The sequence below is a fragment of the Saccopteryx bilineata genome, chromosome 4 (assembly GCF_036850765.1).
Source record: "Saccopteryx bilineata isolate mSacBil1 chromosome 4, mSacBil1_pri_phased_curated, whole genome shotgun sequence".
Lineage (NCBI taxonomy): Eukaryota > Metazoa > Chordata > Mammalia > Chiroptera > Emballonuridae > Saccopteryx > Saccopteryx bilineata.
In genome coordinates, this window is record NC_089493.1 from 132,928,341 (window position 1) to 133,072,519 (window position 144,179).

Below are 144,179 nucleotides of genomic sequence, written 5' to 3' on the forward strand. Positions count from 1 at the left end.
TTTTAATTCAATTAGAACATATCTTTGTATAATTTGATACAGAGTTCACATTGTTATTGATTTTTATGTAGCTTTCTTGATATATACTAGCATTCTAATCCTTTAAGAAAATTTTCATTAGGGTAAAAACCAAAATTAAGTAATTGTATATGTTATGCCAGTATTCTTTACATTAATATTCATAAACAAAATCAATCTTGTTTTTCGTTGAGCTGTATTTACTGGTAGCACAATTATTTTTAATATTTTACAAGACATATTTACTAGTTGTCACATATATGCTTAGTTTCTTGGTAATACAAAGGGAAGCATAAATAAACTTATAATTCTAATTCCAATGCAAACTTCCACTTCCCTACACCACAAAAAATATCTTTTTAAAAACCCACAATGTTACATAACAAAACATTCCTCTTCTGGTCTTCTGTATATAAACTCTTTCTGGTCTTAACTTTTTTCTCAGTTCCATGGCAATGCCTCCCAAGTGACTGCTGGAGCAATTTAAATTGCCTCAGCATGTCTAGAAGAAGCAGACACTATCTCAGGTGCATTTTCAGGTAAGGTAAAGCTTATCCTAAATGTGCACCATAATAAAAATATACAAGTGCCATTTGGGTCAGAGAGGCAGCTCAGGTACCCTATGCCTGCTTAAGGGGCAGATTAGCCTATACCTCACTCAGTTTAGTGGCTGACTGCTTCTAGCAGTTCCTGCTTAAATCCATTAAATTGGTGAAACATCAAGCTGAACTGAAGCAATATATACCATGATTTCTAAAAAAGTCAAAACACAATTGGAAACTATATACCTTAGAAAATGAAGTGATAGAGGATTCAAATAACTCCTCAATAAAAATGGGCATATAAAAATACTCCATGTCAGAAATCAGTAGAGAAATGAAAATTAAAACTGCTATGAGACCTTTCTTCACACCTGTCAGAAGGGCTTTCACTAACAAATCAACGAACAACCAGAGATGATGAGGATGTGGAGGAAGGAAACACTTCTCCAGCATTGCCTGCCTGCATGCAGTTTTTCATTTTTTGCTCCCCTTTCTGAACTTTCACAATTCCACTTTAGCATATATGGCTGCAACACAGAAAGACTATAAACACATTGATGCACTGCTAAAATCTGGACGACTTCCTTGCTCCTACCACAGTTCTGCAACATAAGTTTTCCTACCTTGTCTTTCTTCTATTTTTGCATAAGCCAGACAAACAAGAGAGGTAATTTAGTAAGTTTTTCAGGGTAAATCTAGTTGAACTCTCAGCCAAATCAATTCTTCATCAGCAAATGACCATTTTCTAATGCCACTACCACCTTATTAAAGTTGGAAGCTCTAGTATTTAAAATTGTTAGCAGCTGATGCTGCTTAACTTTGCTCACAACTCCTTCCACCAAGGGAAAATAAACACACAAATTATTTCTACTATGCAGCACACTGTCCTGTTGCCCATCCAACATCACTCCCTCCAATTCTTCACTGCCTGTGAATAATTCTCCATTCTGTCCTGAAATCTGACAAATTCTCTGTTCTCTATATAACTTTTCTATTTTATGTAAAGTCTGCCTTACATATTCCCCATTTATTTCTAGATGAACATGCCACAACCATTTCCCTTTTTACCCTGGTCTCTCCATTACCAACCTGTCATGAACAAAGCCCCACTCCCACTTCTGCTTTTATAACACCCTTTACCTGGGACAGTCTCAGCACTTGTTTACAATTTTTTCCATGCCCTACTCTGCACACTCTCACAGTTGCTACCACACCTGACACTCCTCAAACATACTGCTCCTTTACCTGGCTGAGTTTCAATCACTTCCCAGTCTTGAGAATCTCAGGGTGGAATTTGTCACCCCAATCCTTTTACTTTCCTTTCCAAAGCTCTTGTGGAACTCAGGCCATTTCATAGAAACCCCCTTCTCACTTCTGCTATCTCACTGCTGCCATGTTGAAAGAGTTCCTCAGCATCAGCTGCAGTCAATCCTTTTATCCGTGCCTTCAGCACTTAATAGGGTTGGAAAAAAATAAAATAAAGGGCAGATATAATTGAAAAGAAGATGCATTATAGAATAAATACCTTGAAAAAAATACAATAAATTATTAGAATCCTATATCATCCCCTTGACCAAACTGTTCCTCTGTATTTGAATAACTACTCATGACTAATATAAAACATGGAGTTCCCTAAAACATATGCATGCAACCTGATGCAAAGTGAAAAATGGGAGAAGACACATCGGTGATGCATAAGCAGTTTGACAGTTTCTGGTTATATGTACTAGCTTTTAATTTCAAAATGTACATTAGATAGCAGCAGAGAAAGACATGTTTCTGGTGACATATAGCCAGCTGTTATTTTCAAGACATCCATGAGATGGCAGCAGAAAAGTTTGTTCATTTTTTTTCTAGAAACGCCCATGGCCATGTAAATCCAAATGTGTGAAAAATGCAGCAACAATTGTCCTGGCTGGTTGGCTCATTTCGCTGGAGCATTGTCTTGCAATGCAGAGGTGGTTGGTTTAGTCTTTGGCTGGGGCACATACAGAAACAGATCGATGCTCTGTCTCCCCCTTACCTTTTTTCTTTCTCTGGATGCAATAAAAATTAAAAAATAGAAAAAAATAAAGACAAAAAAAGGAAACAAAGAACGTTTTTCCTGCCCACAGCATTCACTGAGAATCCAGACGTGCTATTTATTTTTATTTTAAGACCCTCACATGCCTCACCTCACTTAATGTTCCCATTTGCAAAATGAGACTGGGATGATTGTTATAGGTATTTCACAGGTATTTGAACTTAAAACATATTCTAACCTAATTCAAAACCCAGAAATGATTGTCCAAGATAGGCCAGAAGAGTGTACACACACAGTATTCTGGACACATACAGCCATCAAAGTAGTCCTTGAAATTTTTGCATACTGGTTTTTTTTTTAAGAACACCTGCACATAAGCTAATGGTCCAGCTTGTCAAGCACTCAACCAAGGTGAAGTTGTTGTCATAATGGAGCAGGAAATGGGATAGAATGGGGTAGGATCGAAGGGGAGTGAGGAGGTGGCCTGGACCTTCCCAGGTGCTGAACCAACAACAGATCCCTTTAAGAGTGCCCTCCCCATTTTTAACCCCTCCCTGTCTGATGGCATTCTAAAATCTGTTCTTCAACACATGCAGCCCCATGTTCATTGCAGCATTGTTCACAGTGACCAGGACATGGAAACAACCAAAAAGCCCATCAATAGATGACTGGATAAAGAAGATGTGGCGCCCTGGCCGGTTGGCTCAGCGGCAGAGCGTCGGCCTAGCGTGCGGAGGACCCGGGTTCGATTCCCGGCCAGGGCACATAGGAGAAGCGCCCATTTGCTTCTCCACCCCTCCGCCGCGCCTTCCTCTCTGTCTCTCTCTTCCCCTCCCGCAGCCAAGGCTCCATTGGAGCAAAGATGGCCCGGGTGCTGGGGATGGCTCTGTGGCCTCTGCCCAGGCGCTAGAGTGGCTCTGATCGCAACATGGCGACACCCAGGAGGGTCGCAGCATGGCGACGCCCGGGATGGGCAGAGCATAGCCCCCTGGTGGGCAGAGCGTCGCCCCCTGGTGGGCGTGCCGGGTGGATCCAGGTCAGGCGCATGCGGGAGTCTGTCTGACTGTCTCTCCCTGTTTCCAGCTTCAGAAAAATGCAAAAAAAAAAAAAAAAAAAAAAAAGAAGATCTGGCACATATACACTATGGAATACTACTCAGCCATAAGAAATGATGACATCGGATCATTTACAGCAAAATGGTGGGATCTTGATAACATTATACAAAGTGAAATAAGTAGATCAGAAAACACCAGGAACTGCATTATTCCATACGTAGGTGGGACATAAAAGTGAGACTAAGAGACATTGATAAGAGTGTGGTGGTTACGGGGGGAGGGGGGAAAGGGAGTGGGGGAGGGGCACAAAGAAAACTAGATAGAAGGTGACAGAGGACAATCTGACTTTGGGTGATGGGTATGCAACATAAATGAATGACAAGATAACCTGGACTTGTTATCTTTGAATATATGTATCCTGATTTATTGATGTCGCCCCATTAAAAAAATAAAATTATTTTTTAAAAAAAGGGAGACTAAGAGACATTGATAAGAGTGTGGTGGTTACAAGGGGAGGGGGGAGAGAGAGAGGGAAAGGGGGAGGAGGAGGGGCACAAAGAAAACTAGATAGAAGGTGACAGAGGACAATCTGATTTTGGATGATGGGTATGCAACATAATTGAACGACAAGATAACCTGGATATGTTATCTTTTAATATATGTATCCCGATTTATTGATGTCGCCCCATTAAAAAAATAAAATTATTATAAAAAAAAATCTGTTCTTCAGTCCAGAGCACTGGTCTGCTTCTACCCATGTGTCCTTCCTTTGAGGCTTCACCTGACAGAAGCTTCCTACAGGCTCAGAATTAACTCGAGAGCTGACTTCTGGCTCCAACACCTACAAGCAAAGAAATAAAAACTCAGTCTCCTCCTCTGTCAAATGGGGAGAACAACTCCCGCTCAGGTGGCTGTGAGGATTCAGGAAAGCAGTGCTCATTAGCTCCTGCCAACTGTGTGAACAGCACTTTCCCTCTGTGCTATTTTGACCCATGTCTCATACAACATTCCTATCAGTTCCCTCCTCTCTGCAGCCACAACCACATAGCATGTGAGACCTTGGAGCTCAGGATGGCCCCCCTGCACTCTGTCCTTGCCATTTTCAGATGATGTCCAGGCCAATATTAAACTTATCTGGCCAAGCACCTGGAAGCCCAGGCTTAGCTTGGGACACCCTCCCAGTCCTTGCACTCTGACAAGCTCTTCATTACTTGGAAACCACAGTCTGAGAAGGGACACTGAGGGGCCACCTGAAAAGGGAAGGCATCTGGAGGAAAAGAGCAGAAGGACTCAGTGCCCATAACCTCCACCATTATTATGACTCGCTCTTGAACTTCTCTAGAAGCAAAGTAGTTATGGCACAGAGGGGTTCGACCCACAGGCCACTGGGCTGTTTTCCCTAAACTCCTTCCTGGCATCTAATTTGAGATTCCCAAGACGTAGCAGTAATTCATATGGCCTTACTCGAGTCCCTGTAAAGATTAATTTTTAAAACATACATTTTTAAAAGTTAATTAATTTTAAAAGTTTTTTTTTTAATTTTTTTTTATTTATTCATTTTAGAGAGGAGAGAGAAAGGGAGAGAGAGAGACAGAGAGAAGGTGGGGAGGAGCTGGAAGCATCAACTCCCATATGTGCCTTGACCAGGCAAGCCCAGGGTTTCAAACCGGCGACCTCAGCATTTCCAGGTCGACGCTTTATCCACTGCGCCACTACAGGCCAGGCCAAAAGTTTTTATTTATTAAATTTAGAAAGAGAAGACAGAGAAGGGTGGAAAGAGCAGGAAGCATCAATGGGTAGTTGCCTCTCCTATGTTTCTTGGCCAGCACACTGTGAATAGGCATAGGCTTTGTAATCACTTGATAGAAAATTATTCATTGCTCCACTGTCACAGAGTTGGGACTTAACTGTCCCCATAAATCCCTATGGTTCCCTTTAGCTGAAAACCAAAGGCAGTCTTGAAGGCTTATTTCCTCCTCATGTCCCTGTTCAGGTGCCATTTGTTGTTGTTTTTGGGGTTTCATGTAAAGGAGCCACAAAGGAATGAGGCAGCAACAATACTGCACGGAGGACCCCAATCTCTCCAGGACTGAGGTGCCTCGGAGAAATCAGCTATCCAATTTATTAAGCAGAAACATAACATCCTGCATGAGAAACTAACAAGCAAAATCCAGTGTTCAATTTTATTATTTAGTTTTGAAAAACTAATTAGATTTCTCTTGCTCTTTCTGAGACATAACACCAAATCAACTGCTGTCTGTATGCTGACCTGCAGAAAGCTCCAGCAGGGCCAAGCATCATGTACTTGAGGCCTTCCATGAACACGCAACTGCCTTTAGTCATGTATGCTTGGTCTCACCATTTACTTCCTCAGGATGGGAATGGAATATCACTTGGTGCTTTGGCTTTCCTGCAACAAATAACTGCCTGCTCATAGCAGGCTACATGGGGAAATGGAGCTTCCTCAGAGCCCATCCACCTTTTCCTTGCTCCCTATCTTACCTGGCCATTAGGGAAGTTGATGGGGAGGTTTAACATTCAACCTAACAGAAAAGATGGTCATTCCAGAGCTGACTCATTCAATATGTCCTGCTTTCAACTCTAGAATGTGAGCAAATATTTTCCCCATAACAGTACACTGAGACCTGAAGAAGAACACAGAAAACATTGTGACCCAATGTATTCATTGATGTATAACTCTATATTACTCCTCAATCCTCAGAGGTTAACTCACTGCATTAATGGGGTGTGGTTTCTACATTCCCAGGCCAATCATTCTGGTTCCAGAATAAACTTTGAACATGTGTTTCTCACCCAGGTTGGGACAATTGCAGTGTATGCAGACACTTTGGATTGTCATGAGCCTGGGCTGAGGGAGGGTCTTAACGGCAGGCAGTGAGTGAACAGAATGGAGAACAATAAGCACCTGCAATGCAAGGACAATTCTGAAAAGCAAAATAAAACACAGAAGCATGCACAACTAGAAAAGAGATGCATTGAATTATGAAGATACAATAATTAAAACAGTAAGGTAATGACACATGAATAGACCAAATGACAAAACAGAAAAAAATGCCCAGTAATACCTGCACATCCATATGAAAATTTTGTCTGAGATATCCTTTTAGTTGCATGGAAACAATATGCATTATATAATAAATACTATGAGAAAAGTAAATAAAAAGTATTGGAGCTTTATATCTTAGCCCTGACCAAACTCCATTCCATTTAGATTTTAATGACTATTCATTACTAATATAGGACATACAGTCACCTAAATCTTAAAACATAGAGGACAGAGATGGACTAAGGTTGGTTGAAGCCTCGGGTGCAGAAGAAAATATCGGGCCTCTTGTCATTAGAAAAAACTGTCAAGTTGGGCTTTTGCAAGGCCCTTCAGAAGTCGGAGCCCAGGGTACATGCCCAGTGTTTCCACCATTAACTCCACCTCTGATAAAGGTACAAAGAGATTGAAAATGAAAGAATGGGTAAAGGCACACAGGTGGTACAAAAGTAAGTTTACATTTTTTAGTATGTCAAACAGTTATTTGTGGGATTACTATTTATGAACAATTGTGTTGTTTCCATATGAACAAATGTAAATCTCCTTTCACACTTATCTGTATTACATGCAAAATTATATAATAGCATACAGTACACTTGAGGGCAAAATGCACTAATAGAAATGAACAGCACTTCATATCAGTGACTTCAATTAACTAGGAAGTTTCAAATTGGTCTGTTCTCAATAACATAAATTCTTCTATACAGCACAGAGCTACAGAAAAAATAAGCAAATGCATAATCATAACAGATTTAATACAATTCCTCTCCCCTTCTAGACTGAGCATGCCTCTTTTGGAACCAATTCGTTCTACCTACGCAGACGGTGGCGCAGTGGATATAGATTCGCACCGGGAAACAGAGGACCCAGGTTTAAATCCCTAGGTTGCTGGCATGAGCACGGGCTCACCAGCTCGAGTGCGCAGAGTCGTTGTATTGAGCATGGGATCATACACATGACCCCATGGTTGCTGGCTTGAGCAAGGGGTCACTCTCTCTGCTGAAAACCCTCCCACCCCCTATCAAGGCACATATGAGAAAACAATAATGAACAACTAAGGAGACTAAGGAGCCATAATGAAAAATTGAAGCTTCTCATCTCTGTCCCTATCTTTCCCTCTCGCTATCTCTCTCTTTATAACACACACACACACACACACACACACACACACACACACCCGATAGACTCCCAGAAAACAAATCACTAAGGATACACAAAAACTTTACAGAAATGGCAAATTGGAATCAATGTTTGTAGACAATCCTCTCTACCAAACTTTTCATTTGGACCTGTACTGAGGCGTGATTCCCAAGATGCACACGAGGTGGCAGCAGAGAAGCACATGTAACAGAGACTATTATTGTATGTGCTATAGAGCAAGTTCCAGCAAACTTCAGATTGAAATGATATCAAGTGTGTCTCTTGTTTTCACTACAGTTAACATTGAAACAAGTAGCAAACAGTAACTAGAAATTTATTATATTTACAAGTTATAAAAGTATCTTCTAGATAGCATTGGATTCAACATTGATAGATAACGCGCAACACCCAACTGCTGTATTTTTCCAGGTGAACTGCTCTGAGCTGTTATTCCCAAGGTGCACACAAGGTGACAGCAGAGAAGCACACTTGAATAACATTACAGACATTCCTGTATGTTCTTTCAAGCAAGTTTCAGCTACTTCAAACCTTTGAAATGATATAAAGCATGTTTCTTGTTGTTATTACACTTAATCTAGTAATCAGTAATAGAAACTAACTAAAAATCTCTTCTTTTTTTAAGTTAAGAAATTCACTCCTAAATAACCCCCCCTCAAAATCACAATTCAAGTTACAAAATATTTTAAAATTAATGAAAATAAAAACTACATAAGAAAACCTATGGAAAAATGTAGTGATGAATAAATTTTAGGGGATAAAAACCTTAAAATACACAGCCTTTTCACCCATACTAAGAACCAGGATACTAAATAAAATCCAGAGAAAGTAAAAGAAAAAATGTTCACAGCCTGAGCAGGCAGTGGCGCAGTGGATAGAGCATTTGACTGGAATGCAGAGGACCCAGGTTTGAGATCCCAAGGTCGGGAGCTTGAGCGTGGGCTCATCTGGTTTGAGCAAAGCTCACCAGCTTGAGCCCAAGGTCGCTGGCTTGAGCAACGGGTCACTTGGTCAGCTGTAGCCCCCTGGTCAAGGCACATATGAAAGAGCAATCGATGAACAACTAAGGTGTCACAATGAAAAACTGATGATTGATCTGTGACCTGGCACATAATAAAAAAACTCTCTTCATTCCTGTCTGTCTTTCCCTATCTATCCCTTTCTCTAACTCTCTCCCTGTCTCTGTAAAAAAAAAAAGAAAGAAAGAAAGAAAAAAGAAAAAAAGGAGTGTTCGCAGAGACATTTGAAGGGTGTATACCATATTTCCCAATGTATAAGACTCATCTTTTTTGAAAAATGTGGGGTTTGAAAACTGGATGCGTCTTATACAGTGGTTGTAGTATTTTTTTTACTTGCATTTTCTTTTTATTCACATTTGTTATAATTTTCTCAAATTTTGTGCCCCAAAACTAAGGTGCGTCTTATACAGGGAGGCATCTTATACATGGGGAAATATGGTACTTTATAACCTTACCACTTATTTTCTCTTGGGGTGAGATTTTGAAAAACATAATTCATTCCTCTATACAATTTAAGCTGCAAAAACAACAACAAAAAAGCCATTGTCATTTTTTTCTTTTATTTAATTATTAATGTTAGAGAGAGGAAGAGGGGGGAAACAGACAGACAGATAGTCAGAAACATCAATCTGTTTCTGTATGTGCCTTGACCCAGGACAAAACCTATGACATTAGTGTATGGGTGTGATGCTCTAACTACTGAATTCTCTGGTGAGAGCAAGCCATTGTATTTTGGGGGAAAAATTACTAGAGAAAACCTGAGGTAATTAAAAAATTAAATAATAATCTAGTCTGCTGTGGTGACAACACCAGAAGACTTTTCTTTGCTCTTGACAGTCAGGGGCATAAACACTGTTTCTAATTGTTTAGCACAAAGTGACCCCTTTCCTAACATGCACTTTTTCTTGTGCCATGGCAGCAGTCCAGACTGAGAGACCTCCTAAGCTTTGGACATCAGAATTTATGTGAGCCTGGGTCACCACTTACAAGGTAGGTTCTTTTGGTCACAGAACACCTTCCAGGGTCTTTGTTTCATCACTTGTAAATTTTCTCAGTTTTATAGCTGAGAACACACATTGCTGAAGAACCAAGACTTATGTCTCAGCTCTCTGCCTTTCAAGAAACTGATATACTGAACCTCACCACAACCAATCAAAACTGGGACCAAAGACATTGCACTACTAAATCCAGTGCTTGTCACAACTTATAATTATTTTATTTATGTATATATTTTTTTCCTCTGTCTACACCATGACAGTGTAGTATTCATAAAGACAGAAAGTGAGTCTGTCTCATTCACTATAGGCAACCAATGTTGAGCACAGTGCCTGGCACTTAACAGAAATACAATAAGTGTTTATTGAATGAATAAATAAATAGTCATTTGCATACATACACAGATATACACAAATGACAGACACTGTGGACACAGAGAGATATGCTCATGTGCAATGCACATCTATACACAGAGATGTAAACACACTCAATGTACCTGAGTATATATAGATAGAGAAATATAATAGGTACACAAAGAATATGGAAAGAAAATGTCATAATATTAACAGTAGATATCTTTGTATGAAAATTTGTTGTTTTGTTTTTCTTATCATTTTTTCTTGCACTTCTGCAATAAAAATACAGTTTTTATAATAAAAAGCTGTTAAATTCAATATACATGTCAAATCAAAGCACATCATATTTTACAATACATTAAGAAGATTTAAATAAAAGAAGTTCAAAAGACAGAAGTAAAAATAGTAGAATGGGAAGTCATTGAGTGCAGGGACATGAGTTCCTAGCACAGTACCTGGTATATGATCAGCACTTTCAAAGGCTTTATGAAAGCATGGCTGGAAGGAAAGAAGAAAAACAAGATAAAAAGAAGGGTGATAGAGAAATCCAGGGAGGAAAAGAGGAAGAAATAAAGAGAAAAACAAATCATAGCTAGAGAGAAAAAATGGGGGAGTAAACAGAGAGATTCATCACAATTATACACATTTATATTTTTTGAGATCCCAAGTTTACAATAAAAGTTCTCAGCATTTACCAAACATTCAGAAGGTATTTTTAGAGCATTAAAGAATACATGGAACTTACTGTCTCTAAATGTTAAATTTCTTTGACTATTGAACATTCTGGATTTGATAAATATAATCAAGGGAGGACTCAAAAAAATGTGCCTCTGTTTGTCCACCTGTAGGTCTACCTGTAGAATGTCACAAATTGGCACTGTCATTCACGCAAGTCAGTGCTTATGGAATGAACAGAATGCTGGAACTAGAGGAGAGTTTAGGCACCATGGTGTGATCTGATCCCTTTATTTTAAAATAGGGAACATGAAGACAAAAGATTAAGAGCTATAAACTCAAGAGTTCCAGTTTCTGGTCCTACACGTAAGAAGCTTGAAAATTATCATGCCCATCCTCACAGAAGAAAAAAATCTAAACAAGGTGAAAAGAAACTAGTCCTCCTGGATCCAACAACTAATTGAAGTCAGAGAGACAACCAATGTCTCAAAAATTGTATAGATATTTAAATGTGAGGAATAAGAGCATATCAGAGAAAAGTTTGTTGCTGCAGCCAATATCAGACTTTATTTAAGAACTCTACAGTGGGTCCAAGATGGTGGCACATGTGGACGCTGAGCTTGCACACTCCCAAAACCCATCCAATGTACCCCTTTACAAGATTTAAATCTTCTTAATGTATTGTAAAATATGATGAATTCCTCCTGAAAGACAACTGAGAAACAATTAAATAGCTTCTGCACAACAAGCTAAAGAGAGAGAGAGAAAGAGAGATAGAGAGAGAGAGAGAGAAAGCATAGAGAAGGCTGAGGAACCATGAGAGCTCTGCAGGAGGTGAAGGATCAGCTCAGGACTGAAGAGACCAGTGAGCACCACTGTTTACACCTCCCAGGCACGTGGTTAGAAGACAGGAGCTACATCCAGGCTCTATGGCCAACCGCTGAACACTGCAGCATATCCCCAGCCACCCCTCCTGGAGCTAAATACAACAGAATCATGAGGGCAGCATAGCTTGTATAAAAAAGCTCTTCTTCTCAGATATCGACCCAGCAAGTAGGTATGGTGGGTGACACTTCACCCACTGAGCTGCACATGCATGAGAGGCTCCCCACCTAGAGAGAGTGCAGAGATAGCAAAACACTCTGATATCAGAAAGAAAACTTTTCTCAGTTAATACAAAAATGTACCAGTTAGAGATTAACATTTTGATTAAAGAACACTCTGATGAAGTCTCTTGTAAATTGACATAGGTGACCTGTGATCCATGTAACGTGTTATGGATGATGTGTTTGCTTCCACACTCATTTACTTTCTCAGCTCATTTTTAGCATTTTTCCTTTGTACACCCAACTATGTCACCCACAGACAACAATTTATTGTAATGCACATTCCTTGTATCAGGCTTTACCTGATTCTCATAACTAGCAAAAGCCTAGAGAGAACAGGAATGACTCAAGTTGTGCTTTCAGAACAAATGGGGTGGGGGAATCAAACAATTTCCATCAGTCTTTAACACTGGATTAGTCACATATCCAGAAGTAATAATACTCAGAAGCTGCTCAAAACAAAAAGTCTCAGTGGAAAAGATATCTACCATACTCTTCCATTTATGAAGCACCAGATCGTGGCTTTCTCACCCTTGATTCCACCATCAAAAAAAAAAAAGAATCACTGAGCACATAAATGAATTTAGTGGCTCAAAATTCTATTGGTTAAAAATGCTTTTGATCCTCACTGTAGTTTCCTAGTAAAACAAAGTAATCCCTCACCCCACCCAGGAGTGGCATGTGGAAAAGAAAAAGAAAAAGCAGTTAACTTGTGCATAGGGAGCTGCCATCCAGAACACGTTCAGAAGTAGCCTGTACTTGGCCAACTGTCCACAGTCTGAGGCTGACAGGAGGCTACCAGGCCATCCAGAGCAGAAAATGCTCAGAGTGACACAAACTAGGCTTGGCATTCGCTCACACAAACCTCTTGTAGAGATGAAGGAAAATAAAGTAACGCTGACTTATGCAAAAATTTAACATATTCATAAAAATAACACATACTCTCATTCTCATCTTCTCTTTAAATTAAACTTTTAAAAAATAAATTTTACAAAAATATTAAGAGAATGTAATGGGCCATCTGTGCATTCACAAACTTGAGAAATAAAATATTATAAATACATATTAATCCTTTCTCAAATGCATTCTCTTTCTTCCCTACCCCGGAGCGAAGTACTATTTTGAACTTGTCAGTTCCTCATTCTCATGCATGACACTCTTTACCATGTAGCTATAATCCATAAACAATACATACTATTAATGTTTTTAATTACATAAATATAATAGCACTGTACTGTGAATGTCACTTCTGTAGCATGCATTCTTTCCTTCAACATGATGTATTCCAGATTTAGTAGGCAATGAGTATTAAGATTTCTCAGCAGAGGACTGACAAGAATTTTTTCCTGTTTTGCCTTAGACCATTGTCATCTTGGGAACACTCAGGTCAATGAATAATAACTGAAATCACTTTAAGCCCCACTAAGTCACTTTAAGTCACTTTAAGCCTCACTAAGGTTGTTACTGGGTCCAACTAAATAAACACGTCCCAATATTCTTCAAACAATTAGAAAGCAGATTGTCTCCCTCTTTATATATTTTGTACACCATTTCTTTTTCATAAATATTTGCACACCATCCCAAATCTCTTTATCCATTCTCACTCTAGGACAGAGAAACATATAGACACCAAAATATCTTACAATAGGAAGGAATTAGACAAGATGAATTCATTATGTTTGATCCTAGAAAAATGGGAGTCATCTTTGAAGACTTATGATAGAATGGATATAAAAGACTGAATGCCTGAATCATTCCAAAGCAGTCCCACTACATTACATCATAGGGTCTGTCCCCCTGAAGTGTCAGCACCAAGAAGGCAGGGGTGGGTAAAAATAGGTTAAATTACCAGTCATCATTACCTAAAAATTTCAAGTAGTTTTTATCTTGACAATTTTATACCTGAGGCTAAATGTATTATCAGCAAGCTTTAATCTTATCAGTTAGTGCCCTGTACCACTCTGATGACAGAGAGCCAGCCTGTTCCTGGAGCTATTCTCTCATGGCTACACATCAAGAATCTTCACTGAATCACAAATCTTGTTTTGTTCAGGCCATGAAAGGGAAAAGAAAACTCATGTGTCAAAAGACAGTATATTACTTTACAATAAGAAATATAACTGCTTAGGAGAACAGATTATGCCAGTTGCCAAGCTTGGCATCTTTTATGACACAGAGTTCTAAAGTCTCAGTGATGACATTTGATTTTCAAACCACAGAGCCTGTGTCTCTTTGCAGCCTTGCAAGAGTTCTTGTCATTGTCAGTCAGAAGAAATGTCCTGCTTGACCTTGACCAAGCTTACCTTTCTCAGAGGGCCATTTTACACTTAACAGGCTTCTAAATAGAATTATGAATCTCCACTTTCAGTCCCCATTGAGTCCTTGCTGGTCTTTCCATTAGTTCTCATTCTTAAAAACTGATCTGGAGAAGCCTTGATCCCTAAAGCAAATCTCATGAGGGTACTGAACAGTATGTGTACAATCAATGGGTTGAGCTTAGTGCCATAAAACCTAAGGGGGCTCTTTCTATATGAAAATTTGTACTTATAGGCATCTGAATATTAATAAAATATTAGTATCCTATGAAAGAGGCACAACTCTTCAAGAAAGATATTATACAGTAGTTCATCATCAAATGTTTTAATTCTAAAAAGTATATATCAACTCAAATTGGTGAAGATATAGACAAGGAAACAGATAAATTACACACATACTTTTAAAAAAAATTCAAGTGTCATAAATATTCTGTGACATTTTTACTAATATTCATCCATAAAAGAATGTATGAGTTGGAAAAAAGTAATGGATTTTTAGGCAAATCTTACAATGGTGTTCAAATTGACTTTGTAACACCAAAATAACCAAACTATTACTGTACAGTTCATCAGGACATTAGAACATATGATCAAACAAGTAAGATTTTTTTTCTTTTTTGTGACAGAGAGAGAGAGAGAGATGGAGAGAGGGACAGATAGGGACAGACAGGCAGGGAAAGAGAGAGATGAGAAACATCATTTCTTTACTGTGGCACCTTAGTTGTTCACTGATTGCATTCTCATGTGTGTTAATCGGGAGACTACAGTGGAGTGAGTGACCTCTTGCTCAAATCAGTGACCTTGGGCTCAAGCCAGCAACCATGGGGTCAGGTCTATGATCCCACACTCAAGCGAGAGACACCACAGGGGTACAAACTTTCTGCTATAACATAAATAAGATCTGAGGAATATAAAGTATAACATGGCAGCCTGACCAGTGGTGGTACAGTAGACAGAACATCAACCAGAAACACTGAGGTGCCTGGTTGGAAACCTTGTGGTTACTAGCTCAAGCATGGGATCAACAATATAATCCCAAGGTTGCTGGCCCAACATAAGCACCCCAGTCAAGGCACATATGAGAAGCAATCAATGAACAACTAAAGTAACTGGACACCTTTCTCTTTTAGGCATGACCCTTTCCACCATTACACATAAAAGAGTGGGGCATGCAATCACTAAAGCTTTTAATTCTGAGTGTTGGGAAAAGGATCCTGTCACATCAGGACTGGATAGATGTATGATTATCACATCTTTGGTTCTTAGGATTGAGAAGATTGTCCCTATAGTAATCGAAGAACTCTATGAAAAAGTAGAAATCAGTAACATAATTTATAAAAACATAATATCTTTGCTTTATAGGCAGATAAAAATTTATAATATCTTATCTGGTGCTGCAAAGTACAGAAAAAGTTTGTTTTTTTAACAAAATAAATAGAACCAAATTTGCATCAATAACAACAAACTTTACTTTAAGACAAAACTAATTCTCTTTCTCTCAAAAACTTATCCCAGTATATCATACATTTTAATTCAATTAAAACATATCTTTGTTTCATTTTATACAGAGTTCATTTTGTTATTTATTTTTCTGTAGCTTTATTGATATATACTAGTATTCTAATCCTTTAAGAAAATTTTAATTCTGGTAAAAACCAAAATTAAGTAATTGTATATGATATGCCAGTATTCTTTGCATTTATATTCATAAACAAAATCAATCTTGTCGTTGGTTGACCTGTATTTACTGGTAGCATGATTATTTTTAATATTTTACAAGACATATTTACTAGTTGTTACATATATGCTTAGTTTCTTGGTAATATAAAGGAAGCATAAATAAACTTATAATTCTAATTCTCAGGCAAACTCTCACTGCCCTACACCACAAAAAATATCTTTTAAAAAACCCACAATGTTACATAACAAAACATTCTTCTGCTGGTCCTTTGTATATAAACTCTTTCCAGTTGAATCTAATGCTATCTAGAAGATACTTTTAAAATTGTAAATATAAGAAATTTCTAGTTACTGTTTGCTACTTGTTTCAACGGTAACTGTAGTGAAAGCAAGATACATACTTGATATCATTTTAATCCTGTGAAGTTTGCTGAAACTTACTCAGTAACACATACAATAATGGTCTCTGTTACATGTGCTTCTCTGCTGCCACCTCGTGTGCATCTTGGGAATCACACCTCACTGCAGGTCCAAAGGAAATGTTTGGTAGAGACGATTGTCTACAACAGTTGATTCCAATTTGCCATTTCTGTAAAGTTTTTGTGTGTTCTTAGTGATTTGTTTTCTGGAAATCTATTGGTTGTGTGTGTGTGTGTGTGTGTGTGTGTGTGTGTGTGTGTGTGTGTGTGTGTGTTACAGAGACAGAGAGAGATAGCGAGAAGGAAAGATAGGGACAGAGATGAGAAGCTTCAATTTTTCATTATGGCTCCTTAGTCTCCTTAGTTGTTCATTATTGTTTTCTCATATGTGCCTTGATAGGGGGTGGGAGGGTTTTCAGCAGAGAGAGTGACCCCTTGCTCAAGCCAGCAACCATGGGGTCATGTGTATGATCCCATGCTCAATACAACGACTCTGCGCACTCGAGCTGGTGAGCCCGTGCTCATGCCAGCAACCTAGGGATTTAAACCTGGGTCCTCTGTTTCCCAGTGTGAATCTATATCCACTGCGCCACCTTCTGCTTAGGTGGAACGTATTGGTTCTGAAAGAGGCATGCTCAGTCTAGAAGAGGAGAGGCAATGTGTTAAATCTGTTATGACTATGCATTTGTTTATTTTTTCTTGTAGCTCTGTGCTGTATAGAAGAATTTATGTTATTGAGCACAGACCAATTTGAAACTTCCTAGTTAATTGAAGTCACTGATATGAAGTGCTGTTCAATTCTGTTAGTGCATTTTGCCCTCAAGTGTACTGTATGCTATTATATAATTTTGCATGTAATACAGATAAGTGTGAAAGGAGGTTTACATTTGTTCATATGGAGACAACACAATTGTTCATAAATAGTAATCCCACAAATAATTGTTTGACATACTAAAAAATGTAAACTTACTTTTGTACCACCTGTGTGCCTTTACCCATTCTTTCATTTTCAATCTCTTTGTACCTTTATCAGAGGTGGAGTTAATGGTGGGAACACTGGGCATGTACCCTGGGCCCCGACTTTTGAAGGATCTTGCAAAAGGCCATCTTGACAGTTTTTTCTAATGACAAGGGGCCCAATATTTTCTTCTGCACCCGAGGCCTCAACCAACCTTAGTCCATCTCTATCCTCTATGTTTTAGAATTTAGGTGACTGTATGTCCTATATTAGTAATGAATAGTCATTAAAATCTAAATGAAATGGAGTTTGGTCAAGGTTAAGATATAAAGCTCCAATACTTTTTATTTACTTTTCTCATAGTATTTATTATATAATGCATATTGTTTCCATGCAACTAAAAGGATATCTCAGACAAAATTTTCATATGGATGTGCAGGTATTACTGGGCATTTTTTTCTGTTTTGTCATTTGGTCTATTCATATGTCATTACCCTACTGTTTTAATTATTATATCTTCATAATGGAATGCATCTCTTCTCTAGTTGTGCAAGCTTCTGTGTTTTATTTTGCTTTTCAGAATTGTTCTTGCATTGCAGGTGCTTATTGTTCTCCATTCTGTTCACTCACTGCCTGCCGTTAAGACCTTCCCTCAGCCCAGGCTCATGACAATCCAAAGTGTCTGCATACACTGCAATTGTCCCAACCTGGGTGAGAAACACATGTTCAAAGTTTATTCTGGAACCAGAATGATTGGCCTGGGAATGTAGAAACCACACCCCATTAATGCAGTGAGTTAACCTCTGAGGATTGAGGAGTAATATAAAGTTATACACCAATGAATATGTAGGGTCACAATGTTTTCTGTGTTCTTCAGGTCTCAGTGTACTGCTTTGGGGAAAATATTTGCTCACATTCTAGAGTTGAAAGCAGGACATATTGAGTGAGTCAGCTCTGGAATGACCATCTTTTCTGTTAGGTTGAATGCTAAACCTCCCCATCAACTTCCCTAATGGCCAGGTAAGATAGGGAGCAAGGAAAAGGTGGAGCGGCTCTGAGGAAGCTCGGTTTCTCCATGTAGCCTGCTATGAGCAGGCAGTTATTTGTTGCAGGAAAGTCAAAGCACCAAGTGATATTCCATTCTTATCCTGAGGAAGTAAAGTGTGAGACCAAGCATACAAGTCTAAAGGCAGTTGCGTGTTCATGGAAGGCCTCAAGTACATGATTCTTGGCCCTGCTGGAGCTTTCTGCAGGTCAGGATACAGACAGCAGATGATTTGGTGTTATGTCTCAGAAAGGGCAAGAGAAATCTAATTAGTTTTTCAAAATTAAATAATAAAATTGGACACTGGATTTTGCTTGTTAGTTTCTTATGCACGATGTTAGGTTTTTGCTTAATAAATTAGATAGCTGATTTCTTTGAGGCACCTCAGTTCTGAAAAGATTGGGGTCCTCCACTTGCAGTATTGTTGCTGCCTCATTTCTTTGTGGCTCCTGTATATGAAAAGCAAAAAGCGAGACTGAAAAGATGGCAGCGGAGTATGCAGATGCACAGACGCCCAACTCTCACCACCAAACTGGAGTACAAGTAAATTTAGGAAAAATCAGCATGAAAAACCAACTCTGAACTACAAAAACAGCTCTCAAAAATGAAGGAGCAAAGAAGAAGCCACAACAAACCTGGTAGGGAGCACCTGAATCTCTCCTGCTTACAGGAACAGAGGGTGGGGGTGAAGCTGAGAGCCCAGAGGGGATCTCACACAAGGGAAAAGAGCAGAAACTACACCTCACAGCCACTTGCCTGGCAACCAGGAAGTGAGGTGTGTTGAAAACACTAGCTTATCTCCCAAGTGGAAAGGAAAGAGAGAGGGACAGACTGTGAGGGGCTAAGGAATGAGGGAGATGACCTATAAAAGCTGACTCATCCATACTGGAGGTGGCCATAGCTGGGAGAGGGACTGAACCTTTCACAAAACAGAGCTGAATTGCTTCTGGATCAGAGATCTCCGGACATCTATCCAGCTCCAATAAGTGCAAGAAGACACAGCTGAAAACAAGAAGTGGGGAGGAGGGGCAGTAACTCAGGTCTCCATGGAGATCGAGATACAATTCCCCCTACTGAAGCTGAGAAAACTCCCTGCCCCCAGAGAGATTAGTTGGCTAAAGAGGCCCTCAGAGTCTCAGATTACACTCATCACATTCCTGGATACAGTTTCAAGGAAGGCCCCAGCTGAGATCAGTAAACAAGACTATCACCTGTTAAGAAAACAAACAAATCAAGACTTCAAAGCTGCCCAAATATGAAAGTGGATTACAGATAACAGTTGATATCAACCCAAGAAGACCTAGAAATAACACAACTGAAAACTGGAGGCAGACAACACCAAGCCTAGACTCAACCAACTCTACAAATAAAACAAAAAAAAAGAGGATGAGAAGACAAAGGAGTGCAATCCAAATGAAACCACAAGAGAAACCTTCAGGAGATGAACTGAGTGATATGGAAATAATCAAACTTCCAGATGCGGAGTTCAAAATAATGATTGTAAGGATGCTTAGGGATCTTAGAACAACAATAGATGGTCATTATGAACACCTAAATAAAGAAATAGCAAGTATAAAAAAGAATCAGTCATTGATGACAAATACAATATCAGGAATAAAAACAAAAATGGAAGGAATTAAAAACAGGATAGATAGAGCTGAAGATTGAATCAGCGAGTTGGAGGATAACTGGAATGAAGGCATGAAAGCAGAGAAGAAAAGAGAAAAGGGACTCAAAAAGTCAGAGGAAACTCTTAGAGAGCTTTGTGACAACATGAAGAAAAATAACATCTGCATCATGGGGGTTCTTGAAGAAGAAGAAAAAGAACAAGCGATAGAGACTTTGTTCACTCATATTATAGCTGAAAATTTCCCTAAATTAATGCAAGAGAAACTCTCACAAGTCCAATAAACACAGAGGACTCCATTAAAGAGAAACCCAAAGAAACCTACACCAGGACACATCATAATTAAAATACCAAAGCTAAGCGATAAAGAGAAAATATTAAAAGCTGCAAGAGAAATAAAAGCTATCACCTACAAAGGAGCCCCCATAAGGATGACGTCTGACTTCTCAACATAAACACTTAAGGCCAGAAGGGAATGGCAAGAAATATTCAAAGTAATGCAGAACAAGAACCTACAACCAAGACTACTTTATCCAGTGAGGCTATCATTTAAAATTGAAGGAGAAATAAAAAGCTTCCCAGACAAAAAAAAACTCAAGGAATTTATTACAAACAAACCAATGCTGCAGGAAATGTTAAGGGGCCTGTTGTAAACAGATCAAAGTGGAAAAAGAATATAGCAAAAAGGAATGCACCTTTAAAGAAGAAAATGGCAATAAACAAACTACATATCAATAATAACTTTAAATGTAAACGGATTAAATGATCCAATCAAAAGACATAGGGTAGCTGCGTGGATAAGAAAAAAGGATCCATACATATGCTGTCTACAACAGCCACACCTTAGAACAAAAGATACACATAGATTGAAGGTAAAAGAATGGAAAAAAAACATTTCATGCAAATGGAAATGAAAAAAAACTGGGGTAGCAAAACTTATATCAGACAAATTGGACTTTAAAACAAAGGATATAGTAAGAGATAAAGAAGGCCACTACATAATGATAAAGGGAGTAATCCAACAGGAAGATATAACTATTATAAATATCTATGCACCTAATATAGGAGCACCCAAATATATAAAGCTGATTTTGATGGATTTAAAGAGCGAGATCAACAGCAATACTGCAATAGTAGGGTATTTCAATACCCCACTTACATCACTAGATAGATCCTCAAGAAAGAAAATTAACAAAGAAACAGCAGACTTATTGGAAACACTAGATCAACTCGATTTAATAGATATCTTCAGAACCTTTCACCCTAAAGCAGCAGAATATACATTCTTTTCAAGTGCTCATGGTACATACTCTAGGATAAACCACATGTTAGGGCACAAAAGAGCTCTCAACAAATTTAAGAAGACTGAAATCATATCAAGAGCTTTCTCCAATCACAACAGCATGAAACTAGAAATGAACCACAATAGAAAAGCTCAAAAATCCTCAAACACATGGAAACTAAATAGCAGGTTGTTAAATAATGAATGGATTAAGAATGAGATCAAAGAAAAAATAAAAAAATTCCTAGAAATGAATGACAATGAGCATACAACAACTCAAAATTTATGGGACACAGCAAAAGCAGTACTGAGAAGGAAGTTCATAGCACTACAGGCACACTTTCAGAAGCTAGAAAAAGCTCAAATAAACAACTTAAACCTGCATCTAAAAGAATTAGAAAAAGAACACCAAGTAAAGCCCAAATGTAGAAGAAGGAAGGAAATAATAAAGATCAGAGCAGAAATAAATGACAGAGGCTAAAGAAACAATACAAAGGATCAATGAAACTAGGAGCTGGTTCTTTGAAAAGGTAAACAAGATTGATGAACCTTTAACTAGACTCACCAAGAAAAAGTGAGAGAGGACTCAAATAAATAAAATTAGAAATGAGAGAGGAGAAATAATAACTGACACAACAGAAATACAAAATATTGTAAGAAAATACTATGAAGAGCTGTATGCCAGAAAACTAGACAACCTAGATGAAATGGACAAATTCCTTGAAACATACAATCTTCCAAAAATCAGTCTGGAAGAATCAGAAAACCTAAACAGACCAATTACACCAAATGAGATTGAAACAGTTATCAAAAAACTCCCAAAAAAGAAAAGTCCGGGGCCTGATCGCTTCACAATGGAATTCTACCAAATATTCAAAGAAGAACTAACTCCTATCCTTCTCAAGCTATTTCAAAGAATTCAAGAGGAAGAAGACTTCCAAGCTCCTTTTATGAGGCGAGTATAATTCTGATTCCAAAACCAGGCAAAGACAACACAAAGAAAGAAAATTATAGGCCAATATCTCTGATGAATATAGATGATAAAATCCTCAACAAAATATTAGCAAACTGGATCCAACAATATATGGAAAAAATCATACACCATGATCAAGTGGGATTTATTCTGGGGAGGCAAGGCTGGTACAATATTTGTAAATCAATCAATTTGATTCATCACATAAACAAAAAGAAGAAGAAAAATCATATGATAATTTCAATAGATGCAGAAAAAGCATTTGATAAAATCCAGCATCAATTCATGATCAAAACTCTCAGCAAAGTGAGAATACAGGGAACATACCTCAACATGATAAAAGCCATCTATGACAAACCCACAGCCAAATTCATACTCAACGGGCAAAAATTAAAAGGAATCCCCTTAAGATCAGGAACAAGGCAGGGGTGCCCCCTTTCACCACTCTTATTTAACATAGTTCTGGAAGTTTTAGCCACAGCAATCAGACAAGAAGAAGAAATAAAAGGCATTCAAGTTGGAAAAGAAGAAGTAAAACTATCATTATTTGCAGATGATATGATATTGTATATAGAAACCCTAAAGTCTCAGTCAAAAAGCTACTGGACCTGATCAATGAATTCAGCAAAGTGGCAGGATATAAAATCAATACTCAGAAATCAGAGTCATTTTTATACACCAACAATGAACAGTCAGAAAGAGAAATTAAGGAAACAATCCCCTTCACAATTACAACGAAAAAAATAAAGTACCTAGGAGTAAACTTAACCAAGGAGACTGAAGATTTGTACTCGGAAAATTACAAAGCATTGATAAAAGAAATCAAGGAAGATACAAGCAAGTGGAAGCATATACCGTGCTCATGGTTAGGAAGAATAAACATCATTAAAATGTCTATTCTGGCCCTGGTCGGTTGGCTCAGTGGTAGAGCGTCGGCCTGGTGTGTGGAAGTGCCGGGTTCGATTCCCGGCCAGGGCACACAGGAGAAGCGCCCATCTGCCTCTCCACCCCTCCCCCTCTCCTTCCTCTCTGTCTCTCTCTTCCCCTCCCACAGCGAGTTTCCACTGGAGCAAAGATGGCCCGGGCACTGGGGATGGCTCCTTGGCCTCTGCCCCAGGCACTGGAGTGGCTCTGGTCACAACAGAGCGGCGCCCTGGGAGGGCAGAGCATCGCCCCGTGGTGGGCAGGGCGTTACCCCCTGGTGGGTGTGCCGGGTGGATCCCGGTCGGGCGCATGCGGGAGTCTGTCTGACTGTCTCTCCCCGTTTCCGGCTTCAGAAAAATACAAAAAAAAAAGTCTATGTTACCCAAAGCAATCTATAAATTCAATGCAATACCAATTAAAATACCAATGACATACTTCAAAGATATAGACCTTATATTCCAAAAATTTATATGGAACCAAAAAAGAACACGAATAGCCTCAGCAATCTTAAAAAAGAAGAATAAAGTGGGAGGTATCACACTTTCTGATATCAAGTTATACTACAAGGCCATTGTATTCAAAACAGCCTGGTACTGACATAAGAACAGGCATATAGATCAATGGAACAGAACAGAGAACCCAGAAATAAACCCACAGTTCTATGGACAACTGATATTTGACAAAGGAGGTAAGGAAATACAATGGAGTAAAGACAGCCTCTTTAACAAATGGTGTTGGGAAAATTGGACAGCTACCTGCAAAAAAATGAAACTAGATCACCAACTTACACCAGTCACAAAAATAAACTCAAAATGGATAAAAGACTTATATGTAGGCCGTGAAACTATAAACATCTTAGAAGAAAACATAGGCAGCAAGCTCTCCGACATCTCTCGGAGCAATATATTTGCTGATTTATCTCCATGGGGAAGTGAAATAAAAGACAGGATAAACAAATGGGACTATATCAAACTAAAAAGGTTTTGCACAGCTAAAGACAACAAGAACAGCATAAAAAGACAAACTACACAATGGGAGAACATATTTGACAATACGTCTGATAAGGGGTTAATAACCAAAATTTATAAAGAACTTGTAAATCTCAACATCAGGAAGACAAACAATCCAATCCAAGAATGGGCAAAAGAGATGAATAGATACTTCTCCAAAGAGGACATACAGATGGCCAACAGGCATATGAAAAAATGCTCAACTTCACTAATCATTAGAGAAATGCAAATTAAAACCACAATGAGATATCACCTCACACTGGTTAGAATGGCGCTCATCAACAAAACAACACAGAATAAGTGCTGGCAAGGATGTGGAGAAAAGGGAACCCTCCTGCACTGCTGGTGGGGATGCAGACTGGTGCAGCCACTGTGGAAAACAGTATGGAGATTCCTCAAAAAACTGAAAATCGAACTGCCTTTTGACCCAGCTATCCCACTTTTAGGAATATACCCCAAGGACACCATAGAACGGCTCCAAAAGGAGAAATGCACCCCCATGTTTGTGGCAGCATTATTCACAATAGTGAAGATCTGGAAACAGCCCAAGTGTCTGTCAGAAGACTAGTGGATTAAAAAGCTTTGGTACATATATACTATGGAACACTACTCAGCCATAAGAAATGACATTGGATCATTTACAATACCATGGATGGACCTTGATAACATTATATGGAGTGAAATAAGTAAATCAGAAAAAAAAACTAAGAACTATATGAATCCATACATAGAAGGGACATAAAAATGATACTCAGAGACATGAACAAGAATGTGATGGCAACAGGGGTGGGGGGGGTGGAAGGAGGGGGGGATGGGGGAGGGGAAGGGCACAAAAAAAACAAGATTGAAGGTGACAGAAGACAATTTAACTTTGGGGGAGGGGTATACAGCACAATCAAATATCAAAATAATCTAGAGATGTTTTCTCTCAACATATGTACCCTGATTTATCAATGTCACTGCATTAAATTTAATAAATAAATTAAAAAAAAAAAAGAAACGCAAAAAGCAACAACAAATGGCACCTGAACAGGGGACATGATGAGGAAATAAGCTTTCAAGACTGCTCTTGGTTTTCAGCCCAAGGGAACCAGAGGGATTCATGAGGACAGGTAAGTCCCTACTCTGGAACAGTGGAGCAATAAAAAATTTCCATCAAGTGACTACGAAACCTATGCCTATTCACAGTGTGCTGGCCAAGAAACATAAGTGAAGCAACTACAAATCGATGCTTCATGCTCCTCTCCAACATTCTCCATCTTCTCTTTCTAAATTTAATAAATAAAAACTCTTAAAATTAATTAATTTTCAAAAATGTATGTTTTAAAAATTAATCATTACAGGGACCCCAGTAAGGCCATATGAATTACTGCTACATGTTTAGAATCTCAAATTAGATGCCAGGAAGGAGTTTAGGGAAAACAGCCCAGTGGACTGTGGGTCGGACCCCTCTGTGCCATAACTATTTTGCTTCCAGAGAAGGTCAGGAGCAAGTCATAATAATAGTGGTGGTTATGGGAACTGAGTCCTTCTGCCGTTTTCCTCCATATGCCTCTCCTTTTCAGGTGGCCCCTCAGTGTTCTTCTCAGAGTATGGTTTCCAAGGAATGAAGAGGTTGTGAGAGTGCAAGGACTGGGAGGGTTTCCCCAGCTAAGCCTGGGCTTCCATGTGCTTGGCCACATAAGTATCTTGTTGGCCTGGACGTCAGCTGGAAATGGCAAGGACAAAGTGCATGGGGGCCATCCTAAGCTCCAAGGTCTCACATGCTCTGTGGTGGTGGCTACAGAGAGGAGGGAACTAATAGGAATGTTGTATGAGACATGGGTCAATATAGCACAAAGGGAAAGTGCTGGTCACATGGTTGGCAGGAGATAACGAGCACCACTTTCCTGAATCCTCACAGACACCTGAACAGGAGTGGTTCTCCCCATTTGACAGAGGAGGAGACTGAGTTTTCATTTCTTTGCTTGTAGAAGTGGTGCCAAAGTCATATCTAGAGTTAATTCTGAGCCTGTAGGAAGCTTTTGTCAGGTGAAGCCTCAAAGGAAGGACACATGGGTTGAAGCAGACCAGTGCTCTGGACTGAAGAACAGATTTTAAAATGCCATCAGACAGAGAGGGGGTAGAAGTGGGGAGGGCACTCTTAAAGGGATATGTTGTTGTTTCAGCACATGGGAAGGGCCAAGCCACATCCTTGCTCTCCTCCTATCTTATCCTATCCTATCTCATTTAATGTCCAATTTCCAACCCAACTCCACCTTGGTTGAGTGCTTGACAAGCTGGACCATTAGCTTATGTGCAGGTGTTCTTTAAAAAAACTAGTATGCAAAAATTGCAAGGACTACTTTGATGGCTGTATGTGTCCAGGATACCATGTGTGTACACTCTTCTGGCCCATCTTGTATTATTATTTGTGGGTTTTGAATTAGGTTAGAATCGGTCTTTAGTTCAAATACCTGTGAAATACCTATAACAATCATCCTAGTCTCATTTGGCAAATGGGAACATTAAGTGAGGTGAGGTATGTGAGGGTCTTAAAATAGGAATGAATAGCATGTCTGGATTCTCAGTGAATGCTGTGGGCAGGAAAATTATTTTCTGTTGCCTGTTTTTGTCTTTATTTTTTTCTATTTTTTTTAATTTTTTATTTTTATTGAATCCAGAGTGAGGAAGGGGGTAAGGGGGAGACAGAAGCATCAATTTCTTTCTGTATGTGCCCCAGCCAAGGACTGAACCAGCCACCTTTACATTGCAAGACAATGCTCCAGCGAAATGAGCCATCCAGCCAGGACGATTGCTGCTGTGTTTTGCACACATTTGGATTAACACGGCCATGAGTGTTTCTGAAAAAACAAACAAACTTTTCTGCTGCCATCTCATGGATGTCTTGAAAATAACAGCTAGGTAAATGTCACCAGAATAATATCTTCCTCTGCTGCTATCTAATGTACATTTTGAAATTAAAACCTAGTACATATAACCAGAAACTGTCAAAATGCTTTTGCATCACCGATGTGTCTTTTTCCATTTTTCACTTTGCATCTCATTGCATGCTTATGTTTTAGGGAACTCCATGTTTTATATTAGTCATGAGTAGTTATTCAAATACAGAGGAACAGTTTGGTCAAGGGGATGATATAGGATTCTAATAATTTATTGTATTTTTTTCAAGGTATTTATTCTATAATGCATCTTCTTTTCAATTATATCTGCCCTTTATTTTATTTTTTTCCAACCCTATTAAGTGCTGAAGGCACGGATAAAAGGATTGACTGCAGCTGATGCTGAGGAACTCTTTCAACATGGCAGCAGTTGAGACAGCAGAAGTGAGAAGGGGGTTTCTATGAAATGGCTTGAGTGCCAAAAGAGCTTTGGAAAGTAAAGTAAAAGGATTGTGGTGGCAAATTCCACCCTGAGATTCTCAAGACTGGGAAGTGATTGAAACTTAGTCGGGTAAAGGAGCAGTATGTTTGAGGAGTGTCAGAGTTGGTAGCAACTGTGAGAGTGTGCAGAGTAGGGCATGGAAAAAATTATAAACAAGTGCTGAGACTGAGCCAGGTAAAGGGTGTTATAAAAGCAGAAGTGGGAGTGGGGCTTTGTTCATGACAGGTTGGTAATGGAGAGACCAGGGTAAAAAAAAAATGGTTGTTGCATGTTCATCTAGAAATAAATACAGAATTTGTAAGTCAGACTTTACATAAAATAGAAAAGTTATTTAGGGTACAAAGAATTTGTCAGATTTGAGGACAGAATGGAGAATGATTCACAGGCAGTGAAGAATTGGAGGGAGTGAGGTTGGATGGGCAACAGGACAGTGTGCTGCATAGTAGAAATAATTTGTGTGTTTATTTTTCCTTGGTGGAAAGAATTGTGAGCAAAGTTAAGCAGCATCAGCTTCCAACTTTAATAAGGTGGTAGTGGCATCAGAAAATGGTCATTTGCTGATCACAAATTGATTTGGCTGAGAGTTCAACTAGATTTACCCTGAAAAACTTACTAAATTACCTCTCTTGTTTGTCTGGCTTATGCAAAAATAAAAGAAAGACAAGGTAGGAAAACTTATGTTACAGAACTGTGGTAGGAGCAAGGAAGTTGTCCAGATTTTAGCAGTGCATCAATGTGTTTATAGTCTTTCTGTGTTGCAGCCATATATGCTAAAGTGGAATTGTGAAAGTTCAGAAAGGGGAGCAGAAACTAAAAAACTGCATGCAGGCAGGCAATGCTGGAGAAGTGTTTCCTTCCTCCACATCCTCATCATCTCTGGTTGTTCATTGATTTGTTAGTGAAAGCCCTTCTGACAGGTGTGAAGTAATGTCTCATAGCAGTTTTAATTTGCATTTCTCTACTGATTTCTGATATGTAGTTTTTTTATATGCCCATTTCATTGGGGATTTCTTTGAATAATCTATCACTTCATTTTCTAAGGTATATAGTTTCCAGTTCTGTTTTGACTTTTTTAGAAATCATGGTATATATTGCTTCAGTTCAGCTTGATGTTTCACCAATTTAATGGATTTAAGCAGGAACTGCTAGAAGGAGTCAGCCACTAAACTAAGTGAGGTATAGGCTAATCTGCCCCTTAAGCAGGTTTAGGGTACCTGAGCTGTCTCTCTGACCCAAATGGCACTTGTATATTTTTATTATAGTGCACATCTAGGATAAGCTTTACCTTATCTGAAAATGCACCTGAGATAGTGTCTGCTTCTTCTAGTCATGCTGAGGCAATTTAAATTGCTCCAGCAGCCACTTGGGAGGTATTGCCATGGAACCCAGAAAAAAAGATAAACTGGAAAGAGTCTATATACAGAGGACCAGCAGAGGAATGTTTTGTTATGTAACATTGTGGGTTTTTTAAAAGATATTTTTTGTGGTGTAGGGCAGTGGGAGTTTGCCTGAGAATTAGAATTATAAGTTTATTTATGCTTCCCTTTATATTACCAAGAAACTAAGCATATATGTGACAACTAGTAAATATGTCTTGTAAAATATTAAAAATAATCGTGCTACCAGTAAATACAGCTCAACCATAAAACAACATTGAATTTGTTTATGAATATTAACGTAAAGAATACTGGCATAACATATACAATTACTTAATTTTGGTTTTTACCAGAATTAAAATTTTCTTAAAGGATTAGAATACTAGTATATATCAATAAAGCTACAGAAAAATAAATAACAAAATGAACTCTGTATAAAATGAAACAAAGATATGTTCTAATTGAATTAAAATATATGATATACTGGGATAAGTTTTTGAGAGAAAGAGAATTAGTTTTGTCTTAAATAAAAGATTGTTGTTATTGATACAAATTTGGTTCTATTTTACTTTGTTAAAAAAACAAACTTTTTCTTTTTTTTTTAATAATTTTATTTTTTTTAATGGGGTGACATCAATAAATCAGGATACATATATTCAAAGATAACAAGTCCAAGTTATCTTGTCGTTCAATTATGTTGCATACCCACCACCCAAAGTCAGATTGTCCTCTGTCACCTTCTATCTTGTTTTCTTTGTGCCCCTCCCCACCCCCTATCCCTCTCCCATTCCCCCATCCCCCCCGTAACCACCACACTCTTATCAATGTCTCTTAGTTTCACTATTATGTCCCACCTACGTATGGAATAATACAGTTCCTGGTTTTTTCTGATTTACTTATTTCGCTTCGTATCATGTTATCAAGATCCCATCATTTTGCTGTAAATGTTCCGATGTCATCATTTCTTATGGCTGAGTAGTATTCCATAGTGTATATGTGCCACATCTTCTTTATCCAGTCATCTATTGATGGGCTTTTTGGTTGTTTCCTGGCCACTGTGAACAATGCTGCAATAAACATGGGGCTGCATGTGTCTTTACGTATCAATGTTTCTGAGTTTTGGGGATATATACCCAGTAGAGGGATTGCTGGGTCATAAGGTAGTTCTATTTGCAGTTTTTTGAGGAACCACCATACTTACTTCCATAATGGGTGTACTACTTTACATTCCCACCAACAGTGTATGAGGGTTCCTTTTTCTCCACAGCCTCTCCAACATTTGCTATTACCTGACTTGCTAATAACAGTTAATCGAACAGGTGTGATGTGGTATCTCATTGCCGTTTTGATTTGCATTTCTCTAATAGCTAAAGAAGATGAGCATCTTTTCATATATCTGTTGGCCATTTGTATTTCTTCCTGGGAGAAGTGTCTATTCATATCCTCTTCTCATTTTTTTATTGGATTGTTTGTTTGTTTGTTGTTGAGTTTTATGAGTTCTTTGTATATTTTGGATATTAGGCCCTTATCTGAGCTGTTGTTTGAAAAAATCATTTCCCATTTAGTTGGCTTTGTTTATTTTGTTATCAGTTTCTCTTGCTGAGCAAAACTTCTTAGTCTGATGTAGTCCCATTCATTAATTTTTGCCTTCACTTCTCTTGCCATTGGAGTCAAATTCATAAAATGCTCTTTAAAACCCAGGTCCATGAGTTGAGTACCTATGTCTTCTTCTATGTACTTAATTGTTTCAGGTCTTATGTTTAGATCTTTGATCCATTTTGAGTTAATTTTTGTACAGGGGGAGAGACTGTAGTCCAGTTTCATTCTTTTGCATGTGGCTTTCCAGTTTTCCCAGCACCATTTATTGAAGAGGCTTTCTTTTCTCCATTGTGTGTTGTTGGCCCCTTTATCAAAAATTATTTGACTATATATATGTGGTTTTATTTCTGGACTTTCTATTCTGTTCCATTGGTCTGAGTGTCTATTTTTCTGCCTATACCATGCTGTTTTGATTGTCGTGGCCCTATAATAGAGTTTGAAGTCAGGTATTGTAATGCCCCCAGCTTCATTCTTTTTCTTTAGGATTGCTTTGGCTATTCAGGGTTTTTTATAGTTCCATATAAATCTGATGACTTTTGCTCTATTTCTTTAAAAAATGTCATTGGAAGTTTGATGGGAATTGCATTAAATTTGTATATTGCTTTGGGTCATATAGCCATCTTGATTATATTTATTCTTCGTAGGCAAGAACAAGGTATATTCTTCCATCTCATTATATCTTTTTCGATTTCCCTTAACAATGGTTTATAGTTTTCATTATATAAGTCCTTTACATTTTTTGTTATGTTTATTCCTAAGTATTTTATTTTTTTTTTGTTGCAATCGTGAAGGGGATTATTCTTTTGAGTTCCTTCTCAGTTGTTTCATTGTTGGCATATAGAAAGGCTATTGACTTCTGTATGTTAATTTTGTATCCTGCGACCTTACTGTATTGGCTTATTGTTTCTAGTAGTCTTTTTGTGGATTCTTTGGGGTTTTCGATGTATAGGATCATATCATCTGCAAAAAGTGATACCTTTACTTCTTCTTTTCCGATATGGATGCCTTTTATTTCTTTGTCTTGTCTGATTGCTCTGGCTAGAACCTCTAGTACCACATTAAATAAGAGTGGAGAGAGTGGACACCCCTGTCTTGTTCCTGATTTAAGGGGGAAAGCCTTCAGTTTAGTGCCATTTAATATGATGTTAGCTGATGGTTTATCATATATGGCCTTTATCATGTTGAGATATTTTCCTTCTATACCCATTTTGTTGAGAGTCTTAAACATAAAATTGTGTTGTATTTTATCGAAAGCCTTTTCTGCGTCTATTGATAAGATCATGTGATTTTTGTTCTTTGTTTTGTTGATATGGTGTATTACATTAACCGTTTTACATATGTTGAACCATCCTTGAGATTCTGGGATGAATCCCACTTGATCATGATGTATTATTTTTTTAATATGTTGTTGTATTCGATTTGCTAGTATTTTGTTTAGTATTTTAGCATCTGTATTCATTAGAGATATTGGTCTGTAGTTTTCTTTTTTTGTGCCATCCTTGCCTGGTTTTGGTATGAGGGTTATGTTGGCCTCATAAAATGTGTTTGGAAGTATTGCTTCTTCTTCAATTTTTTGGAAGACTTTGAGTAGAATAGGAACCAAGTCTTCTTTGAATGTTTGATAAAATTCTCTGGTATAGCCGTCAGGGCCTGGACTTTTATTTTTGGGGAGGTTTTTAATGGTTTTTTCTATTTCTTCTCTACTGATAGGTCTGTTTAGGCTTTCTGCTTCTTCTTGACTCAGTCTAGGAAGGTTTTATTTTTCTAGGAATTTATCCATTTCTTCTAGGTTGTTGAATTTAGTGGCATAAAGTTTTTCATAGTATTCTACAATAATTCTTTGTATATCTACGGTGTCCGTGGTGATTTCTCCTCTTTCATTTTGGATTTTGTTTATGTGAGTTCTTTCTCTTTTTTCCTTGGTAAGTCTTGCCAAGGGTTTGTCAATTTTGTTGATCTTTTCAAAGAACCAGCTCCTTGTTCTATTAATTTTTTCTATAGTTTTTCTGTTCTCTAATTCATTTATTTCTGCTCTGATTTTTATTATCTCCTTTCTTCGGCTGCTTTTGGGTTGTCTTTGTTCTTCTTTTTCTAGTTCCTTAAGGTGTGAAGTTAAGTGGTTCACTTGGGCTCTCTCTTCTTTATTCATATATGCCTGAAGTGATATGAACTTCCCTCTTATCACTGCTTTTGCTGCATCCCATAGATTCTGATATGTCATATTGTCATTTTCATTAGTCTGTATATATCTTTTGATCTCTGCGCTTATTTCTTCTTTGACCCATTCATTTTTTAAAAGTATGTTGTTTAGTTTCCACATTTTTGTGGGATTTTTTGCCTCTTTTTTGCAGTTGAATTCTAGTTTCAAGGCTTTATGATCAGAAAATATGCTTGGTACAACTTCAATTTTTCTGAATTTGCTGATGTTGTTTTTGTGGCCCAACATATGGTCAATTCTTGAGAATGATCCATGTACACTGGAGAAAAATGTATACTCAGTCACTTTGGGATGAAATGTCCTGTGGATGTCTATCATATCCAGGTACTCTAGTGTTTTGTTTAAGGCCACTATGTCTTTGTTGATTCTCTGTTTGGATGACCAATCTAGGGCCGTCAGCGGTGTATTGAGGTCTCCAAGTATGATTGTATTTTTGTCAGTTTTTGTTTTAAGATCAATAAGTAGCTGTCTTATGTATTTTGGTGCTCCTTGGTTTGGTGCATATATATTAAGAATTGTTATGTCTTCTTGATTCAGTGTCCCCTTAGCCATTATGAAATGGCCATTTTTGTCTCTGAGTACTTTTCCTGTCTTGTAGTCAGCATTATCCGATATGAGTATTGCTACACCTGCTTTTTTTTGGATGTTATTTGCTTGGAGTATTGTTTTCCAGCCTTTCACTTTGAATTTGTTTTTATCCTTGTTACTTAGATGAGTTTCCTGTAGGCAGCATACAGTTGGATTTTCTTTTTTAATCCATTCTGCTACTCTGTGCCTTTTTATTGGTGAGTTTAATCCATTTACATTTAGTGTAATTATTGATACTTGTGAGTTCCCTATTGCCATTTTATATCTTGCTTTCTGTTAGTTTTGTGTCTTGTTTGATCCTTCTCTTTCATTTTTCTATCTTTTGTTTTTATTTGGTTGTATTCCATACATCTTTCCTCTGTTGCTATCTTTTTTATCTCATGTGCTTCTGTGGTGGTTTTTTCAATGGTGGTTACTTTTGAGTAATGAAAAGGATCCCTACCCTGTTCATTGTAGCGAACTATTTTGTAAGTACTTTTGCACTCCATCGTCCTTTGCTACTTTTAATCTCCATCTTCTCCCCCTCTTTCTTTTTGTTGTTGTCATAGTTTAAATTTGGTTTTATTGTGTTCTTCTTGGAGCTTTTACTGTGGCTCTGGTTTTTTTTATTCTTTGTATCTGATTGGAGAACCCCCTTTAGTAATTCCTGGAGTGGGGGTTTTCTGATGATAAATTCCCTCATCTTTTCTGTATCTGTGAATGTTTTTATTTCTCCTTCATATTTGAAGGATAGCTTTGATGGGTATAGTATTCATGGCTGAAAGTTCCTCTCTTTCAGACTTTAAATATTGGGGTCCATTCTCTTCTAGCTTGTAGAGTTTCTGCTGAGAAATCTGATGATAATCTAATGGGCCTTCCTTTATATGTTGTATTCCTCTTTTCCCTGGCTGCCTTGAGAATTTTTTCTTTGCTGTTGGTTTGTGTCAATTTCATTATGATATGCCTTGGAGTAGGTTTGTTGGGGTTAAGAAAACTTGGAGTTCTGTTTGCTTCTTGAACTTGAGGCTTTAGTTCTTTCCACAGGCTTGGGAAGTTCTCATCTATTATTTGTTTGAGTATGTTCTCCATTTCATTTTCTCTCTCTTCTCCCTCTGATATACCTATTATTCTTATGTTATTCTTTTTGATGGAGTCAGATAATTCTTGTAGGGCTATCTCATTTTTTTTAATTTTTGAGTCTCTTTCTTCTTCTCTCTGTTGTGCCTCAAGTTGCTTGTCTTCTATTTCACTAATCCTCTCTTCTATCTGACCTGTTCTATTAGCTAAGCTTGTTACTTCGTTTTTCAGCTCATGAATTGAGTTTTTCATCTCTGTTTGATTTGTTTTTATAGTTTCAATTTCCTTGGACATATATTCTTTGTGTTCATTGAGTTGTTTTCTGAGCTCCCTAAATTGCCTTTCTGTGTTTTCTTGTATATCTCGGAGGATTTTTAGGATTTCTATCTTGAATTCTCTGTCATTTAGCTCCAAGGTTTCCAATATATTAAATTTTTTCTCCATAGATTTTTCCTCATCTAGCTGTGTTACCTCTCTTTCTTTTGTATCCATGATATTTGATTTTCTCTTCCTTAATGGCATCTGAAGGTGGTTTTGTTGATAGTATTAATGAGATTTAATAAAGAATAAAAAGTTAAAAAAATAATAAAAAAATTAAAAATTGAAAAGAGTTGTTTTTTTAAAAAAAATTAATAATGAAATAAAGAAAAATAAAATAAAATAAAAATTAAAAAAAAAGGAAATTATTCCCCCCCTCCTTTTTTCCTCTCCTCTCCTCTCCCCTCTTTCTTGAGAAAATCTTGTGGTGGACTGTGAATTATAACAAACAATGCCTGTGATGGAGGGCCTGAATTGGGGAAAAGTAATAAAGGGGCAAGAAAAAAAAAAGAAAAAAGAAAAAAAAAGAGCGTATGGACCCACAAAAAGCAAATAAGGAAAAAATTTGGGTCAAGAATAAAATGATATGCTTTTAGGTGTTGGTTGTCTAAGAGTTATGATGAGAGGAATAAGAGGAAAACGGAAAAATGGGGGGACAAATTAAAAAATTACTATTGTATTTAGTGGAACAAGAACTAGATAATATGGAGAGCCAGGGATGGGAGCACTGCTAGTGAGTTAAAAAGGTGAAGTAAAAACCCCCCAACATGCCACAAACATAAGTTTGAGTCCCAGATAAGATAATTTGTTTGTTATTGAGGTTTGAATGAGAGGAGACATAAAGGAGAAAAGAAGAAACTAATGTCGAGGGAGAAAAGAAAGAGAGAGAGAGAAAAAAAGAGGGAACCACTAAAAGAAGAAAAAAGAAAGGAGAGAGAGAGAGTTAAGGGTTTTAGAGTGCAACCCTCATAGAGAGAAAGGAAGAGAAGAGAAAAGATAATGGGAGATGTAACTTATGGGTAGTGTAGTTCAAGGAGAGGAGAGAGTAAGACTGGTAGAGAGTTAATCAGCCAAATTGGAGGAGGAAAAAAAAGTATCAAGAATGAACATTAGAGAAACAAATGAACAAATATAATAAAATGGGATAGGTTATAAAGTCTGCAGATTATTCTTGATTTTGAGAGGTTATCTTCTTGCTTTTTCTTTTCTCTCCCTCTTCCTGGTTGGTGACGCTGTACCCCGGGTTCTGCCCCTTTGGCACGCTCAGGTAGAGGTTTGCAGTTGATAAGTCTCTATGGCAATGTCATGTATTGTGCTTTAGTCTCGTTGGCAGTCGAAGCTCATTAGCATTTATAGGCTCCGACAGTGAGAGAGTCCATGTTCCTGGAGCCTTTCTCCTAGTCTTTCCTTCCTCAATTAGTAGTCTGATAATCCAGCTATGGGGTTGCTGCTGCCTCTGCCTGGATAGTAAGAGGCTCAAAGAGCTGGCAACTCCCCACTCTATTTCCACTCAGCACAGGGCTCTGGGTAAGGCTCAGTCAGTCAGAGCTGCTAGCATAATCAGGCGGGCTTTCTGCCCACTCAAAGACCTCTGGCTCTGCCACTCTGTCCGGTAACACAAGCAGGCGCCCACTTCCGGGGCGCTTGGAGGAAACTCTCACTCACTGTCTGCGACCAGGATATCCGGCCAGCAGTCTCACGCTCTGAGTGAAACCCCCAACCACAGGGAAAAGTTGCAGCATTGGAATTGAGTCTCGCTCCTTCCCCGTGCGCGGCTTTTGCAAGGCGCTGGGGCGGCCTGAGATTCCGCTTTGGCCCACACAAAGGCCCCTGACTCTGCCCCTCTGTGCGATAACATGGGCGCACACTGCCGAGGCACTCAGAGGAATCGCTCACTCCTTATCTGCACACGCAAACCAGGATATGAGGCCGGCCGCGTTTCCCTCTGAGTGAAACACCCTCCAGCACGGAAAATCTCCACCGTTGGAATTAGTTCTCACTCCCTCCCGTGCGTGGCTTTCCCAGGGCGCTGGGGCTGCCCAGAGACTCTGCCCTCGGCCCACAGAAAGGCCTCTGACCCTGCCTCTCCGTGGAGCAACACGGGCACCCACTCTCGGGGCCTAGGAAGAAATTTTCGCCCACTAACTGCGCACCGACCAGGAGACCGGGTAAAATGGCCGCTCCGCTTGTCTTTCTTTGTTTGGGTTTGGTGCGAGTGTTAGCTTGTATTTCCCGGGTTGCCACAGGATCAGATTTTCCTCGGCTTGGATCTCCGTGCCACAGCCTGGTTTGGCTGTTTGTGTCATGGCCTGGATGTATTCACCCCCTTTGCCCGCCTCAGTTTCTATATTCACAGTTACCAGAGAAAGCCGCCCTGTTTAGGTTAGTGAGGAAGGCGGAGCATTTCTTACTCCCTATTTCCTTCGGGGTTTGGTTATATATTTAGCCAATTTTTCACTCAATCATACCTTTGGGTGTATTGCGAAGCATCTGGAAGCTCCAAGTATAGGTTTTTCTGTTTCTGGTTGAAGATCTTGTTGAGTTTTGGGGGAGATTTATCGGTATCGCTTCCTACCCCGCCATTACTCTGATGTCATCTCCAAAAAACAAACTTTTTCTATACTGAGTAGTACCAGATAAGATATTATAAATTTTTATCTGCCTATAAAGCAAAGGTACCATATTTTTATAAATTATGTTACTGATTTATATTTTTTCATAGAGGTCTTCGATTACTATAGGGACAATCTTCTCAATCCTAAGAACCAAAGATGTGATAATCATACATCTATTTAGTCCTGATGTGAAAGGACCCTTTTCCCAACACTCAGAATTAAAAGCTTTAGTGATTGCATGTCCCACTCTTTTATGTGTAATGGTGGAAAGGGTCATGCCTAAAAGAAAAAGGTGTCCAGTCACTTTAGTTGTTCATTGATTGCTTCTCATATGTGCCTTAACTGGGTTGCTTATGTTGGGCCAGCAACCTTGGCATCATATTGTTGATCCCATGCTTGAGCTAGTAACCACAAGGTTTCCAACCAGGCACCTCAGTGTTTCTGGTTGATGCTCTATCTACTGTACCACCACTGGTCAGGCTGCCATGTTATACTTTAGATCCTCAGATCTTATTTGTGTTAGAGCAGAAAGTTTGTACCCTTGTGGGGTCTCTGGCTTGAGTGTGGAATAATAGACCTGACCCCATGGTTGCTGGCTTGAGCCCAAGGTCACTGGCTTGAGCAAGAGGTCACTCACTACACTGTAGCCTCCCTATCAACATATATGAGAAAGCAATCAATAAACAACTAAGGTGCCACAGTAAAGAACTGATGTTCCTCATCTCTCTTTTCCTGCCTGTCTGTCCCTATCTGTCCCACTCTCTCACTCTCTCTCTCTCTCTTTGACACAAAAAAGAAAAAAAAACTTACTTGTTTGATCATATGTTCTAATGTCCTGATGAACTGTGCAGTAATAGTTTGGTTATTTTGGCCTAACAAAGTCAATTTGAACACCATTGTATGATTTGCCTAAAAATCCATTTTTTTTTCCAACTCATATATTCTGATATGGATGAATATTAGTAAAAATGTCACAGAAGTTTTATGTCACTTAAATTTACCTTTTGAAAGTATCTGTGTAATTTATCTATTCCCTTGTCTATACCATCACCAATTTGAGTTGATATATACTTTTTAGAATTAAAACATTTGATGATGAACTACTGTATAATAACTTTCTTGAAGAGATGTGCCTCTTTAATGGGATACTAATTTTTTATTAATCTTCAGATGCCTATAAGTACAAATTTTCATATAGAAAGAGCCCCCTTAGGTTTTATGGCACTAAGCTCAACCCATTGATTGTACACATACTGTTCAGTACCCTCATGAGATTTGCTTTAGGGATCAAGGCTTCACCAGATCAGTTTTTAAGAATGAGAACTAATGGAAAGACCAGCAGGGACTCAAAGGGGACTGAAAGTGGAGATTCATAATTCTACTTAGAAGCCTGTTAAGTGTAAAATGGCCCTCTGAGAAAGGTAAGCTTGGTCAAGGTCAAGCAGGACATTTCTTCTGACTGACAATGACAAGAACTCTTGCAAGGCTGCAAAGAGACACAGGCTCGGTGGTTTGAAAATCAAATGTCATCACTGAGACTTTAGAACTCTGTGTCATAAAAGGCGCCAAGCTTGGCAACTGGCATAATCTGTTCTCCTAAGCAGTTATATTTCTTATTGTAAAGTAATATACTGTCTTTTGACACATGAGTTTTTTTTTCCCTTTCATGGCCTGAACAAAGCAAGATTTGTGATTCAGTGAAGATTCTTGATGTGTAGCCATGAGAGAATGGCCCCAGGAACTGCCTGGCCCTCTGTCAGCACAGTGGTACAGTGCCCTAACTGATAAGTTTAAAGCTTGCTGATGATACATTTAGCCTCAGGTATAAAAATGTCAAGATAAAAACTATTTGATGTTTTTAGGTAATGATGACTGGTAATTTAACCTATTTTACCCACCCCTGCCTTTTTGGGGCTGACACTTCAGGGGGACAGACCCTATGATGTAATGTAGTGGGACTGCTTTGGAATGATTCAGGCACTCAGTCTCTTATATCCATTCTATCATAAGTCTTCAAAGATGACTCCCATTTTTCTAGGATCAAACATAATGAATTCATCTTGTCTAATTCCTTTCTATTGTAAGATATTTTGGTGTTTATATATTTCTCTGTCCTCGAGTGAGAAAGGATAAAGATATATGGGATGGTGTGCAAATATTTATGAAAAAGAAACGGTGTACAAAATATATAAAAAGGGAGACAATCTGCTTTCTAATTGTTTGAAGAATATTGGCACATGTTTATTTAGTTGGACCCAGTAACAACCTTAGTGGGGCTTAAAGTGACTTAAAATGACTCAGTGGGGCTTACAGTGATTTCAGTTATTATTCATTGACCTGAGTGTTCCCAAGATGACAATGGTCTAAGGCAAAACAGGAAAAATTCTTGTCAGTCCTCTGCTGAGAAATCTTAATACTCATTGCCTACTAAATCTGGAATACATCATGTTGAAGGAAAAGAATGCATGCTACAGAAGTGACATTCACAGTACAGTACTATTATATTTATGTAATTAAAAACATTAATAGTATGTATTGTTTATGGATTATAGCTACGTGGTAAAGAGTGTCATGCTTGAGAATGAGGAACTGACAAGTTTAGAATAGGACTTCACTCTGAGGTAGGGAAGGATGAGAATACATTTGAGAAAGGCTTCATATGTATTTATAATATTTTATTTCTCAAGTTTGTGAATGCACAGATGGCCCATTTTATTTTCCTAATTTTTTTTGTAAATTTTTTTTTGCATTTTTCTGAAGCTGGAAACGGGGAGAGACAGTCAGACAGACTCCCGCGTGTGCCCGACTGGGATTCACCCGGCATGCCCACCAGGGGCGAAGCTCTGCCCACCAGGGGGTGATGCTCTGCCCCTCCGGGGTGTTGCTGTGCCGCGACCAGAGCCACTCTAGCGCCTGGGGCAGAGGCCAAGGAGCCATCCCCAGCGCCCGGGCCATCTTTGCTCCAATGGAGCCTTGGCTGGAGGAGGGGAAGAGAGAGACAGAGAGGAAGGAAGGTGGGAGTGGAGAAGCAAATGGGCGCTTCTCCTATGTGCCCTGGCCGGGAATCGAACCCAGGTCCCCCGCACGCCAGGCCGACTTTCTACCGCTGAGCCAACTGGCCAGGGCTTGTAAAATTTATTTTTTAAAAGTTTAATTTAAAGAGAAGATGAGAATAAGAGGATGTGTTATTTTAATGAATATGTTAAATTTTTGCATAAGTCAATGTTACTTTATTTTTCCTCATCTCTACAAGAGGTTTGTGTGAGCGAATGCCAAGCCTAGTTTGTGTGACTCTGAGCGTTCTCTGCTCTGGATGGTCTGGTAGCCTCCTGTCCGCCTCAGACTGTGGACAGTTGGCCATGTACAGGCTGTTTCTGAATGTGTTCTGGACAGCAGCTCCCTATGCACAAGTTAACTGCTTTTTCTTTTTCTTTTCCACATGCCACTCCTGGGTGGGGTGGGGAGTTACTTTGTTTGACCAGAAAGCAACAGTGAGGCTCAAAAGCATTTTTAACCAATAGAATTTTGAGCCACTAAATTCATTTATGGGCTCAGTGATTGTTTCCTTTGATGGTGGAATCAAAGGTTAGAATGCCACGACCTGGTGCTTTGTAAATGGAAGAGTATGGTGGACATCTTTTCCACTGAGATTTTTTGTTTTGAGCAGTTTCGGAGTATTATTACTTCTGGATATGTGACTGATCCAGTGTTAAAGAATGATGGAAATTGTTTGATTCTCCCACCCCATTTGTTCTGAAAGCACTACTTGAGTCATTTCTGTTCTCTCTAGGCTTTTGCTAGTTATGAGAAGCAGGTACAGCCTTGAATACAAGGAATGTGCAATACAATAAATTGTTGTCTGTGGGTGGCATAGTTGGGTGTACAAAGGGAAAATGCTAAAAATGAGCTGAGAAAGAAAAAGAGTGTGGAAGCAAACACATAAGCCATAACACGTTACATGGATCACAGGTCACCTATGTCAATTTACAAGAGATTCTATCAGTGTTCTTTAATCAAAATGTTAATCTTCAACAGGTACATTTTTGTATTAACTGAGGAAAGTTTTCTTTCTGTAGTACACAATAATATACATATACATATGTGTATATATGTATGTGTGTAGTTATATCTCTTTATCATGATTTTACAAATATTAAAGTCTAAACCAGATGATAAACAAGTACTATCTGTCATTCATAGTTTCTTCCACCGTTATAGTAAAAGAGATGTCTCCTTTCCCCAAGTTTTCAGAGATAGGAAATACAACTACTCTATTGTCCCATGGAAAAGAATGGGAAGAACACGTGGCCTCTATTACATTCTCATGGGACTTCTCAGAGGAAATGAGGGGCATATGATTGGTGAGTGGAAAATGACAGTTTGAGCATAGAGGGCTCAGACTTTCCCAGGTGTCTTTTGGAATGACTAGTTCTCAGCAGCTCTTTGCTCATAACTGTGATGAGATCATGACTGTGATGAGCTTTCTAGATAGATCCTGTTCCTACAAAAGGAAGGGGAAAGTTTAAATTAGTGGGTAACATATAACTTGGAGAGTTTAGGGAGCTCTTTGCTGGCTATTGGTCAAGCCAAACTCTTTAGCCTTACCAGAAATGATACTGTCCTTTTATTTGTTTTGTTTTCTTTACTTTCTCTTTTCTTCTTTTCTTTGTTTTTTGTTTTTTTTGTGACAGAGAGAGGGACAGATAGGGACAGACAGGGAGAGAGATGAGAAGCACCAATTCTTCATCCTGTTCCTTCATTTAGGGTATATTTTTCTGTCTCCTCATTTTGCTTGACTGTTTCTGTTCCTTTGAGTTGAATAAAATAGTTATCTTACACAGTCTTGAAAAAGTTGACTTTGTTACATTGTGTGTTAAAAGAGATTCAGCCTGCTGGTTTTCATGGGGGAGGTGCACATAGTGCCTGTCATGTCACCTGGCCTGAGTGGGTTCTGAATGGGCCGCCTGTGGTGTGTGAGCCTCCTTCCCCTTTTAATCTGAGCAGGGCTGCCTGATGTAAAAGGAGCTGCGTGATGTGTGCTTTGCATGTCATGTTTTAATTAACTATAGTCAGAGCACGGTCTGCGCTGGGTTACCTGGTTGCTTTCTTGTATCTCACTCCCCATTAGATTCACCCTTTTTCCTGGTGGGGTAGCTTGGGTACACACACAGCCTTAATTTGTTCATTCTTCACCTTCTCGGGGCTTGGCAGCCGTGTGCACATACAGAGCACAGCTCAACTCACTCCACAATGGGCCGCAAGGTTTTGCTAGCTTTGTGCTTTCTTTGGGTAGAGAAGCTCAACGAGTATGAGCAGCAGCGCCCCCCAATCTCTACACTTTCTCTGATCAGGCAGTTTTGTGTGCAAAAAAAAAAAAAGAAAGAAACAGCAGAGAGCCTTTTCCAGTTAGCTCAGGTGGTTAGGAACATCCACCGGAAACACCAAGGTTGTGCATTTGATCCCCTGTAAGGTCATAACCAATGAGTCCACGGCTGAGTGGAACAACAAATGAATTTATCTCTTCCTACTCCCTTCTCTCTCCTTTCTTCTCTCTATCTCTCTATAAATCAATAAAAATTAAACCCTGGTGAGATAGCTTCGTTGGTTAGAGCTTCGTCTTGGACCACGGAGGGTGGCAGTTTGATTCCTTGGTTAGGGCACATACAGGAACATCTTGATGTTTCTGTCTCTCTCTGCCTCTCTCTCAAAAACAACCACAAAGACAGCGGGGAGAACTAATTGTAAACCAAAGACCATAGCCAGTTTCCTACTGTAAAACTCAGGGATTAAAAATAGTTAGGTATTGCCCTGTCTTCTCAGAAAGAAATCAGTCCACGAGGTAGTTCCATGCAGAAATCTCAGCTGATGGGGCAGGGGAGCTGGACCCGCCCTCTCTGCCCTGCATCCCGCTGCCCAATGGTCTGGGAGCTGGTCTGGTGGCAAGAGCTGGCTTGAGGGTGAAGAACTCCCTCCAGGCACTGCCCTTTCCCCAAAGGAGTCACCGGCCTGTGCAAAAAACACTGGGTATTCCCGCAAGTGCTGGGAGAGGAAGGAAGGGAGAGAGAGAGGGTGGACCTCCACTGTTCCAGACAGGCCGATAATGGGAGGTGGCCTGTGGCATCCTGATTTAAAACATTCTCAAATGTGGAGGGCGATTGGAGCCACTTGAAGCATCCAGAAGGCCACTCAGGCCACAGGCCAGGTGAGTCCTCTTAGGCAGTGAGGGGAAAGGCAAGGGCGGGGCTGCGAAGAAGGAGCCCGACAGGTAGGGTAGGCTAAGTGCCATCGCTGAAGACTGAGCCTCTGTAGAAGGTGGGGCCTGGCATTGAGGGGCGGGGGTCATGGCAGCCAGTTTGATAGGGCAGGGAGAAGAAAATCACTGGGCACTGAGTGCAGAGCCATGAGAGGTGGGGCTTGGCGGTGGATAGGGTTGAGGTTAGGGTTAGGGTGAGGGTAATAGTAAGGGTGAGTGTAAAGGTGAGTGTTAGGAGAGTTACGGTGAGGGTGAGGGTTAGGGTTAGGGTTATGGTTAAGTTTAGGATTATGAAGAATTGATGCTTCTCATCTCTTCCAGATTGTTTGTCCCTCTCTCTCTCTCAAAAAAACAAAAAGGGGGAAAATGTTCACCCTGAAGTAATGTCAAACCATTATATTTTGATTTTTTTCTATCACTTTTTTCATTATCTCCTCAAATTTACTTTCTGCTCCTTGGTGTTTGCTGCAGTCTGAGATACTACAGCATTGTTTTTAGTGCCTGCATATTTGGTTAGGCAAACAGAGACCTCTAGTCTCAGTTTTACAAAAATCCTTTTCTTTTTCCTGCTAAAAGAACTGGTCAACAAACCCCCACCTCATAATCCCAGTCCCCAGAGACTCCTCTCTGGTTCCTTGGCAGTTGCCACAGAAAAAAGGCCCACCTCTCACACCTCCACTCCTGGCTGCATCTAGTCCCAGGCTACTCCAAGTACGGTTCCTTAATCTCTAGCAAAGGGAGTGTTGTAGTATCCCAAACTTATAAAATGGGAATTTGCATTTTAGCAAAATCCCAGGTTATTTATATGCACTAAATGTTGACAAGTCCCTATTTTTTAATTATTTATATCTGAGAATATGGATATGTAAAAATTCTACCAGTTACTAAATTTAACTCCTCATATTGGAAAGCCAAAATCCACTAAATGCTTTTTGTCAACTGTTTTAACTCATCCGTGACTTTTTAAGTTATTAGTGACAATCAGGCCACATAGTTTTGATCTCCCATAATCCCAAACTTCCCCTGCCACTAGTAAAATGTTTAAATGATGTGGAAATTGTGATTCCAGAGGTCACAGTATTCAGGGTGCTGTTACATGGGAGTAACAGGAAATATGATGCACAGTATACTATATATTTTATACACTAGGCTAGGCCACAGTATATCAGAGATAACCAAAAAGTTTGTAAAAGGAGGGAGTCTGGGGAGAACCATGACAACACAGTGGGTCTTGATGAGCACACACCCCAGAAACCTCAATCCAGATTGGAGGTCCAGCAGAAAATTAAGGTCTCAACCGATGGGATGAACACCTCAGCACTCTTTGCAGGCTCTATGACTAAGTGAACTGCTTCATACTTATGCTTTTATTTCCTCATTTGAAAAGCAGGGTTATTATATGAGAGTTAAATGAGATGCTACATATTAAGCACTTAGCATAGAGCCTGGTACAAAATAAAGGCTTGACATAAGTCAAAAACCATGACGGAAACATGTGTTCTCTGTAGGCCTCAGTTTCCTCATTCATTCTAAAATATTACTAAGCACCTACTATCTGCTAAGCTCCATGCTAGGCACTGGGGATCCAGTGATAGTTAAAACTCAGACCCTTTCACTTAAAAGCAACAAGTCAGGTGGAGAAGCCAAATAATGACTCGGTGCTACAACAGAGAAAAACGACTAGTGCAGCACAGTGAGATGAAGAACTCTGGAGTCCCAGTGCTAAAGGGCTAACACCACCTGTTCGTAATTTATTTATTATTATTTCTCCCCCAAAGTTAGAAGTGGGAAGGCAATCAGATTCCACACATGCACCCGACTGGGATCCACCCAACATGCCCACTAGGGGACAATGCTCTGCCCATCTGGAGCGTTGCTCTGTTGCAGCAGGAGCCATTCTAGCACCTGAGACAGAGGCCATGGAGCCCTCCTCAGCACCCCGGGCCAACTTTGCTTCAATGGAGATTTGGCTGCAGGAGGGCAAGAGAGAGATAGAGATGAAGGAGAGGGAGAAGGTTGAAGAAGCAGATGGTTGCCTCTTCTGTGTGTCCTAGCCAGGAATTAAACCCAGGACTTCCACACAATGGGCTGACACTCTACCACTGAGCCAACCAGCCAAGGCCACCACCTGTTTGTAATTTAAAAAGAAAACAGCCATGGTAAAAATAGTAGGAGACAGAGATGAAAATAGCATCTTCCTAAATTTTCTGATGACAACATTTTAGATAATTGAGGCTGTTTCTCCTGTTTTTGTGTTTAAGCCTTAATGATTCCATAAAAGCTGGTTCACACAAAAAAGTCAAAGAAAACTTGGGTCTAGAAGAGCTCATCGGCATCCACTCTTGCTTCAGTGTGTCCAAGATTTGGAAGAAATACACAGAAATAAAAAGAATACAGGGAAGACAGCTGTGAAGCAGAAAACCAGAAGGTGGAATAGGCAGACCTCATTCTATTGTGTGTAGCTTCATTGTGCTTTATAGATGTTGCCCTATCTTTTTTTCTTTTAAAACTGAAAACAAAACCCCTCTACTAGTAAGGTTTTTTTTTTGTTTTTTTGTGGGGTTTTTTTTTTTTTTTTTGTATTTTTCTGAAGCTGGAAACGGGGAGAGACAGTCAGACAGACTCCCGCATGCGTCCAACCGGGATCGACCCAGCACGCCCACCAGGGGCGATGCTCTGCCCACCAGGGGGCGATGCTCTGCCCCTCTGGGGCGTCGCTCTGTTGTGACCAGAGCCACTCTAGCACCTGGGGCAGAGGCCAAGGAGCCATCCCCAGCACCCGGGCCATCTTTGCTCCAATGGAGCCTCGCTGATGGAGGGGAAGAGAGAGACAGAGAGGAAGGAGAGGGGGAGGGCTGGAGAAGCAGATGGGTGCTTCTCCTGTGTGCCCTGGCCGGGAATCAAACCCGGGACTTCTACACGCCAGGCCAACGATCTACCACTGAGCCAACCGGCCAGGGCCACTAGTAAGTTTTGATGACAGCTCACTCTATTGCATGGTTGGTCTGGAACCAAACCAGCAAACTATCTAAGATTTGCCTCTGATTATTTCTAAGTTTTGGGGCTATATATCCTTACACTTGTTCATTCACTCATTCAATGTAACCACATCACATCATTTGGAAAGATCAGAAAGTTCTCTTCCTTTCTGAGGCATAAGAGAGATCTTAACCCCCAAATACTTCCACTATCACCATCACAACTTGCTTTTCTGTGCACTCAGCACCCACTAGGTTCTGAAATTCCAATCACTACAGCCACAAAAGCTTGACAATATCGCGTGAGCCCTTTCCTCCTACTTGATGAACTCCTATACATAACTCAAAGCCCACTTTTAGGCTCTGCCTCTTTGAAGTCTTCCCTGTGCCCGTAGGAGGGGCTGTATCCCAACCAAATGCCTTCTTTAGATATTCTTCTATTCTGTGAATGTTCCCAATTTAAACTGTCAGTTCCCTTAAGAGTCTGCGGGTTTTGCATCCCCACACTCAGTGCGGGGTCTGGCACAGGGCAGGCCGAACAGCAGCGTTTTCACAGATGACAAAAAGCAAGCCTCCTCCAGATGGACTGAGGAGCTCAGGAACATAAAGATCTCCTCGGTTGTGCGAACCAGGAGCTGTGTCCATCGTTCTTTGCATCCAGGGCCCCTGGAACCTGCACCAACTCGGCTGGAAAAGCAGAGAGCATAGGCTGAGTTTTCTCCAAATTGCGGGAATGATGGCGAGAACCCAGATTGTGCCGGCGTGGCCTCAGGGGCGCCTCTGGGCCAAGACAGCCTGAAGGTGGGCAGAAAGACCAGCAGCACCCAACAGAGGAGCAGTGTACGTGCACAAACACGCAAACACAAACACACACACACACACACACACACGCAGAAACGCATATGGAAGAGGCAACAAGACAGGCAGTGGCAAACCCTTCCCAAGCCCAAGAGCGGCATGCGGCTCAACAGGGAAAACTGGCCATCTTCACAGTCACATGACCACTGAGGCGCTGTGTCCTTTCTGCCCTTTAGACCCCGCCCTGGGCGCCCGCACTTGTTCCGAGGAGCGCCCGCAGAGCCAGGCAGCGGCTCCCTCAGCTGCCATGACGACGACCAGGGCAGAGACGATTTGGGGCGAGCACAGGGCGGGGGCAAAAAGAGGCGTGGGGCGGGAGGAGTGAATGAATGACGCAGGGTGTGGAAAAAGGGTGGAGCAGAAAAAGCGGGCGGGACAGATGGAAGAGGATACCTTGTGGGGCCGACCGGGAGGGGTGATTATGGCGCGAAGAAGGATAGTGAGGCGCGGGGAGGAGCGGGGATGGCGTGGGGCAGGGCAGGACAGGACGAGGCGCGCAGATACAAGATGAAAAAGAGGGAATAGGGATTGGAGAGGGAGTCGAGGGTTTCTTATAGCAGACTTTTTGTGATTTGCAGAGCGGCATGGGGAGGTGCAAGGACAGCGACGGGCGGGGGCGGCGAGGGACGGGGGCAGTGCAGGGCGGAGCAGATCCGCAACACATGTTAGAAGTGTTCAGAAAAGAGCCTGCTCGTGCCTTTTCTGTGAATGGAAATTTTGTTTATGTCTCATGCTCCTTGTGATGGAAGAAACAGCATTTGTCACCTCAGTGAAATTTGAGTTTAGAAAGAGGGAATCCTTGATTGGGAAAGAGATATTATTAAAAACACACACACACACACACACACACAAAAAAAAAGGCCTGACTTGTGGTGGCGCAGTGGATAAAGCATCAACCTGGGAACACTGAGGTTGCCAGTTAAGAGCCCTGCACTTGACTGGTCAAGGCATATATGGAAGTTGATGCTTCCTGCTCCTCATTACTCTCTCTCTCTCTCTCTCACCCTCCCAACCGCCTGGCAGGAGTCTTCACCTCAAGCCAGCTCTTGCCCCCAGACCAACACGCAGCCAGCTGCAGGGCAGGTTGGGTGGTACCAGCTCCCCTGCTCCATCAGCTGAGATTTCTGCACAGAGCTACCCAGTGGCCTGTTTTCCTTCTGAGAAGACAGGGCAATACCTAACTCTTGTAATCCCCAAATTTTACAGTAGGAAACTGACTATGGTCTTTGGTTTAAAATTAGTTTTCCCCACTCTCTTTGTAGTTGTTTTTGAGAGAGAGGCAGAGAGAGACAGAAACATCAAAATGTTCCTCTATGTGCCCTAACCAAGAAATCAAACCGACAACCTCCATGGTCCAGGACGATGCTCTAACCAACAAAGCTATCTGGCCAGGGTTTAATTTTTATTGATTTATAGAGAGACAAAGAGAAGAAAGGAGAGAAAAGGGAGTGAGAAGGGAAACATTCATTTGTTGTTCCACTCATCTGTGGACTCATTGCTTATGCCCTGACTGGGGACCCAGCTATCCACTTTTAGGAATATACCTCAAGGACACCATAGAACGTCTCCAAAAGGAGAAATGCACCCCCATGTTTGTGGCAGCATTGTTCACAATAACGAAGATCTGGAAACAGCCCAAGTGTCTATCAGAGGATGAGTGGATTAAAAAGCTTTGGTACATATACACTATGGAATACTACTCAGCCATAAGAAATGATGACATCGGATCATTTACAATAACATGGATGGACCTTGGTAACATTATATGGAGTGAAATAAGTAAGTCAGAAAAAAAACTGAGAACTATATGAATCCATACATAGAAGGGACATAAAATGAGACTCAGAGACATGAACAAGAATGTGATGACAACAGGGGTGAGGGTGGAGGGGGGATGGGGAAAAGAAGGAGAGAGGGGTTGGGGGGAGGGGAGGGGCATAAAGAAAACCAGATAGAAGGTGACAGAAGACAATTTAACTTTGGGGGAGGGGTATACAGCACAATCAAATGTCAAAATAATCTAGAGATGTTTTCTCTCAACATATGTACCCTAATTTATCAATGTCACTGCATTAAATTTAATAAATAAATTTAGAATTAAAAAAAAGAACTGACAAAAAGCGTTTAGTGGATATTGGCTTTCCAATATGAAGAGTTAAATTTAGTAAATGGTAGAATTTCTACATATCCATATTCTTACATATAAATACTTAAAAATGGGGACTTGTGAACATTTAGTGCATATAAATAACCTGGGATTTTGCTAAAATGCAGATTCTCATTCTGTAACTCTGGGATACTACAACTCTCTCTTTGCTAGAGATTAAGGAACCGTACTTGCAGTAGCCTGGGACTAGACGCAGCCAGGAGTGGAGGTGTGAGATGTTGTCCATTTTTCTGTGGCAACTGCCAAGGAACCAGAGAGGAGTCTCTGGGGACTGGGATTATGGGGTGGGGGTTTGTTGACCAGTTCTTTTAGCAGAAAAAAAAAAGGATTTTTGTGAAACTGAGAATAGAGGTCCCTGTTCGCCTCACCAAATATGCAGGCACTGAAAAAAATGCTGTAGTATCTCAGACTGCAGCAAACACCAAGGAGCAGAAAGTAAATTTGGAGAGATAATGAAAAAAGTGATAGAAAAAAATCAAAATATAATGGTTTGACATGAATTCAGGGTGAACATTTTCCCCCTTTATTTTTTTGAGAAAGAGAGAGGGACAAACAGGCTGGGAGAGATGAGAAGCATCAATTCTTCATAACCCTAACTCTAACCCTAACCCTAACCGTACCCTACCCCTAACACTAACCTAACCCTCACCCTCACCCTCCTAACCCTCACCCTCACCCTAACCCTGACCCTAAATCTAACCCTAACCCTAACCGTAAACCTAACCTAAACTGTACCCTCAACCTCACCCTCACCCTCCTAAACCTTAGCCTAACCCTAAGCCTCACCCTAACCCTAACCCTAACTCTAACCCTACCCTATCCTAAACACTACACTCACCCTCATCCTCATGCTCCTAACCCACACACTCACCCTCACCCAACCCACACACTAACCCTCACCCTATCCCTATCCCTAACCCTAACCCCTGCCAAACCCCACCTCCCAAGGCTCTGCACCCAGTGGTCTACTTCAACCTGCCTTATCAGGCTAGCTGAAACGACCCCGCTCCTCATCTGCCAGGCCCCACCTCCTCCAGAGGCTCTGTCTTCAGCGATGGCACTTAGCCTGCCCTACCTGTCAGGCTCCTGCTCTGCGGCCCTTCCCTTGCTTTTCCCCTCACTGCCTAAAAGGGCTCACCAGATCTCTGGCCTGAGAGGCCTTCAGGAGGCTTCAAGTGGCTCCAATTGCCCTCCGAAGTTGAGAATGTTTTAAATCAGGACACCACAGGCTGGCTCCCCTTAGCAGCTGGTCTGGAACAGCGGAGGTCCACCATCTCTCTCCCTCCCCTTCTCTCCCGGGACTTGTGGGGATGCCCTGTGTCTCCTGCACAGGCCTGTGGCTTCTCTGGGGAGAGGGCAGTGCCTGGTGCGAGTCCTTCACCCTCAAGCCAGCTCTTGATCATACCAGCCCCCAGACCAGCGCGAGTGGGCTGCAGGGCAGGATGGGCGAGAACAGCTCCTGTGTCCCATCAGCTGAGATTTCTGCACAGAGCTACCTCGTGGACTGATTTCCTTCTGAGAAAACTGGGCAAAACCTAACTCCTTTTATCCCTGAGTTTTACAGTAGGAAACTGGCTACAATCTTTGATTTACAATTAGTTCTCCCCGCTGTCTTTGTTGTTCTTTTTGAGAGAGAGGCAGAGAGAGATAGAAACATCGAGATGTTCCTGTATGTTCCCTAAACAAGCACTCAAACTAACAACCTTCGTGGTCCAGGACGATGCTCTAACCAACGAAGCTATCTGGCCAGGGTTTAATTTTTATTGATTTATAGAGTGACAGAGAGAAGAAAGGAGAGAGAAGGGAGTGGGAAGGAAAACATTCATTTGTTGTTCCACTCAGCCATGGACTCACTGGTTATGCCTTGACTGAAAATCAAATCCACAACCTTGGTGTTTCCGGTGGATGTTTCTAACCACCTGAGCTAACTGGCAAAGGTTCTCTCCTTTTTCTTTCTTTTTTTTCTTTTATTTAGTGAGAGGACAGGAGGCAGAAAGACCAACTCCCGTGTGCGGGATCCACCGGGCAAGCCCACTAGGGGGCGAGTTCCAACCATCTGGGGCGTTGCTTCCTTGCTTAGTAACCAAGCTGTTCTTAATGCCTGAGGTGGACACCATGGAGTCACCCTCAGCACCCAGGGCCAATTCGCTTTAATTGAGCCATGGCTACAGGAGAAGCATGGAGTTAGCACTGCACTACAAATACATTAACAGCAAACCTTCAAAGAGTCACTATGCGGTTATGGCCACGGGCAGCAAACTGAGGATACTGTCTTGACACACACACTGGAGAAACCAGCTGAGGACAGCTTTCCCCTGGGCCACCTCATTTCAATATTCTATGAGACTCCACCCTAGGAGCCACCCCAAGACCCAGACCCTTCATAACCCTCCTCACTGAGACACACCACTCCTCCCATCCAGGAAACATTCTCGGACTTTGTGGATGCCTCTGCTTTTCTCCCTCCCCACCTTCCCCTCCACACCCTCTCCATTCCCACAGGACAGGCAACCAGGGCAGTAGCAGGCACCATGCTCCAGACTCTCTCCCGCACCGGTCTCCCAGCTCCCTTCCCTGCGACTCCCCCATTCAGCCTGGTGGCCCCCACGGACTCCAACGAAACCTTCCCCAACCAAAACCCTTCCTCGCTTCTCTCCCCCCACAGGAACGCCCTGGACACCACCCAGACTCACCATGAAGTTTTCGCGACGGATCTATGATGCCGATGGAAACTATGGGCCCCACTCAGACCAGTGGGAACGCATCCCCCATAGGCCTACGACTGAAGACTCCCTGAAAGGTTGCCATTTCCCCCAAACAAAAGTGAACGACCTACCTGAAGACACCATGGCTCCATAACGGAAGGTTATGAGTTCCCATTTACAAGGTTTTTTCAGAGCCTAGTACACTCTCATCCTCGTTCACACAGAGCTATGTCACACAATTCAGATTAAGAACTGGTTCTAAAAACACCAACGGGCACCTCCTGCGACATGACAAATTTAAGTCTTTATGTGCACACTGTGCGCCCTCACACACAGGTTGCCGGCAGACACTTTGCATCCAAATTCATGACGCTTACTTTTTTGTGGTTTTTTTATTTTATTTTTTGGGGGGTTTTTTTCATTTTAGAGAGGAGGGAGGGAAAGTGAGAGAGAGAGAGAAAGAGAGTGAGAGAGAAAAGAGGAGCAGGAAGCATCAACTCCCATATGTGCCTTGACCAGACAAGTGAAGGGCTCTGAACTGGAGACCTCAGTGTTCCCAAGTCGAAGCTTTATCCACTGTGCAACTACAGGTCAGGCATTTTTTATGTTTTTTTAAATAATATCTTTCCCAATCAAGAATTCCCTCTTTCTAAACTCAAATTTCACTGAGGTGACTAATGCTGTTTCTTCCATCCCAACGACCATAAGACATGAACAAAATTTCCTTTCACAGAAACCGCATGAGCAGGCTCTTTTCTGAACACTTCTTTCTAACAAGCAAAGCGGTTTGCTCCGCCCTGCGCTGCCTCCGCCCCTCGCTGTCTTGCCACTGCCCGCGCCCCGCTGCACATCGCAGAAAGTCTGCCTTAAGAAACCCTCGGCTACCTCTCCAATCCTTATTACCTCTCCTTCCCCGTGCCTCATCGCCTGTCCGGCCTTGTGGCCCCCGCCCCACCCCATCCCCGCTCCTCCCCGCGACTCACTATCCATCCCAGCTCCATAAATACCCCTCGCCATCTGCCCCACCCCATGTCGTCCTCGAGCCATACTGCCCAGCACCTTAGCTCCACCCTTTCCGCCACGCCCCCGTCATTCTCTACCCCCGCCCGCGCCTCTTTGTGCCCCAGCCCTGTGCCCACCCGGCACGACTCCACCTGGTAGCCGACATGGTGGCTGCGGAAGCCGCCACCTGTGCTCTGCGGGCGCTTCTCAGCCCGCCCATTGCGGGCGGCCTGGGCAGGGTCTAAAGGGCGGAAAGGACCCAGCACCTCAGAGGTCATGTGACTGCGAAGATGGCCAGTTTTCCCTGTTGAGCTGTGCGCCGCTCTTGGGCTTGGAGAGGGTTTGTCGCTGCCTGTCTTGTCGCAGCTTCCGTGTGAGTTTCTGCGAGTGTGTGTGTGTGTGTGTGTTTGCACGAGTGCACTCCTCCTTTGTTGGGTGCTACTGGTCTTCCTGCCCACCTCCAAGCTGTCTTGGACCAGAGGCGTACCTGAGGCCCCGGCGGCGGAATCTGGGTTCTCGTCATCTTTTCCCTAACCTTGGAGAAAACTCAGCCTCTGCTCTCCCTTTTCAAAGCCGAGTTGGTGCAGTTTCCCGGGCGCTGGATGCAAAGAACGATGGACGCAGCTACGGGTCCGCACAACCGGTTAGACGTGTTTGTTCCTGAGATCCTCAGTCCATCTGGAGGAGGCTTGCTCTTTGTCATCTGAGAAAACGCTGCTGTTTTGCGTACCCTGTGCAGTACCCCCCCGCTGAATGCTGGGGATGCAGAACTCCCAGACTCTTAAGGGAACTAACAGTTCAAATGGGGAACCTTCACAGAATAGAAGAATATCAAAAGAAGGCATTTCCATGGGGTACAGCCCCTCCTACGAGCACAGGGAAGACTTCAGAGAGGTAGAGCTAAAAGTGGGCTTTCAGTGATGTATAGGAGTTCATCAAGTAGGAGGGAAGGGCACCTGCGAAGGTTGCCAAGCTGTTCTGGCTGTAGTGATTGGAACTTCAGGCCCTAGTGGGTGATGAGTGCACAGAAAAGCGAGTTGTGATGGAGATAGTGGAATATTTGGAGGTTGAGATATCCCTTATGCCTCAAAAAGGAAGATAACTGCCCTGACTGGTTGGCTCAGTGGTAGAGCGTCGGCCTGGCGAGCAGAAGTTCCGGGTTCGATTCCCGGCCAGGGCACACAGGAGAAGCGCCCATCTGCTTCTCCACCCCTCCCCCTCTCCTTCCTCTCTGTCTCTCTCTTCCCCTCCCGCAGCCAAGGCTCCATTGGAGCAAAGATGACCCGGGCACTGGGGATGGCTCCTTGGCCTCTGCCCCAGGCGCTAGAGTGGCTCTGGTCGCAACAGAGCAACCCCCCCAGAGGGGCAGAGCATCGCCCCCTGGTGGGCAGAGCGTCTCCCCTGGTGGGCGTGCCGGGTGGATCCCGGTCGGGCGCATGCGGGAGTCTGTCTGACTGTCTCTCCCCGTTTCCAGCTTCAGAAAAATACAAAAAAAAAAAAAAAAAAAAGGAAGACAACTTTCTGATCTTTCCAAATGATGTGATGTGGTTACATTGAATGAGTGAATGAACAAGTGTAAGGAAGGATATATAGCCCAGACCTTAGAAATAATCAGAGGCAAACCTTGGATACTTTGCTGGTTTGGTTCCAGACCAACAATGCAATAGAGTGAGCTATAATCAAAATTTACTAGTGGAGGGTTTTTGCCTCCAGTTTTAAAAGAAAGGAAAAAATAGTGCAACATCTATGAAGCACAATGAAACTACACACAATAGAATGAGGTCTGCCTAAACAACCTTCTTGTTTAATGCTTCACAGCTGTCTTCCCTGTATTCCCTTTATTTCTGTGTTTTCCTTCCAAAGCTTGGACACACTGAAGCAAGAGTGGCTGCCGATTAGCTTTTCTAGAAATGAGTTTTCTTGGACTTGGTAGTGAGAACAAGCTTTTATGGAATCATTAAAGCTTAAACACAAATACCGGAGAAATAGTCTCAATTATCTAGAAAGTTGTCATCAGAAAATTCAGGAAGATGCTATTTTCATCTGTGTCCTCTACTTTTTTTACCATTGCTGTTTTCACTTTAAGTTACAAAGAGGTAGTTTTCTTGGCTTGTTTGCTCAGCGGTAGAGCATCGGCCCTGTGTGTGGGTTCAATTCGTGGCTAGTACACTCAGAAAAGGAAGCCATTTGCTTCTTCAACCTTACCCCTCTCCTTCCTCTGTATCTCTCCCTTCCCCTCCTACAGCCAAAGCTTCATTGGAGCAAAGTTGGCACAGGTGCTTAAGAGGGCTCCATGGCCTCAACCTCAGGCTCTAGAATGGCTCCAGCTGCAACAGAACAATGCCATAGTAAAGCAGAGCATTGCCCCCTGGTGCGCATGTTGGGTGGGTCTCGGTTGGGTCCATGTGTGAATTCTGACTCCCTTCTTGCTTCTAACTTTGGGAAAAAATAATAATAAATAAGTTACAAACAGGTGGTATTAGCCTTTTAGCATCTGGGGTCTCCAGGGTTTCTGATCTCACTGTGCTGCTCTAGACGTTTTTCTCAGGTCTAGCACCTAGTCATCATTTGGCTTCTCCACCTGACTTGTTGCTTTTAAGCAAAAGGGACCGAGTTTTAAGTATCACTGGATTCCCACTGCCAAGCATGGAGTTTAGCAGATAATAGGTGCTTAGTAAAATTTATAGAGTGAATGAGGAAACTGAGGCCTACATAGAACACGTGTTTCCATCATAGTTTTTGACTTATGTCAAGTATTTTTATTGTGCCAGGCACTATGCTAAGTGCTTATTATGCAGCATCTCATTTAACTCTCATATAATAACCCTGCTTTTCAAATGAGGAAATAAAAGAATAAGTATCAAGCAGTTCACTTAGTCATAGAACCTACAAAGAGTTCTGAGGTGTTCAGCCCATCGATTTGGACCTTACTCAATTGTCTGCTGGACCTCCAATCCTTGATTGAGGTTTCTGGGGTGTGTGCTCATCAAGACCCACTTTGTTGTCATTGGTCTCTCCAGACTCCCTAAGTTCACAAAAGTTTTGTTTATCTCTGATATACAGTAGCCTAGCATAGTGTATAAAATATATAGTACATTGTGCATTATATTTCTTGTTATTCTCATGTAACAGCACCCCAAAACTGCCACAGTTTGGAATCAGAATTTCTACATCCTTTAAATATTTTACTGGTGGCAGGGGAAGTTTGACAGTATGGAAGGTCAAAACTATGTGGCCTGATTGTCACTAATAACTTAAAAAGTCACGGATGAGTTGAAACTTTTGACAAAAGCATTTAGTAGATTTTGGCTTTCCAATATGAGGAGTTAAATTTAGTAACTGGTAGAATTTCTATATATCCTTATTCTCAGATATAAATAATTAAAAATAGGGACCTGTCAACATTTAGTGCATATAAATAACCTGGGATTTTGCTAAAATGCAGATTCTCATTCTGTATGTCTGGGATACTACAACACTCCCTTTGTTAGAGATTAAGGAACTGTTCTTGGAGTAGCCTGGGACTTGACACAGTCAGGAGTGGAGGTTTGTGATGTGGGCCTTTTTTTCTGTGGCAACTGCCAAGGAACCAGAGAGGAGTTTCTGAATACTGAGATTAACGTGTGGGGGTTTGTTGACCAGTTCTTTTAGCAGGATAAAGAAAAGGATTTTTATGAAACTGAGACTAGAGGTCTCTGTTTGCCTCACCAAATATGCAGGCCATTGAGAAGGTTAAATGAGGCAGTACTGGTGAATTCTCATTGGATGCTGTTTCCCCATGGGTCTTTTGTGTTTCTGCACATCTGGTAAGGAGAAGCAATGAATGCCTTCCTTCTAACCAATCTTTTTCAAGAATGCTTGTATAGCAAACAGCCTTGGAAGACATAGATAGCTTTTCCTTCTAATGCAAAGATAAGGTAGGTTTTCTTGCTGTCTATTATGAAAGATTTGGTTTCCCTAAGCTTGGAGTTCCTCTTCTGTAACTCAACCCATTGCAAGTAAAAACATCACCTGGCCTTTTCTTTGGGAATCAGGGCTCAGAGAACTAGTTACTGGTTATGGCTTTTGCTATGAGTAATAAACTCTTCTTAGTCTCTGACCCAGGAGTCTCATGTCTTCTGACAGCAATCATGAAAGCAAGGCAGGGGAACTTGAACTTGCTAGCTTCTAATTAGAGTAAAATCTTAGACACTTCACAGGGCTTGACCGTACTTAGAGGTGCCCAGCACCTATAGGTGTTTGGTATTATTACTGTTGCGCCCACTTACTTGCATTTGGTTGAGCTGAATCACTGCTATCTTATGCCTTTTGTGTCTGCCTCTATTTAAGGAGTTTTTCTTCACTCTTTCTTTGGACCTCTGATATCGCCCTGGGCTCTCCTTTCTCACTTTTTTTATGGTTACTTCAGATTGCATGCAGTAAAATTGTAAGATAGCCAAATGGATTTTATTTTCTCTTTTAAATATTACTTGTCATTGTTCCAAATTCTTTTCTTGAAGGAGAACTTTATAGAACAAAATGTAAAGGCACACAGGGGCACCCTCATGTCCCTGGTGCCTGTCTCTACTTTCTCCAGTTTGGCATCTGATAGGTGTCAGCCAGCGGCTTGTCTATCCACCAGGTTTTTGTGTGTGGTGGTGGTGCTACTTCCCTTGGTGACACTGAGACATGTGTACACACAGTCATGGTGCTGCTCCCACACATGCATAATAGATATTTACTGTACTATAAAGCTATACCTAGAGTTAGGAATTCTACTAGCTTTGGTGAAAGGCCCATGTAAAACAGTTCAGAGCTAGGAATATGTATAGTGTATCATTTTAGCTGTGCTATAGGATTGAAACGAAGTCAAAGGGAACAGGAAGCATTTCAGTGCAAATTACAGATCAGGGGCTATCAAACACACGTGACCAAAATGTTTGAACTGAACTGTCTGAATTGCCTTTGACACTAATTTTTGAAGTAACCAGTATAAAAAGACATTATTTTTATATAGGCAACTTAAAATTAAGTAAAATCAATTCAGTTCCTCCCTCACACCAATCCTGTTTTAAATGCTCGTGAGCCATAGGTGGCCAGCGGCTACTGTGCAGGACAGATTAGACATAGGACAGCTCCATCATCACAGAAAGTCCCATTGGGAAGCTCTACTCTGGAAAAGTACATAAACATTTGAATCAGATACTAAATATTATTTATAGTGACTAGCACTAAAAGTTGCTTGTAAGGCATTTGATATAGTCCTAGATGTGTTTACAACTTTAAGTCATGTGGTTATATCTTGGTGTTAAGATAGAAGTATACAATCTTATTTCTGAAAATTCAGTATAACACAGAAGTTCACTTTCTTTTTTTCAAGGTATCCATAGTGATATTTTTTTCTTTAAAAAATTTTTTTCTGTCAATAAGAGTTGTTCATAGCTTTTTTCAAATCACTACATATTATCTCAGCAGAATTTACACATCTTAAAACAAACATTTTATTTTATGGTACATATTGCTCTAGCAACCCAGTTTATTCTGAACAGATAGATGAATTCCAACAGAAACAAAAATGCTCCAATGACCATTTTAAGTATAAAGAAATGATATATGGAAAGGTAGTTTATTATTTCATGCATTTAATACTTATATAAGTAAAAACTAGAAAAGAGGTACACAAAACTAGATTATGTTATTAGAGTTTCAAAATATAATGAAAAACTATTAAATGATACCTGAGAAAAAAACAATAAAACTTATTTAAGATATTTCCATATTGCTTTTTGATTGGAATCCTCAACAGTAATTTTTTTCACCTATGGACGGAATGAACATTACTACGGGTGGTTAGAATATGCTGTTATACAGATGAACATTAAAAAAGAGTAAGGAATGTAAATTTGTGATTTCCACATTGTGTGACTGCCCAGGTGCCTGCCTTAGAAAGAACCCTGATTACAAGAGCCATTTTAACAACCGGTTCACTGAACTCAACAAAAAATTCAGTATCGGTCCTGCCAAACTGGTGCAAACCAGCTGAATCCCAGCACTGATGCTATTGCTGAAAATGAAATCAGAAGCTGTGGTAGCATCAGCTAGGAGCCCAGCATAGAGAAGGTGGTGGAATGCCTTGCATATGTACTTACTCTGTGTTGTTGTGTACAATCCACTCAGCTAAACACAAACCTTCAGTTAAGATACAGGACATATCATTTTTTGTTTTTTAGAGGCAGGAAGCCATGTTTTTATTAATCCCTTTCCAGTATTCATGTTCTGTTCTTGAGGTTAAAACAGCCTGTGAACCATGCTTTAGATCTTTGCTTGTCCCAGTGCGACCTGCGCACCAGCAGCACTCACATCACACAAGGGTTTACCAGAGATGGGGAGTCTCAGCCCATCCCAGACCTACTGGATCAAAATCTGGACTTCTGCAAAGTCCCCTGGTGACTGGAGCCATGATGAAGTGGAAGAAGCACTGCTTTGGACAATGAGTATGAGACCTCAGTTTAAGTCTGATATGGTCTCTGGATCATGGTGTCATGGGTTGAATTGTATCCCCTCTGCCCATTTGTATTTTGGAGTTCTAAACCCCAGTATCTCAGAATGTGTCTTTCTTTTGAGATAGGGTCTTAACAAGGTAATCAAATTTAACTGAGGTCGTTACAGCAAGCCCAAATCTGGTATGACTGGTGTCCTTATGTAAAGAGGAAATTTGGACAGTGAAACATAGAGTAAGAAGACTATGTAAAGACACGGAGAGGCCTGACCAGGCGGTGGCACAGTGGATAGAGCATCAGACCGGGTTGCGGAAGACGCAGGTTCGAGACCTTGAGATCGCCAGCTTGAGCATGGGCTCATCTGGTTTGAGCAAAAGCTCACTGGCTTGAGCCCAAGGTTGCTGGCTCAAGCAAGGGGTTACTCGGTCTGCTGAAGGCCCATGGTCAAGGCACATATGAGAAAGAAATCAATGAACAACTAAGGTGTTGCAATATGCAACAAAAAACTAATGATTGATGCTTCTCATCTCTTCATTCCTGTCTGTCTGTCCCTGTCTATCCCTCTCTCTGACTCTCTCTCTCTGTCTCTGTAAAAAAAAAAAAAGAGAGAGAGAGAGAAGACAGACATCTACAAGCCAAGAAGAGAGACCTGAAACCAGTCCTTCCCTTACAGCTTACAGACCACAAAAAGAACCAACTCTGCTGACACCTCAATTTCAGACTCCTAGCCTCAGCGCTGGGCCAGCCCATTGGGGGTGCTGTCTGGGCAGCTCTAGCAGGCACATGCTTACTCTTTCTTTTGTATCATGAATTGTCTGCCTTTTAGATCATGTCTTTTTTATGCTCTGTATCTTCTCAGAATATGGTAACTATCTGTTAAGTAGTGTGCCTACAACAGTCCTCTTGGGAGCATAGTTAATGGAAGAGATGGTTATGTTTCTGACAGTTGCAAAACTAGACATTAAGGACCCTGGAGTGAGTAGCAGCCTCCCTGTAACACTGTGCTTCTTCAGAACAAAGAAAAATGATGATAGATCAGAGAGTGTTTTCTAAATTTAGACTCAGAGCTGTAGGATTCAAGAACTACCTTATGACCCAGAGATTCCACTTCTGGGTATATAACCATAGAAACCCAAAACACTAATTCAAAAGGATGTACACACCCCTATATTTATTGCAGCTTTCTTTACGATCACCAAGCTATGGAAGCAACCCAAGGGCCCATCAGTAAGCCAGTGGATAAAAAAGCAGTAGTTCATATATACAATGGAATATTACTCAGCCTTAAAAAAGAATGAAATCTTACTATCTGCAACAGCATGGATAGGCCTAGAGGGTATTATGCATTAGTGAAGTAAGTCAGTCAGAGAAAGACAAATACCATATGATTTCACTTACATGTGGAATATAAAAAAAATAAGTAAATGGACAAACAAAATAGAAACAGACTTACAGGTACAGAGAGCAGACTGATGTTGCCAGAGGGAAGTGGTAGGCATTGGGGACAGGGTGAGAAAGATGAAGACATTGAGAAGTTCAGATTGGCAGTTACAAAATAGCATATTTTCCCATGTATAAGACGCTCCTATGTATAAGACTCACCTTAACTTGGGTCTCTGAAATTTGAAAAAAATGTAAATGTGTTACATAAAGTTATGGAACTCAAGTTTTATTCATCATAAAATTCATACAACTCCTCATCCATGCAATAAAAGTGGGAAATGCAAATAAAAAAACCTACAACCACTCTATAAAATGCACTCAGTTTTTAGACTCCAAATTTTTCAGAAAATGGTGCGTCTTATACATGGGGGAATATGGTAGTCATGGGAACATCAATTACAGCATAGAAAATATAGTCAATAATATTGTAACAACTATGTATGGTGCCAGGTGAGCACCTGAAATATCGGGGATCACTTTGTGAAGCATATGATTGTCTAACCACTATGCTGTAAACCTGAAACTAATGCAAAATAATACTGAATGTCAGCTATAATTGAAAAATAAAAGTAAAAGAAAAAAAAGAAGAAACTATATATAGATGGAAAGACCAGAAAAAGACTCAGAGAACACATCAGAGAAAGCAACAAAGAACCACAAAGGGAAGGAGGAGAGGAGGCTGGGAGACTAGAGTGTCTTTTCTAATCATTTAACCACCACAAATTAATGAAATGGAGTAGTTAACGGACTCCTGTCTGAGATTCACAATATCAAATTTGCAGTGTATATGTATTCTGGGATGAATAATACCTAATAACAAGACCCGTTCGAGCTGGAAGAAACCTTGATCTCATTTTATACTTAAGGAAACTGAGTCCCGGTGCAGCAAAGGACTTACCCATCATCCCCCAGTTAATGATGTGGAGACACCAGGCCAGGATTGGCATTGCACAGACCTGGCCCAGGACTCCTGCAAGCACACCTGGCAGGCAGGGCTTCTGGTGGCTATAGGTCCTAGAACAGGGTATCTGTCCTCATCCACATGGCTCTACATGAAGCACATGGATTTTGCATCAAGTCGTTTTCATTATAAGGCTATACATATGTGAAAGGGGTCTGACAACATCTTATTAAACTGCAAGAGTGAGCTCAGGCAGTTTCGGATGTGGGCATCATCCCAAGAAGATTGAGTTTTATAGTCAGGAGCAACCTGGGCTTCTCCCTTCCTTTTCCAGTCCCCTCCTCTCCCCCTTGTTTGTTTGTTTGTTTGTTTGTTTGTTTTAATCATAGAAAATGTTGTATGGAGATCAAACATAAATCAAGTTATGACAATGCAGAAGAAATATTTCATTCAAGTTGTTTTTCTTCCTTTTATCCTTTCATTTATTTGAATAATGGTAGGATTTAATCTCCAGAAAAAACTCTTTGGAGCTCCAAATAGAAAAAAAAACAACTCAAAAAAACTGTATATATTTTTTCTGATCGGATACTAAGTGTAGCTGCTATTTTAAGTTGTACTTCTACTGGAAATAGTACATTATTCTAAAAAATTCTTTTAAAAAGTGAGTATAAAGACTAACAGCTACAAGACTCCTGGACAAGCAGGAGGCTGATAATTTTAATAGTACAAATGTGAGTTATGAAAATTCTTAGGGACAACTGTGGAAATAATGGCTTTTATTACTGGTAGCCACCTAAATAATTTAAGGGTGACATATCAGATTTGGAGGTAGGATCCTTCTGACTACATCTTGCTGTGACCACATTGGAATTCATGGCAATGTGTTTTTTTTTATCCTGTTCTTCTGCATACGATCTCATTATGTCTCTCTATAGTTCCACCATGTTATCTCTCTCTTCATCTGTGTCTTAATCATAGATATAACTCAATCAATCTCAAAAAAGAAAACAGAAACCACTTCAAGTGTTTACAACAAAGGAGATTTAGTGCAGGGAATTGATATCCCTGGCGATGTCAGAGCTGAGGAGTCAACCAAGGAACTGTGAACAAACCCAGCTAGGTAACAGCAGACACCACTTTCATCTCTAGGCTGTTATATACATATTATTGATATTTTCTTTATGGCAAGTAAGCAGGGGCTGCTCAAGTCTGTCAGGGAGTCTAAAAGTAGAAACTGTGCTCTTTTGGAGATTTATATCTGTTTGGAGAGACCAGAGAGCACAAGGGACAAAGAAGGTGATGAATGACTAATCACTGAGGCAGGTTCTAAGGTCTGGGAGGGCAGAGTCTAGGGGGAGATCTCTGATGCTAATGGGACCACTGTGGAGTAAGTTAAAGAACACTCATGGTGTCACACTGCCTAACTTAAAAATTCTTGTGAGCCACCTGAGCTAAGGACTCTGTCTGTAAATAATCTTGTAACACATTTTATTCTCTTAGAAACAGTCATCTCTTAGAAACAATTTTTTTTTAATGAGTCAAGCAGCTATGTTTTATTCAGGAAGAAAGAAGACCTAGATGGCAGATTGGTAGATTGGATGTTCATGTTCACAACAGCATATCTGACCTATGTAAATACTCTTTTTTTTTTTTTTTTGGTGACAGAGACAGAGAGACAAAGAGAGGGACAAATAGGGATAGACAGACAGGAAGGAAGAGAGATGAGAAGCATCTATTCTTTATTGTGGTACCTTAGTTGTTCATTGATTGCTTTCTCATGTGTGCTTTGAGCAGGTAGCAGACAGAGTGACCCCTTGCTCAAGAGCCAGCGACCTTGAGTTCAAGCTGGTGAGCTGTGCTCAAACCAGATAAGCCCACACTCCAGTTAACAACCTCAGAGTTTTGAACCTCTGTGCCCCATTCTGACACTCTATCTACTGTGCCACAGCCTAGTCAGGCCTGATCCCTCCCCCACCCACCATGTAAATACTCTTGATAGGGATAACAGGAAGCTAAATGGCAAGGTCAACAAAGTTTAGGATATCTGCAACCCCCTTTTCTTATGCCCCTCTATTCCTACATGTTTTTCCCTTCCAGTTGAGCATTGAGTGCTCTCAAGTGCCCTTTTACACTTGTCACTCACTAATGCTCACTTGAAGGGATGAGATTGAAATTGTTTGCAACTTCGATAAATTGAAATCAATATAGCATCTTATGGCTGCCTGATATATCCACACAATGAAACTGATCCTTAACATTGGCATATATTTTGGGAAGTAAAATATTAAAGTTAGAACATAAAAAATGTGGCCCTGGCCGGTTGGCTCAGCGGTAGAGCGTCGGCCTAGCGTGCGGAGGACCCGGGTTCGATTCCCGGCCAGGGCACATAGGAGAAGAGCCCATTTGCTTCTCCACCCCTCCGCCGCGCTTTCCTCTCTGTCTCTCTCTTCCCCTCCCGCAGCCAAGGCTCCATTGGAGCAAAGATGGCCCGGGCGCTGGGGATGGCTCTGTGGCCTCTGCCTCAGGCGCTACAGTGGCTCTGGTCGCAACATGGCGACGCCCAGGATGGGCAGAGCATCGCCCCCTGGTGGGCAGAGCGTCGCCCCCTGGTGGGCGTGCCGGGTGGATCCCGGTCGGGCACATGCAGGAGTCTGTCTGACTGTCTCTCCCTGTTTCCAGCTTCAGAAAAAAAAAAAAAAGAACATAAAAAATGACAAAAGGCCAGAGTATTCTGAAGAAGCAGTTTGGGTAGAACATCTAAAAATTAGTGCTCATCTAATCAGTATGAATATTTAGAAAAACCTTTTTTTTTTTTTACAGTGATAGAGAGTCAGAGAGAGGAATAGACAAGGACAGACAGACAGAAACAGAGAGGGATGAGAAGAATCAAGCATCAGTTTTTTGTTGTGGCACTTCAGTTGTTCATTGATTGCTTTCTCATATGTGCCTTGACCGGGAGACTACAGCAGACCGAGTAACCCCTTGCTCGAGCCAGTGACCTTGGGTCCAAGCTGGTGAGCTTTGCTCAAACCAGATGAGACTGCTCAAGCTGGTGACCTTGGGGTCTAAAACCTGGGTCCTCTGCATCCCAGTCTGATGCTCTATCCACTGCACCACTGCCTTGTCAGGCAGGAAAATCTTTAACTACTAAAATAGAAGAATTTTAAAATAGCACATGAATATCAGGTCTTAAGATAAAGTTTAATACATTTGATCATGTTAAAGGACACAAAACACAGTCAGTCTAACCAAATTTCAAGCATGCATTTACATAAATTATTAAATTAAGAAAAGAAATTATACACTTAAACATTCTTTTCACCTAAAAAATTATTAAATTCACAGATCAACAATAAAAACCAATTTTCTGCATTTACCACTTCAAGATACAATTGTTCTATTTTAAACATAACACAAATACACTTGTTAGAATTTATATGCATTATACATATATTATATATTACATAGATAGTTGTATACATATGTAGTGTTTGTACAGATTGATAAATATATATACACAGTTGTATGCATACGTACAGAGACACACAGATGGATGTTAGGCCATCTGGACCATTATTGCTGGATTTAATGTTGAGCTGAACTGGAGCTGGTTGGGTGTGATTAGTGTCTTTTGCTTCAAACATGTTCATCATACCCACTGGGCTCCCAACCCTCCACTACAAATGTCCTCGCCTTTGCTGTGTACCAAATCATGCCAGGCACTTAAATAAATATTTGTTGAATTAATGAATGGGGTGGATGGCTGAATAATAGAAGATTGATTAAAGAGAAAGACATATTATAATAACTTGGTTAAATTAACTAGATTAATTCAAATTTTGAGAGATTATCTGAGCCAATGACTTGGCGTGTTACTTTTCTGAAGAACATTTATAGAAATCTCAACTAATACATTGTTAACTTTGCTTCCTCAAATGTGTACCACTTTTATACTTGTTCACACAGCGTTCTGCGTCTTATTAACAGGAATTCAAGCAAGGGTTGGTTCTGGTATATTCTGTGTGTAAGATTATGGATAGATTTCCCTAACTGTCAACAACCTGAAGGAAAATGAACTAGGAAAACCAAAATGTATTAGAAGAATGATAAGGTTAACTAGTCTTTAAAACTGCACAGAATGAATCACAGATAAAGCTCAGAAAGACAAGGGGTTTTCTTTTCAGATTTTTCTTATGCTTATTTATGGATAATAATTTGGTAATTTTTTCATTTTATTTAGATAAGTTTCTTTTAAATAAATAGTGTTTTCACATTTCCTAGGGAACAAAACTCCAAAAATTCCATAAGACCTTAGTGTCATTGATCCTGTTACCACCTAAGTCTTGGTGAAATGCATGTCTAAAAGTGTCTATCAGTATATATAATGAGATAGGGGGATGATCTGGTATCCAGTAAAGTTGTCAACTTGATTTCTCAATAATAGTATTCTGAATAGAATGTGTTAATGCATTAAATAGTATTAGGTTCTACTATACATGAAATCTTGTTTTGTTCTAGGAAAGTCATTTCTCAGATTTAAAGAATATGGGATAAAGAAATCCAAATTATATTTTGGGCATAGACTGTATCAAACCTGATTTTAAATTGTTCACATGAATGGAAACTGTTGGATAGCTACTTTTGAGTTCTAAAGGAAATGTGCAAGAATTAGTTTCTAACTGTAAAGACAGTTTATTTTCCATTTAGCCATTAGGAGCTGCTCCTTACTCTTAACATTCTGTTCTTGCTATCCTGTGTGCTTGCATGTTTTTTTTTAACTTTAAAAGATTATAGTCAACTGAGATAACTCACCCAACTTTTAAGTTAATTTGTTTATATATGTGTTTATGTATTTTGATTTTAAGTAATACATCATCTACAAATGCAAAAGCAACCTGACTGAAGCATGATGTCTGACTTTGTGTTGCACAAGATGTAACCTTAGAATTCATTTTAATACTTTATTTTTGTAAGCCACTATGTGCAAAAATTAAAAAAATAAATAAAAGGCACTAACAGGTTTTAAGCATAGTTTTGTTGATACAAAGGGATAGTACTTATTTTTCATTTTTCCAACCAAGTTATATATGACCTATATAAAAGAAAGCAAAGTAAATTATGGCTCTATCTTGGGTCTGTTGTTAAGGAAGGATTTTTAAAAAGTGCTAACCTGAGAAATGAGCAGATCTCTCGCAGCAGCTGGGAACCACACCGTGAAGGGCAGGAGCCCTGCTAGCCTCTCCTTCCCATGCTCGTGCAGGCAGCCCACTCCCCTAAACACCTATTCTAAGGCCAATTCCAAAACTTAGGAGGAGACACTTAAGAGAAAGAAGTGTTGAAATTAGCTAGGACCAGTGTTTGACAGGCTCTATAGTCATATTTTTAGTATTTTTAATATGGAAATGCTTCTATTCTTAGGTTTCCCGACACGGTGTGAAGTGTTGGAGGTATGGTTCATCTGTGTTGGTGTGGTGAAGAGAAAAAAAGTAAGAAAGCAAACATGCACTTCTTCCGGAAATTCTAAAAATGAGCTCTTTTCAGGTACTGCCAGCATTCACAATAAGAGGCCCACTAACTTCTGGGGGGAAGTAGAGAAATATCTACATTTTCTGGGCATGGAAATTTTTGTCTGAGTTCTCTACAAATTCAAGTCTCCTCTGGGCTGGGGAAAGAAGATTCTGAAGTCTCCACTGAAGAACTATTTCTTATCCTTTTCTCATAGATTTGGAATAACCTTCTTCAAGAAGGTAGACTGCATAGATGCACATGGTCATTAATTGAATGGGAAATGGCTACTAACATTCCCTGCTGCTAGCTGAAGCTCTCTCCTAGGGATCTTTTCATGTCTTTCTTGTATCAATGATGGAACCGCAGTTGAACTGGAGCATCTGGACTGGTAGTTACTTCTGCTTTGGGTCACTTCTTTCAATAACTATAATAGATCAGTCTGGTTTGTTCCTACTTATCTATTGTTCTTGGTGACATGGATAGAGTCTGAGCAAATGTGACACCAGGGGAAGGCATTTTTCAGTCCAATAAATAAAAGATTGCCACCAGCAAAATTAATAGCAACCTATCCAAGGACATATTCCTTTTGGATGTATTGAGGACATGTCTGTTTTGTTAAAAAGAATAACACAATAGAAATTGATAAGAGAGAGGTTAAAAGGAAGAAGGCTCTAAGAGGGTGCCAGAGGAAAAAGAGAGAAATGGATATTATAAGTAACATTCTGCAGAGATGCTCAGAAACTTTATTGATCAGTGCTCGTCAACTGCCTGTGGTATACCTTAGTTTTTCTCTTAAAAACTTGGGCTTGGTTTCTCTTTTATATTTGAAAGCTAAGAAAGTTAGACTAATGAGTTTATATTAATGTGTACTTTAAAACACCTTAGATGTAGCATCTAACCTCATCTCTTATACCTAGTTTATGATTCAGAGAGAAAAACAATATCAAAAAGAAGGACATTAAAATTGTTAGTACATTAATATGTAAGTACTGAAGTAGGTAATGAAAAAGAGCTTTCTATTTAGGTTGTATGTATATAATGTATGTGTGGGTTTCTTTGCTCTTTCTTTACAAGATAGTCCATTAATGGAGACAACAACTGAGTATTTTTTGTGATAAAATAAAATATATAGTTTATAATAGCCACACAAACAAAATGCCAAGAAGAAAAGGCATGGATGAAAGCACTTTTTATCATCACTCAAGTTTCTGAAATCGTCCCTTCTTTTCACTTTAATGACATGCTAGCTCAGTTTTTCTTATAGAACCATCAAGAAAACAAGGTTTTATTAACGAGGATGAGAGTTTGGTGGCAGAAGTAGTAGAAAGTTTGTTTCCCACTCTTTATAACCTACCATAGCAGCATTTCATATCACACTGACACCCAAATCTTAAACTCTAGATTGGACAAAGGCTTAACAATATACATTTTCCTATGTCACTGTTCTAGCTTTATCTCACACATCTGCATTTACACCGAGGACATTTTCCTCCTATTTTGACTATGCGCTTGATGAACTGAATCAGTGTTGACACTGCCATTTGTGTGATGAAACAAGAACTATTCCTTTGCTCTGACTTTGTAACCACTTTCTATCTGTCTGTCCTTGTAAACCACATAAGACAATTTTCTAGTCAATTATTTTAAAAATCTGCTTGAAAGGAAAAGGGCCAGAGATTTTTGAAATGACCACTGAGTTTAAAATACACAGCCATCAATTAACATCGCTATTTATTTATGTCCCTGCTAAGAACAGAGAGAGATGACTGCTACGATTTGCCTTTCTTTGCCTGGGCATTGTATCCACGGATCTCGCTATCTTCTTTTTAGAAGATTGTGCTCTTTTATTCTAATGACTCACAATGGAAAAGGCAGGGAACATAGGTTTTTCTAAGTCATTTGAAACTCTTTCACTTGGGAAAAGACTGTGTCAAAAATCTGGGTCTGGTCAATTTAACATAGATATTTTTAAATAGGAGAATGAGTGGCCATAGGACACCTTCTTTTGGAAGGATGATTTTGGAAGAGATGTAAAGATTAAGGATGTAAGAAGAAATGTGGCTTTTTCAGATTTTGCCGTGTGGATAATGGAATCCTTATTGTTGTCACTGAAACTATGACCAGGAGAATGTGTAATAAAACTGCACAAGCCGACAGATTCAGACAGCTGGCTCCCTCACAAGAAGCTCACATTTTGTTAATGTCACCACGTTGAATAAAGGACAATTAGATGTTAAAGGTCCATTTACAAAAATGGTTGTCAGGACATTTTTTTTTAATTGTAAAACTTTCTGTGATGTAATTCAGTAAAAGGGCTAGGAGGAGAAAGCAGTGGAGACAAAGACTGCTATTAACCTACAGACACAGGCTACCACAGGTTCACTGCAAGATTTGTCACACTGTTGGGCCAATGAAGTATTAGTGTGACTGGAAGGGACCACCCCTTCTCTGGGGTAAGAGGGAAATTTGGTCTCCATGCTCATTTAATCTTTGAGGCTTCTTTGAATGGACTGTCAATTGAATCTAAATTGTATAAAATTATGCATGCACTTTTTAATGCAGGCTATTGTTCCCTAAGCGCTGAACCAGGATTTCTCAACCCATTTTTATTTGGCATGAGGTCACTTGAAACTTAAGTAATCATATATGGAAGACAAGGGTAATGTACTTAACCGGTCTCTCCTCATTGTGGTTTCTGCATAAATGTATGCTGTGCTTTAACTGCAGCTCTCCTGCTTTAAAACAAAGGAGAAATACTAGTTACAAGATTTTATTATTTTTCATTGAGGCTCATATGCTGAAGAGTAAGGTTTGGAAAGTTAGCCCATGCTGCATAATCTCTGCTACTCTCCAGTTAGGTTCTGGAGGAACAGCTGTTTATTGCAGGGCAACCCGTCATGGGTGTGCACGTCTCAAGGGGTGGCTGTTTTCTCAGTAGTGCAAAGAAGCCTTATAATTTTGTTATAATCTAAACTTGGAGAGCTGGCCTTGAAAAAACAGGAAAAATAAGGTCGGTCAGAATGTTTTGCAATTATAAGTCAGAACATAGCATTTCTTTCAAAACTTGAACAGAACACTTATAGATATGTACTCAGACATTAACCAAAGAGGATTTTCATTGAGTTCTGAAGGAACATATACATGAAAAGTCGTATTTGGCAAGGATTCTTGTAAGGTCGGTGGATAATGGGGGATGGTCACATGGGGAACCCAGACCTGCGAACTTTGGCTAGGACCACCCACAACCAAGCATGCCAAAAGAGGCTTCACAGGAACCCTTTAGAAAAAAGTGACCGTCTGCCAGCCAGTGAGATTTCACCATGTCATATTAGCCCAGCTTCCCTAGAGGGACCCTTTAAATATCTCCCATGCGGTTCAATCCTTGTGACTTCCCTGGCCTCCATCTGGCTTTCATCTTTCCTTGGGGCCAGGAAACCTTGCCGGGTGGGATGCACTGTACTCAATAAAGCCTTTTGTTATTCCACACTTGGTGGCTCTGGCCCCTTCCTTCTTTCTCAGTGGGGAAAAATACCTTACAATTTTTATATTAAAAATATGCACAAGTGACAGCTTACATAGCCAAGGTTTGTTAAGAATGAGAGAGCTCTTCTCCAGTGAGGTTCAATTGAGTGAGCAATCTGTAATATTCTAATCACATATTCTTGACTGTCTTGCTATGGTGAAAAGCACTTTACAAATGTTTAATGCCGAAATTTTATAAGGATTAGCTGTTTTCTTGCTTTTTCATCTGTTGTTAATGATTACATGTTGGCACAAGGATACATTGCTATATTAGATCCACAGTACATTTAAGACTGTTTGCTTTCTCACTCCCCCTATTTCCAATTAAATTGGTGAAAAATGTAACTTTAGTATTTTACAGGGCAGGGTAAAGGTGTTTCTATATTATAAAAATAAAGTAAAAGCTATAAATATGTATCACAAACCCAATGCCTAATGTTAAATAAAATATACAATAAAAGCAGACCTTTTAGGAAGATTGGTTTTTAGAATATGCTCTTATGATTTAATTACAAAACACTTGAAAACAATCTTGATATTAAGCTAGAGTAACCAAATTTCTCTTCCAATTAAAAGGTAAGTGCATAACATTCTGTAATTGGATACATTGATCAAAATGAAGATTACAATTTTTTTTTTGTATTTTTCTGAAGCTGGAAATGGGGAGAGACAGTCAGACTCCCGCATACGCCCAACCGGGATCCACTCGGCACGCCCACCAGGGGCCATGCTCTGCCCACCAGGGGGCGATGCTCTGCCCCTCCGGGGCGTGGCTCTGCCGCGACCAGAGCCACTCTAGCGCCTGGGGCAGAGGCCAAGGAGCCATCCCCAGTGCCCGGGCCATCTTTGCTCCAACGGAGTCTTGGCTGCGGGAGGGGAAGAGAGAGACAGAGAGGAAGGAGGGTGGGGGGTGGAGAAGCAAATGGGCGCTTCTCCTATGTGCCCTGGCTAGGAATCGAACCCCGGTCCCCCGCACGCCAGGCTGATGCTCTACCGCTGAGCCAACCGTCCAGGGCATGAAGATTACAATTTTAAATCAAGTTGCCCATTCAGAAATTCATCAAGGAGTTCTAAAACATTCTCACATTCTAGTTCTATAATATAAAAATATTGCCTTTTTTAAAAATTAGGTTCATCAGATTGCGTAGTAATATTTCAAAACTCCATTAAAGTTGGCTTTAGTTATAAAAGACAGAAAATTCCTGGGAAGTCACATAATCTCTTCTGGTGATATAAAAATTTTGTTATCAATTTACAATGGAATTTCTGTGTAAATTACTTCACATAAGGAAATATATACTTTTAAAACCCATCTGCTATGCTACCACACAGATAGGGGTTGTGAGTGTGTGTGTGTGTGTGTGTGTACATGCATACATGAACAAATGTGCCAACGTACACACACAGAATCTGCACATTTTGGAAACTTTTTAAATTACACTTGATCTTAGCCAAAAGGCTGAGAAGTGATGGAAACTTTTTTTTTTTTTTTTTTGTATTTTTCTGAAGCTGGAAACGGGGAGAGACAGTCAGACAGACTCCCGCATGCGCCCGACTGGGATTTACCCGGCACGCCCACCAGGGGCGACGCTCTGCCCACCAGGGGGCGATGCTCTGCCCATCCTGGGCATCGCCATATTGCGACCAGAGCCACTGTAGCGCCTGAGGGAGAGGCCACAGAGCCATCCCCAGCGCCCGGGCCATCTTTGCTCCAATGGAGCCTTGGCTGCGGGAGGGGAAGAGAGAGACAGAGAGGAAAGCGCAGCGGAGGGGTGGAGAAGCAAATGGGCGCTTCTCCTGTGTGCCCTGGCCGGGAATCGAACCCGGGTCCTCCGCACGCTAGGCCGACGCTCTACCGCTGAGCCAACCGGCCAGGGCGAAACTTTTTAAATTAATGAAAGAAAATGAAATCACAGGAGTATGTAGCAGAACAACAGTCTTTCTTTTTAATGACAGGGTAAAAAATAAATGCCCATTGGAAAGGAATATTTGAACAGTCCCAGAAACTATACAATGTAATTTGTTGGTCCAGCAAGTAAGATGTTATGTCAATGATCTGATCAAGAATACCTGCTCGGGTCACTCTGCGAATGTTTCTGTTCACTTGTTCACATTGAGGACCAAGATATCCTTTTTTACAGAGAGGCACTTGTTGGGTCTAACAAAGACACCTCACATTTTGCTGGGGGGGGAAACAAAAGCAATAAAATCACACTCACATTGTGTATGTGAGAAACCGCATAGATATTTGAAGAGTAAGGGAAGGGAGAGAAAGAAAGTGGAAGCCAGTCACAAAATGATCCAAAAGAGAAAAAAGGCAAGAAGGGAAGACCACTTTCAGACCTATAGTTATCTGGTGGCCAGACCTCAGCAGAAACTGGGACACACCTCCAGAGAAGTGCAGATCATGGGAAACAATTTTAATCCCTTGCCAAACTGACTCTTTGAAATGAGGATGTCAGTTCTTTCAAGTCTCGGGTCAACTAGGGCATTTCCTTCCAAGGGGCACTCTGTTCCTGTTCCTCCAGGGTAGAACCTCAGTGTGGGAAGGGCCTGGCCCCCGAGAGATGCCCAGTGGCTTGAGCATCTCCAACACAACCTAAAGGGATGGTCAGTTCTCAATTTGATTAGATGAAGTGTTTCCCACTTAGACTTTCTAGGGTCTCTCCTCCTTGCTCCTAGGGGGACCCAGATAATGCTGTGTCCCTATGCACCTGAAGGTCCTTTCTGCGTCAGGCAGTTGGCCAGTGAAAGATGTTCTTAGCAATATCTATAGCACAAAATTTCTTCACAAAAGGATTTTTACCACTAAAATATTGGTGGGAAGATAAAGATTTACTGCTAAAATCAGATGGAGAGAGAAAATTGGGTATATAACTTAATGGTCTTTTACTGATAGGTTTAATCTGGGGTGTGCAGCCCTGTAGACAGAATCAAATTCCTTGAATACATTTCTTTATGCTTTGAGGGGACAGGGCTATTTTAACCTTTGCAAATGCATTAAACCAGGGGTCCCCAAACTTTTTACACACAGGGCCAGTTCACTGTCCCTCAGACCGTTGGAGGGCCAGACTAACAAATCCCTATGCACACTGCACATATCTTATTTTCAAGTAAAAAAACAAAATGAGAACAAATACAATATTTAAAATAAAGAACAAGTAAATTTAAATCAACAAACTGACCAGTATTTCAATGGGAACTATGCTCCTCTCACCGACCACCAATGAAAGAGGTGCCCCTTCCGGAAGTGCGGTGGGGGCCGGATAAATGGCCTCAGGGGACCACATGCAGCTCGCGGGGCCGTAGTTTGCGGACCCCTGCATTAAACAATATGTAAGGGTCTGTGGTTGATACATGGAAAAGGAAACAGACTATTTTCTCTTTCAAGTTTGTGGGAGAGGGGTAAGATTTGTGAGTATAAAAATAAAATTCTTGCCCTGGCCGGTTGGCTCAGCGGTAGAGCGTCGGCCTAGCGTGCGGAGGACCCGGGTTCAATTCCCGGCCAGGGCACACAGGAGAAGCGCCCATTTGCTTCTCCACCCCTCCGCCGCGCTTTCCTCTCTGTCTCTCTCTTCCCCTCCCGCAGCCAAGGCTCCATTGGAGCAAAGATGGCCCGGGCGCTGGGGATGGCTCTGTGGCCTCTGCCTCAGGCGCTACAGTGGCTCTGGTCACAACATGGCGACGCCCAGGATGGGCAGAGCATCACCCCCTAGTGGGCAGAGCGTCGCCCCATGGTGGGCGTGCCAGGTGGATCCCGGTCGGGCGCATGCAGGAGTCTGTCTGACTGTCTCTCCCTGTTTCCAGCTTCAGAAAAATGAAAAATAAATAAATTAAAAAAATAAAAAAAATAATAAAATTCTTGTTTGGGTCACACATATTATGAATGGTTTACTTTTTATATATGCAAATTATTTAAATTAATTTAGTGGAAAGATGAAAATACTTTATTGAAATAAAACCTCATCTTAACTCAAAGAATGTCTATTTGCATTTATATCAACATAGTATTATTATTAATATATATTATGGTGTTTATATAATGGCACCCATATTAAAAATAATTTGTTTAAACACACTGTTGCTAGTAGGCACTCAATAAATATTTGTTATCTAGTGGTTAGAGAAGTTAGATGGAATGCAAAGTAAGGGATAAAACAGAATGAGCACACTATATAAAGAAGCAGATAGACTACATATTGTCAGCCATCAGAAAGAGCAAAGGGAAGATATATTATCAGGAATTAGAATATTAGTTACATTTGAACACCAATTCTCTCTATTTTTTGTTAATTAAGCAAAAGGGAGACAGACTTAGACTGGGTCAATAAAATGTAAGCATTTGTTTTCATTTCTGTTGAGTTTAATTATGATAGCTCTTTCCTAGACATATAACCACAGTATTAATCAATCACATAATGTTATTATCAATAGTATTGAAACAATTTAAGCTTAAAATGCAGACTGCATATGTGACTTTAAATGTTGACTACTTTTTGTCAGGCAGTATATAAAGTAGACAAGTTATGGTTGTAATTTTTGTGAAACAAATACATGTTTAGGATAAAGAAAAGAGATATCATTTAGGAATTAAAAATGGGAATTTAAATTTTTATTGGTAAGAGATACTTTAATATTTGAAATAGCAGAGATCAAAATATTTTATAAGTAATATATATATATGCTGGTTGTTAAAAGTGCATTTTTTATCTTTATGGCAACTTTATTTCCCAGTTTTAATAAGAAATAATTGACATATATCACTATATAAGTGTGAAGTATACATTACGGTTTTTTGATCTACATAGACTGTGAAATGATTACCACAGCAGGTTTAGTTAACATCTCATCTAGATACAATGAGAAGAAAGGAAAAAAAATACTTCTCCTGAAAATGCATTTTCAATGTATGCGTCTCAAACTCTAAGTATCTAAATTTATAATTTTTTACTTCACCCCCAGCAGTATTTGAACATCATTGCATGTCATGGAGAAAATCCATCGTTACAGGAGAGAGGAACCCTGAAATAAATCTCTTTGCTCCCTGACCACCTGTACACCTAGTTGATGGTTGCAAAAAGGACTTAAAAATCTCCTATATGCCCTTAGATAATTGCTTCTTCAATTAGTGCACTGTTTTTAGTGCACTGTAGCCAGAAAGCAACCAGTTAAGTTAGAGAGGCATTTATGGGATGTCTGGAAAATGCTGACACTTGGGAGGGCTTTGCAAACACAAAATCATCAGCTGGTGTGGAATCTCAAACCCAGGACTGGAAGTTTAGAAAGATGACCTGTTTTTTAATTTTTACTTTTTGAAAGGATGCAATTATTTAAAAGACTTTTATGTTTCTGGCTAACTTATATATGTGAACTACGTACATTAAGAAAAAATGAGGCCTGACTGGGCGGTGACTCAGTGGATAGAGTGTCAGACTGGGATGCGGAGGACCCAGGTTCGAGACCCTAAGGTTGCCAGCTTAAGTGCAGGCTCATCTGATTTGAGCAGAGCTCACCAGCTTGGACCCAAGGTTGCTGGCTCAAGCAAGGGGTTACTCAGTCTGCTGAAGGCCCGCGGTCAAGGCACATATAAGAAAGCAATGAATGAAAAACTAAGGTGTCACAACAAAAAACTAATGATTGATGCTTCTCATCTCTCTCCATTCCTGTCTGTCCCTATCTCTGTCTCTGTAAAAAAAGAAAAGAAAAAAGAAAAATGGAGAAGATTTTATTTACTAGTTCAGGAGCAGACTAACCATCAGTAAATGAATGAATGCTGAATACCCGACAATTCTAGAAGAAATAACTTGCTGTTAAGTTCTTGAGTTTCTAAGGACTTTCCCATGCCCAGTCTTTCTGGGACAGTGGAGATACTCACCGATTCTGCAGAAGCCCCTTCCCAACCAGGGCTGCAGCAGCACGTCCCCATGGGGGTGTAGTAGCCATTGCAACAGAGGCAGAAGCACTCAGATATGAGAATATGGGCAGGTTGCACTGCTGCTCTGCACTCCTGGGGCACCAGAGGTCTGCACCTGAAAACAATTGAAGGCATATTGTGCTTTAAAATCAATGCTGGAATGAAATCTACTGATTTTGTAGTTTACAAAGCATATTTCTTGCTTATTAAGCAGACCTTTCTTTTAAGTGACTCAGAAAGATTGACAACTTTTTTTTGACAACTTCTAAGAATAAAAAATAAACACTGGTGGAGGAAACAAACTAGCTAGTTTTGAACCAAAGAGAACATAAACCTTGTAAGAAACTTGATTGTAATAAAAATTCATTGGTTAAAAATGTAATTATATTATATTGATATTTTACACTTGCTGGCTAAGAATGTCTAGCAATGACAATTAAAAAAATAAAATACATATAGCTGTTTTAAGTCATTTTTTCTAGATCTACACTAATTTTTAGGAAAAGCATCTGAGATACATTTTACTTGTGATTGGCATATTTGGCAATGTCACAGGGCTGAAGGCCTTCATCTAATTGTGTGCTAGTTGCCTAAAACGTTTGGGAATCCATTTTTGTTTCAATGTTACATTTCTTTTGAGCTAATTTGTTTAGACTAATTTTTAAAGGATATCACACTGTGTATGTGAGTGTGTGTTCTATTGACTCAAAATTTAAACTCTATGCAAAGAATGATACATATCTAGACATGTATATATACATTTAAAAATTTAAGTTTTGTCCTGCTGTAAAGAAAAGGATTGTCCATTGAAACCTCCATTAAAAAAGAGAAGAGAAAAGGAAAGGAAAGGAATGGGAAAAAAAGGAAAAGAAAAAGAAAAAAAGAAAGAAAGAAAGCATTCGTTTTTCCCTGGCTGCTTCTCTTCCCTCCCCCTCTCCCTCTTTTCTCTTTCTACCCCCTCACAGCCAGCGGCTGGATTGGTTCGAGCATTCGCGTCCTCCCCCTGCCTGCCTACCCCGGTGTTGACAGGTAAAGGTGGGGATGGTTAAAGGACCATTTATTTGGTCCTGGCCCTACGACGTTTGGAGTACAGGATAGACGCTCACTCTCTGTGGAGCGTTTGAGCTGACCGCCATTGGTTTGGCAGTTCCCCCGACTTGGTGGAAGGAGTATAGTTGCATGTCGCGGAAGGGTAGGCGGTGTTCTGTTTCTGTGGCATAGTTGGGTTTTTAAGTTCTGAGTGATTTGACCACTGTTAGGAGAGGTGACTTAGGCTAGAATGTGTTTCCACCAACACCAAAATTCGGGTCACGACATTGTCGTAGGAACAGAACTCATCTGTCTTGTTGAGATTTTACAGTACGTCGGGCCTTGTCCCACGACCAGGACTGAGTTCAGTCATCCTGGACATTGGAGGGGCGCCCCTGCGTGAGGGCGGGCGCTCTGGATACATCCAGGTGACGATAACGGTGGCGCAAGTTTTCTGGAGCCACCTGGCGGCTGCTTTTATATTGTCCCTTCCCTTGAGCGACTAAGAGAGCAGTATGTGGCTGCAGTGGCCACTGACTCTGGCGGAATCCTGCCGGCGCTGGCAGCGCGTCAGCGGCCCGCTTGTTCGCTGGGGATTAAACTCGCAAAAGTGAGTTAGAAGGGGTGGATGGCGATGCCCACGCCACCGCCACCACCTGGCGGCGAGGCTCGTTGCTGCCCGCGGGGTTCCACCGGCACTGGGTGGCGCTCATTGCCCAGCGGGACCGAGCCGGGACAGCAACAATAGGAACGCGTGAGGTTGCCTCGCACCGGTGCGACGCGGCGCCTGTGGCCCTGGTGTCCTGAGGAAGGGTTGTTCTTGGCGGTGTGTTCCTGCCTTGCCCCTTTCTTTTTTATTTTTTTATTTTTTTATTTTTCTGAAGCTGGAAATGGGGAGGCAGTCATACAGACTCCCGCATGCACCCGACCAGGATCCACCCTGCACGCCCACCAGGGGGCGATGCTCTGCCCATCCGGGGCGTCGCTCTGTGGCGACCAGAGCCACTCTAGCGCCTGGGGCAGAGGCCAAGGAGCCATCCCCAGCGTCCGGGCCATCTTTGCTCCAATGGAGCCTTGGCTGCAGGAGGGGAAGAGAGAGACAGAGAGGAAGGAGAGGGGGAGGGGTGGAGAAGCAGATGGGCGCTTCTCCTGTGTGCCCTGGCCAGGAATCAAACCCGGGACAGGGCCCTTGCCCCTTTCTTATCTCCCGTCCCTACCCTTTGCGTCTAGCTTAGAAGGTGCTGACCAACGTGGGTGTATTGGTTGGGTGACCCCTATGGGGCACTGCACACAGGTACAGGTCAGTCGCTCCTGTGGTCCTTTTGTGTGAGTCGCCTGCCTCCGCCAAATTTCTTTAAGTCCCTATCCCTCGGCGTGACTAGACGGCCTCTGCCTGGCTGCGCAGTTGGACGGCCAGGGTGGTGCACGGACAGGACGCATGCCCGCATAGGTCCTGGCCGCCGGTCTAGACCCTCGTGTCCATGGGCAATGGCCGTGCATGCGTGAAGAAATGCAAAGGGCTAGGCGGGTGTAGAAAGCGGGCTTGGAATAGGTTCCGACCTTGAGGCCCGATGGATCCCAACTGCTTCCACCAAGTCCAGGCAAGGAGTCCGGGACAGTAGCGGGCTGTCCTTTGAGTAGTTCTCGTCATGAATGGCCCCCCGCGGACTTTGTTTTTTCAATATTTTCCCCAGTCAGTCACCATTGGGAAGCGCGTCCGGAAAGGGCGCGGGTCGAGCGTGCAGCACTAGGAAGGTGCACCTTGCCCCTCCCCCTTAGCTTCAGCGTGACCAGGGTCCAGTGTTCCACCAGATTGATAGGGTTGACCAGTTCGGACCCCCCTGCGTACAGGGGGGGGGGAGTAAGGGGGAGCCCCTCCCATGGGCCATTCTCTATTGTGATGGGGTAGCAGGTGTTGGGTGGCAGGTGTCTCTGCCCAGGTCCCGGGGAGCCCCCGCGAGATCACGTCTATAGCACCCTGGCACCAAAAAGGGTCATTGTTCAGCCCAAGGTTGGCATAGTGTGTCATGATATAGGTGTCCAGAGGCTGCCTGTGTGTGGGGGGGGAGCAGGAGGAGCGCGGGATTCTGGACCTCTGGGCGCGCCGCATGGTCCTCCCCAACACGGTGCCTCTCTGGGCTGCGACTTGGTTCTGAGCTCCTGTCCCAGTCCACAGAGAGCTGAGTGCGCCTGCTGGTGGGGGCAGGGGCGGATGGTGCCGGGTGTCGGGTCCTTCTCTGCCCCGCTCCTCCTTCTACCCTGCTTGCGTGGCCGCTGTGGACCCAGCGCCAGTCCCCAACACTGGTACCACTTCTGGGCTGCGGTTCCATGCAGCGCCTAGCAACTGACTTAGAACTGGTGTGGACCAGGGGAATCTGTTTAATTGAAACAAAGCATCGCAAAGGCCTGCAGCTGGTGTTGACGCGATTTGATTTCTGCCCAGTGCTCTGAATTTCAAAGTGAAGAAATTCAATGAAGCGTATGTAAATGGTGGCATTAACTTTAATTATTTTAAGGTAGCCAAATGCCTCGTCATCTAATTAGGGAAATACATGAATGGATGAACCAGATTCCCACTGTCCCTAGCTACTATCCAGCGAAACCACAGCAAAGGGAATGGGCTTGGAGGAATTAGCAGAGAAAGAAGACCCTGTTGAGCTTGACTCTAGTCTGGCATGGTGAAGGGTCATGAGGGGTGTAGAATAAGTGCGAGGGCCCTGGCGGCCCGCCTCCTGGCTGGTGAAATACCACTACTCATCCTTTTTTCACTCACCCAGTGGGGCAGGGGAGGCGGTAGGGAGGCGTCCCAAGGGGCTCTCGCTTCTGGCGCCAAGCACCCAGCCCCCTTCCTCCCCCCTCCCCTTCAGCCCATGCGCTACCCACTCCAGGGACAGTGCCAGGTGGGGAATTTGGGGCGGTACACCTGTCAAAGGGTAACACAGGTGTCCTAAGGTGAGCTCAGGGAGGACAGAAACCTCCTGTAGAGCAGAAGGGCAAAAGCTTGCTTGATCTTGATGTTCAGTCCAAATACAGACCTTGAAAGCAGGGCCTCACGATCCTTCTGACCTTTTGGGTTTTAAGCAGGAGGTGTCAGAGAAGTTACCACAGGGATAACTGGCTTGTGGCAGCCAAGCATTCATAGTGAGGTCACTTTTTGAATTCACCAAGGGTTGGACTGCTCACCCACTAATAGGGAACATGAGCTGGGTTTAGACAGTGCAGAGACAGGTTAGTTTTACCCTACTGATGACGTGTTGTTGACATAGTAATTCTGCTCAGTACAAGAGGAACTGCAGGTTCAGACATTTGGTGTATGTGCTTGGCTGAGGAGCCAATGGGGTGAAACTACAATCTGAGATTATGACTGAATGCCTCTAAGTCAGAATCCTGCCCAGGAGGAACCATAGGGCAGCACCACGGAGCCTTTTTTTTTTTTTTTTTTTCCAGAGAGAGAGAGGGATAGGCAGGGACAGACAGACAGGAACGGAGAGAGATGAGAAGCATTAATCATTAGTTTTTCATTGCGCGTTGCAACACCTTAGTTGTTCATTCATTGCTTTCTCATACGTGCCTTGACCACGGGCCTTCAGCAGACCGAGTAACCCCTTGCTGGAACCAGCAACCTTGGGTTCAAGCTGGTGGGCTTTTTGCTCAAACCAGATGAGCCTGCGCTCAATCTGAAGACCTCGGGGTCTCGAACCTGGGTCCTCTGCATCCCAGTCCAATGCTCTATCCACTGCTCCACCGCCTGGTCAGGCACCACGGAACCTTGATTGGCCTTCTATAGCTGGTCCCCTGCTGTACCGCCAGTGGGCTGCCATTTGGGTCCCGGGGGACCAGGGTCCAGTGCATAGAGCCCCTCATCCCAGAAAATGGGGCGTGGCTGGAAAGGGGGCCACCCTCTCACCTGTCAGGCACCGCAGGCACTGTATGTTCATGGAGAACCTGGTGCTAAACCATTTGTAAACAACCTGCTTCTGGGTCAGGGTTTCATAAGTAGCAGAGCAGTTCCCTTGCAACAATCTATTGAAAGTCAGTCCTCCACACAAGGGTTTGTCATTCCTTCCTCACATGCCTGCCACCCCGGCTGGGGGTGGGAGTGGGGGGGGTCCACAGCATCCATCCACTCTTGCTACACCCTCCGTGGTGCCTCCATGCCTTCTGCGTGGCCTGTGCGTGGCCCAGGCGGCTAGAAAGTCATGCACCCCATGGCTTTCTTTCTCCTCTGCCTCCTGTCTAGTTCAAACAGCACGCCAGAGGAAGGACGGGCTCCTCTTCCTTTGACAAGCTCGCACTGACACGCGGGGTGGACCAGTCAGCTTGCAGGGATCCTTCTACCAGGACTCGGTCTTCGCTCCCGCTGGTGTCCAGGATAGGACAGGGCGAGAGAAGGGTTGAGCAGTCAGCCTTTGGGATTCTTTGCCTGGATGCGGCCACCATGACACACACTGGAGATTCTGTCAGAGGTTATCCGTTTCTGTACTCCGCCATCCCTCTCGCTCATTTACACTTTTATTGAATATTTTATTGGTTTTCTGGGAATTGGGGGGTGCAGAGAGTAGTGAGAAGTATTAAACTCCTGCTGCTTCGCTTCAGGTGTTTGTTGCTTGCTTTTTAAAAAAATTTTTATTTTTTTTTTATTTTGGTGTTTTTCTGAAGTGAGAAGCAGGGAGGCCGAGAACACTGAGCCAACCAGCCAGAGTCATGGCTTGCTCTTTGCATTTGCCTCCAGCAGACAAGCCCAGGGCTTCAAACCCACAACCTTAGCGCCCCAGTGACATTCGGGAGTGATGGGACCATGCAGGGAAGTGCAGGGCGCAACAGGGGACACTAAAAAAAGAGGTTTAGGGGTGCGTGTTCACAAAGGCATGGCAGTGGTCCCTGCTTTGATTAAGACACATGATTGTTTATAAGGAACACGCAGGTACCTTACATGTAAAATAGTTAAGGACCCGGTAAGCCTTTCCACTTGCTGCCTTTTTTTTTTTCTGAAGTTGGAAATGGGGAGGCAGTCAGACAGACACCCACATGTGCCCAACCAGGATCCACCTGGCACGCCCACCAAGGGGCGATGCTCTGCCCATCTGGAGTGTTGCTCTGTTGCATCCAAAGCCATTCTAGCATTTGAGGCAGAGGCCGTAGAGCCATCCTCAGCACTTGGGCCAACTTTGCTCCAATGGAGCCTTGGCTGCAGGAGGGGAAGAGAGGGACAGAGAGGAAGGAGAGAGGGAGGGGTGGAGAAGCAGATGGGTGCTTCTCCTGTGTGCCCTGGCCAAGAATTGAACCCGGGACTCCTGCCTGCCAGGCCGATGCTCTACCACTGAGCCAACCGGCCAGGGCCTCCACTTGCTGGCTTTTTGCTTGCCTGCCTGCCTGCCTGCCTTCCTGCTTGCCTGCCTGCCTGCCTGCCTTCCTGCTTGCCTGTCTGCCTGCCTGCCTTCCTGCTTGCCTGCCTGCCTGCCTGTGCGGCTGCTGGCTTTCTTCCTTCTTTCCTTCCTTCTTTTCTTCCCTGTTTGCTTGCATGCATCCGTGTGTGAGTGGCTGCCTGCTTAATGTTTGTTTTATTGATTCCAGAAGGAAAGAAAGAAATAAATGGAGATAAGGGTGGAAGGCCGAGATGAGAGAGAGAGAGAGAGAAAGTGTTCTAAAGTACCCAATCCATAATTCTGCGGGTTTTCATAGGGGCACATAGTCCAAATAAGTTTTTGAAAAGTTTTATCAATAAGACACATTTTTAATATACATATATGCACCAAATCAGGGAGCACTAAAATATACAAAACAACTACTAATGGAATAGGAGAAACATACAAAAACATAGTCATAGTTGGGGATCTTAATACTCCATTGACAGTCTAGATAGATCATCCAGAGAATCAATAAAGAAATGTTGGCCTTAAATGACACACTAGACCAAATGGACATAATTGACATTTACGAAGCCTATCATCCCAGAACATCAGACTATACATATTTCTCCAGTGAACATGGAAAATTCTCAAAGACAAACCATATATTGGGCCATAAAACTAGTCTTAATAAATTTAAGAAGATTGAAATAATACAAAGCATATTCTATGACCATAATGTTCTGAAACTAGAATTCAATTGGAAAAAGGAAGAAACTTGCAAAATGTGAAAATTAAACAATATACTTTTTAAAAATGACTGGGTCAAATAAGAAACAAAAGCAGAAATCAAAAGATATATACAGACAAATGACAATATTGTTGCAGATACAATATGTAAGAATGAGACGGCACTCCATCACTAGATGTGCAGGCTTTAGAAAGACCTGCTGGGGCACTCCTCCAGGAGAAGTGCACCAGGTTATAGACTAGGGGCAAGTTATATAGTGTTTGGGAGAGCCTGAGGGGATACTGAGGCAAAAGTCCTGGTATGTCTGGAATGCTCCTCCTTGGGGGGCTTCAAGCATGTGGGTGTTGAATCAAAAGTCCTGGTAACTCTGGAGCCCCTCCTTGGGGCGACTTGTCAGTGCTTTGGAATTCCTCTGTCTCAGGGGCGATAGTCCAGTAAGGGTGAAGTCTGATAGATAAGCAGAACATTAAGAGGGCAGTTTGGAATACACATATCTATCATTTCTCAACTCTGTGGTTACATATAAAAGAAAGGCAGTTATTAATTTTACACTATATGGTGAGGAGTGATGAGGAGAAAGAGGAGAAAAAATTGGAAAATTATTGCTTCTTCTGGAGAGAACTTAAGAAGGGAATCTTGCCAAGCCAAGTCCCTCATCCAGTTAAGAAGGTCATCAATTTCCATGTAAGATCTGAACCAGGCAATGTCTCTGAAAACCTGAGTGAGGAAGTAAAAAAATTTGTGAGGTAATAATTGTTAGTTGCTTGCTGCTAGTGCCAAGTGGACAGAGTGACATGGTGATACATGGTCTCCTGGATCAGCCTCATGAGACATGCTGGTCTGGTTCCTCTCGAATGGGAGGACATGTGGAGATTTTAAGAGACAGGGAACCTGTTAGTGTAAGTTTTTAGGACTGAATATGTGTGGTTTAAAATGAAGGGGGTTTGGAGAACATTCAAGAGGAAACTTCTCAGGCTGAGGGGCAGCTTCTTTCTGCTGTCATCCCTACCTATTTGATATTTCCCTCGTGAAGTTCTCCTTGGGATATTGGGGAATAGGAGTGTAGGAGCATTTGATTGTAGGTAATCCTAGAGATTTCTCTCATCCAGGCCTGTAGGAACTTGATAAAGAAAGAGGCAGGTATTTGGAGATTAGCAATGCAGAGATAAGGAGGGTTGTATAGCAGGGGTGAAAGTTCTTCCATGATAAAGTTAGAGATATTTTTCCTGGCAGCCCTGGAGAGAGCAGTTAGCTTGAGCTAAAATAAATGTTTCATGTCCGTTTGTAGGCTCTTCTTCAGCCAAGAAGACCCAATGATCTTGTCCCTTTACTATGTGAAGGGTAAAAAGACTGAAAAGCATTAAGAGGTGAATGCTATTTATTCTTCTAGTTCTTCAGGAATATGAGAGAGCTTTAGGGTTAGGGGACCTGTAGGGGTTGAAAGATAGGATTTAGGAGGTTTGCTGATATAGGGTTTCAGATTTTTCTATTTTGTGAGGGCAGGTTTAAAGTTTAGTGTGTAGGGTTAGGTAGATTTTTCCAATTTTCTGATTGGTGAAGGTCTGCATGTGGTTCTGTAAGAAACTAGTGAACAAACGTAAGAGGCAGGGTTTAAAAGTTAGAAAAGTAAATAGGAGAGTGGGTGGACTAATGAAAGGCTATATATAGTCAAGACACCCAGTTTGTGTGAAACCACTGATTTCATGCATACAAATTCGCTAGGCTTCCTAAAGAAACAAGAAGAGAAATTACCTGTATAGCTTGTTTGGTCCTTAGATTGACGGGTAGTGTACTAGGAATTGAAAGAAGCTCATAGGGTGAGATGATTAGGTTGATATTTGGGGTGAGATAGATTAGGGTACAGGTTTCTGTACAATTAGTAAGACGACATATATAGGTGTTGGTCCCATATGAGTAGAAAGTCCCTGATTGGGTGAGGTAGGTTGAGAGGTGCAGTGGGAGTGAGTTGTCAGGATTATGGTGTGTGGACCTGTTCATGTGAAAGTCAGTCCTTGGATGATGTAATGCTGGAAGTGCCTCTTGGACAGTCTTTGAACAGTTTGCTGAGTAACCTATAAATCCTGCAAGTACTTAGGGAAATGGTGGTTACATTTCTACACTTTGCAGTTAGAGTTTAAGTCCTAGTGACCACTGCTTCTAGATGGAATTAGAAGCAGGTCCCAGCCTATAAAAAGCATGGGGGCATTGAGATAAGAGGAATAAAGGAGATACTATACATTAAATAAAGTAACAAAATCAGACTGTCAATACCCACAGTAGAGATCTTTGAGGGATAAATAAAATTCAAATATTTAGGCAAGACATAGTAGATGGCCCTTGTGTTTACAAGTAATGAGATCAGTTTCTCTGCTACTTGGAAGAAACACCTTAGGCTCATGAATGATGTCCTTGGGCCTTCAGTGGCAATTCCCAGCATGCTGGGCAAGGTCAGCTCACAGGTAGCTGGAGCAGGGCTAGAAGAGACTGAACCCTCCCTCCATGGAGCAAGGGGGCAGCTTACTTTCTCATGTCCTTCTTTCCACAGCAGCGGTGTGTCCCTTGATGGGGCCGGGAAGCCTGGCTGGCTTCATTTCAATGACCTTTCTTTCCGCTCTTGAAGTAGGGCCCTGATGGAATTCTATAAAGCCCTTTAGGGCACTGGAGCCAAAAGCTGTATTTCCTGACTTCTTTTGGGCCTTATTTGCCTTTTATGTTACTTCCTTGGTCATTATAGACCTTAAAAGCCATGCTCAGAAGATCTCACTGAGGGGCTTGACTAAGAGCCAAATTGGGAATTCAGTTTTTAAAGAAGCCTATTACACTGAGGAAAGAAAAGATTTGATCTGTGGTGGTAGGTGGTTGGAGACTGTGAAGGGTCTGAGTTTGATTTAGGGTGAGACTTCAGGTGGTGGGGGTTAAGGTGATGCCTAGATAGACTAGGGATTGAGAATAAAGTTGAGCCTTAGCAGAGAAGACACAATATCACTTCATAGTGAGGAAGTTAAGAAGGGTGGTAATGTGTCTCCTTGAGGCAGGCAGGGAGGGGCTGCAGAGGAATAGATCATCTACATATTGTAAGAGAGTACTAGTTTTGAGATTGCATGCTGTTAAATCCTGAGCTACTGCCTTCCCAAACAGGTGTGGGCTGTTTCTGAAACCCTGGGGTAAGACAGTCATATAAGTGCTGGGCTGCGTTAGTGTCCAGGTAAAGGCAAACAGAAAGTAAGAGTCAGATTGTACAGGAATGGTAAAGAAGGCATTCTTGAGGGCTAGAACCCTGAAGTGAGTGGTGTTTGAGAAGATGTGTGACAGTAACTTATAGAGATTAGAAAATACTGGATGGAGGGGAATTACTGCCTCATTGATTAGGTGTAAGGCTTGTACAAGGTGATAAGCCCCTGAAGGTTTTCAAACAGGAAGGGTGGGGGTATTGCAGGGAAATTCCATGGGGATGTGTAAACCTGGTTTAAGAGGTGGGTAATTATTGGTTTAAGGCCTTAGAAACAGACAAAGTTACACATTAAACAAAGACTTCAGATAGATACACATCATGAATTAAGGAATTTAAATGAGTGCGCTTTACTTGTTCCAATTCAAATTATACTAGAGATATTTTCTGATAAACAATGAGACAAGATAGATTACTTACTCACATAGCTTAATATAATTCTGCTTTTTAAGTTTTTCAAGATGGCAGGGAGTTGCCAGCATAGAGGGGAGGAAAAGAGAAGGCAGACGGATGGACAGTGTGAGCAGCTGGATGGAAAGAAGGAGGGTCAGAATTTGCAGAAGAAGGAGGAGGAGGAGATTAAAGTATTGGTGTGGTGTCACATGGTCAGAGGAGTCAAAAGGATTTAGAGCTCTGAGGAGAGGGGAGAGGACGAGGAGGAAAGAGGCACAGTCACAGTTTGTAAGGAAGGAGGAGGGGTCGGAGAGGAGACAGAGAGAACTGCAGTTTGTAAGGAGGGAAGAGAGGTCAGAGATGAGACAGGCACCACAGCCAGAGCCACAGCTTCTAAGGATGGCGGAGGTGACAAAGAACACAGTGGAGAAGGGAGAGGCCCCCCGGCCAGCAGGGGAGGAGAAAGAGAAACTGGTGAATGAGAAAACAGGATTTAGTGAAGGGAAGGGGCTTTCTGAAGGGAAGAGACTCCAGCAAGAAAGATTTGCTGAGGGAGTAGAGAGGGGTCCCAAGAGAGGGGTGCCCTCAGGGGTCAGGCAGGAGGGAGAGAGAGTTGGGAGTGTGTGGAGAAGGAAAGATTAGGAACAGAGGTTTTAGGTGAGGTTTCTTTGGCCAAAAATGGCCTGTGTATAGAACAGAAGGTACAGAAATCAAGGACAGGAGAGAAGGGAGAAGAAAAGCCTGCATGTAAGAAATTTCTGATGCCCTCCATGTCTGGTGGCAGAAATTGTCGAGATCTTTTAGGATATTGTAATCGAATGTCCCATTTTCAGGCCAATGGGAGTCATTGTCTAGTCTGTACTGAGACTATGCTGTGTTACAGAAGAAGATTAATTTCTTTGGTTTGAGGTCTGAAAGACTGAGTTTGGTGAGGTTTTTTATGAAACATCCTAGAGGGGTCTGGTTGGAAGGCTTAGACTTTGAAGAGCCCATAGTGAAGACAAGTGAGCAAGAGGGGGCATCCCCGCCTTTTGTCACTGTCCCAAGAGGAGAGAATCTCCATGTGGGGGAGTCATCCCTGATAGAGGTAATCACCACCTGTCAGGTAGCTTTGAGGACAAGAAGTCTGAGAGAGTGGAGAGGTTTGGCTAGACACCTAGTCTTTCGTGCAGTCCACTGAGACTGAAAGTCAAACCCCGCAAAACGTGAGGTGTGTCAGAGAAAACCATCCGACCAGGAAGGGGTGTTTTTAGAGAGAAATTTAGAGGCCAACCGGGGAAGGGGAAGGGAGAGACTCCTTACCTTTCTGGACCAGCAGGGGTTCAGGACAGGGTTAGACTGCTGGCCAATTGACCTACAATTACACATCCAAACAGAATCAGGGAGTAAGCCTGGGACAAGCTGCTGCTGCCCATTGCTTCCCTGGTTGTAAGTTTGGACGGCAAAGAGGGATCGTTTAGGCAGTTAGTACCCTGTCCCGGGTTTCGGCACCAAATGTAAGAATGAGATGGCACTCCATCACCAGGTGTGCAGGCTTTATTAGAGGAGAAAGACTTGCCAGGGCACTCCTCTAGGAGAAGTGCATCGGGTTATAGATGAGGGGTGGGTTATATAGTGTTTGGGAGAGCCTGAGAAGATACTGAGGCAAAAGTCCTGGTATGTCCGGAATGCTCCTCCTTGGGGGCTTGGAGCATGAGGGTGTTGAATCAAAAGTCCTGGTATGTCTGGAGACACTCCTTGGGGTGGCTTGTCAGCTTTTTGGAATTCCTGTCTCAAGGGCGATAGTCCAGTAAGGGTGAGGTCTGACACATAAGCAGAACATCAAGAGGGCAGTTTGGAATACACATATCTATCATAATGACTTCTCAGAAACCAGATGGAGTGCACTGAGGAACCTAGGGGAGACTGCCTCACAAGCCCCAATACAGGTTTCATGAGATAGCCCTGACACCCAGTTCCTACAGGTATTTATTGATACACACAAATAGAAGCAGAGGTGAGAATGAGGAAGTCAGAAAGCAGAGACAAGAATAAAGAAGTCAGGGAGGGGAGACAAGATGGTGCTGGAGTAGGCAGATGCACCAGCATCTACCTCCCAGAACCAATGTGGATTACAAACTAATTTTATGAACTATCAGCTGGAAAAACCAACTTTGGACTAAACTAAAAAGACTCTTCAACCCAGGAACGCAGAAGAAGCCACCCAGAGACTGGTAGGAAAAGCGGAAACACGGAGAGGGCTGCCCAGCTTCTCGGAGCGAAGGGCAGCGGGGAGAGACTCGCGTGGCGGGAAGTGAGTTTAGCAGAGGGGAAAGGGTCCTGAGCCCCAGGAACAAAGCCCCAGCCTGCCGCCCCAGAGCCCAGAAGAAGCGTAAGGACAGTATTTAGCTGGAAAAAAGTCAGGATACTGTTTGTGAGAGAGTCTGATTTCTCAGACCCAGGATCCTTCTTAAAGGGACCACGCAGAACATCTCTCTCACAAACACTCACCTGGGGCTCCTGGGGACGGGAGGAGAGAGGAGAAAACCACAGTAACAGGAAGAGAGTGCAATCTAGGAGGCATAGGGAGAAACATTTTGAGAGATAGCCACCCTAACCCCTGAGACGAGGCACTCCCCAAAGCTGAAGTGAATATTTCCCCCGGAAACAGCAATACCAGCAAAGGGAAGCAGGAGAGCAGCCAAACAAGCTGCCCCGCAGCATTCAGAGCAGAGTCGCATAGAAGGAGGGAGCTTTCGGGTCTACAGTAGTGAGTCTTAGGGTCCGAGCTGCAACGCCCCCACCCATGCGGCTGAGGGCGCACCGGAGAGCGGGCGGCAGCGGGAGACAAAAGCGCGGTTCTGCTGGCAGGGGCGGAAGCCGGCTGGCCACCAGTGGGCTCAGGTGTGAGCTCAATCTTGCCCGGCTAGGGAGAAGGGGGCGTGCAAAAGCGGTCAAGCTCAGCTGCCGGCAGCCTGTAATCCAGCCTCCGGGAGAAGGGCGGGAAACACAGAAAGGGTAGAAACCAGCCCCGGGGCAAGGGCAGAGGAGCACAGCCCTGCCCCACCCGTGCAACCCAGGCTTGTGGTCTGACTTGGTAGCCGGCTCCTCCCACGAGGGTGGAGCCAAAAGCCCAGAAGAGGCGGAGTTGCGCTACGAAGCTGAGCTTGGACACGCAGCCCTGTCTGGCGGTAGAGCCAAGGCTAGCAGCTGTTCCTTGAGTGGGATCATCCTGCAAAGGCAGGGCGAAAGCTCGGAGACAGGCAGAGACCCGCAGCTGAGCAAAGGTGCTCGCCAGTGCCCTCAGGACCGAGCATAACGTCACACACGGGGGCGGGGCAAAGGCCAAAGCCACCAACCCTTGTGCACCCGAGCACTTGATCACAGCCACTCTCGTGAAGAGAAAATGCGGAGGCAGAGAAATACAACACAAATAAACCAAGAGAAATCCCCAGAAAAGGACCTAAGTGAATCAGATATAACCAAATTACCAGATGCAGAGTTTAAAATAACGATTGTTAGGATGCTCAAAGATATTAGAACCACCATAGATGGCCATTACAAAAACCTAAATAAAGAGATGACAAATATAAAAAAGGACATTGAAATAATAAAAAAGAATCAGACAGAAATGACAAATAAAATATCTGAAATAAAGAATACAATGGAAGGAATTAAAAACAGGATGGATGAAGCAGAGAATCGAATCAGTGAGTTAGAGGACACAATAAATAAAGGCACAGAAGCAGAGCAGAAAAAAGAAAAGAGACTCAAAAAGTCTGAGGAAACTCTAAGAGAGCTCTGTGACAACATGAAGAGAAATAACATCCGCATCATAGGGGTTCCTGAAGAAGAAGAGAAAGAACAAGGGATAGAAACTTTGTTCAAACATACTATAACGGAAAACTTCCCCCAATTAAGGCAGGAAAACATTTCACATGTTCAGGAAGTACAGAGAACTCCATTAAGGAGAAACCCAAAGAAACCAACACCAAGACACATCATAATTAAATTACCAAAGCTAAATGATAAAGAGAAAATATTAAAAGCTGCTAGAGAAAAAAAGACTATCACCTACAAAGGAGCCCGCATAAGGATGACTTCTGACTTCTCAACAGAAACACTTGAGGCCAGAAGGGAATGGCAAGAAATATTCAAAGTAATGCAGAACAAGAACCTACAACCAAGACTACTTTATCCAGCAAGGCTATCATTTAAAATTGAAGGAGAAATAAAAAGCTTTACAGACAAAAAAAAACTCAAGGATTTCACTGCAACCAAACCAAGGCTGCAAGAAATGCTAAGGGACCTGTGGTAAACAGATCAAAGGAAAAAAAGAATATAGCAAAAGAGAAAAACAGTTTTAAAAAAAAAAAATGGCAATAAACAATTACATATCAGTAATAACCTTAAATGTTAATGGATTAAATGATCCGATCAAGAGACATAGGGTAGCTGCATGGATAAGAAAACAGGACCCATACATATGCTGTCTACAAGAGACACACCTTAAATCAAAAGATGCACACAGACTGAAGATAAAAGGATGGAAAAAAATATTTCACGCAAATGGAAATGAAAAAAAGCTGGGGTAGCAATACATATATCAGACAAAATGGACTTTAGAACAAAGACCATAGTTAGAGATAAAGAAGGTCACTACATAATGATAAAGGTAGCAATCCAAAAGGAAGATATAACCATTATAAATATCTATGCACCTAATATAGGAGCACCTAAATATATAAAGCAGACTTTGATAGACTTAAAGGGCGAGATCAACAGCAATACTATAATAGTAGGAGATTTCAATACCCCATTAACATCATTAGATAGATCCTCAAGAAAGAAAATTAACAAAGAAACAGCAGACTTAAAGGACATATTAGATGAACTTGATTTAATAGATATCTTCAGAACCTTTCACCCTAAAACAGCAGAATATACATTCTTTTCAAGCGCTCATGGTACATTCTCTAGAATAGACCACATGTTAGGGCACAAAAGCGGGCTCAACAAATTTAAGAAGATTGAAATCATATCGAGCACTTTCTCTGATCACAATGCCATTAAACTAGAAATCAACCACAATAAAAAAATTGAAAAACATTCAAACACTTGTAAACTAAATAGCATGTTATTAAACAATGAATGGGTTAACAATGAGATCAAAAAAGAAATTAAAAAATTTTTAGAAATAAACGATAATGAGCATACATCAACTCAAAATTTATGGGACACAGCAAAAACAGTTCTGAGAGGGAAGTTTATAGCATTACAGGCATACCTCAAAAAACTAGAAAAAGCTCAAATAAACAACTTAACCCTGCATCTAAAAGAACTAGAAAAAGAACAACAAGTAAAGCCCAGAGCTAGTAGAAGGAAGGAAATAATAAAGATCAGAGCAGAAATAAATGACATAGAAGCTAAAGAAACAATACAGAGGATCAATGAAACCAGGAGCTGGTTCTTTGAAAAGGTAAACAAGATCGATGAACCTTTAACAAGACTCACCAAGAAAAAAAGAGAGAGGACTCAAATAAATAAAATTAGAAACGAGAGTGGAGAAATAACAACTGACACAACAGAAATACAAAGGATTGTAAGAAAATACTATGAAGAACTGTACGCCAAAAAACTAGACAACCTAGATGAAATGGACAAATTCCTTGAATCATAATCTTCCAAAAATCAATCTGGAAGAATCAGAAAACCTAAACAGACCAATTACAACAAATGAGATTGAAACAGCTATCAAAAAATTACCAAAAAAGAAAAGTCCTGGGCCTGATGGCTTCACAAGTGAATTCTACCAAATATTCAAAGAAGAACTAACTCCTATCCTTCTCAAGCTATTTCAAAAAATTCAAGAGGAAGGAAGACTTCCAAACTCCTTTTATGAGGCGAGCATAATTCTGATTCCAAAACCAGGCAAAGACAACACAAAAAAAGAAAATTATAGGCCAATATCCCTGATGAACTTAGATGCAAAAATCCTCAATAAAATATTAGCAAACCGGATCCAGCAATATATGGAAAAAATCATACACCATGATCAAGTAGGATTTATTCTTGGGAGGCAAGGCTGGTACAATATTCGCAAATCAATCAATGTGATTCATCACATAAACAAAAGAAAGGAGAAAAACCACATGATAATTTCAATAGATGCAGAAAAAGCATTTGATAAAGTCCAGCACCCATTCATGATCAAAACTCTCAGCAAAGTGGGAATACAGGGAACATACCTCAACATAATAAAGGCCATCTATGAAAAACCCACAGCCAACATCATACTCAATGGGCAAAAATTAAAAGCAATCCCCTTAAGATCAGGAACAAGGCAGGGTTGCCCCCTTTCACCACTCTTATTCAACATAGTTCTGGAAGTCCTAGCCACAGCAATCAGACAAGAAAAAGAAATAAAAGGCATCCAAATTGGAAAAGAAAAAGTAAAACTATCATTATTTGCAGATGACATGATATTGTATATAGAAAACCCTAAAGTCTCAGTCAAAAAACTACTAGACTTGATAAAAGAATTTGGCAAGGTGGCAGGATATAAAATCAATACTCAGAAATCAGAGACATTTTTATACACTAATAATGAACTGTCAGAAAGAGAAATCAGGGAATCTATCCCCTTTACCATTGCAACCAAAAAAATAAAGTATCTAGGAATAAATCTAACCAAGGAGATTAAAGACTTGTACTCGGAAAATTATAAAACATTGATAAAAGAAATCAGGGAAGATACAAATAAGTGGAGGCATATACCGTGCTCATGGTTAGGAAGAATAAACATCATTAAAATGTCTATATTACCCAAAGCAATTTATAAATTCAATGCAATACCAATGAAAATACCAATGACTTACTTCAAAGATATAGAACACATATTCCATAAATTTATATGGAACCAAAAAAGAACACGAATAGCCTCAGCAATCCTGAAAAGGAAGAAAAAAGCGGGAGGTATCACACTTCCAGATATCAAGTTATATTATAAGGCCATTGTACTCAAAACAGCATGGTACTGGCATAAGAACAGGCACATAGATCAATGGAACAGAACAGAGAACTCAGAAATAAACCCACAGCTCTACGGACAACTGATATTTGACAAAGGAGGTAAGACAATACAATGGAGTAAAGACAGCCTCTTCAACAAATGGTGTTGGGAAAACTGGACAGCTACCTGCAAAAAAATGAAACTAGACCACCAACTTACACCACTGACAAAAATAAACTCAAAATGGATAAAAGACTTGAATGTAAGCCGTGAAACCATAAGCATCTTAGAAGAAAACATAGGCAGTAAGCTCTCTGACATCTCTCGCAGCAACATATTTGCTGATTTGTCTCCACAGGCAAGTGAAATAAAAGACAGGATAAACAAATGGGACTTTATCAAACTAAAAAGCTTCTGCACAGCTAAAGACAATAAGAACAGAATAAAAAGACAAACTACACAATGGGAGAATATATTTGACATAGCGTCTGATAAGGGGCTAATAACTAAAATTTATAAAGAACTTGTAAAACTTAATACCAGGAAGACAAACAATCCAATCCAAAAATGGGCAAAAGAAATGAATAGACACTTCTCCAAAGAGGACACACAGATGGCCAATAGGCATATGAAAAAATGTTCAACATCACTAATGATTAGAGAAATGCAAATTAAAACCACAATGAGATATCACCTCACACCAGTCAGAATGGCTCTCATCAATAAAACAACACAGAATAAGTGCTGGCGAGGATGTGGAGAAAAGGGAACCCTCCTGCACTGCTGGTGGGAATGCAGACTGGTGCAGCCACTGTGGAAAACAGTATGGAGATTCCTCAAGAAATTAAAAATAGAACTGCCTTTTGACCCAGCTATACCACTGTTAGGAATATACCCCAAGAACACCATAGCATTGTTTGAAAAGAAGAAATGCACCCCCATGTTTATGCCAGCATTGTTCACAATAGCAAAGATTTGGAAACAGCCCAAGTGTCCATCAGAGGACGAATGGCTTAAAAAGCTTTGGTATATATATACTATGGAATACTACTCAGCCATAAGAAATGATGACATAGGATCTTTTACAACAACATGGATGGGCCTTGATAACATTATACTGAGTGAAAGAAGTAAATCAGAAAAAAACTAAGAACTATATGTTTCCATACATAGGTGGGACATAAAGATGAGACTCAGAGACATGAACAACAGTGTTGGGGTTACAGGGTGGGGGAGGAGAGGGAGGGGTTTGGGGGAGGGGAGGGGCACAAAGATCATGGCTTTTCAGCATTTGCCATATTCCCCCCTTAATCTACAGACAGCAAATATTTACGTATGGTGTTTCCACTATAAAGACTGCTGTCTTAGGGACAAATGCTAATAAACTATTTCAGCAGTTCCTCCTTCTTCAAAGACTTATAAGTAAACATAGAGCTCCATGTTTCATAGGACATACTCAAGCTCACTCCATGCTCCCTGGAGCTTTAGCACAAGGGAATGCCCCCCCCCCCTTTTTTGTGTTTTTTTTTAGTATTTTTTCTTTTATTTATTTATTTTTTGTATATTTCTGAGGATGGGGATGGGGAGGCAGTCAGACAGACTCCTGCATGCGCCTGACTGGGATCCACCCGGCATGCCTACCAGGAGGAATGCTCTGCCCATCTGGGATGTTGCTCTGTTACGACCGGAGCCATTCTAGCGACTGGGGCGGGGGCCATGGGGCCATCCTTAGTGCCCAGGGTGGATTTGCTCCGATGGAGCCTTGGCTGCAGGCGGGAGGAGGGGGGCCGGGAGGAAGGAGAGAGGAGGGAGTGGAGAGGTAGATGGGCACTTCTCCTGTGTGCTCTGGCCGGGAATCGAACCCAGGAATCCTGCACACCAGGCCAATGACTCCAACGGGTCTACCATATCATGCTTTTTAATTTAAAAAAAAAATTTACATTTCTTTTGAATGCTGATGAACAGGAGACACCAAATCTTTTCGCCTGCAAACTACTACCGTCTTTATTAGATCTAGCTAATAACACTGTTCTGTCTTTTTTCCAAATAGCTCCAGATATATGGAAAAAATTTATATAGGCGGATGGGGATCCTCAAACCCCTCAGCGAGATCTTCTGAGAATGGCTCTTAAGATACCTAGAGGCAGAAAAAGCCCAATAGAGATCAGGGGGAACTACCAGCTTTTAGGATACACCCTTAAAGGCTCCAACATCCCAAAGGGGTCTCATAGGATGCCATCTGGGTCCTGCTTCAATAGTGGAAAGGAAGGTCATTGAGCTAAAGCCTGCCAGGCTTACACGCCTCTGCTGTGAGGAAACAGGGACACTGGAAGGTGGGCTTCCCCCTCGCTCCTCTAAGGGAGGGTTCAGTCTCTTCCAGCCCTGCTCCAGCCACCTATGACCTAACTTTGCCCAGAAAGCTGGGGTTTGCCACTGAAGGCTGAAGGTGCCCAGGGCCATCGGCCCCATCTACGACACTGTGGACGAGCCTAGGGTATTTCTTCCAAGAAGCAGGTAAACTGATCTCATTCGCACAAGGGCCACTAAACTATGTCTTGCCTGAATAGTCAGGTTTTTTATTCTTCCCTCAAAGATCTCTGTTGTGGGTGTTGATAGTCCTATTTTCTGCTGCTTTGCTTAATATATAGTGTTTCTTTATCCCTCCTACCTCAATGCCCCACTCACATTTCAGGCTGGGACCTACTCTTAATTTAGAGCTCTCTTTCCTCCTTTTGCCAATTTGTATTATGAATTTACCTTTGCCACCCAGCTTAGTGTATCCCAAGGTTCTCTTTACCAGGCCACAGTCACAGAGCTCCAGGGAAAAGCAACCTGGTCTCAACTCTCCAGGCAGAGGAGAACAGGAGCTCCATATCCATGCATGCTGCAAATGGCTTTTTCCAGTCTACCTGAATCATTACCAGCTAGAAGCAGCAGTCATTGGGACTTGGACATGAGCTGCAAAGTATAGAATGGTGACAACAATTCCAGTGCCATGCGGACTTTTCCTGTGGGGAACTTTCCTGGACTCCTGCTCCCTGTGACAGCTCCTAACAGACTGAACTGTGGTTGGGTTACATTTTTCAGTGATTTGGCATGGTGATGTGGTCAACTTGGACTTGGTGAACATGTTAAGGACACTACTCATTTATGGATTCTTGCTGTATTCGCCAAGAGTTTGCTTAAAGGCTCTTAATCACTGTAAAAAAAATAGAGGACTAGATGAAGAAGATGATGCACATATACACCATGGTATATTATTCAGCTAGGAGAAATGGTGACATTGGATCACTTATAGCAGAATGGTGGAGTCTTGGTAGCATTGTGCAGGGTGAAATAAACGAATCAGAAAAAAACAGGAACTGCAGGATTCCATACATTGGTGGGACATAAAGGCGAGACTAAGAGGCATGAACAGGAGTGTGGTGGCTATGGGGGGTGGCGGGAGGGAAGGAGGGAGAGGGGGAGGGGTACAGAGAGAACTGGATGGAAAGTGGCGGAGGACGATCTCTCTTCGGGTGATGGGTATGCAACATAACTAAATGACAAGATAACCTGGAAATGTTTTCTTTGAATGTATGTACCCTGATTTATTGATGTCACCCCATTAAAATAAAAATTTATTTATTTAAAAAAATAAATAAATAAAATAAAAATAAAAAAAGAGTAAAAAAAAAAAGAATAAAGAAGTCAGGAAGGAGAACTTCTTTAGAGCAGACAAAAGGGTAAGGGAAGTATCTCAAATACTCCCTCCCCCCAGTGATTAATCAGAATTGCTAATTCTATCCCTATTGTGCTGCGCTCAGCACAATACAGTGTTCAGTACTTTTTTTAGTAATGCCACTGTGGCTGAGGTCTCAAGGCACTAAACACTGTCCCTGTTTTATGTTCCTATTCAGGGCCTTGTAAAGCCAGTAGCCATGGCCACCATCACAGCCACCTGGCCAGTGCAGATTTGCATTTGATTCAGACAGATGGTGTAAAGCCAGGAGCCAGAGCCAGGGCCACTATCACAGCAGCCACCCGGCCCATGCAGGTTCGCATTAGATTCGGACAGTCGGTAAAGAAACAACGGAGCCACAAACTGGTGGGCCATAGTCTTTAATTCTAGCTTGCACCCGGCAGGCAAGTAAAAATACACACTGGGCTCCAAAGCCCAGTCACATTCAGTGCTCACAAAGCCACTGACTTATCTGAGTTTCCTAGAATCAAAGGTTTCTAGCTCACCAGACTTATTCACCTCTGTTCCCCATCTCCTTCCTTATCCCAGATACAAACTCTACACAAACTGGCATCTCACTCAGCACTCCACCATCTTGGCTGCTTCTCCTGGCCTCCTCCACGTGGCCTTTCTCTGCTCTCCTCTGCTCTCTCTTCTAATGATAATCTCAGGAACCAAGAGGGCAAACTCCCATTTTGCCCCCACTTTATACTGTAGCTTCACAACCTCTAATCCAATATACAAAGTAGGGAAGTCTCTAATACAAAGTCACTTCTCTGAGGCATGATTGGATTGTACCACCCCACATCAAAAAGGGTGGGAAAGGCTTAATCCCAAAACCAAGCCCCAGGCTACAAGGATTCTTAACACACATTAATATCACCTGGGCAATGGCTTCACATGGGCAGTGCTATTTTTAACAAAGTGAGCATAATACATTTTATCTGCCCAACAGATGGTAATAAAACAATGGAGCCAAGAACTGGTGGGCCATTAGCTTTAATCCTAGCTTGCACCCAGTGGACAAGAAATACACACACTTCCCTTTCCATTCAGGGCTCCCAAAGTCACTGACTTATCAAAGTTTCCTAGAATCAAACGTTTCTACCTCACCAGCCTTATTCACCTCTGTTCCCATCTCCTTCTCTCTGCACAAACTGCACAAACTGGCTTCTCCTTCAGCACTCTGCCATCTTGGATGCTTCTCCTCTCCTCCATGGGGCCTTTCTCTGCTCTCCTTTCTCTGCTCTCTCTTCTAATGCTAATCTCAGGAACTGAGAGAGAGCAAGCTCTCAGTCTGCCCCATTTTACAGTGTAGAAATCAAAACCTTTAATCCAATATACAAACAAGGATGTCTCTGATACAGTCACTTTAAGGCCAGGAGCCGCCATCGTGGCCATTCACATGCAGGTTCCCATTGGATTCGGACAGTCAGTAAAGAAACAGCGGAGCCCAAAACTCATGGGCCATAGTCTTTAATTCTAGCTTGCACCCGGCGGGCAAGTAAAAATACACACTGTGCTCCAAAACCCAGTCACATTCAGTGCTCACAAAGCTACTGATTTATCCGAGTTTCCTAGAATCAAAGGTTTCTAGCTCACCAGCCTTATTCTCCTCAGTTCCCATCTCCTTCCTTATCCCAGATACAAACTCTACACAAACTGGCCTCTTCCACGTGGCCTTTCTCTGCTCTCCTCTGCTCTCTCTTCTAATGATAATCTCAGAAACCAAGCTCCAAGTCCTGTTCTGCCTCCATTTTATAGTGTAGCTTCACAAACTCTAATCCAATATACATAGTAGGGAAGTCCCTAATACAAAGTCACTTCTCTGAGGCATGATAGGATTGTACCACCTCAAACCAAAAAGGGTGGGACAGGCTTAATCCCAAAACCAAGCCTCAGGCTACAACAATTCTCAACACACATTAATATCACCTGGGCAATGGCCTCTAACAAAGTGAGCATAATACATTTTATCTGCCCAACAGTCACTTAGGGTGGGAAAGGCTTAGTCTTAAAACTAAGCCCTTAGGCTATAAGGACCCTGCCTGCTTACAGCCTGTCCCCCACACCCAATGCAAACTATAAGCGAGCAAACATATATCATATTTACAAACTTATTTCACCAACAGGTCTGTTGGGTAAATAAAATATATATTATGCTCACTTTGTTAAAGATGGCACTGCCCACGTGGAAGCTGTCACCCAGGTGATATTAATGTGTGTTGGGGGCGGGCTGTGGGCAGGCAAAATCCTTGTAGCCTGGGGCTTGGTTTTAGTACTAAACCTTTCCCATCCTTTTTGCTGTAGAGTGATACAATCCAATTATGCCTCAGATAAGTGACTTTGTATTAGAGACTTCCACTATTTTGTATGTTGGATTAAAGGTTATGAATCTACAGTATAAAATGAGGGCAGAATGGGAGCTTGCTCTCTTGGTTCCTGAAATTATCATTAGAGCATAGAGAGCAGAGAGCAGAGAAAGGCCATGTGGAGGAGGCCAGGAGAAGCAGCCAAGATGGCAGAGTGCTGAGTGAAAAGCCAGTTTGTGCAGAGCTTGTGCAGGGAAAAGGAAGGAGATGGGGAACAGAGGAGAATAAGTCTGGTGAGCTAGTAATCTTTGATTCTAGGAACCTTGGATAAGTCAGTAGCTTTGTGAGCACTGAATGTGAGTGGGTCTTGGAGCCCAGTGTGTGTTTTTACTTGCCCGCAGGGTGCAAGCTAGGATTAAAGATGATGGCCCACCAGTTTTTGGCTCCGTTGTTTCTTTACTGACTGTCCGAATCCAATGCAAACCTGTATGGGCCAGGCTGCTGTGATGGTAGTAGTGGCCGTGGCTTCTGGCTTTACATTTGGCATAGTCTGTGGCAGGATTTGATACAGATCGGCAAGGAGCTACCTCCACCTTTGAGTGGTGGAGTAGAGAATTGGCTGCTGTTATTGTTCCCCATGGCTGTCCTTTTGGGGACCATAGGCTGGCTGACTTTTACAGCCATGCGTGAGGTAACTGAGAGCTCTGTGGAAGAGGCTGCCCGGGACCTGCAAACCGAGCAGTGGAAGGAGCTGGAGCAAATGTGGGAGAAACAGATGCTGACCTTGGAGCTAGAGGACATGCTGGAGGAGGAGGCCGACCAGGTTTGCGAGATTCGCCTGGAAATGGAGCAGCTGCTGGAGGAGGATTCACAGGTTCATGAGTTGCAGATTGCCCTGGATGTTGTGGAGAGCCAGAAGTGGCAGGAGGCCAGGGCTGAGGCTGAGGCCAGGGCTGGAGCTGCAAGGTCTGTGGAGCAGAAGGCAGCAGCAGCCTGGGACTTGAGCCCATCAGCAGCCCGGGGTTCGAGACCGGCAACGGGAGCTGGTGTTTTCAGTTCCTCTTTGGAGAATGAGGAGAACTGGGCTGGAGTTGCAATCTGCAGTCTCCAGAAGATGAAATCCCACCTGGAAGCAGCACCTCCTACAGCCCTGGTAGGTCTGCGATTTTGGGACATAGGGTTGGACGCTATCATGCTCTCCAGAGCAGAGATGGAAATGCTGACTGCCATTGCCATGTGCTCCTCTTTGGGACAGTGTAAGACCTGCCAGGACAGCTGGAATGAGGGAGGTGTCTGAGGTCTCATGTGCATGGACTGATTTCCTGGAATATGACCAGAGTGGGCACTGGCTCCTTTGTTGGATGGACTTATGACTTTTGGACAATGTGAAATACCCTGATGGGGGTGGGGGGCAGCTTTGCTAGAGGTCCTTCCCCTGTCCTGGGAAGCTTTTCCCATGGCTAGAAAGAAGGCTGAGAACATTTTGCGCTTCAGGCAAAGTGCTCAGAGACTGGAGAAATGTACCTTTGTAATTGTTGAAATTGTATGATTTGTGCTGTTGTAATTTGTGTAATGTGCCTAATTTCCTTGCACAGGGATGCCAGTGGTATAGATTGTGAGCAGTAAAGTGAGCATAGGGGTGGATTATTGGGCAGATAAAATATATATATTATGCTCACTTTGTTAAAAATGGCACTGCCCACGTGGAAGCCATCGCCCAGGTGATATTAATGTGTGTTGGGGGTGGGCTGTGGGCAGGTAAAATCCTTGTAGCCTGGGGCTTGGTTTTAGTACTAAGCCTTTCCCACCCCTTTTGCTGTAGAGGGGTATAATCCAATTATGCCTCAGATAAGTGACTTTGTATTAGAGACTTCCATTATTTTGTATAATAGATTAAAGGTTATGAATCTACAGTATAAAATGAGGGCAGAATGGGAGCTTGCTCTCTTGGTTCCTGAAATTATCATTAGAACATAGAGAGCAGAGAGCAGAGAAAGGCCATGTGGAGGAGGCCAGGAGAAGCAGCCAAGATGGCAGAGTGCTGAGTGAGAAGCCAGTTTGTGCAGAGCTTGTGCAGGGAGAAGGAAGGAGATGGGGAACAGAGGAGAATAAGTCTGGTGAGCTAGAAACCTTTGATTCTAGGAAACTCAGATAAGTCAGTAGCTTTGTGAGCACTGAATGTGAGTGGGTCTTGGAGCCCAGTGTGTGTTTTTACTTGCCTGCTGGTTGCAAGCTAGGATTAAAGATGATGGCCCACCAGTTTTTGGTTCTGTTGTTTTTTTACCAACTGTCCGAATCCAATGCAAACCTGCATGGGCCAGGCTGCTGTGATGGTAGCCCTGGCTACTGGCTTTACAAGGCCTCTATACAATATGACATATCAAAACTTCTGGGATACAGCAAAAGCAGTATCAAGAGGGAAATTTATTTAATTACAGGTCCATCTCAAGAAATTAGAGAGATGCCAAATAAACAACTGAATATTACATCTTAAAGTACTAGAAAAAGAAGAAAAAAGGCAACCTAAAATCAGAAGAAGAAAGGAAATAGTAAAAATTAGAGTAGAATTGAATGAAATAGAAAACAAAATATTAAAAATTAATACAACAAAGAGCTGTTTGGGAAAAGATGAATAAAATTGATAAAACTCCTGGCTAGAAACACTAAGGAAAAAAGGCAAATGACTCATATAAACAAAATCAGAAATGAAAGAGAACTTACCACAGACATCAAAGATATACAAATGATCATACTAGAACACTATGAAAAACTATATATCACCAAATTTAGGAACTTAGAAGAAATGGGTAAGTTTCTAGAACTAGACAATCTTCCTAGACTGAATCATGAAAAAGTAGAAAGCATAAATAGACCAAAAAATAAGGAGGTAATAGAAACAACTATCAAAAACCTCGCAAAAAATAAAAGTTCGTGACCAGATGGCTTTACTAGTGAATTCTACCAAACATTCAAAGATTTGGTATTTGTCCTTCTCAAAGTCTTCTAAAAATTTGAAAAAGAGGCAATACTTTCTAACACATGTTATGTTATTAGGATAACATAACCATGATATCAAAATCTGGCAAAGATAACACACACACACTATAATAAATATGGATGCAAAAATTCTAAACAAAACACTAGCAAATTGAACACAATGATGCATTTAAAAAAATACATCACAGTCAAGTGAGTTTTATTACAGGAGCACAAGGATGGTTTAACATACACAAATTGATCAATGTGATACACCATATTAACAAAACAAAGAACAAAAATAATATGATCCTATCAATAGGTGCAGAAAAGGCAGTCAATACAACCTCCATTTATGATTAAAACATTCAATAAAATGGGTATGAAGGAAAGTACCTCAACATATAGGTACATAAAAGGCCATATAAAACAAAGTATCAGCCAACATACTCAATGGCAGAAATCTGAAAGTTTTTCCTTTAACATAAGAAACAGGACAAGGATGCCCATTCTCACCACTCTTATTCGACATAGTTCTGGAAGTTCTAGCCAAAGCAATCAGGAAAGAGAAAGAAATAGAAGGCATTGAAAGAAAAAGAAAGAAAGAAAGAAAGAAAGAAAGAAAGAAAGAAAGAAAGAAAGAAAGAAAGAAAGAAAGAAAGAAAGAGGAAGAAAGAAAGAAGGAAGGGAGGAAGTAAAGGAGGAAGGAAGGGAGGGTGGGAGGAAGAAAGAAAGAAAAGGAAGAGAGAAAGAACAAGAGAGAGAGAGAGAGAGAGAAAGAAAGAAAGAGAAAAAAGGAAAAAAGCATCCATACTGAGAAAGAAGTAAATGTATCACTTTGTGTGTGTGTGTGTGTGTGTGTGTGTGTGTGTGTGTGTGTGTGACAGAGACAGAAAGACAGAGGGACAGACGGACGGGAGGCAAGAGAGATGAGAAGCATCAACTCTATTGTGGCTCCTTGGTTGTTCATTGATTGCTTCCTCATATGTGCCTTGACAAAGTGAGTGACGGCTCAGGCTGGCGACCACGGGGCTCCAGATCTGGATCCTCTGCATCCCAGTCCAGCGCTTTATCCACTGCACCACCACCTGGTCAGGCAAAAAGTATCACCTTTTGCAGATGACATAATTCTGAATATAGAAACCAAAGACTACACCAATAGAACTATTAGAAACAATAAACAAATACAATCAAGTCACAGGATATAAAATCAACATACAAAAATCTGCTTTGCTATACACCAACAATAAAACCTCAGGAAACAAAATGAAAATAAATCCTTTTACAATTGTAAAATGAAAAAATTAAATTAAATACATAGAAATAAATTTTTAAAAGTATGTGATATACTGAAAACTACAAAGCATTATTAGAAGAAATTAATAAAGACACAATGAAATGAAAAGATATTCCATGTTCGTAGTTTGGAAGAATCAACATGGTTAAAATGGCTATATTACTGAAAGCAATATACAGATTTAATGCAAGCCCAATTAAAATATCAATGCCATTTTTCAAAGAAAAAGAACAAAAAATCATCAGATTTGTATGGAACCACAGAAGACCCAAATAGCCAAAGCAATCCTGAGAAAAAAGAATGAAGCAAGAGGTATCACACTATCTGACTTCAAATTACACCACAGAGCCATGATAATGAAATCACTATGGTATTGGCAGAAAAACAGATACACAGACCAATGGAATAGAATAGAAAGACCAGAAATAAAACTATACATATACGGGCAAGTTATTTTTTTTTTTTTTTTTTTTTTATTTTTTTTTTTTTTATTCATTTTAAAGAGTGGGGAGAGAGAGAGAGAGAAGGGGGAGGAGCAGGAAGCATCAACTCCCATATGTGCCTTGACCAGGCAAGCCAGGGTTTTGAACCGGCAACCTCAGTGTTTCCAGGTTGACGCTTTATCCACTGTGCCACCACAGGTCAGGCCGGGCAAGTTATTTTTGACATAGGACCCAAAAACACACAATAGAGAAAATAAACCTTTTTCAAATAAATAGTGCTGGAAAAATTAGAAAGCCACATGCAGAAAAATGAAACAACTACAGTTTGTCCCTGTGTACGAAAATTAATTTAAAATGAATCAAAGACCTAAACATAAGATCTTTAAAATAAATTACATAGAAGAAAACATAGGTATTAAATAAACTCATGGACCTTGGCCCTAGAGAACATTTTATGAATTTGACCATGAAGGCAAGGGAAATAAAGGCAAAAATAAATAAATGGGACTGTATTAAACTAAAAAGCTTTTGCACAGCAAAAGAAACTGACAATGAAACAGAAAACAGCCAATCAAATGGGAAATTATATTTACAAAGAACAGCTCTGACAAGAAGTTAATATCCAAAATTTATAATGATCTCACAAAGCTCAACAAACAAGCAAACAATCCAATTAAACCTGAGTGATGGGTACACAACACAGTCAACAGTATATTTCCAAGTATGTAGCTTGTCTTTTCATTCTTTTAACGGTTTCTTTTGCAGAGCAAAAAACATTAATTTTATTGAATTGTGCATCAAATTTGTCCTTTATACATCACAGTTTGGTGTCATATCTAAAAATTTTGCCTAACCAGGTCAAGATTTTTTTACATTTTCTCCTAAAAGTTTTATAGTTAAACGTTTTGCATTTAGAATTAATTTTTAATAATGTATAAAGTTTAGGTCAAAATTCTTAATTATATGTAGACATACAATTGTTCCAGCACAACCTGTTGAAAAGATCTTTTCTCCATTGACTTGCTTCTGCACCCTTGTCAATTATCATTTAGCCAAAGCTAGAAGCTTAAGTTATTGATTTTAAATCTTTCTTATTTTATAATGTAGGCATTCAATGCTGCATCCCACAAATTTTGATAAGCTATATTTTTATTCATTTAGTTTAAATATTTTTAAATTTTTCTTGAGACTCCTTTAGAAGTATGTTGTTTAAACTATCAATATTTTGGGATGTTCCTACATTCTTTCTGTTATTGATTACTAATTTAATTCCTTTGTGATTTGAGAGCATACTTTGATTAGTTTACATGTGTTAAGATGTCTTTTTTATCTTATTTTTATTAATTTTAATGCAGTGACATTGATAAATCAGGATACATATATTCTGAGAAAACATCTCCAGATTATTTTGACCTTTGATTATGCTGCATACCCCTCACTCAAAGTCAAATCGTCCTCCGTCACCTTCTATCTGGTTTTCCTTGTGCCCCTACCCTCCACCCAACCCCTCCATCTAATTCCTCACCCCCTCCCCACCCCTCCACCCCACTCCCTGTTACCATCACATTCTTATCTATGTCTCTGAGTCTCATTTTTATGTCCCATCTATGCATGGGTTCATATAGTTCTTAGTTTTTTCTGATTTACTTATTTCACTCTGTATAATGTTATCAAGGTCCATCCATGTTTTTGTAAATGATCCAATGTCATCATTTCTTATGGCTGAGTAGTATTCCATAGTATACATGTACCAAAGCGTTTTAATCCACTCGTGCTCTGACAGACACTTGGGCTGTTTCCAGATCTTCGCTATTGTGAACAATGCTGCTATAAACATGGGGTGCATTTCTCCTTCTGGAACCGTTCTATGGTGTCCTTGGGGTATATTCCTAAAAGTGGGATGGCTGGGTCAAAAGGCAGTTCGATTTTCAATTTTTTGAGTAATCTCCATACTGTTTTCCACAGAGGCTGCACCAGCCTGCATTCCCACCAGCAATGCAGGAGGGTTCCCTTTTCTCCACATCCTCCCAGCACTTATTCTGTGTTGTTTTGTTGATGAGCGCCATTCTAACCAGTGTGAGGTGATATCTCATTGTGGTTTTAATTTGCATTTCTCTAATGATTAATGATGTTGAGCATTTTTTCATATGCCTATTGGCCATTTGTATCTCTTTGAAGAAGTGTCTATTCATTTCTTTTGCCCATTTTTGGATTGAATTGTTTGTCTTCCTGCTATTGAGTTTTACAAGTTCTTTATAAAGACATATCAGACATACTGTAAAATATGTTCTCCCATTGTGCAGTTTGTTTTTTTATTCTGTTCTTATTGTCTTTGGCTGTGCAAAAGCTTTTTCATTTGATATAGTCCAATTTGTTTATCCTGTCTTTTATTTCCCTTGCCCGTGGAGATAAATCAGCAAATATATCATCGCGAGAGATGTCAGAGAGTTTACTGCCTATGTTTTCTTCTAAGATGCTTATGGTTTCAAGCCTTACATTTAAGTCTTTTATCCATTTTGAGTTTATTTTTGTGACTGGTGTAAGTTGGTGGTCTAGTTTCATTTTTTTGCAGGTTGCTGTCTAATTTTCCCAACACCATTTGTTGAAGAGGCTGTCTTTACTCCATTGTATTTCCTTACCTCCTTTGTCAAATATCAGTTGTCCATAGAACTGTGGGTTTATTTCTGAGTTCTCCATTCTATTCCATTGATCTATGTGCCAGTTCTTATGCCAGTACCAGGCTGTTTTGAGTACAATGGCCTTGTAATATAGCTTGATATCAGGAAGTGTGATACCTCTCACTTTACTCTTTGTTTTTAAGATTGCTGAGGCTATTCATGTTCTTTTTTGGTTCCATATAAATTTTTGGAATATGTGATCTATATCTTTAAAGTATGTCATTGGTATTTTAATTGGTATTGCATTGAATTTATAAATTACTTTGGGTAATATAGACATTTTAATGATGTTTATTCTTCCTAACCATGAGCATGGTAAATACACTTGTTTGTATCTTTCTTGATTTCTTTTATCAATGCTTTGTAATTTTCCAAGTACAAGTCTTTAGTCTCCTTGGTTAAATGTACTCCCAGGTACTTTATTTTTTTGGTTGTAATAGTGAAGGGGATTGTTTCTTTAATTTCTCTTTCTGACTGTTTATTGTTGGTGTATAAAAATACCTCTGATTTCTGAGTATTAATTTTATATCCAGCCACCTTGCTGAATTCATTTATCAGGTCCAGTAGTTTTTTGACTGAGACTTTAGGATTTTCTATATACAATATCATATTATCTGCAAGTAATGATAGCTTTACTTCTTCTTTTCCAACTTGAATGCCTTTTATTTCTTCTTCTTGTCTGATTACTCTGGCTAGGACTTCCAGGACTATGTTGAATAAGAGTGGTGAAAGGGGACACCCCTGCCTTGTTCCTGATCTTAAGGGTATTGCTTTTAATTTTTTCCCATTGAGTATGAAGTTGGCTGTGGGTTTGTCATAGATGGCTTTTATCATGTTGAGGTATGTTCCCTGTATTCCCACTTTGCTGAGAGTTTTGATCATGAGTGGGTGCTGGATTTTATCAAATGATTTTTCTGCATCTACTGAAATTATCATGTGAGTTTTCTCCTTCCTTTTATTTATGTGATGAATAACATTGATAGATCTGCGAATATTGTACCAGCCTTGCCTCCCCAAAATAAATCCCACTTGATCATGGTGTATGTATGATATTTCCATATATTGTTTGATACAGTTTGCTAATATTTTGTTGAGGATTTTAGCATCTATATTCATCAGGAATATTGGCCTATAATTTTTTTTCTTTGTGTTGTCTTTGCCTGGTTTTGGAATCAGAGTTATGCTCACCTCATAAAAGAAGCTTGGAAGTCTTCCTTCCTCTTGAATTCTTTGAAATAGCTTGAGAAGGATAGGAGTTAGTTCTTCTTTGAATAGTTGGTAGAATTCACTCGTGAAGCCATCTGGCCCAGGACTTTTCTTTGTTGGGAGTTTTTTGATAACTCTTTTGATCTCATTTGGTGTAATTGGTCTGTTTAAGTTTTCTGATTCTTCCAGACTGATTTTTGGAAGATTTTATGTTTCAAGGAATTTGTTCATTTCATCTAGGTTTCTAGTTTTTTGGCATACAGTTCTTCATAGTATTTTCTTACAATCCTTTGTATTTCTGTTGTGTCCGTTGTTATTTCTCCACTCTCATTTCTAATTTTATTTATTTGAGTCCTCTCTCTCTTTTTCTTGGTGAGTCTAGTTAAAGGTTCATCAATCTTGTTTACCTTTTCAAAAAACCACCTCCTAGTTTCATTGATCCTCTGTATTGTTTCTTTAGTCTCTATGTCATTTATTTCTGCTCTGATCTTTATTATTTCCTTCCTTCTACTACATTTAGGCTTTACTTGCTGTTCTTTTTCTAGTTCTTTTAGGTGCAGGGTTAAGTTGTTTATTTGAGCTTTTTCTAGCTTCTTAAAGTGTACCTGTAGTGCTATGAACTTCCCTCTCAGTACTGCTTTTGCTGTGTCCCATAAATTTTGAGTTGTTATATGCTCGTTATCATTTGTTTTTAGGAATTTTTTTATTTCTTCTTTGATCTCATTCTTGATCCATTCGTTATTTAACAACCTGTTATTTAGTTTCCATATGTTTGAGAATTTTTGAGTTTTTCTGTTGTGGTTGATTTCTAGTTTCATGCCATTGTGATCAGAGAAAGCTTTTTATATGATTTCAATCTTCTTAAATTTGTTGAGACCACTATTATGCCCTAACATGTGGTCTATCCTAGAGAATGTACCATGAGCACTTGAAAAGAATGTATATTCTGCTGTTTTAGGGTGAAAGGTTCTGTAGATATCTATTAGATTGAGTTGATCTAGTATGTCCTTTAAATCTGCTGTTTCTTTGTTAATTTTCTTTCTTGAGGATCTATCTAGTGATGTTAGTGGGGTATTAAAATCCCCTACTATTATAGTGTTGCTGTTGATCTCACTCTTTATATCCATCAAAGTCTCCTTCATATATTAAGTGCTCCTGTATTAGGTGCGTAGATATTTATAATAGTTATATCTTCCTGTTGGATTGTTCTCTTTATCATTATGTAGTGGCCTTCTTTTTTTTTTTTTTTTTTGCTTTTTTTTTTTTTTTTTGCATTTTTCCGAAGCTGGAAACAGGGAGAGACAGTCAGACAGACTCCCGCATGCGCCCGACTGGGATCCACCCAGCACGCCCACCATGGGGCGACGCTCTGCCCACCAGGGGGTGATGCTCTGCCCATCCTGGGCGTCCGCCATGTTGCAACCAGAGCCACTCTAGCGCCTGAGGCAGAGGCCACAGAGCCATCCCCAGCGCCCGGGCCATCCTTGCTACAATGGAGTCCTGGCTGCGGGAGGCGAAGAGAGAGACAGAGAGGAAGGCGTGGTGGAGGGGTGGAGAAGCAAATGGGCGCTTCTCCCATGTGCCCTGGCCAGGAATCGAACCTGGGTCCTCTGCAGGCTAGGCCGACGCTCTACTGCTGAGCCAACCAGCCAGGGCCTGTAGTGGCCTTCTTTATCTCTTACTATATTCTTTGTTTTAAAGTCCATTTTGTCTAATATAAGTATTGCTACCCCACCTTTTTTTTTTTCATTTCCATTTGCATGAAATGTCTTTTTCCATCCTTTTACCTTCAACCTATGTGCACCTTTTGTTTTAAGGTGTGTCTCTTGTAGACAGCATATGTATGGGTCCTGTTTTCTTATCCATGCAGCTACCCTATGTTTTTTGATTGGATCATTTAATCCATTTACATTTAAGGTTATTATTGACATGAAGTTGTTTATTGCCATTTTATTCTTTAAAGCTCTATTCCTCTTTTGCTATATTCTTTTCCCACTTTGATCTGTTTACAACATGCCCCTTAACATTTCCTGCAGCATTGGTTTGGTTGTAATGAATTCCTTGATTTTTTTTTTGTCTGGGAAACTTTTTATTTCTCCTTTGATTTTAAATGATAGCCTTGCTGGATAAAGTAGTCTTGGTTGTAGGTTTTTGTTCTGCATTACTTTGAATATTTCTTGCCATTCCCTCCTGGCTTCAAGTGTTTCTGTTGAGAAGTCGAATGTCATCCTTATGGGGGCACCTTTGTAGGTGATAGCCTTTTTTTCTCTTACAGCTTTTAGTATTTTCTCTTTATCACTTAGCTTTGGTATTTTAATTATGATGTGTCTTGGTGTAGGTTTCTTTGGGTTTCTTTTTAGTGGAGTTCTCTGTGCTTTTTGAATTTGTGAGAGTTTCTCCTGCATTAATTTAGGGAAGTTTTCAGCTATGATATGATTGAATAAAGCCTCTATCCTTTGTTCTTTCTCTTCTTCTTCATGAACCCCTATGATGCGGATGTTATTTCTCTTCACGTTGTCACAGAGCTGTCTAAGAGTTTCCTCAGACTTTTTGAGTCTCTTTTATTTTTCTTCTCTGCGTTCATGCCTTCATTCCAGTTGTCTTCCAACTCGCTGATTCGATCCTCAGCTCCATCCATCCTGTTTTTAATTCCTTCCATTGTGGTCTTCATTTCTGATATTGTATTTGTCATCTCCAACTGATTCTTTTTTAATATTTCTATATCCTTTTTTATACTTGCTATTTCTTTCTTTAGGTGTTTGTGATGACCATCCATTGTTGTTCTAAGACCTCTAAGCATCCTTACAATCATTATTTTAAACTCCACTTCCAGAAGTTTGATTATTTCCATATCACTCTGTTCATCTCCTGAAGGTCTCTCTTGTGGTTTCATTTGGATTGCACTTCTTTGTCTTCTCATTGTGCCTGGGTATCTGGGTGTTTTTTTGTAGAGCTGGTTGAATCTAGGCTTGGTGTTTTCTGCCTCTAGTTTTTACTTGTGTTGTTGCTAAGTCTTCTTGGGTTGGCATCAGCTATTATTTGTAATCCACTTTAGGATTTGGGGTGCTTTGAAGTCTTGATTTGTTTGTTTTCTTAACAGGTGATTGTCTTGTTTGCTGACCTCAGCAGGGGGCTTATTTGAACCAGTATCCAGGAATGCGGTTGGTGTGACTTGAGGCTCTGAAGTCCTCTTCTGCCAGTTAATCTCTTTGAGGGCGGGTTGCTTTCAGTAGGGGGAGGTGTATCTCAGATCTCCATGGAGACCTGAGGTACTGCCCCTCCTCCCCACTTCTTGTTTTCAGCTGTGTCTTCTTGTGCTGATTGGAGCTGGAGAGATGTCTGTATCTCTGTGACCTGGAAGTACTTTTGTATTTTGCTTTGTGGAAGGATCAGCCCCTCCCCCCAGTTATGGCCACCTCCAGCACTGAATGAGTCAGCTTTTTATGTCATCACTTATATTCCTCTCCCCCTCACCATCTGTCTCTCTCTCCTTTTTTTTTTTTTTTTTTTTTTTGGAAGACAAGCAGGCCCTTTCAACACACCTTGCTCCCTGGTCACCAGGCAACTGGCTGTGAGCAGTATTTACAGCTCTTTTCCTTGGAGTGAGAGCCCAGCCCCACCTCCCCCCCTTTTCCTGTAAGCAGGGGAGATTTAAGTGCTCCCTCCCAGGTTTGTTGTGGCTTCTTCTTTGCTTCTTGATTTTTGAAAGCTGTTCTTGTAGTCCAGATTTGGTTTTTCATGCTGATTGTTCATAAATTAGTTTATAATCCAGTTCAGTGGTGTGAGCTGTGAGTCTGTGTGTCTGCCTACTCTGCTGCCATCTTCCAGAGGGTTTTCTTTATCTCTGTTAAGATGTCTTTTATGGCCCAGAATGTGGTTTATTTTGGTTTATATTGTTATGTAAGCTTGAGAAGAATGTGTGTTCCACTGTTCTATGAAATATTCCACAGATGTCAATTAGATCCAGTTGATTGATGGTGCTCTTCAGTTTAACTATATCCTTACTGATTTTCTGCCTGCTTGATCTATCTATTACTGAAAGAAGTCTGTTGAAATCTGTAACTATAATAGTGGATTCATTTAGTTTTCATTACAGGCCTATTTGTTTTTGCCTCACATATTTTGACACTCTTTTGCTAAGTGCACACACATTAAGGATTCTTAAATATTCTTGAAGAATTAATCCTTTTATCATTATGTAATATACCTCTTTAATCCTGATAATTTTCCTTGATATAAATTCTGCTTTGTCTGAAATAAACAAGCTACTCCAAATTTCTTTTGACTAGTGATAGCATAGTATATGCTTCTCCATCCCTTTCTGTTAATCTATCTATGCCTTTATAATTAAAGGTTTCTTATAAACAAAAAAATAAAGGAGGAAATTTATTAAATATGCAGCCTCATATAGCTTACACGGGGCAGTCCCAAATCATGCGTGTGCCCAAAAAATAGTTCAGGGGCTATTTATATACTCTTAATTATACATGGGCAGGGGGAAAGCCTGACATCATAGCATAAGTTTATACCTTTTGTTTTCTACAGGTTTGGAAAAAAAATGAAAGGAGGGGTGATGGGACACAATTCATTAGCAAGTTTATAACATCTGTCTATAGGATTCATTTAAAAAACCACTTCTACATTAAAACTTACAAGGCTACATAATGGTAAAAATGTCGCTTTACATATTAAAAGACATTCCTATAATTTCTAGTGTTCATTTGCTATTCCTTTGTCCAGAGATACATACATTAACTACATGCTTTCAGAAGGGGAGAGGTAGTTTCCATGAAGACAAATGCCTGTAAATGGCATTTAGTATTAAAAAGGTTGAATTTAATCTTTCTCTCCCTACACCTGGCTAGCTATTCACCCATTTCCCCATAGGTATGGGGGAAGTCAGAGAATCCAAGTCTCCTTCCTCTTCTGAATTTACAACACAGTGCCATTGGCCATGTTGGTTTTATGTTAATAACACAAGTACAGAGATCATTTACAAAATCTCTCTATATGCCTAGCCCAAATTAATAAAATGTTCTTTAAGCTTCCTAAAATATTAATTCTGTAGTCTTTAGTAACCTTACAACTATCCCCACTGGTTCTTTTAACTAAGTCAAATCCTTGACTTAATTTACTGAAGAGCATAAGGCTGTTGTTTAGGAATATTAATTTATAATATGTAACATATTTAGCAGACAGCATTAATAGCAATATGGTTCATTAAAGAAACAAATACTACTGATTGATTTCCTATATGTTGGAATCCATGGGAGTCCGAAAAACCAGAGTAACAGGCTTTATTGAAACGAAGAAAGGAACCCTGCTGGTCACTTCTCCAGGGAGAAAAGCACTGGTTACAGACTAGGGGTGAATTTTATAGGGCTTGGAAAAGCCTGAGGGTGTACTGAGTCAAAAGTTCTGGTATGTTCCCTTTTATGGTTTTAGGATTTCAGCGTTCTGGAATGCTCCTTCTTGGTGCAGGTTGATCATCTTTCTGGAACTTCTCTTCCTCAGAGGCAATTGTCCAGTAAGTAAGGGTGAGGTCAGGCAGCCAGGTGGGACAATAAAACGGCAGTTGGAAGTTCTGGTAAATTCATGTATCTATCATTTCTCAACTCTGTAGTATGATAAAAAAGGAAAAGATGTGGGGGGAAGGAGATGATTAGGGGTTCAGGAAGGAGATTTGTCTCAGACCGGCTATCTTCTGGAGCTACTTCCTGCTGTTATCCCTATTGGGGGCCTCCTTTGTGGACCTCTCCCTGGGGCAGTTGGAGTAGGGGTGTATTTATAGGGTTCCAAATTCTTCTGTTTTGTGAGGGCACATTTCAGCGTTGGTGTGTAGGGTTAGGTAGATTTTTCCAATTTTCTGATTGGTGAAGGTCTGCATGTGGTTCTTTAAGAAACTAGTTAAACAAATGTAAGAGGCAGGGTCCAAAAGTTAGAAAAAATAAATAGAAGAGTGAGTGGACTAATGAAAGGCAATAGTCAAGTCACCCAGTTTGTGTGAAACCACTGATTCCATGTTTACAAATTCACTGGGCTTTAGAGAGAGAGAGAGAAAAAGAAAGAAAGAAAGAAGGAAAGAAAGAAAGAAAGAAAGAAAGAAAGAAAGAAAGAAAGAAAGAAAGAAAGAAAGAGGAGTGGCCAGTCCCCAAGTCCCTAGACCTATTTTTATAGATATTTTTAAAGCAACAAGAAGATGAATTACCTCTATAGCTCATTTGGTCCTTAGATTGATGAGTAGTGTACTAGGAACTGGAAGAGGCTCATGGGGTAGGATTACATTGATATTTGGGGTAAGATAGATTAGGGTACAGGTTTCTGTCCAATTAGTAGGGAGACATATATAGGTGTTTGTCTCACACAAGTAGAAAGCCTCTGATTGGGTGAGGCAGGCTGAGAGGTTGATAGAGTATTGATGGACAAGGGGTCGGTTTCATTTCTCTGTTTCTGAGCCCCAGATGGTCAGGGTGGAGGAAAGAGTCACCCCAATAAGTGGGGAGAGTAGAGGATTGTTAGCTAGGGTGACTAATTAAACATTCTTTGAAAACCAGGTTTCTTGACTGTTCAAATTCTTTTTTCTTGGTACAAACTTCCTACAACCTGCACAAACCTTCTACAATTTACCAAAACCTTCAGCTTTCATGCACTTTCTTATCCAGAAATAACTAGCCTTCATAACAATTTGCTTTTCCCTTTTTCTTTCAAAAGTATTTCCATACCTTATACCTTCTATTATCAAAACCATACAATTCCTTTCTAGTCAGACTTCTTGATTTAAAAATCTTTAACTTTTAGTGACAATTAAGTTGACTTTCTTTTTATCCTAGTATCCCTTTCCCCCAAGTCTGATTAAAAGAGTCCTTAGTTTCTTCATATATTTGCCATATGTAGACCAACCATCTTCTGGTTTGTGGTTGGAGTAAGCATGCCGTTTTTCTATTTCAGCAGCAGTGGAAGTTGTCAGGATCATGGTGTGTGGACCTGTCCATGTGAAAGTAAGTCCTAGGGTGATGTAATGCCAGAAGTGCCTCTTGGACAGTCTTTGAACAGTTTGCTGAGTAACCTGTAAATCCTGCAACTACTTATGAAAAGGGTGGTTACATTTCTACATTTTGCAGTTAGAATTTAAGTCCTAGTGACTACTGCTTCTAGCTGGAATTAGCAGCAGGTCCCGGCCTACAATAGACATGGGGCATTGAAACAAGAGGAATAAAAGAGATATTATACATTAAATAAAGCAACAAAATTAGACTGTCAATACCCACAGTAGAGGTCTTTGAGGAATAAATAAAACTCAAATATTCAGGCAAGGCATAGTAGATAGTCCTTGTGTTTACAAGTAATGAGATCAGTTTCTCTGCTACTTGGAAGAAATACCTTAGGCTCATGAATGATGTCCTTGGGCCTTCAGTGGCAATTCCCAGCTGCTGGGCAAGGTCAGCTCACAGGTAGCTGGAGCAGGGCTAGAAGAGACTGAACCCTCCCTCCATGGAGCAAGGGGGCAGCTTACCTTCTCATGTTCCTCTTTCCACAGCAAAGACATGTAAACCAGTGGGGCCAGGAAGCCTGGCAGGCTTTAGTTCAATGACCTTTCTTTCCACTCTGGAGTAGGGCCTTGATGGAATTCTATGAAGCCCTATATGGCACTGGAGCCTTTAAGAGCATATGCCGAAAGCTGGTATTTCCTGACTTCTTTTGGGCCTTATTTGCCTTTTCTGTTACTTCTTGGCCATTATAGGCCTTAAAAGCCATGCTCAGATCTCACTAAGGGGCTTGACTAAGACAGCAAAACTGGAATCCAGTGTCTAAAGAAGCCTATTAGACAGAGAAAAGAAAGAATTTGATATGTGGTGGTAGGTGGTTGGAGACTGTGGAGGGTCTGAATTCAATATAGGGTGAGACCTCAGATGGTGGGGGTTAAGGTGATGTCTAGACTATGGACTGAGAGTGAAGTTGAGCCTTAGCAGAGAAGACATGATATCACTTCATAGCGAGGAAGTTAAGAAGGGTAGTAGTGTGTCTCCTTGAGGCAGGCAGGGAGGGGCTGCAGAGGAGTAGGTCATTTACATATTGTAAGAGAGTACTAGTTTGAGATTGCATGCTGCTAAATCCTGAGCTAGTGCCTGCCGAAACAGGTGTGGGCTGTTTTTGAACCCCTGGGGTAAGACAGTCCACATAAGTTGCTGGGCTGCATTAGTGTTTGGGCCAGTCCAAAAAACAAACAAACATAAAAAACAGTAAGTAAGAGTCAGAGTGTAGAGTAATGGTAAAGAAGGCATTCTTGAGGTCTAGGACTGTGAAGTGAGTGGTGTTTGAGAAAATGTGTGACAGTAACTTGTAGAGATTAGGGACTACTGGATGGAGAGGAATTATTGCCTCATTGATTAGGTATAAGGCTTGTATGAGGCGATAAGCTCCTGAAGATTTTTGCACAGGAAGGATGAGGGTATTGCAGAAAGAGTCCATGGAGATGAGTATGCCTGGTTTAAGAGGTGGGTAATTATTGGTTTAAGGCCTTAGAAACAGACACAGTTACACATTAAACAAAGATTTTACATACAAATTATGAATTAAGAAATTTAAATGAGCGTGCTTTACTTGTTTCAATTAAAATTATACTAGAGATATTTTTTGACAAAGAAATAAAACAGATTACTTATTTACATGGCTTAATAGACAATGCTGCCTTTTTAAGTTTTTCAAGATGGTAAGGAGTTTCCAGCATAGAAGGGAGGAAGATAGGAAGCAGACAGATGGACAGTGTGAATAGCTGGATGGAAAGAAGAAGGTCAGAATCTGCAGGAGGAGGAAGAGGAAGTTGAAGTGTTTGTGGTGGTGCCACGTGGTCAGAGGAGTTAAAAATATTTAGAGCTCTGAGGTGTGGGGAGAGAATGAGGGGTATGGGAAAGCACAGTCAATCTCTGAGGAGGGTAAGGATAGGTCAAAAAAGAAAAAGAGACAGAGCCACCCATCTGTAAGGATGGAGGAGGAGTTTAAGAACATAATGGAGGAGGGAGGGGTCCCTGGCCAGCATGAGAGGAGAAAGACAGACTGGTATTTCCAAGTGAATGAGAAACAGGATTCTGCGAAGGGAGGAGAGGGGAATTTCTGGAGGGAAGATACTCAAGTGCAAGAGATTTGCAGAGGGACCAGAGAGGGGTCCCGAGAGAGGGGTGTCCCCAGGGGTCAGGCAGGAAGGGAAGAGAATTGGGAGTCTGTGGAGAAGGAAAGATTAAGAGTGGAGGTTTTAGGTGAGGTTTCTTTGGCCAAAACTGGCCTGTGTGTAGAACAAGTGGCACAGAAATTACTGCACATAAGGAATCTCTGAGACCTTTCCAGTAAAGTGGCAAAAAATTGTCAAGATTTTTAGGATATTGTAATTGAATGTCCTGTTTTCAGGCCAATGGGAGTCATTGTCTAATTTGTATTGGGGCCACACCATGTTACAGAAGAAAATGAGGTTGGTTTTTTGTTTTGTTTTGGGTTTTGTTTTTTTTTTTTTTGTTTTTTGGCTTAAGTTCAGAGAGGCCCAACTTAGTGGTTTTTTATGAGACATCCTAGAGGGGTCTGGTCAGAAGGCTTAGACTCCAAAGAGCTGTGGAGACAGGTGAGCAAGAAGGGGAGTCCCTGCCTTTTGTCACTGTCCCAAGAGGAGAAAATCTCCATGTGGGGGAGTCATCCCTGATAGAGGTCATCACCACCTGTCAGGGAGCTCCGAGAGGGAGAGAGAGAGTGGAGAGGTTTGGCTAAGCACCTAGTCTTTCCGTGTAGTCTACTGAGACTGAAAGTCAAACCCCTCAAAAGTTTAGGCATGTCACAGAAAACCGTCCAACCAGAGAAAATTTTGTGGAAAAGAGAAGCCGCCCAGGGAAGGGGAAGAGAGAAACTCCTTACCTTTCTGGTCCAACAGGGATACAGGACAGGGACAGATTGCCAGCCAAATCAACCTACAATTACACATCCAAACAGAATCAGAGTAAGCCTGGGATGAGCTGCTGCTGCCCATTGCTTCCCTGGCTGTAAGTTTGGATGGCAAAGAGGAATCGTCCAGGCCAGGGGTCCCCAAAGTATGGCCCACAGGCCGCATGCGGCCACTTGAGGCCATTTATCTGGCCCCTGCCACACTTCCGGAAGGAGTACCTCTTTCATTAGTGGTCAGTGAGAAGAGCACAGGATGCAGATGCAAAGCACGGCATCGCTCACATACAGTACTACTTCCAGTGACGCGGGATGCTCGTGTCACAGCTCCGGAAGCTCATTATATCACTTGTTATGGCTAGCAGTGACAAATATGGAACCTGACATTGACCATCTCATTAGCCAAAAGCAGGCCCATAGTTCTCATTGAAATACTGGTCAGTTTGTTGATTTAAATTTATTTGTTCTTTATTTTAAATATTGTATTTGTTCCCATTTTGTTTTTTTACTTTAAAATAAGATATGTGCAGTGTGCATAGGGATTTGTTCATAGTTTTTTTTTATAGTCCAGCACTCCAACTGTCTGAGGGATGGTGAACTGGCCCCCAGTGTAAAATGTTTGGGGACCCCTGGTCCAGGCAGTTAGTACCCTGTCCTGGGTTTCAGCACCAAATGTTGGAATCCATGGAAGTCCAAAAAGACCAGAGTAACAGGCTTTATTGAAAGGAAGAAAGGAACTCTGCTGGGCACTTTGGCAAGAAGGGCACCAGTTACAGACTTGGGGTGAATTTTATAAGGCTTAGAAGAGCCTGAGGGGGTACTAAGCCAATAGTTCTGGTATGTTCCCTTTTACAGTTTTAGGATTTCAGCTTTCTGGAATGCTCCTCCTTGGGGCAGGTTGATCATCTTCCTGGAACTCTTCTGCATCAGGGGTGATTGTTCAGTAAGTAAGGGTGAGGTCAGGCAGCCAGGTAGGAAAACAAAAAGGCAGTTGGAAGTTCTGGTAAATTCATATATCTATTACTATAGACTATACAATTTCCTTTTGCAACTTAGATAAAACTAATTGGCTTTTATAACAATTTACCTTTAGTCAAAATTCTTAATTTTAAAACTTTTAACTTTCAGTGACAAGTTGACTTCCTTTTTATCCTAGTTTTCCTTTTCCCCAAAGTCTGATTAAAAAGGAGTCCTTAGTGAGTTTCTTCATATATTTGTGGTATGTAGACCAACCAGCTTCCAGTTTGTGTTGAGGCAAGGCACATAGTCCTTCTCAGGATTAACTTAAAAGGGTTGGTGGGGTCAGTCTCTGTCATCCATGAGGGTGTCTCTGCTGGGTTTGTAGGCTTCAACTGGCTATGATGGACCCAGACAGGTATGCCTTCTACTTTGGCAGCAGTGGGAGTCATTAGGATCAGGGTGTGTGGACCCATCCATGTAGGAGTCAGTCCTTGGGCGATGTACTTGATTTCCTAATAATGCTGGAAGTGCCTCTTGGACAGTCTTTGAACAGTTTGCTAAGTAACCTGTAAATCCTGCAAGTACTTAAGGAAGGAGTGGTTACGTTTCTTCTATTATTTGACTCATATAATTCACTTGCCCTGAACCTTTGAGTACCTGTGGGCACAATTTAATTTCAAATTAGCTTCTAATTAATATTGGGTTCCTTTCCTACCAGTTTTGAGATTGTGGATACAAATGTAGGTCCAAATCTAGAATGGGCAAGCTAAACCTGGAAAGAATCATATATACCAATTTCTTAACAATTGTCAATTATTTTATTAAAGTCTATTTCTAAATATTTACCTGAGAAAATTCTTTTCTTCCCTGTTTTTAAATCTTTTCAGATTGGTTTTGAATAAACCTTTGGCAATAAGGGTCCCAAAACCCCACTGGTTCTAGGTGGCATCTATTCATTTGAATTACTATGTTCCGATTTTGAGGCAGACTGAAAGAATATAAAATTAACAATAAAATTTAAATAGCAAATGTTAAAAAATGCTATAAAAAGCATCTTAATACAATAAAGTGACTAAAGCATACTAGATTATTAAACAAAAATAAAGTTTAAACTAATATAACAGGATCTAAAATAAAATTCTTACAGTCACAAATGTCCTTAACATGTTAATGTAATTTCACTAAATCTATGTTGACACTATTGCTGCTTTATATTATTCATAAATGTAACCTAATTTATATTTTAGTCTGAGAAATGTCATAAAGAGCAGGAGTTACAAACATTCAGCAAAAGTCCACAGGGCACTAGAACCATAGTCACATTTCTACACATTGCAGCTGGAGTTTAAGTCCTAATGATCATTGCTTCTAGCTAGAATTAGGAGCAGGTCCCAACCTAAAGTAGGCATGCGGCATTGAGACAAAAGGAATAAAGGAAACACTATACATAATACATAATACATAATAAAACTCGAATAATAAATCATGGACCTACAGCAAAAAAAAGAAAAATCCATAATTATAAAAAGTGACTTTAAACACCTCTCATTCAGGGATATGGAAAAATTCTCAAAACCCCCCACAAAAAATTCAGCCCCCCACAAAAAATAATCTCTAAGGATATCAAAAAAATATCATTGCCAAATTTCAAGATACATAACTGTAAGGTATTTTCCCCACCAAGGAAGAAAGAAGGGTGTAGCCACAAAGTGTGAAATAACAAAAGCTTTATTTAGTAGAGCGCATCACGGACAATAGTTATGTTCAACAGACATAACTATTCCATCATACCCAGTCAAGGCAAATGTATGATGATACTCTCCAAGAAGCATTGGAACTTCTTAAAAACTGACCCTTTTGAACAAAGGACCAACTTTCTACACATTTCAATGCACTAAAACTGCATAAAGTCTCAAGGACTCTCCTCACCATCCATCTACAAACCTTTCCAGTAAGGTAAGGACATTACTCTCTTTACATCTTTTCAAAGAAACATCTAAAAACAACAAATGAAAACTCTAACATAAATCACTGGTAAACTTAGAAAACACTTTTCAGCAGAGAAATTGCTATAATGCTATGTTCCTACCACTCTAGCTACCAGAAATATTCAAAGTCGCATTTCTACATCAGGTCTCCAAACCAAAGGTAAATATGCCCCCAGGGCATATATAAACAATACTGTGCCATTTTGTATTATCAGGACTATAAGGGATGGTTTTTTTTGCATTTAATAAATAGAAAAGAACAAATAAAAGAGAGCTCCTACAATGCACAGCCACTCACCCAGAACAAACGCTGACCTGCCCCCCAAAAATCTATAGAACCCAGAAGACAAACCCTACTGGCTTGCACCTAAATTTAGTTTTTCAGGTCTTATTCACATAAAAACACTCTGGAACTAGTTACATATCTCAATATTTCCTTACAAAAGTATATTCATCAACACTTAAAAACGATGACGGACAACACCTCTTTACAAAATAAAAACAGGAGCCACCCCATGGGAGACATTTTGAAGCACAAAACAAAAATGGGACACACAGTTTCCAACAGAAATGGTCAGAACATTTCAATGGGGTGAGCTGAAAAAAGGTTAACTGTCATTCTATGGAAAATAATACTCCAATTGATAAAAAGAAATAAGACAATTAATTCCTTCTCCAACTCACCACTGAAAACCTGCTTCAAAACCCACAAGTATGATGCAAACTTTATACAAATATACCTTATACAACACTTACAATGCCTGAGGCCAAAGACAATGACTATAACAAACAGTGTTTCCTACCATTCAGTTGGATGGATTCGGGAGTTCCTACTTTTCATACATTTCACATAAACTCTGTAACAGAAACTCCCAATGACATGAATCAGACCTACAACAAAACTTACAAAAATTTATCATTGAACTGATCAATTGCACCTCTCTCATTCACAGGCAAAGAGTCAATTATTATTATTATTATTATTTTTACTCAGAGACAGAGAGAGGGATAGGAGCAGACAGACAGGAACAAAGGAGATGAGAAGCATCAATCATTAGTTTTTTGTTGCGACACTTTAGTTATTCATCGATTGCTTTCTCATATGTGCCTTGACCATGGGGTACAGCAGACCAAGTAACCCCTTGCTCAAGTGAGCAACCTTGGGTACAAGCTGGTGAGCTTTGCTCAACCCAGGTGAGCCTGAGCTCAAGCTGGCAAACTCAGGATCTGGAACCTGGGTCCTCCGCATCCCAGTTCGACCCTCTATTTACTGTGCCACCACCTGGTCAGGCAGAGTCACTTCTTTAGAAATTATAGATAATTCTCCTTCAAAATACTCAGCCAGGAGGGAAAATACTTTACCTGAACAAAAGACTGAACATGACCTTCCCAGAGGATCCGCTTACAGAATCCTCTCTGTGTTCCTGCACTAACATGACTTTCCCAGAAAAGTCCAAAGGAGAATACAGGCCATCGTGCAGATGGCGAGTTTAAAGGGGACTGTCTTCTACTCCACTCCTGTGGTAACAAGTACAATTAGAAAACAATTAAAATAGAAATATTCTAAAAATACTGCATTAAAATTCTTTCAAGTTCCAGAAACCTTCCAAACTTATACTTCACTTCCAAACCTTCACCAAAGGTGACCTACTCCCAGGGCATACTCAGCCAATATGGTGGCATTTTACATAGTGAACACTGTGGGGCTCACTGAGCAGTGGTGACAGAACAAGTACTCCCAAGCTTGGACAATACAGACCACGTTCACCAGGGACACAGAATGATCTGGCTCGAAAGGTCTATACTACACCAAAAAGAACCCTATTTTCCAGGAAACAAAAACAGTCAAGTACAATACAAACATATGCTTATTTTGTATCCTGGATCAAAAATGCTGCCTCTCAACTAGCCACATGGGAGCTCATACAGACAGAACAACACAGACAAAGCCACCCGTCTTCAACAATTTGGGAGGAGAGCCCTAGGCTGAGAAGACACCCCACTAAATTACAGACTCACAAAACATCTTACAACTTCAGACACTAAATCTCACATTCATGAGCCAGACTGGGTCTCTGAAGGTCACTGCTTCTTTTCAAGAACCATCATCCAGTCTTTAATAACTTTTTCTTCATATCACATAGAATATGTATTCCTGCTATTTACATTTTAGTATTCACTCTCTAAACTTGTATTTTTTTCCTTTCCTGAAATCATGAACAAACTGCTCTCTAGAAATATACTTCTTCTTGGTAAAGCTCCTAATATACCAAAAATCAAAGTTTGCTACTACACTCAAAGACCTTCATTTTCTCCAATGCAGAAAATACTCTATATTCTGGAACCCTTTTCCTTACCCTCACTCAAACTACACTACACCACATGATATCATTTAAAATTAACAAAAAATCCCTTTTTCCTACTACACCAGCTGTTTCCTTCTACAGCTTCTGCTGTTTTGTTGCTCAAAGACATGCTGCCTCACCTTTTCCTCCCAAGTGGATCCTGAAGTACACGCAACTATCTTAGCAACATGGGATTATCTGCAGCAAGTAAATACTGTATTAATAACGGGAAAAGGGGAGGAATGAATGTCAAAAACCACCAGCACCTGCAGTAGAGTGTTGCTTTGGGAGTGTGTTTGCCCATAACCTAGAGCTGTTGAATCAAACCATCCCCTCACAGGCCTCCCTGAGCTTTCATCACTTTATGCCTGCCTGTGGTCATCTAACAAGGAGATCTACCACTGTACCGCCACAATCTAGAGAACCATTTAATGCCAGTTTACATTTTGAATGAGAATTGCCATCAATAATTGAGAAAACTCCAAAAAGTGAAGAGTCAGATCTAGATAATTACCTTCACCACAAAAAACACCCATAGGGGCACAATATAAGGAAAAACAAATAAGTCCAGCTTTGATTGCTGCACATTGGTGGAGGACCTATAGGTATTATCCAGAACCAATCCATACCCCCTGGTACCTCCTGCATGAAAATAATCAGAAGTTGAATGCAGAAAAGGCTTGGCCTCAAATTCTGACTAGGGCTTGCAGGGAGCAAATATACTGTACCCTTGATAGCATTTAATCAATGGTAGAACATCTACCAAGCTGAGGACCTCTAGAACAAGGATTGTTATACATATACAATACTACCTGGATTTGGCTAAGACAGCTATTTATAACCTGCATAAACAGCCAGTTTACAGAAATTTAGAAAATCCACCCCAGGGAAATTCATCCAGATACCCTAGCATTTTTAAATTCTGAAGATGATCACGATTACAAACAACAGCTTAGGAAAAGCATTACTCCATATAATACAGAGGAATCCACTTCAGAGCCAGAGGAAAATGAAATACTAGAACACCTGTATAGAGTGCCTAGGAGACACTGGCCAAACTACAATGAAATCATCCAAGATGAGCATGAGGTGGTTCATCCTGGTTATCAATGTAATATTAGGTATATAATGCATTAGGTATATAATGCTAATACTGCTAACAATAATAATAATGCTATTACTGCTACTGATATTGTGACTACTTTTAAATTTCCTAAAGTACTAATCACACAGCAGCTAGTCATAAACTTTTTGACCTACCCATGGTGGAAACCACCCTGAGGGAAGCATTTTATAATTTAGGAAATTTTGCCCTTGTACACTGCAACACCAACCTGACCTACTGGGACCACATTGTAAACTCAGGGAATTGGACAGTGGATGACATCACAGATGACTCAATGGACACCTTCAAACTAACCACTGACACCATGAACATGACAATCAACAGAAAAACCATGTAATTTTATAAAGACTATAGGATCTATATTTTCAACACTGAGTTGTAAACCAACATGGAATTTATTAAATCCAATATATTATATTGAACAAGCTATTCATACCTTTACATCAACATGGACTCAAATTAAAGAAATAATAATATGTATATGCCTGTTGGTTGTGATTGTATTTGGATTGAATGTGTAATCCTATTTACAATGTATGTTTAAAAAAAGAATAAAAATTGGTTTTATAATAATCACTGCCAGCTTATAGTTTGCTGGGATCAAGGGGTGGAATGCTGTAGGAATATAAGGTTATAGTAATTAAATATATAGAAATATAAAAATATGGCAGATTTATATAAAAGTAATTTAAATGATATTAAATATATATTTATTAAAATTAAAGTTAGGCCTTTTGGATAAGAATTAATATAGTGGCTTGGTGCCATAACTCTGTAATGTAACAAACATACTCTGACTTACAAGCAGAGCCTAGTTAGTATGTGTGTGAAGTTATACCTAGATAAGAAGTGGCTTGGTGTTTTTAAGAACATCTTAAAAAGTGGTTTAATGGAAACATTTTCAGTAGATTAACATAAAAGTGGATTCCTGTGAGGAACTCACAAAAAGGTGGTTTGAGGTGATAATCCTGTAGATTGACACCTGTTAGAAGGCCTTGGCCAAAAGTACTAAAGCTGAGGGGTCCCCAACTTCAGTAGTTTCCCAGACTCCAATGTTGATGTGGACTTGTCTCCAAGCTGCTCTGAGCTCTGACTAAAGACAGCCAAGAGTAATAACTTGTGAGTAATAACTTGCCTGTGTAATTATTACAATTTGTGTGTCAGTCATGTCTTTCCTCCAGTGGAACTTAGCAGTAGCATCCTCATAGCCGCCTTAAGAGTAGTCTCAAAGATGCTGTCAGCCCTGCTGATAAACAGGAGTGCCCCACTGCACCAAGGAGGTCGAATCAGGGACCCCTGATCAACGTAGAGCTTGAACTCTACTGGAACACAAGCCACTCAGACTACACAGTTCAGTATTTTTAGCTCCCTTCATTTTCCGTTTTCCTTTAATTACAGAAGTCACCATTTCCTCTATTAATGTGGACAAGAGAAAAAGCTAAATGCTACTATTTGTAGCCAAAGATATGTATTTAACATGACGATCTATTTACCTTCTTCCCAAATAAAAAAAAAGCTGTGCGATAACTCACTGATGACACAGAAGGGAAACACCATACCAGTAACAACTTTTTGGACACTCACCCATTCTCTGGCTTTGGTGGATGGGGCAGTTGCCTGGGCAGAAACTGCCAGCACACACTAATTTTAAACTTGCACTGAAGAACACTTCCAAAAGAGTAAGAGTTGAGCTTCATCTTAGACCCGAATTTCCTTCTCAAGCCATTCCCGAGGACCTCTGTCTCCTGATTCATGTCCTGGTCCACCGGGCGCTCTTCACTGGAATCGCTCCACAGGGTTTACTGCGAAGTCTGAGTGGGTGGGTCCAGCACGCACCCCACTTGGGCCAGAACGGCCATCCGCAGCTGGGTGTCAAGCACCCAGTTCGCCGTCCGCTCATGTCCCTCGGCCTCGCCATGAATCATAGCAGGAGAGAAAACTTCCATGGCTAAAATGAGCCTGCCCTCGCTGCTACAACCCTTCCTTCCAGGCCAGCAGAAAACGTGCGCTTCATTCCACTCGGGGAGAGTGGGTTGTGGTCGCACTGGAACCCTCCGAAGCGAGTTACCTGGTCCCCTTCTTCGGGAGCGGGTCCGTGGTCCAGGGACCACGGGCAGGGGGCAATGCGGCAGAGTACACAGGTGAGCGCTAGGCAAGCAGAGGCGGTGGGCGCATCGCTGAGCTGACGGGGCCCCACTAGTTCTGTAATTGATTGCCCATTGCCGAGCCCACCAAGCGGCCAGGCACACAGACACGCATACACGTGCCTTTGCCAGCCTGCGTGCGCACACTCACACACGCACGCACGCATACACAGGTGCTTTGGCCCACACACACACGCACATGCGCGCGCCCACAATCAGCCAGCCGCCCACCCGCGCCCGGGCCCGTTTTCGCCGCTGCCACCAGCCCGCCCGCGGGTGTGGGTGGGAGCCCTGCCTGCCGGGGATACGTGCTCTGGCTGCAGCGGATCGGTTTTTCTGGGTTTGACTAACTGACTCCGGCTGCTTTTTGCTGAAAAGAAAGTCAAGACAGGATTACACTTAGCTACATATCCATTGCCTTAGTTTCCACCACCAACTGCAGTGCACAAACACACATTAGGCACAGGAAAGAAAGAAAAAGAGAGGGCACTGTATGGCCAAGGGCCGCCATCATGGCTATACACATGCAGGTTCTCTATTATTCAGGCAGACTCTAAAGAAATGGCAGAGTCGGAGGATGGTGGGCCATTCTTTTTATTGGTGTCTCTCCAAGACAGGCAAGCCAAAAGAGAAGCCAAGAAAAAAGCAGAAAAGCAAGGGATCAGCGAGGCTTCTGCAATGGTGATAGCAGGAACAGACAGAGCGAGCCCCCGGTATGTCCCCATTTTATAGTGTAGAAGTCAAAACCTTTAATCCACTATACAAATAAGGAAGTCTCAGATACAGAGTCACTTAACTGAGGCATAGATGGGATTCCTCATAAGAGTGCACCACCCCCTATCATGCAACAGTCAAGGGTGTGAGGAAAAGCTTAGTTTTAAAACTAAGCCTTAGGCCAAGGGTCCCCAACTACAGCCCACGGGCTGCATGCGGCCCCCTGAGGCCATTTATCTGGCCCCCACCGCACACCTGGAAGAGGCACCTCTTTCATTGGTGGTCAGTGAGAGGAGCATAGTTCCCATTGAAATACTGGTCAGTTTGTTGATTTAAATTTACTTGTTCTCTATTTTAAATATTGTATTCGTTCCCATTTTGTTTTTTTACTTTAAAATAAGATATGTGTAGTGTGCATAGGGATTTGTTCATAGTTTTTTTATAGTCCAACCCTCCAACGGTCTGAGGGACAGTGAACTGGCCCCCTGTGTAAAAAGTTTGGGGATCCCTGCCTTAGGCTATATTGACTTTGCCAGCTTACAGCCTGTCTCCCACACCCAATGTGAACAAACATATATGTCATATTTACAAACTTACTTGACCAACATTCCACCCCTTTTGCTCTCTTTACAATATAAACCACAAGTATCTTCCATGATGGTCACGGCAAGGAGTGGGGTACATTGCATAAACAGAAACAGTAAAAACTACAGCAAGAGAATTAACAAATCAGAAGCTATGGGTGAAATGAGAGCTGTCAGAGGCACCAAGAGAGGCAAATCTTTTCCCTCTGGCAGAATACAAGCCAGAGTTTTGTCTGCAGGCAGCACTGTTGCTGGTACCAGAGGCTGCCTTTAACCAGCATACCAAAACTTATTGGCCAATACACCAGCATCTGCTGATTCGATGTGTAGTAAAATAGGAAAACTCACTATTGGCCATAAAGGAATTACAAAGGTGCCCTTCATAATGCTGTCCCACTGAGCACTCAAGCCCAGCTGTAGGATAGATGCAATTGAACCTGCGGGAAAAAGGCAAGAGCCCCGGAAGGGGTGGAGACCCACCCTTGAGCAAGGGCGCAGGAGCACAGCCCTGCCCCACCCACAGAACCCAGGATTGTGGCCTGAGTTAGGAGCCAGCTCTTCCCGCAGGGGGGAGCCAAAAGCCCAGAAGAGGCAGAGTCCCGTTACTGAGCATGGGCACACAGTCCCACTCGGCCTGTGGAGTTAAGACTTGCAGCCATCCCACAAGCGAGCTTCTCCTACAAAGGCAGGGTGAAAGCCCAGAGGTGGAGACCCACAGCTGAGCAAAGGTGCTCGCCCCTGCCCTCAGGGCCAAGCATAACACCACCCGCGGGGCGGGGCGAATGCCAAGGCCACCAAGGCTTGTACATCCGAGCATGAAATCACAGCCACTCCTGTGAAGGAGAGGCAGAAAATGCAGCAACATCCCCAGTGGGCAGGCACCAGCAATGCCCATACCCAAACACCCAAGGCAGCATCAGCAGATGGAGTGGCAGGCCTGAAGACAGACCACACCTAGGGAAGACAGAGGCCACACTCAGTGGACTCCAGTGGCCAAAATCTTCTTTTACACAGACAAAATGAGAAGGTAGAGAAATGCAAAACAAACAAATCCAGAGAAATCCCCAGAAAAGGAACTGAATGAGTCAGATATAACCAGATTACCAGATGCAGAGTTTAAAATAATGATTTTTAGGATGATCAAAGATATTAAAACAACAATAGATGGTCATTACAAACACCTAAATAAAGAAATAGCAAATATAAAAAGGACATTGAAATAATAAAAAAGAATCAGTCAGAAATGACAAATACAATTCAGAAATGAAGAACACAATGGAAGGAATTAAAAGTAGGATGGATGAAGCTGAGAATCAAATGAGCAAGTTAGAGGACCAGATTAATGAAGGCAGGAAGGAGAGCAGAAAAAAGAAAAGAGACTCAGAAAGTCTGAGGAAACTCTAAGAGAGCTCTGTGACAACATGAAGAGAAATAACATTCACATCATAGGGGTTGCTGAAGAAGAGAAAGAACAAGGGAAAGAGACTTTGTTTAATGATATCACAGCTGAAAACTTCCTTCAATTAAGGCAGGAAAACATCTCACAAGTCCAAGAAGCACAGAGAACTCCTTTAAAGAGAAACTCAAAGAAATCTACACCAAGATACATCGTAATTAAAATATCAAAGCTAAGTGATAAAGAGAAAATATTAAAAGGTGCTAGAGAAAAAAGGACTATCACCTACAAAGGAGCCCCCATAAGAATGACTTCCGACTTCTAAACAGAAACACTTGAGGCCAGAAGGGAATGGCAAGAAATATTCAAAGGACTGCAGAACAAGAGCCTACAACCAAGGCTACTTTATCCAGCAAGGCTATCTTTTAAAATTGAAAAAGAAATAAAAAGCTTTCCAGACAAAAAAAAAAACAAAAAAAACTTCAAGGAATTCATTACAACCAAACCAATGCTATAAGAAATGCTAAGGGGGGAGACAAGATGGCGCTGGAGTAGGCGGACGTAACAGCATCTACCTCCCAGAACCAAAGTGGATTACACACTAATTTTATGAACTATCATCTGGACAAACCAACTTTGGACTAAACTAAGAGGACTCTTCAACCAAGGAACATTGAAGAAGCCACACCAAGACTGGTAGGAAAAGCGGAAACGCGGAGAGGGCTGCCCAGCTCCTCGGAGCGAATGGCAGCAGGGAGAGACTCGCGTGGCGGGAAGTGAGTTTAGCAGAGGGGAAAGGGCCCTGAGCCCCAAAAACAAAGCCCCAGCCTGCAGCCCCAGAGCCCAGAAGAGGTGTATGGACAGTATTTAGCTGGAAACAAGTCAGGATACTGTTTGTGAGAGAGTCTGATTTCTCAGACCCAGGATCGTTCTTAAAGGGACCGTGCAGAACATCTCTCTCAAAAACAATCACCTGGGGCTCCTGGGGACGGGGGGAGAGAGGAGAGGACCACAGCAACAGGAAGAGAGTGTAATCTAGGAGGCATAGGGAGAAACATTTTGGGAGATAGCCACCCTAACCCCTGGGACGAGTCACTCCCCAAAGCTGAAGTGAATATTTCCCCCGGAAACAGCAATACAAGCAAAGAGAAGAAGGAGAGCAGCCAAACAAGCTCCCCCGCGGCATTCAGAGCAGAGTCGCATAGAAGGAGGGAGCTTTCGGGTCTACAGTAGTGAGTTTTAGGGTCTTAGCTGCAACGTCCCCACCCACGCGGCTGAGGGTGCACCGGAGGGCAGGCGGCAGTGGGAGACAAAAGCACGGTTCTACTGGCAGGGGCGGAAGCCGGCCTGCCACCAGTGGGCTCAGGTGTGAGCTCAATCTTGCCCGGCTGGGGAGAAGGGGGCATGCAAAAGCGGTCAAGCTCAGCTGCTGGCAGCCTGTAATCCAGCCTCCAGGAGAAGGGCAAGAACCCCGGAAAGGGTGGAAACCAGCCCCGGAGCAAGGGCAGAGGAGCACAGCCCTGCCCCGCCCGTGCAACCCAGGCTTGAGGTCAGACTTGGTAGCCGGCTCCTCCCATGGGGGTGGAGCCAAAAGCCCAGAAGAGGCGGAGTTCTGCTACGGAGCTGAGCTTGGGCACGCAGCCCTGCCTGGCGGTAGAGCCAAGGCTAGCAGCTGTTCCTTGAGTGGGATCCTCCTGCAAGGGCAGGGCGAAAGCTCGGAAACAGGCGGAGACCTGCAGCTGAGCAAAGGTGCTCGCCAGTGCCCTCAGGACCGAGCATAATGTCACACATGGGGGTGGGGCAAAGGCCAAGGCCACCAACCCTTGTGCACCCGAGCACGTGATCACAGCCACTCCCGTGAAGAGAAAATGTGGAGGCAGAGAAAGACAACACACATAAACCAAGAGAAATCCCCAGAAAAGGACCTGAATGAATCAGATATAACCAAATTACCAGGTGCAGAGTTTAAAATAACGATTGTTAGGATGCTCAAAGATATTAGAACAACCATAGATGGCCATTACAAAAACCTAAATAAAGAGATAACAAATATAAAAAAGGACATTGAAATAATAAAAAAGAATCAGTCAGAAATGACAAATAAAATATCTGAAATAAAGAATATAATGGAAGGAATTAAAAGCAGGATGGATGAAGCAGAGAATCGAATCAGTGAGTGAGAGGACACAATAAATAAAGGCACGAAAGCAGAGCAGAAAAAAGAAAAGAGACTCAAAAGTCTGAGGAAACTCTAAGAGAGCTCTGTGACAACATGAAGAGAAATAACATCCGCATCATAGGGGTTCCTGAAGAAGAAGAGAAAGAACAAGAGATAGAGACTTTGTTCAAACATATTATAGCGGAAAACTTCCCCCAATTAAGGCAGGAAAACATTTCACATGTTCAGGAAGCACAGAGAACTCCATTAAGAAGAAACCCAAAGAAACCAACACCAAGGCACATCATAATTAAATTACCAAAGCTAAATGATAAAGAGAAAATATTAAAAGCTGCTAGAGAAAAAAAGACTGTCACCTACAAAGGAGCCCCTATAAGGATGACTTCTGACTTCTCAACAGAAACACTTGAGGCCAGAAGGGAATGGCAAGAAATATTCAAAGTAATGCAGAAGAAGAACCTACAACCAAGACTACTTTATCTAGCAAGGCTATCATTTAAAATTGAAGGAGAAATAAAAAGCTTTACAGACAAAAAAAAAAAAAAAAACTCAAGGATTTCACTGTAACCAAACCAAGGCTGCAAGAAATGCTAAGGGACCTGTTGTAAACAGATCAAAGGAAAAAAAGAATATAGCAAAAGAGAAAAACAGTTTTAAAGAAAAAAAATGGCAATAAACAATTACATATCAGTAATAACCTTAAATGTTAATGCATTAAATGATCCGATCAAGAGACATAGGGTAGCTGCGTGGACAAGAAAACAGGACCCGTACATATGCTGTCTACAAGAGACACACCTTAAATAAAAAGATGCATACAGACTGAAGATAAAAGGATGGAAAAAAATATTTCATGAAAATGGAAATGAAAAAAAAGCTGGGGTAGCAATACTTATATCAGATAAAATGGACTTTAAAACAAAGACCATAGTTAGAGATAAAGAAGGTCATTACATAATGATAAAGGGAGCAATCCAAAAGGAAGATATAACCATTATAAATATCTACACACCTAATATAGAAGCACCTAAATATATAAAGCAGACTTTGATGGACTTAAAGGGCGAGATCAACAGCAATACTATAATAGTAGGGGATTTCAATACCCCATTAACATCATTAGATAGATCCTCAAGAAAGAAAATTAACAAAGAAACAGCAGACTTAAAGGATATATTAGTTCAACTCAATTTAATAGATATCTTCAGAACCTTTCACACTAAAACAGCAGAATATATATTCTCTTGAAGCGCTCATGATACATTCTATAAAATAGACGACATGTTAGGGCACAAGAGTGGGCTCAACAAATTCAAGAAGATTGAAATAATATTGAGCACTTTCTCTGATCACAATGGCATTAAACTAGAAATCAATCACAATAGAAAAATTGAAAAACATTCAAACACTTGAAAAATAAATAGCACGTTATTAAACAATGAATGGGTTAACATTGAGATCAAAGAAGAAATTAAAAAATTCCTAGAAACAAACGATAATGAGCATACATCAAATCAAAATTTATGGGACACAGCAAAAGCAGTCCTGAGAGGGAAGTTTATAGCATTACAGGCATACCTCAAGAAGCTAGAAAAAGCTCAAATAAACAACTTAACCCTGCATGTAAAAGAACTAGAAAAAGAACAGCAAGTAAAACCCAGAGCTAGTAGAAGGGAGAAAATAATAAAGATCAAAGTAGAAGTAAATGACATAGAGGCTAAAGAAACAATACAGAAGATCAATGAAACCAGGAGCTGGTTCTTTGAAAAGGTAAACAAGATTGATGAACCTTTAACGAGACTCACCAAGAAAAAAAGAGAGAGGACTCAAATAAATAAAATTAGAAACGAGAGTAGAAAAATAACAACTGACACAACAGAAATACAAAATATTGTAAGAAAATACCATGAAGAACTGTACACCAAAAAAACTAGACAACCTAAATGAAATGGACAAATTCCTTGAATCATAAAATCTTCCAAAAATCAATCTGGAACAATCAGAAAACCTAAACAGACCAATTACAACAAATGAGATCGAAACAGCTATCAAAAAACTCCCAAAAAAGAAAAGTCCTGGGCCTGATGGCTTCACAGGTGAATTCTACCAAATATTCAAAGAAGAACTAACTCCTATCCTTCTCAAGCTATTTCAAAAAATTCAAGAGGAAGGAAGATTTCCAAACTCCTTTTATGAGGTGAGTATAATTCTGATTCCAAAACCAGGAAAAGACAACACACAAAAAAAAATTATAGGCAAATATCCCTGATGAAATTAGATGCAGAAATCCTCAACAAAATATTAGCAAACCGGATCCAGCAATATATGGAAAAAATCATACACCATGATCAAGTGGGATTTATTCTTGGGAGGCAAGGCTGGTACAATATTCGCAAATCAACCAATGTAATTCATCACATAAACAAAAGAAAGGAGAAAAACCACATGATAATTTCAATAGATGCAGAAAAAGCATTTGATAAAGTCCAGCACCCACTCATGATCAAAACTCTCAGCAAAGTGGGAATACAGGGAACATACCTCAACATGATAAAGGCCATCTATGACAAACCCACAGCCAACATCATACTCAATGGGCAAAAATTAAAAGCAATCCCCTTAAGATCAGGAACAAGGCAGGGGTGCCCCCTTTTACCACTCTTATTCAACATAGTTCTGGAAGTCCTAGTTACAGCAATTAGACAAGAAAAAGAAATAAAAGGCATCCAAATTAGAAAAGAAGAAGTAAAACTATCATTATTTGCAGATGACATGATATTGTATATAAAAAACCCTAAAGTCTCAGTCAAAAAACTACTAGACCTGATAAATGAATTAGGCAAGGTGGCAGGATATAAAATCAATACTCAGAAATCAAAGGCATTTTTATACACTAACAATAAACTGTCAGAAAGAGAAATCAAGGAATCAATCCCCTTTACCATTGCAACCAAAAAAATAAGTACCTAGGAATAAATCTAACCAAGGAGATTAAAGACTTGTACTCAGAAAATTATAAAACATTGATAAAAGAAATCAGGGAAGATACGAATACTGGAGGCATATATTTTGCTCATGGTTAGGAAGAATAAACATCATTAAAATGTCTATATTACCCAAAGCAATTTATAAATTCAATGCAATACCGATTAAAATACCAATGACTTACATCAAAGACATAAAACACATATTCCAAAAATTTATATGTAACCAAAAAAGAACACAAATAGCCTCAGCAATCTTGAAAAGGAAGAAAAAAGCGGGAGGTATCACACTTCCAGATATCAAGTTATATTATAAGGCCATTGTACTCAAAACAGCATGGTACTGGCATAAGAACAGGCACATAGATCAATGGAACACAACAGAGAACTCAGAAATAAACCCACAGCTCTATGGACAACTAATATTTGACCAAGGAGGTAAGACAATACAATGGAGTAAAGACAGCCTCTTCAACAAATGGTGTTGGGAAAATTGGACAGCTACCTGCAAAAAAATGAAACTAGACCACCAACTTACACCACTCACAAAAATAAACTCAAAATGGATAAAAGACTTTAATGTAAGCCGTAAAACCATAAGCATCTCAGAAGAAAACATACACAGTAAGCTCTCTGACATCTCTTGCAGCAATATATTTGCTGATTTGTCTCCACAGGCAAGTGAAATAAAAGACAGGATAAACAAATGGGACTTTATCAAACTAAAAAGCTTCTGCACAGCTAAAGACAATAAGAACAGAATAAAAAGACAAACTACACAATGGGAGAATATAATTGACATAGCATCTGATAAGGGGTTAATAACCACAATTTATAAAGAACTTGTAAAACTCAATAGCAGGAAGACAAACAATCCAATCCAAAAATGGGCAAAAGCCTAGCGTGCAGAGGACCCGGGTTCGATTCCCGGCCAGGGCACACAGGAGAAGCGCCCATTTGCTTCTCCACCCCTACACCGCGCTTTCCTCTCTGTCTCTCTCTTCCCCTCCCGCAGCCAAGGCTCCATTGGAGCAAAGATGGCCCAGGCATGGGGATGGCTCTGTGGCCTCTGCCTCAGGCGCTAGAGTGGCTCTGGTCGCAACATGGCCACGCCCAGGATGTGCGGAGCAGCACCCCCTGGTGGGCAGAGCGTAGCCCCTGGTGGGCATGCCGGGTAGATCCCGGTCGGGCGCATGCGAGAGTCTGTCTGACTGTCTCTCCCTGTTTCCAGCTTCAGAAAAATGAAAAAGAAAAAAAAAAAGAAAAAAAACAAAACAAAACAAAAATGGGCAAAAGAAATGAATAGACACTTCTCCAAAGAGGACACACAGATGGCCAACAGGCATATTAAAAAATATTCAACATCACTAATGATTAGAGAAATGCAAATTAAAACCACAATGAGATAACACCTCACACTAGTCAGAATGGCGCTCATCAGTAAAACAACACACAATAAGTGCTGGCGAGGATGTGGAGAAAAGGGAACCCTCCTGCACTGCTGGTGGGAATGCAGACTGGTGCAGCCACTGTGGAAAACAGTATGGAGATTCCTCAAGAAATTAAAAATCGAACTGCCTTTTGATCCAGCTATACCACTGTTAGGAATATACCCCAAGAACACCATAGCACTGTTTGAAAAGAAGAAATGCACCCCCATGTTTATGGCAGCATTGTTCACAATAGCAAAGATTTGGAAACAGCCTAAGTGTCCATGAGAGGATGAGTGGATTAAAAAGCTTTGGTATATATATACTATGGAATACTACTCAGCCGTAAGAAATGATGACATAGGATCTTTTACAACAACATGGATGGGCCTTGATAACATTATACTGAATGAACGAAGTAAATCAGAAAAAACTAAGAACTATATGATTCCATACATAGGTGGGACATAAAGATGAGACCCAGAGACCTGAACAACAGTGTTGGGGTTACAGGGTGGGGGAGGAGAGGGAGGGGTTTGGGGGAAGGGAGGGGCACAAAGATCATGGCTTTTCAGCATTTGCCATATTCCCCCCTTAATCTATGGACAGAGAGCAAATATTTACGTATGGTGTTCCCACTATAAAGACTGCTGTCTTAGGGACAAATGCTGATGAACTATTTCAGCAGTTCCTCCTTCTTCAAAGACTTATAGAGGTCCATGTTTCATAGGACATACTCAAGCTCACTCCATGCTCCCTGGAGCTTTAGCACAAGGGAATGTCCTTTTTTTGTTGTTGTTAGTATTTTTTCTTTTATTTATTTATTTTTTGTATTTTTCTGAGGATGGAGATGGGGAGGCAGTCAGACAGACTCCTGCATGTGCCTGACTGGGATCCACCTGGCATGCTTACCAGGGGGGAATGCTCTGCCCATCTGGGGTGTTGCTCTGTTACAACCGGAGCCATTCTAGCGACTGGGGTGGAGGCCATGGGGCCATCCTTACTGCCCAGGGTGGCTTTGCTCTGGTGGAGCCTTGGCTGCGGGCAGGAGGAGAGAGAAGAAGAGGAAGGAGAGGGGGAGGGGTGGAGAGGTAGATGGGTGCTTCTCCTGTATGCTCTGGCCAGGAATTGAACCCAGGAATCCTGCACACCAGGCCAATGACTCCAACGGGTCTACCATATCATGCTTTTTACTTAAAAAAAATTTACATTTCTTTTGAATGCTGATGAACAGGAGACACCAAATCTTTTTCGCCTGCAAACTACTACCTTCTTTATTAGATCTAGCTAATAACACTGTTTTGTCTTTTTCCAAATAGCTCCAGATATATGGAAAAGATTTATATAGGCGGATGGGGATCCTCAAACCCCTCAGCGAGATCTTCTGAGAATGGCTTTTAAGATACCTAGAGGCAGAAAAAGCCCAATAGAGATCAGAGAAACTGCCAGCTTTTAGGATACACCCTTAAAAGCTCCAATGCCCCAAAGGGGTCTCATAGGATGCCATCTGGGTCCTGCTTCAATAGTGGAAAGGAAGGTCATTGAGCTAAAGCCTGCCATGCTTACATGCCTCTGCTGTGAGGAAACAGGGACACTGGAAGGTAGGCTTCCTCCTTGCTCCTCTAAGGGAGGGTTCAGTCTCTTCCAGCCCTGATCCAGCCACCTATGACCTAACCTTGCCCAGAATTCTGGGGTTTGCCACTGAAGGCTTAAGGTGACCAGGGCCGTCGGCCCCATCTACAACACTGTGGACAAGCCTAGGTTATTTCTTCCAAGAAGCAGGTAAACTGATCTCATTTGCACAAGGGCCACTTAACTATGTTTTGCCTGAATAGTCAGGTTTTTTATTCTTCCCTCAAAGATCTCTGTTGTGGGTGTTGATAGTCCTATTTTCTGCTGCTTTGCTTAATATATAGTGTTTCCTTTATCCCTCCTACCTCAATGCCCCACTCATATTTCAGGCTGGGACCTACTTCTAATTTAGAGCTCTCTTTCCTCCTTTTGCAAACTTGTATTATGAATTTACCTTTGCCACCCAGCTTAGTGTATCCCAAGGTTCTCGTTACCAGGCCACAGTCACAGAGCTCCAGGGAAAAGCAACCTGGTCTCAACTCTCCAGGCAGAGGAGAACAGAAGCTCCATATCCACGCATGCTGCAAATGGCTTTTTCAAATCTACCTGAATCATTACCAGCTAGAAGCAGTGGTCATTGGGACTTGGACATGAGCTGCAAAGTATAGAATGGTAACAATTCCAGTGCCATGCGAATTTTTCCTGTGGGGAACTTTCCTGGATTCCTGCTCCCTGTGACAGCTCCTAGCAGACTGAACTGTGGTTGGGTTGCATTTTTTAGCGATTTGGCATGGTGATGGGGCCAACTTGGACTTGGTGAACATGTTAAGGACACTACTCTTTTATGGATTCTTGCTGTATTGGCCAAGAGTTTTCTTAAAGGCTTTTAATCACTGTAAAAAAAAATAGAGGACTGGATGAAGAAGATGGGGCACATATACACCATGGTATACTATTCAGCTAGGAGAAATGATGACATCGGATCACTTACAGCGGAAGGGTGGAGTCTTGGGAGCATTGTGCAGGGTGAAATAAGCGAATCAGAAAAAAAACAGGAACTGCAGGATTCCATACATTGATGGGACATAAAAGCGAGACTAAGAGGCATGGACAGGAGTGTGATGGTTATGGGGGGTGGGGGGAGGGAAGGAGGGAGAGGGGGAGGGGAAGGCATACAGAGAGAACTGGATGGAGGGTGGTGGAGGATGATCTCTCTTCGGGTGATGGGTATGCAACAGAACTAAATGACAAGATAACCTGGAAATGTTTTCTTTGAATGTATGTACCCTGATTTATTGATGTCACCCCATTAAAATAAAAATTTATTTAAAAAAAAAAGAAATGCTAAGGGGCTTTAAACAAATCAAAGAAGAAAGAGAATATAGCAAAAGAGGAATACAGTTTTAAAGAATAAAATGGTAATAAACAACTACATATCAATAATAACCTTAAATGTAAATGGATTAAATAATCCAATCAAAAGACATAGGGTAGATGTATGGAAAAGAAAACTGGACCCATACATATGCTGTCTAAAAGAGACACACCTTAAAACAAAAGATGCACATAAACAAAAGATAAAAGTATAGAAAAAATATTTTATGCAAATTGAAATAAAAAAAACCTGGGGTAGCCATACTTATATCAGTCAAAATGGACTTTAAAAGGCTAGAGTGAAATCAGATAAATGGTGCCATAAGAAGCAATGCCAATAAATCTCCCCAAAAATTCAAAAAGATCTTCAACCAGAGACAAAAAAATCTATCCTTGGAGCCTCGAGGAGTTTTATACTAAGCGCAAAGGCAGAGGCTGCAGCAACCCCAGAGCTGGATCATCAGGCTGCTAATTCAGGAAGGAAAGACTAGGAGAGAGGCTCCAGGAAAACAGACTTTCTCATTGTCAGAGCCTGCAAATGCTAATGAGCCAACGAGACTGAAGCCCAAAATATGACATTGCCATAGAGACTTATCAAGTGCAAACCTCTACCTAAACATGCCAGAGGGGCAGAACCTGGGTACAAAGTCACCAACCTGGAAGAGGGAGAGAAAAGAAAGAGCAAGAAGATAACCTCTCAAAATCAAGAATAATCCACAGAATTTATAACCTATCCCATTTTATTATGTTTGTTTGTTTCTCTTATCTTCTTTTCTTGATTATTTTCTTCTTTTTCCAGTTTGGTCATTTAATTCTCTGCCGGTCTTACTCTCTCCTCTCCTTGAATTACACTACCCATAAGTGTTATATCTCTCATTATCTTTCCTTTCCTCTTCCTTTCTCTCTATGAGGATTGCACTCCAAAACCCTTAACTCTCTCTATCTCTCTCTCCTTTTGTTCTTTGTTCTTTTTTCTTCTTTTTGTATTTTCCTCTTTCTTTTTTTCTTCCTCTATATTAGTTTCTTCATTTCTCCTTTACTTTTCCTCTCATTCAATCCTCAATCACAAATAAATTATTTCATTTGGGACTCAAATTTTTTTTTGTGGACTGTGGGGGTTTTTTACTTTGCATTTTTAACTCACTAGCAGTGCTCCCAAGCCTGGCTCTCCATTTTATCAAGTTTTTGCTGCACTAAATACAATAGTAATTTTTAAATATTTTTTCCATTTTTCCTGTATCCATCTCATTCCTCTCATTATATCTCTTAGTTAATCATCACGTAAAAGCAAATCATTTTATTCGTGACCCAAATATTATCCTTTTTTGCATTTTGTGGGTCCATACTCCATTTTTTTGCCCCTTTATCAGTTCTCCCCAATTCAGGCCCTCCATTATACGTAGTTTTTGTTCAATTTAGCACAATATAATTCACAGTTCACCAAAAGATTTTCTCAAGAAGGAGGGGAGAGGAGGCGAGTGGGAAAAAAAAGGAAATAATTATTTAATTTTTTTTATTATTTTATTTATTTTATCTTTTTATTCTTTATTAATTCTCATTAGTACTATCAAGAAAATCACCCTCAGATGCCATTGAAGAAAAGTAAATCAAATATCATAGATACAAAAGATGAAGAGGTAGCACGGATAGATGAGAAAAAAATCTATAGAGGAAAAATTTAATATATTGGAAACCTTGGAGCTAAATTACAGAGAATTTAAAATAGAAATCCTAAAAATACTCAGAGATACACAGGAAAACACAAAAAGGCAATTTAGGGAGCTCAGAAAACAACTCAACTAACACAAAGAGCATATTACCAAAGAAATTGAAACTATAAAAACAAATCAAACAGAGATGAAAATCTCAATTCATGAGCTGAAAAACAAGGTAAGAAGCTTAGCGAATAGAACAGGCCAGATAGAAGGTAGAATTAGTTAAATAGAGGACAAGCAACTTGAGACACAACAGAGAGAAGAAGAAAGAGACTCAAAAATTAAAAAAATGAGAAAGCCCTACAGGAATTGTCTGACTCCAACCAAAAGAATAACATAAGAATAATAGGTATATCAGAGGGAGAAGAGAGAGAAAATGGAATAGAGAACATATTCAAACAAATAATAGATGAGAACTTCCCAAGCCTGTGGAAAGAACTAAAGCCGCAAATTCAAAAAGCAAACAGAACTCCAAGTTTTCTTAACCCCAACAAATCTACTCCAAGGTACATCATAATTGGCACAAACCAACAACAAAGAAAAAATTCTCAAGGCAGCCAGGGAAAAGAAGAATACAACATATAAAGGAAGGCCCATTAGATTATCATTGGATTTCTCAACAGAATCTCTACAAGCTAGAAGAGAGTGGACCCCAATATTTAAAGTACGGAAAGAAAGGAACTTTCAGCCAAGAATAATATACCCATCAAAGCTATCCTTCAAATATGAAGGAGAAATAAAAACATTCATAGATATAGAAAAGATGAGAAAATTTATCATCAGAAAACCGCCACTCCAGGAATTATTAAAGAGGGTTTTCCAACCAGTTACAAAAAACAAAACAAGATAAAACCACAAGTAAAAGCTCCACCAAGAATACAAAAAAATCAAATATAAACTGTGACAACAACAAAAAAAAAAAAAAGAAAGAGGACGAAAATTAATAGTAGAAAAGGACGGTGGAATACAGAAGTACTCACAAGATAGAGCATTACACTGAACAGAGTAAAAACCCTTTTCATTACTTAATGATAACCACCCTTGAAAAAACCACCACAGAAGGACATAATTTTAAAAAGATAACAACAGAGGAAAGAAGTATGGAATACAATTAAACAAAAACAAAGGATAGAAAAACAAAAGAGAAAAATCAAACAAGACACAAAACTGACAGTCTATAAAATGGCAATAGAGAACCCACAAGTATCAATAATTACACTAAATGTAAATGGATTAAACTCACCAATAGAATAGCACAGAGTAGCAGAATAAATTAAAAAAGAAAATCCGGCCCTGGCTGGTTGGCTCAGCAGTAGAGCGTCAGCCTGGCGTGCGGGGGACCAGGGTTCGATTCCCAGCCAGGGCACATAGGAGAATTGCCCATTTGCTTCTCCACCCCCCCTCCTGCCTCTCTGTCTCTCACTTCCCCTCCCACAGCCAAGGCTTCATTGGAGCAAAGATGGCCCGGTCGCTGGGGATGGCTCCTTGGCCTCTGCCCCAGGTGCTAGAGTGGCTCTGGTAGTGGCAGGGCAACACCCTGGAGGGACAGAGCATCACCCCCCAGTGGGCAGAGTGTTGCCCCTGGTGGGCATGCCGGGTGGATCCCAGTTGGGCGCATGCGGGAGTCTGTCTGACTGTCTCTCTCCATTTCCAGCTTCAGAAAAATACAAAAAAAAAAAAAAAGAAAAAGAATATCCAACTGTATGCTGCCTACAAGAAACTCATCTAAGCAACAAGAATAAAAAAAATTCAAAGTGAAAGGCTGGAAAATAATACTCCAAGCAAATAACATGCAAAAAAAAGCAGGTGTAGCAATACACATATCTGATAATGCTGAATAAAAGACAGCAAAAGTACTCGGTAATTTCATAATGATTAAGGGGATGCTGAATCAAGAAGTCATAACTATTCTTAATATATATGTACCAAACCAAGGAGCACCAAAATATATAAGACAGCTACTTATTGACCTCCAAACAAAAACTGACAAAAATACAATCATACTTGGAGACCTCAATACACTGCTGATGGCTCTCGATCGGTCATCCAAACACAGAAACAATAAAGATATATTGGCCTTAAACAAAACACTAGAGCACCTGAATATGATAGACATCTACAGGACATTTCACCCCAAAGTATACATTTTTCTCCAGTGTATATGGATCATTCTCAAGAATTGACCATATGTTGGGCCACAAAAACATTAGCAAATTTAGAAAAATCAAAGTTATACCAAGCATA

General features: G+C 41.2%; 1 pseudogene; it reads right to left on the reverse strand.

Annotated features, from left to right (window-relative positions):
- Positions 1-72,532: 72,532 nt before the first annotated feature.
- On the reverse strand, positions 72,533-72,686 carry LOC136336818 (U2 spliceosomal RNA; annotated as a pseudogene).
- Between the last annotated feature and the right edge of the window lie 71,493 nt (positions 72,687-144,179).